Source organism: Nelumbo lutea, chromosome 3 (genome assembly GCF_056320005.1).
Source record: "Nelumbo lutea isolate HS-2025 chromosome 3, American lotus-T2T, whole genome shotgun sequence".
NCBI classification, from domain to species: domain Eukaryota; kingdom Viridiplantae; phylum Streptophyta; class Magnoliopsida; order Proteales; family Nelumbonaceae; genus Nelumbo; species Nelumbo lutea.
This window is the reverse complement of record NC_142686.1, coordinates 93,585,324-93,729,502: the sequence shown is the minus strand read 5'-3', so window position 1 is coordinate 93,729,502 and position 144,179 is coordinate 93,585,324. Positions and strand designations below refer to the sequence as shown.

Here is a 144,179-nt window from a genome sequence, read left to right as displayed (position 1 = left end):
GAATGCGGTTGGAAAGGGAACTACAAGTTAGTTCACTATAGGTTCTTTTTCTAAATTTTCCTTTCCTTTTTCTTTCCCCCCCCCCCCAACTTATGGTCTTCTTGCTCATTTTCTTCTTCATTGATGTTTTCATGTGTCTTTTTCTCATACGGGTCCTCTAAAATCCTCCCACTCATTAAGGTCGTAGTGGCCTTGGCATTTTCAAACTGAGGGTTCTAAGGTGGGGGTTGAACCCGCTGTGGAGGAAAACCTAGTGGCTGATTTCTAGGATTCACAACCGGTTGACTCGGTAGTTGACCTACTTCTCTCCTCACATCGGCTTCGAATAACTGTCCTATTTGGCTCTCTAATCTAGCGATGGACTACTGCTGAGTTAGAACCAGTTACTGAAGCTGCATGAATTTGTCATCAACTGAACTAGTCTGAGGAGATTGTGGGTAAACTTGATAAGGTTGGACTGGTTGGTTCCTAGGGTAAGTCTACTGGAATTGGCTCTGCACTTGTGGCCTTTGAAATTGTTGGGCCATGGAGTTAGATGGATGGTACTGTTGGGACTGTGTATAGGTTTGACATGGCTGGGCCGGTTGAGTCCCAGGATAATCATTGTACTTATAGTGAGTCTGGGCTTCAAAACCATTGAGAATGCATATCTGGCAGGGCGACTTCTTGGGCTTGGGCTCTATAAGTGAAGTTGGGTTGATTTTCTCACCTAGGGTTATATGGGCGAAAGAATGAGTTAGCATTGGGTTGGAAAAATCCGTTGGCCCCATGTACTTGGTCTAGAATTACTGGTTGACATGGGCCCGCCAGAGGGCACTGGCTAACATGATGGGCTAGGCTTGCACAGAAGGAACATGTTGAGTAGGATGACAAGGTTGGGTATGGGCCAATTTGTTGATGGAATGCAAGGACTTGATCAAGTCTTTGGGCCATCCCATTAATCTTATGCATTTGTTGAGACACATGGTTCCAATCTATCTACGACTCAAGTTAGAAGTAGTTTCTCATTCCACAAACTCTGGCCATTGAATTCATTTTATCTTATTTTATTTTAACCCCCTTTTTCTTCTTCTTCTTTTTCTGAAATTTGAAATTAAAATTTTTGAAAATTAAATTCAATTTTTTATTTTGAAATTTAAATTCCTAAAATTTAAATTTAAATTTAAATTTTAAATTAAAAAAATGCAAGCAATTCAAACACACGACCTACGGGGCAACCTAAGGTTTCCTAAACTAGTGGTTCAACAAATGTGAATCCTCTTAGGTTCACTTGGAATTACACCACTTCCTTTGGTTAGTCAGGTAGGAGGTGGGGATGTGTGAGGCTCCCCTTGCTCTCGCAAGGACCTAATTAAGTAACCATAAAACCCGCTTAGGCTTAGCCGGTTAACCTCTTTCCTTAGACACCAACCGCCGGTTATGGAAAGTAATCACAAGCTTCCCTAATATTCAGCACACTTTTGAACCAAATGTGTGGGGCCCCCTAAAGGATCTTTCTATCCAAATTTTATATTAAGGTTTAGGGTGAACTGCATGTAAAAGGGTGGTGGTTTAGGGGCCAAGGAAGGGTGATAAAATCCCCACCTTATCTTATTTAAATTGGGCCCTTAAATGGATTAACGGAAAAACACAATTAACAAAATAAATGCAACTAATTACAATGCATGAACAGTTATCTCTAACTATAAAACCCATGATTAAAGCCCATAATAATTCATAGTATTATTGATTAATATCATCTAGGTATATGGGCTGAATTGCAAAGAGTAGTTCAGCCCATAATGATCAAACACTGCCCGACAAAAGAGGACCTCTCCCTCAGCTGCAAGGTACAATGTTGTACTCTACTCACATGGATCCCGGGAATTAAAACCTTTTGCAAACATTTTGAAACTATAATATATATATGTATATATCTATATAAACATATTTTGCAAAACAAATTTCAATGGTTGAAATCAACTGCCGGCAGTTTAGATTTCCATCAGAGAGAGTGCATCCCCAATCATTTACTTTGTTCGACAAAGGGGTTGATCATGTCACTATGATCACCCACTCAGATGAATTCTCAGACTGTCCCAACATGAAAGGATGGTAGGATCCATCGTATGGACGCCAAAAGGGTTGCAAAATGGGTGGGAAAATTTTAAAAGTTTCCTACCTTTCTTCCAGCTGGGAATCATATTCCCTAAATTTAGAATCAAGATTCAAGGATCTACTCGAACCAAACCAAACCAGATTTGAACCAAAAGAGAAGGGAGGGATTATACCTGATCCGGAAAAGCAGTATCTCCCAACGTTGGTGTTCACGTCCAAAGAAGATCCCAAGATCAGCTCCTACTGAAGATGGCATAGTGATGATGGAGCCGAACCAGCATTGTTCATCCCACGAACCAGGTTCATCTGAAGAACTCGATGGAAGACCGAGAGCACCACACGAACAATCAAGAACCTTTCTTGATCTTCTCTAACTGAGAACTCAAACTGGTAGAAAAGGTGGTGGCGGCTACGGGAGGAGAATGCTAGAGAAGAAGGTGGCGAACTACTATTTTCTTCTCTAGCGTTATCTGAGATCCTGTCTCAAGAATGCAGTTAGTCCTGCTAAAACCCCTAGGGTTCGAATTCAAGTAATTCAAAATTAGGGTTTCCTCCTCTTTCTTGCTGATTAAGAAACCTCCTAATCATATTAGGAGTAGCCCTTATCCAAATCTGTATTTGGATCAGGACTCCTCTTAATCCTATATGTAGATTAGATCAGCTTTTGGGCTTAATCTAATCTCAGATCCACCCCTTTAAGTGACTGATCAAATCAGCCCAGATTGAAATGGGCTTTAGGCCTAATATGTATTAAGTCCTCAATAGTCTTTCAACCTACTGCCTAGTTGGGCTTCTTTGTATGGCATGGGACCCAAACATTGATCTACACATCAGTCACATGGGTTTGGCCTAGCCTCTGTTACAAGGCCTAGCCAATTCACTAGAAAGCCTAGTGAACCCCTTGAGCCATTCACATGGACCCTATGGGCCTAACACTTACACTAAGTGGTCCCTATGCCAAGACATCTTATAAAAACCCAGGGACTGTGGGCAGATACAAGATTAGTTCATCAGGTATTATCCTAAATGGCCTTATACTTAACCTCTCAGCCCATAATGATCAAACACTGCCCGACAAGAGAGGACCTCTCCCTCGGCTGCAAGGAATAGTGCTGCACTCTCTACTACATGGATCCCGGGAATCAAAACCATTTGCAAACATTTTGAAACCATAAATAAGTATATATCATATATATAAATTTTGCAAAACAAAATTCCAACGATTGAAATCAACTACCGGCAATTTGGTTTCCATCAAAGAGAGTGCATTCCCGATCATTACCTTTGTCCAACAAAAGGGCTGATCACGTCACTATGATCACCCACTCAGATGAATTCTCAGACTATCCCAACATACCCAGGTTTTGACCCCCGCTAAGGATCTCACTGATTGGTATATCAAAGACAACCCAATCAGTGAGATCCTTAGCGGGGGTCAGGTGTAACATTTCAGTTTTGCCCATCAATCTCCAAGGTCCAAGGCAATACTGGAAATCTAGTCCAGTTCAAGGGTTCAATTAATCCTACACTGCGTGTGCCTTGGGTCTCACCCTGGCGGCTTAGACAAGCCACCCCACCATTTGGCAGCACATCAGTGTCAGGCTTGCTAGGATAAATCTCCCCAAACTTATCCAATGGCTGTGAACATTTAAAACTAACACAAGTCTCATTAAGTGTCTAGTTTTAGGGTCTTACACAGAAGCATACCACACAACATGAATCAAACATGTACTTCATTTATTTACACTAAATATCAAAAGTACATCAAAACTGATTGGAGCTAAGGGCATATCAAACTGTCTAACACAACATACCCAGGTTTTGACCCCCTCTAAGGATCTCACTGATTGGCATATCAAAGACAGCCCAATCCGACACCTAGTGTAGTATCATAATCGAGTCTAGGGGTTAGGTGTAACATTCCAGTTTTGCCCATCTATCTCCAAGGTCTAGGGCAATACTGAAATTCTGGTCCTGTTTACGGTTTCAAGAAAACTCACACTGTATGTACCTCAGGTCTCACATTGGTAGCTGAGACAAGCCACCCCAACCAACTTGGTGGCACATCAGACCAAATTCTAGTATTGCCCTAGACCTTGGAGATAGATGGACAAAAATGTAATGTTACATCTATCCCATAGACTCGACCATGGTACTGCACTAGGTGTCGGATTGGGTTGTCTTTGATATGCCAATCAGTGAGATCCTCAGAGGGGGTCAAAACCTGGGTTTGTTGAGGCAACCTGAGAATTCACCTGAGTGGGTGATCATAGTGATAAAATCAGCCCCTTTGTCGGATCCAAGGGTTTACTGTCTTGATGGGCTAATCTTGCATCTGCCCACAGTTCTTGGGTTTTCATAAGGTGGCTGGATCCAAGAACCATTTAGTGTAAATGTTGAGCCCATTAAGAGCTCATGGTGATGGACTCAAGGGTTTATTGTCTTCTACAGTGAATTCGGCCAGGCCTTGTAACAAAGGCTAGGCTGAACACATGTGGCTGATGTGTAGATCAATGTTAGGGTCCCACACCATGCAAAGAGAGCCAACTGGGCTGCAGGTTAAAGAGTAAGTGAGCACATAAGCTTAATGGGCCTAAGGCCCAATTCAAACTAGGCTTAAGTTAGTTAATTAAAAGGGGGCAAATTCAGTTTTAAATTGATTAGGATTAGCTGAAGGATAAGATAAGTCTTATCCATTTAAGAGTCCAAATCCAAATATAAGATTTGGATTAGGAAACTCTCTCCTAATTAGATTAGGAGGCTGACCCAGAGAAGGCTATAAATAGGGGGCAAATTATTCAGATTATACACAACATAGCAAACTGTAGAATTCTTCCCAGCTATTGCCGCCCCTACCTAATTCGATCTCCACTTGTGGATCTGATAAAGAAGAGTTCTTGATATTGCTTCTTGGAAGAAGAAACAATCTAAAGGCGTGTTCACCAGCCCTTGCTCGATTCTTGTTGAAGAACCATCCTACTAATACTGTTTTAGTACACATTGTGTCATATTCAGTGGAAGCGGGTTATGGTCTTTTCTTTGGGCGTGAACACCTGCGTTGGGAGTTACTGCTTCTTCGTATAAGGTATATCCTTCACTTCCTATTGGTTTCAGATCTGGTTCGGTTTTGGATTCAAGAACGAACCTTGAAAATGCGGTTTTCTAAATTAGGGAATACAATTCCCATATGGGAGAGAAAGAAATTTTTGAAAATTTTCCCAACTTTCTTGTAGGGTTCGGCCATCCATATGATGGATCTCCCATCCCTTCACAAACTTTCCCCCCTTCACTACGAAAAACGAAAATGGCCAAAAGCTTAAACTATTAAGTGAGGTCGTTGAATAGATTTTATTTCCTAACAGGTAGAGATGGCAGGAAGATGATGAATAGAAAAAAAAAAAGGCATGTAACTACAACATGCTTTTCAACCCGTAGACCATAATAAATGGATTAAATCTTGGAAGGAAAATTAAGTTGTACCAGATGTGTCACTTGATTAGTGTGACACAGATGATACTCACATTACAATCTACTTTGGTGGTGCATTTAAACAGGGCAACGATGGTGCTGCATTTGTTGCTTTTGACAATACCACTGCCTTCCTACTAGCTCGGTCATGCAAGGTCGAAGCTAATGAGGGAGAAGCAGTGGAAATGCATGCTTTATTGTTGGCAATTGAAATAGCCCAGCTTATATTCAGGTCAACAAGTTCGTCTCAATGGTAATTGTTCTGTTGTTATCAGCCATTTCAGTTCAAAGATAAGAGAATTAATAAGGCACCTTGGAGGTAGAGCCATTTGTTGGTGGATGCCAAGAGTCTTGCTTCTAGTCATAGCCTTATTTTAGTCCAGTACATTCAACGAACTCAAAATGAGTTTGGCTTCAGTCAGGGCAAACTCTGTTTGGGCAGCCTTTACTGCCTTGCATTGAGAATATCTCCATATTTATATGCTTTATTTCATGGGGAAATATTCTCAATGCAAGGTTGGGAAAGGCTGTTAGAATGATGTGGGTATGGATTTGCCCTGACTGAAGCTGGTCTCACTCAAAATGTTGTTGTTGATGCTTTGTGAAGTGGTGTTTATTGTCAAATACATTTGGAGACTAGTTTAACAATGCCCCCTCCCGTATTCTATCCTACTTATCAAATTAAATATTTTTTAGTAGAGAAAAAAAAAGAGAGATAATGAATGAATTCTTACAATTGCAAAAATTGGAGCCACAGTTGTAAAGGCTAGTGGACCATGGTTTTAGAGCTTGAGTTTGTCTTTTGATTGTAGTATTGATTAATTGAACTTATCAAGATTCTGGTGGTGGCTGTGTTTTGATTAAAATTAGACCTGTTCATGGGATGGATAGCCCGACTGGCCAGCCCGGCTTGACCCGACATAAGTCGGGCTTGGACAGGATATCAGGCCAGCATGCTCAAGCTCAAGCCTAAAATATTGGGCACCGAATCTAGTAGGCACAACAAAGTAAGCACGTTAAATGAGCACTTGATAAATATTTTTACAACTGTTAAAAGTGGGTATTAATCTTTTTCAAGGGTAGGTCGGGGGTATTTTAAGGGACAGGTGTCAAAAATTTGTTTAAGTGCTCATTTATCATGTTTACAACGTTGTGCCTAACTGATCCGAATTGAAAATATTGGGCCCGACCTTTTTTCAGGCCAGGCTCGGGCTTTCTCATAAAAGCCTGGCTCGAGCTTGAGCCCGACTCGATAATAAATATATTTTATATAATAAAAAAGCATATATATATATATATATAATATTTTTCTTTGTTCTTCTCCTCTTTTATCAAGTAATAATGAGATCTTTCATTATTTTTTAGGTTTTGAGGTCTTTTAATATAAATAAAATAGTTTTTAATTGAATTAAAAAGGAAAAAATCTTTTTTTCCAAAATTCTGGTTGGGCTTGGGCTCAGGCCCGAGCTTTGGGCTTTATATGAGGGCCAGGCTCGGGCTCAAGACCTAGGCTTGATGGTCGGACCACGCTCAGTCTCGGGCCTAAGCATATTCTATTAATATAGAGGCAAAGCCGAACCTATGAACAAGTTTAATTGAAATGTGCAGCCATGGGGGTCGTCAGTGGTAGAGATGAAGATGAGAATCTGACCCATACAATGCTCATTCAATGTAGATGCAAAATAGGTTTAAACAACAGATACAAATCAGATTTAAACAGATCCAATTAGTGTTATAGATGGATATGAGGGCAAAGCCCTCTAAAAAGTTCAAAAGAAAACACACCTGGCTGCGTTCACCAAACTATGCTTGAAAAGAGATGCTTCATTTCAACTGGGAGCCAACCCAAAGAAGGATGTCTCCTTGCTCTCTCTCACTTTGGTTAGAAGGGTAGAAGGGAAGAGGGAAGACTCTATAACCGACGATCAAGTTCCAATAGGACTTATTGAGAAACGATGAACCCTACGTCTAAAACAAAGAGATTATTAATTATGTGTGAGAGGGAAAAACAGGAAAGAAAAGAGTGGAGAAAAGAAAATAGGGATAGAGGGAAGAATAGTGAAAGGGAGGATGGAAGATGGAAAGGGACGATGTGAATAGACTAAGAGAAGGATAGTGAATGGGCAACAAAAAAACCGATCGTGTTTCCAAATTTGTCAGGATTGTGATTTTTTGGGCAAAAAAGTTGGAGATTGCCATGCCAAGTGGCAGCTCCATGGGCTTCTAGAGAGAATCTTGCACCCCTCTAGAATTGTTCCCTTGAGGTAATGGAGAACAAAGAGGTCATCTGACGTGGCATAATACTAATTTAGTATATACTAGTGGAGACCCGCACAATGCATGAGCTTTGTTAAAATAACTTGAGACAAAAGAAGTTAAGGTGCACATTGAGTAGGGTACCAAAGATTTTGCATAGATTGAGTACTAGTGGGGACCCAACCCAACTCAATCAAAGATTTTGCATAGATTGGGCTTGAATTTTCAAATTTCAAGTTCGAGTTAGGCCAAAAAAGTAAAGTTTAACATAAATTCAAGTTGAACTTGGGTTGAGGGCATGGGTAGCCCGAGCCTGATTCGATCAATTTGAGCTTGTCCAACATTTTATTTTATATATATATATATATACCTAGAAATTGGGTCACAAAGCTAAACACATCCAATTCTAAGCCCAACCCAATATGTTGGGTTAAGGCTCAAGTTAAGGCTTGGTTAGTAAGAGAAAAATTATTGGCAATTTTCAATAATTACTGAATTTACTAATATATAACAAAAATAGAATGACAACAATTACTAGTAATTTACTAACCCAAGCCCAAGTTTAACAACCCAAAGTTAAGCTCATGTTTACCAACTTAGGTCCAACCCGAGCTTAACCAAGCCCAACCTGAGTTTAGGCTAGCCTTGAGTATTTTGGCCTAAACCTAACTTAAATTTCGAAAACTCAAGCCCAAATTATGCAAAAGCTTTGGTTGAGTTGGGTCAGGCTCGGGTTAGGCCCACCCAACCCTAGCTCCTTTTGCTTCAAATCCTTTTAACAAAACTCATGCATCTCATGGGTCTCTACTAGTAATATATAGCACAAATTTTAATTTATAGTTATTAACAATATGATTAATTACTAAAAACAATAATATTTTAAGGTATTTTTAATTGTTCATGATAATATTTAAAAATTTTGAATAAATCTATAATTATCATTAATAATTCTTAATTTTGAATTAATAAATCTTATAATTCTTATTTTATAAAAACTATTACCGTTATTAATAGGAATATTCAGTAATAAAACTAATATTATGAATTATTAAAAAAGTAATAAAATAATTAATTTAATTATTCATGTAAATAATTATTAAATTTTAAATTTTAATCTTAATAAAATAATTAATTATTATTGGTAATTAATTAATTTGTTGGTAATATGTCTCTAACATTAATTATTAAAAACAGTAATGTATTTTGGTATTAAACTTTGGTAATTCTGAATTAATGATGAATATATAAATAATAGATTTTTAATTGAATCTTGGCAGTTTTTAATTAATCCAAATATTTAAATAGTAATAAAAATAATTAATCTAATTATTCATGAAAACAATTATTAACTTTTAAATTTTAATATTAATAAAATAATTAATTATTATTGATAATATATCAATAATATTATTTACTAAAAAAATTAATATATTTTGGTAATTCTTAATAAAGCATGGATATAAATGATAGATTTTAAGTGAATTTTGGTATTTTGTAATTAATCCTGAAAATAATTAATTAATATTGGTAAACTATTAGTAAATTGTCAAAAATATTAGTAATTAATCTTAAAATATTAATAAAATAAAAATGATTAATTATTAGAAATAGTAATATCGCTTAGGAATTTTTAGTTAGCCACGACAATAATTAATTAATTTTGGTATGATTTATAATAAAATAAAATATTATTAATTATAAACAATTTTTAATATACCATTCAAAGTAAATGGGTTGGATTAATGAAAACCAAACCATACCTGATCAAGTAGTGGGAAGAGAGAGAGAGAGATAGAGAGAGAGTTGTGTCTTAGTTAGAAGTGGGGATGGAGTATTAAAAAAAATTAGTTATGAGCAATATCTAAGGAAAGAGGGGAGGTTTTAGGAATTAGGAGATGAAGTTTCTTAATCAATTGAAAAGTTGGGTTAGAAAGGGAGAGAGAATAAGTACGATAGCTCAGTGTTCGAATCAGCTACCAACACAAGTTCCAATAATGAATTTGGATTTAGTCCTCACACAATCTTAATAGCCTTTTGTAGTTGTACATTGGGCTTATCTCTCTACTTGTATGTTTTTTATTCACAGAGAGATTCTCAATGCATGGCTGCAAGGGGACGTGAGGATAGTTTTGTAAAGATCATATCCAATTTCCCCAAATTGTGCTCACACAATTCTCACAACCCTCTTTAGGAAGAAGCTATAAGATGAGAGCGGATCTGCTCCTCACATAGGGTGTTTCACACCGATCTTACACGCACATCCTACCATGCATTTGGAACATCTCCCATACTATTACGTTATTATTCATGGGAGATGTTCCCAATGCATGGTGAGATGTGCATGTGAGGTCGATGTGAGGAGCTTTGTGTATGCCTCTAAATGGTATTCGAAAATCCGAATTCGAATCCAAGATTTGGCATAATCGAATCGAATTTGGATAATTCAAATCGGATATTCGGTTGAATTCTAATACTATTTTTTTACTGATTAAATTATCAGATCAAATTCGGATATGCATTGATCTGATCCGATAAATATCCGAACCGATTATATATATATAACTAAAAGGAAGGTTAAAAAATAAAAAAACAATTTCAGAAATTAGAATTGAGAAATGACTCATTTCTCAATGAGAAGTTGAGAACATTCGAACAACCGAACCATACCTCTTTCTAGTCTCCATCTCCTTTCAACTTTCATGTTTCAAACCCTAACCCTCCATCCCTCCCTTTGCCGTCGCTGGACGTCACCTGAGCAACCACCATCACCGGCCACCGCCTCTCATCCTCCGTGGCTCCGCCTCTCCTTAGTCTCTCTCATCAATCGTCTCTCATATTCTCCTCTATCTCTCACTCTCTCAGTCCACTCACAAACTCAACATCGCCATCGCCCGAGCAACCACCATCACCGGCCACTGCTCCTCATCCTCAGTCCTCTCTCGTTAGTCATCTCTTATCTTCTCCTCTATAACTCACTCTCTCGGTCCACTCACTGACTCAACATTATTGGTCTCCACTGCCCAAGCAACCGCCATCAACGAATTGAATTCGAATATTGTTCTCTATAATCAGTTTCAAATTCGAATCTAGCTTAATTCGATTCGAATTCGATCTGTTAACAAGCCTAGCTCTATGTGAGAAGCATATCCCAATTGGCCAATTCCTCTAAGACCATACTTAAATAGTAAAGGTAGAATTAATCAATTTCCTAAACCACATGGTACTTTAATAAATTTATTTTTTTAATTCACATCTACCTCACATCCCAACTGTGTATTGGAAACATCTTCCAATGACAAGTACAGAAGATATTCTCAATCAACGCTGAGATATGCATGTGGGGAACGGGATTTGCTCCTTACAATGGGCGTCGCACAGGCACATCCACCGTGCATTGGGAACATCTCCATGAATAATAACTAATAAGTACGAGAGATGTTCCCAATGCATGATAGGATGTGCATGTGAGGTCAGTGTGAGGCACCTTGTGTGAGGAGTAGATCCGGCCTTTGCATGTGGGGCGTTTTGGGGACAGATGTGAACTCCTCTTTTTTGGGTAATTAACAGCGTAAACACTTAAAACTTGTTTTTTTTTTGGGTAAATCTCTTAAACTACCCCTACTGTTTAGCATAGTGACGACACATGGTACCCCTACTGTTTAGCTATTGTCTTGCAGTACCCTTAAGTTTTCTAACAATTGTCATCGTCGTTAAATCGGGATAGAAAAGATTATTTTATGTTTTTACCCTTCTATTAACTCTCACTCAGATCAAACTCATTTTGCAAGTTATGTTTTTGCCCTTCCTTAATGAGGGAAGGATTAAAGGATTATTCTCGCTCGAACACTATTTATCATCATTCAATGAAGAAGAATATCATCATTCAAGCGGAGAAGAACCACAGCCATCTTTTTTCTTAAGGAGAAGAACCACTGTCATTGCGAACTCCGACAGGTTGTACGGCAGTACACAACAGGTTTGTATGCAAAACCATGCGTTTCCGTCATGTTTTTTCAATGGAAGAACGACATTTGTCGTCTCTCTGAGCTAGTTCTTGGAATATTTTTCTTACAAATTTTTACTGTTTTGTAGTGGGATTTGAATATTTTTCTTACAAATTTCTTTGAGCTAGCCTGCGTTTTCTGACATCATAGAGGTATGGTCCAGCTTTTTATGTATTTTTTAGCTAGGTTTTTGGAGACCACTCACAGGGATTTGTTGACAAATCCGGGTAAAATGGCACTTGGAGGTTTTGGGGGACCACTCGCAGATCTGGGTATATGTGGTGTATTGGACCCATGTGTATGCTTTAATTCATACACATGGGATCAACACGTTGGTCTAGGTGCTCGACAAAATGTCTGAAACACCGTTTCAACATGAATCTGTTAATACCAATGTCTAAAACACTGTATGCTTATATGTTCTAGCTCATAGTGTAGCTTATGTTGTAGGTTGTAGTGTAGCTTATTTTGTAGGTTATGGTGCTTAGGGTGTAGCTTATTGTGTAGCTTATGTTGTAACTATATTTGTTCCTATCAATGATGTAGGTGATGGATGGGAGTAGATACATATTCATCATCAATTGTGGTGGTCATTGGAATACTACAAATGGGAAGTTATCATATGTAAATGGTCAAGTTGAACAAGTGACTTCTGTTCATTGGCTACTATACCTCCTGGAAGCATGGTGACTATCAACTACAAGATACTAGGTTGGGATTTAGATGAGCATTTAGGTGTTTTTGATTGTGAAAATGATGTGATGGACATGTTTGCCATCCATGGGGACCTCCGTAAGATAATGTTCTATGTTACTTATATCGAAGTGTGTTAGTATGGATAATGGGTGTAGTGGCAAGGGAAAGGAACAATTGCAACATGATGATGATGATGTTGACTGTCATGTAGTTGATCATAGCCATGGCAATGATGAGGGGCTAGATGGTCATCATGATGTTGATGATAGGGAATTTGAGGGTTTGTATGATGATGGTGAGACTTACTGGGATGATGATGGTGAGGATTATTCGGATGATGATGTTCGGATGAGGATGATGGTAATGAGGGTGTACATGATGGTGGTGGTGCTGATTTGTCTGACTATGAGCCTATCAGTGAGTATGACAGTCCAAGGGAAAGGGGCAAAACAATGGATTTTGATTTTTCCAAACCAAGATTTCGGGTTGGTATGGAGTTTACCAATGTGAAAGAGTTTAGGCAAGCATTGAGACAATATTGTGTGGTGGAGGGTATAGAGATCAAAAGAAAGAAAAATGAAAAGTACAGGTTTACTGAAGTGTGTGCTGTAGTTGATTGTGGCTGGAGGATTCATGCATCCCTTAGCCATGATGGAGGTAGCTTCATAGTGAAGACCCTCAATGATACACATAGTTGTATCAGGGTGACTACAAATAGGGAGGCAACAAATACATGGTTGTCAACAAAGATTGAAGGGATGTTAAGGGATAATTCTACCATGTCAAGCAGTGTGCTTAGGTCTAAAGTTAGGAGAATGTTTGGGATAGATGTCACCTGGAGGAAAATACATAGGGCTAAGCTTAAGGCTGTTGATAGGATCAGGGGATCCTTATCATATTCATATGCAGTACTCCCTCAATACTGTACAACCTTGCTTGCAAGCAACCCTGGGTCTATTTTGAAGCTACATGCCCTACTTGCCTCAGAAGAAGACACATATTCAAGAGAGTCTTCATATGCCTTGTAGGTCCAAGGGATGGGTTCTTGGATGGCTACAGAAAGATCATTGGACTGGATGGTTTCCACACCAAGACTGTGCAATAGGGGGTATAATACTCACAAGGATTGATGGAAATAATGGAAATTTTCCTATTGCATATACTGTGGTGGAAGCTGAAAGCAGAGACATTTGGACATGGTTCTTGGTTGAGTTAGGAAATGCTCTAGGTATCGATGACCGTTACAGGTGGACATTTATGTTGGATAGGAAGAAGGTATGTATATATTTGTTTGGTTGAGTTAATGCATATTTTTCTTTGTTTTGATTACAAATAGCACTAATAAATGTGATGCTTGTTTGCAGGGCATTATTGAAGTAGTATCATGTTCCATGCCTGGTGCAAATCATAGGTTCTATCTATGACATTTATATAGCAACTTCAAAAAGCTATTCAAGGGGAAAGCATTGAAGGATGTTGTATGGGCTACTGGAAAATTATATACCTAGACTAACTTTGTTCATTACATGAAAGTGATCAAAAGCATATCCAGAGATGCATTTGAATGGCTTAGCAAAATCCCCCCCGACACATGGTCCAAGCATGGGTTTGACCCATTAGTTAAGTCTAATGACATAACAAACAATTGGACAGAGTCATTTAATGCGTGGATTGGGGAGGCCAGAGCAATGCCAATTGTTGAGATGGTGGAGGACGTAAGGAAAAGATGGATGTAAAAGATTTATTATAGACGCAAGGTATCCATTGCACTTAGTTCTGATCTGTTGCCTAAGGTACAAGCAATCATTAACAAGAGATCAAGGGAAGCTAGGTGATGTTTATTACCCATATACTTATTGTGTTTTAGGCTTGAGCAATTCATTGTACATGTACTTACTTATCGTGTTTTAACATGTCTGTTAGGGTTTTCGAATAAGGACAATATGAGTTTCAAACACTAGGAGTTGACTTGGTTGAAAATGTCACTAAGATGAATGTGATGTCATGCACATGTAAGGTTTGGGATATAAGTGGCCTACCTTATGCTCATGCACTTGCAATGCTTACCTTTACAAGAGGTAGGGTGGATGAGCTATGTGACAAGGCCTTCCACAAGGCAATATATGCAAAGGTGTACAACCATTTTATTCATGCTCTCTCGGGACAGAAATATTGGCAAAAAGTACAACACCACCCAGTTAGACCTCACATAGTGAGGAGGAGGCCAGGTCGACCCCCAACCATGAGAAGAAGAGAAGAGGATGAAGCAGCCCCATTATATCATGCCCCACTAGAATAGAAGACAGTTAGGTGTTCCATTTGTGGTATAACAGGGGCACAACATAAGGACTTGCAGAGCCCCTCCTCCGAATATGAATAGAGAGACTCCAGTGGTAAAAATCACTCAAGACTCAATATAAATGAACTTATGAATGGTGTTTTATTTGTGTACGGTGTACTATATAGGGTATTTGAATTGTAAGATAGAAAGTTTGTTGTTGATCATGATCCTACCCAAATTGCAAGAAGGAAAGTCTTGCCACCCAAGAGAGGGGCTATTTCTACACAAGTTGTAGCTGGCTCATACATGCCCCATCACATTCTAACAACTTATCAAGTTGGGTCATCATCAAGAGCGGCAGGTGGTAGTGCAAGTAGAATGTCTGATAGGGGTGGTAGAACAAGGGGGAGGGGGAGGTCTATTAGGGGAGGTATAGTGGTAGAGTTGACATGGGGAAATATGTATCATGTACAGAACTAGTCAATATAGACTGATTTCATAACTGGTTCTGTAACATGTACAGAACCAGTTCAGCATTGTCAAATCTACAATAGCAGCGACATGTATGAATACATTTATATATAAAGGCCTAACCCTCTTAACCATAATATAATTGTGAGTTTGGTGGGCTAGACATGGCAACTTCATTTGCTCTTCCTCTAGTGTAGTAGTTGTAGGAATAAACAAGTGTTTGGCATTCCCTCCCCTGCTTTCCTACTCCAATGTATTTACCCCTGCATTGAGATCAAGACCAAGCCTTACAATAGTAACATTGCCAACACCTGGTCCACCAACAATCTCTGTGATAAAAGGGGCTCTTGGATAGGTGGGTAGAGTACTTGAACCTAATATCTGTGGTATGGGAGAGGGACTGAAGGACCAATAGCAAACCCATTATTATAGGAGAAAGCAGGAGATGGAGCATAAGCTAGTGTTGGTTGTAGAGCAACCACCTTTCCTCCTTGCTCAACTGAAGGAATAGCACCCGACCCAGTCAAATACATGACTGTTTAATGGCTAAGATATGAGTCAAATATATGACAGTCAAATATATTACAGTAATGATAGTTGTTTCAGAATGATAAATGGAGAATAAACTTATTGTACTATTATAAAAAAAGGTCACAACTGTTTGATAAAACATATGAGAGAGACAGAGAGAGTTATGAGAGTCATCCCTACATATTAAACAAACACCTTCAAACACTAATGACAAAATTCAATGTTCTTTATACACTTCAATGCAGAATTAAAAAGCCACATCATGATTCTTTTATGCGTAAATCCCTGATACGCTTGAATAACTTATCACAAAATTCGGACATCCTATCCGATCTATCATTCTCAAATTGTAAAACTGCCACTACTTCATCCAATGTGTCTCTAGATCACCTTTCATTTATTCTGGAAGGTCCTGAACCATCATCTGCTTTCATGGTTATACTATCCACCGGTGTTACCCATGAAAAGAATTTATAGCCACCTGCATCCTACAAATCAATTGAATTTTCATAAGTCATTGAACAAAACAATTATGGAATAACAGATTTTTTTCTTACCCGAGGCTTTGCACACACCTAGAACCGTTTTCCTTGGCTGCTAGGCTTTTTCAATGTGAACACCTGACATAGCCCAATGCCATAGGGACACATCATTGCTCCATCTTTTCATAAGAAAAAGTTGCATCGTTTATCGAGGGCAAACTACAACAAATACATGTTATTTAACATAGAACATGTTGGGTAATCTACAACAAAATTACCTAACTGATAACCTACATAGTAGTGGCACCCCTAGAATTGTCGGCCTACGTTCTCAGACTTTCCATGCCTAGCCACAACTATGACACACTCTCCACCGCATGGACACACCACATCCATGGTGCCCACTCACAATTGTTGTACCTACAATCATTAGAAGAACAGATTAGACGTCACATACAGGTGACTAGGCATACGAGGTGGAAGGGGTGGGTGGGGGGGAGTTGCGCTTGCAAGGGGAGGGGGGAGGGGTTGGGCGTGCGAGGTGGGGGGGGGCATTTCATTGAATAGATGATAGTCAATAACTTTATCTATTCGAAATCCAATGCATTGGGGTCACCACCGTTATCCTCCCCCACACCGTAGTCCCAAAACACCGCAGGTTTCAAAACCCTCATTGGGGTCACCGTTCTATTAAGAGGATTTTGGTGACGAACCCTACTCTAAGAAAATGTCCACCGCACTGACGATGCCGATGTTGACAATCAACGGTCCAGTGCCAGTGATTAGCAACAGAACACCAGTAAGCCTTACACCAAAGTTCCAATGTTGGTGACAGGTCCAATAGGTTCAGTGTTAATGTAGCCAGCGAGTTTGAACTAAAACCGAAAGGGTATTTTTGACCGTAAAAGGATAATTTGAAAATTATGGAAAAAATTCTCAATTACGTAAAGTCACATACAAACGCGACGTGAGGATCGGAGTAACGGCGGGAGAGGATTTGGACAATTATAGACAATAGCTATATAGTAGGGGGACCGCGTGTCATTACGCTAAAGAGAAGGGGTAATTTAACAGATTTACCCTTGGTTTTTGTTGGAGGCGCAACGTTTGTGGTGTTGTATGAGGATTTAGGGCTGGCTGTTCGTATTTTGCAAAATTTCTTCTTCCATTCAGCGGATTGGAGCTCAAATCTCACGAGCGATTGGAGATCGCTATTAGACTCTTCCATCTACTGAGGTAAGATTTCATCATAATCCCTGGTTTCTCCCTGAAGCATGTTTCTTCTTCTTTGCGCCAGAAAAAGGCTACACCAGGTTAGGACTGCAGGAGATTTGACCAACCATCTCCATCTGGGTTTTCTCCAAAACCCTTTTCTGAAACCCGTCTCAACTTCAACGGATGGATACCCATTTACAGTATCCTACCTCATAAATTCATGTGGGCTGTCAAAGGAAGCCGCCGTATCTGCATCCAAGTTCGTTCAGTTTGAAACCTCGGATAAACCAGACTCAGTCCGTTCCTTCCTCAGAAGCTACGGGTTTACCGATACCCAAATCTCTAGAATCATCAGAAATCGGCCGATGCTTCTCATTCTTGATCCTGAGAAAATCCTTAAGCCCAAATTTGCGTTTTTATATTCTATCGGATTCTCCCCACCTGACCTTGCAAAGATAATCTGTTTCGACTCAAGTATATTGACGTTTAGCTTAAAGAATCATATTATGCCTTGTTATGAGTATCTTAAGGGCATAGTTTGCACAAACAACAATGTCGTCACCGTTCTCAAACGCTTGGGATGGGCTTTTGGATCGTCTCATCGGAAGCGTATGGACCACAACATCGCGACCCTTCGTGATCATGGTGTGCCTCAACGATTCATCATTAGCGTTGTAAGGACTCAGCCTCAGTCACTTATTCGTCCACCTGATCTGTTTACTAAGAATGTCAAAGAAATTAAGGATCTTGGGTTCGAACCTTCAAAATCGACTTTTGCTCGTGCAGTTTCTTTAATAACATTAAATAGAAAATCAACGATGGAAAGAAAGTTGGATATCCTTAAGAAATGTGGTTGTCTAGAGAACGAGATTACCTCAATGATAAAAAAGCATCCTTATTGTCTGGTTCTGTCGGAGGAGAAGATAATAAGAGGGTTGGATTTTCTGATGAACAAAATGGGCTTGGAACCGTCATTTATTGCCAAAAACCCAATACTTCTCTGTTTTAGTTTGGAGAAGAGGATGATTCCATGGTATTCAATAATACAAGTGTTGCTATCAAAGGGACTTATTAACAAGGATATCAACGTGGTTCAAGCTCTCAAGTTAAGTACGAAGGGTTTCATGGAAAAGTTTGTGATCAGATACCAGAAGGAAATTCCACAACTACAGAAGATATTTGAAGGTGAGATGGACTACTTGGAACTGATTAATGGGTCTGAGTAAATGGGCAGCTGAAGAAGTTTATGTGTGTTTAGTTTACAAATTTCTTTAAGATTTTCAATCCCCAATGTTTCCCAGTTTGATTATGGTTTTGAAGGCCATGGAGACAAACAAACGACAAGGGAGAAAAAGGTCCTGTGTAGTGTCTTTGGATGAACAAGAGTTAGGCAGTAGGCACTCAGATACTGTTGTAGCTCAGAGATTTCTAGTTGGTTATGCATGATGCTGAGTTGGAGACAAAGTTTGGCTGATAATGATCAACATTCAGTTCTGCTTTTCTACTCTGCGTTGCTTTACATCTTTATTATATTGTAGGTTTGAATATCTGACCATGCCTTGCCGGAGTTGTACAAACTGTCTAATACTTCATCCGAGACTGCCAAAGCTTATGAACGTACCAACTGGTCCAGCTTATTGAATCAGTTGATGTAGTTATCACTGAACTGGGATTCTATCCTGTCTTCATCTTCCCCACCCACCTAAAAGTTTCCCTAGCAAAAGTAAAGACAAAACAAAGTTCACAGGAATTGTATGCAAAAGACTGCTTTGTTCTGTGTATTTGTCAAGCAAGGATCTCATATTCTCAGTGTGATTACTGTTTTGGAATTGAGCAAGAACTTTGTGGAGCTCCTAACCAAGTACCAATAGCCCAATAGGAAGTCACTGATCTTGAGGAAAATGGTGCGTTGTGGAATGTAGACTGTTTATGGCTTTGAAGTGTATCTGCAATTTCCAATTTGATACATTTTAAGGGGCTTGATTCTTGGCTCAAATAGATTGACCCACACTTTTAGCAAAAAAATAGATTGACCCACTTCTTTTCTTTGTAGGTTTCTCTTCTAAACAAGAAAGATTTGTCATATATGTGAACTTGACAGGGCCCTTTTTGGGGTACATTGTCTCGCAACCTTGATTGCTAGCATTTATTATATTATTATATCAATATTTTTTTTTCTCTGCTTCCAGAATTTAACTAACCCATATATATTGTGTATCAAGTACAGACTACTACAGAGTGTGTGGTTCCAAGGATTTCATTTTTGGAGTTATGTCCAACTTCCATAGCATCTTCCGCAGACACTTTTGGTAACCTGAATTATTCCCCTGTTTTGCTCTTTCAAAGAATTCACAAGATGATATGCTGTTTGGACCAAGAAGGTACCCAACTTCCCATAGCCCCAGCAATGTTGTACCTCCTTTTCTTTTTGTGGGATGAAAATATTTTGAATTGCATGAGGCTGTGCCATGGAATAAGAAATTGAGAAAAATCACACTTGCTGCTCTTAGTATCATTATCTGTCAGATCTGATACCTAGACAATTGTACATGCACTTGGATGATCATGATAAACCCAGAAGTTATGTAGGGAATTCATTGACCTTCCCAGACACTCACAGTCTAAGTACAGGCTCTAAGCTAGTGTGAGACTCTTCCAATGGTTGGTTCCAACTGTAATTGTAACCCAATTCAACGGGTTTTCCCAAGACCTAAGTTTAAATTATCATCAACCATTGCCCAATTCAACGTGTTAAAACCTCATCTGTAACTGTAACCCAACCTGATTATAAAGTTAGTTTGGTTGAGTTGGGTTTGGGTTGAAACTCAACTGTAACCCTAACCCAACCTTACTTCAAGATGGTGACTCCATTCCAAGTACTTCCTCTAACTGCTGAAGATGTATTGAAGTGAGGGATCGTTAGTCACTAGATTTGAAGAAATAGGTGGGATAAAAAAGTTGGAAGATTGAAGATTGACTACACAGTTTTTCATAGACCTATAACACCTGGTTTGCTACTTGTTACCCTTTCTACTCACAAAATTCTTTTCATCATCTTGGTATTTCTACAATCCTACTGCATTCTTGGCCCCTCTGAGCAAGAAATCTCATTGTAGTTATCAGATTTAAACCTGAATGGAGATGGGGAAAGGAGTTTTGAAGTTTTGGCTGATGTAGCAGAAATAGATTCTAACCTGTGTTGTCGAATCCTCTAGATCTTTTTTTTAAAGGTAAATAAAAAGAATTTATTAACATAAAAATAGCAGTACATAAAGTGCTGGTGAGGAGACATCACCCAATACATTAAAAACTAAAATATAATTTAATACATCTCAAGGGTACACCAAAAGTTATCCCCAAAATCCTCTCTTCTAATCCCCTGAAAGTCTTCAAGACAGAGACCCAATCAACCAGCTTTGAACTTATCAATGCGCACAATTTATCCTTGCTCTTTGACTTCCATTCAAGCAATTTTATATTCCTTTCTTTCCAGACTTCCCAATAAATAGCCAAAAAATACAGAGCTCCAGAAGATCTTTGCCTTATTGTCCTTTTTTTTTATCAGCTTGCCTTCTTATTGTCATTGATGACCGGTTACCATGCAAAAATTTCTCTTAGATGTTTATGAGACCACATTTCCAACTTGAACAGCTGGAAAAAGAAAGCTCAAATGCAACTGGTGTAGCTGCAGTGGAAACATGGCTACAACACATATTCTGTATCTGCTTCACAAAGATGGCATCGATTAACCAACTGCAGCCCTATTCATCAGATGATCTTGGGTTAGGATGCTGTTCAGAGCCACCAGACAATCAAAAGCCTCCACTCCCAGAAGAACTGGATTACTCCAAACACCTCTTATTTGAGAACTCTCCACCTAATTTCTCTTAGGTGTTTATGAGACTACATTTCCAACTTAAACAACTGGAAAAAGAAAGCCTAAATGCAACTGGTGTAGCTACAGCTGAAACATAGGTGCAACACTTTCTGTCTGCTTCACAAAGATAACATCAATTAACCAACTGCAGACCCCTATTCATCAGATGATCTTGGATTAGGATGCTGTCCAAAGCCAACAGGCAATTAAAAGCCTCCACTCTCCGCAGAACTGGATTACTCCCAAACACCTCTTATTTGAGAACTCCCCACTTGATTTCTTAGTAAAGCTTTAAAGAAAGATTTAATGGTGAATCTGCCATTTTTACTTTCCTTCCACCACCTCACATCTTGTCTTTCTTGATTTAACTCCACTCCTTAAAGTCTATCCAGAAAAGGGACACTATACTACTGACCCATTTCTGACTTACAAACACTGAAATAATGAGACATTTTTCCTGCTTAAAGAATACAGGCTCGTTTACTAAGACAAACCTCTCTTTCAATTTGAAATAATTTCTTTTGTTTTTTCTTTTCTTTTATTTTTATATATATATTTTTTGTATTTCTGTTTAGTTGTATTTGTTTAGTACACATTAGGCCTCAATTACAACAATTTCTCTTGGTTTTGTTAGCTGCTAATCTCTCTCCCTTTATCTCTTGAAGTCTTTTCTTTTGTTTTCTTTCTATTTTTCTGTTTAGCTGTATTTATATACTTTTAGATCAGCCATTTTACTGAAGGCTTTTTGGTTGGACAAAGTCTATCTTCAGATACTTGCAATGAGAAAATATCCAGGAAGATGGATCAAAACACTACTTTTTTTGGGAATAAGGCTCCAAAATTACATTTATAAAAAAGAAGAGAGATTGAGGTAAGTCGGGTTTGACCTGCTAATTGGCATTTGCTATTCAAATCTCCAAAATTTTGTTATGTTTTGAAATTTCCAAAACTTTGTTCTGTTGATATGAACTATTAATGCACAGTGAGATTGGTCTATTCCGTCATAACATGCCATCAAAATGCTAATAAGAGATGCTCTTTCAGGTCATCAATTTAAGACTTATACTACATATGAGTGCCCACCCTTCCTTACCAATGGATCTTGTTTTTAAGCCCATTTGGTTTTTAGGTATGATGGGTGCTTCACAGAATTCCTTGATTTAATTTGTAATTCGTTATCCTCTTTTTATTTTGAATATTTCTGACGTATATATTTTCAGTTGAAGAGGCATTTAGCTCGAAAACCATTGAAAGTACCTGATGAAGCATTCACAGTATGTTGGAAAGGTCCACAACCATCCAAATCTTTCAGTGATATTGAGAAATACTTGAAGCCTTACGACAATGACAGAAGTCTGGAACTGTTTTTCTTCCTTGACTGTCCATAAGGCTGTGTTTGGTTGTGCAATTTTATTTGCACTAGTACAAATGCATGGGAGTGCAAATGAAAATAATGCAAATTCTGGTTTAATTTTGTTTTGGGTGTTACTTTATTTTGCTTCAAGTCTTGCTTTAGTTGATTTGTACTGCAATCGAACAAAATAAGGTAAATTTTGAAATAAAAATAAATCATCAGTTGCACTAAAATCATTTACACTGCAAATTCGCATTACAACCAAACACAGCCAAGAGTTATTCTGACTAGACAAATCTTCTCTGTCAACAGCAAGGATCATTATGGTGAAGGTTTTTTCTGGGCCTTACAGGGGCAACTTCGGTAGCTTATCAGATCACTATCCGGCAGCTTGTGTTTTTCAGATATGAAGCTTCAATTCAGAAAAGCTACAATGAATAAAATAAAAGATCAAATTACTCGTCTTCCTTTTTCATGTTTCAAATACACAGAGCATTGGGGGTAAAGAGAAGTTTTGGTAGATCTATGTGACTATTATATGCGAGTTTAAACGTTTCAAAAACCGTAAACAAAGGTTTTTAAAATCAAACGGGACAACAAACCGGTCAGGGGTCCGGTTCCCAGGTTGAACGGTCCAACTGTTTGAACCAAACTGACGATCCATTCTGACAAAAAAATTTTAAAAATAAAAGACGGCCAAAATCGTTGGATGGTTCGAATGGTTCAAATGGTTTGACTGCCTGGGTCAGTGGTTATCTGACCAATTCAATGGTTTTTTTGGCAAAATAATGGTTCTGGGGTAAAATGGAACCAGCCACTTGATCGGTTTCTGGTTTTTCTGGTCCAACCATCCGGTCCGGTCTGGTTTTGAAAGCCATGTGGTAAAATATAGACATCAGTATGGAAGTATAGGAAATTTTGGATAATATGGAAAAACAAAAAAGAAAATTGTAGAAAACTGAAAAAACACAACAGAAATGGTTAATAAAGGAAAATAAGAAATTGGAGATAATATGGCAAATACAACAAAAATGAAGAGGAAAATATAGAAGACGAGTAAAAACCAGAAAACTACAAAAGAATACAGCAAAATATTAAAAATAGAAAAATGTAGAAAATACAACAAAGAAAAAGAGGAAGAAATAGAAAATTAGAAAAATACAGAAAACTTGAAAAATTAAAAGAATAACAAAATATGAAAAATATAAATTGTAGAAAATACAACATAGAGAGAGAAAAATGCAAAAAAAATGAAAAACTGCAAGTAATATAACAAAGAAAAATAATAAAATACAATAAATAAAGGAAATATTAAAAATTGCAAAAAAAAACTAAAAAATACAAAAATATAAAAAATTGCAAACAAGGAAAATTATGAAAATATAAAAAAAACCAGAGACAAGGAAAATAATGAAAATATGAAAAATTGGAAAATATAGGAAGGATAGAAAAATGCATATAAAACAAAAAAGAAACCCTTTGTGGGGGTCAAACACATGAAGAGAAAAAAAACCCTCTAGTCTGCATGGTCTCTTGTACTAGAAAAACAATAGCTAAAAGCCTGAAACTAAGTAGAGATACCTCTGAGGCAGTGACCTCCCTATTTGTCATGCTTATCAAGATAAATAAAATCCCTCTCCCTTTCTTATTCTTTCTTCTATTCTCTTCTTTCCTTTCCTCAAAACCTCATACCATACCAAGAACGTGAGCAGACGAATGAATAAGACCATCTCTACAACTATGCTACCTTTACGTTGCAGCCCAAAAGCCAAAGCAGAAAAACAAAACCCATAAAACAAAATAAAATAGAATAAAGAGAATGGCTCCCTTAGTGCCATCAATGGGTTGGGTCTATCTGGCAGAGCCAAACCAGCCAAATCGATTATGTTAATTCTGGTTATATGGTTTTTTTCTCTACCCAAAGAACAAAAGGACAGTATATCCATCTGACCATCTCCCTCCCTTCCAAAGTTAACCTGTTCGTGACTTCTGGACTTTTTCTTCATTTCTTTTCTTGTCACATAAGATCTCAATGAAAATTCGGCTAAGTATCATTACCCACGAAGTACAAGATTTTTTTTCTACAAGTAAAAGTAGGGGAGGCAATTTTTTAACCCAACCCACATAGTTTGATGGGTTGGGCTTCATCCATTTAGTCCTGGGTCATTGATGCCTTGAACAACCCTATAAAGGGACATTTAATGGTTTGGGTGGGTTGGATCATGGTTATCCGGCCAACAGGTAAGCCGTTAGGCACTAGTTTTTGATATTTCAACTTTCCCCCTTTCATTCATTGCTTCATCCTTTTTTTTTTTTTTCTTCCTTCATTTTTATACCTCTCCCCATCTCTCTCTTTCTCTTTCCCCCCTCTCTCTCTCTCTGATTTTTCATGTTTTGTTTTAAATGAGCTCAGTTTGGATTCTAAGAACACTGTAGGTGTCGAGTTTCAAATTAGAACCTAGTAATCCAACAAGAATATCAAAGTTCAGAGTTAAGACGTAGTACAAGGTTTGTATTACGGACCAATTAGGGGTGTAATATGGCCATGTGGGCCATATCAGGCCAACACAACCCACTTTTGCGAGTTGCCTACACTATAGCGAGTCATACCATGCTGCCATGTTGGCCTTGGTTGGTTGTGCTTGCTTGGCACAAATCCTCCAAGAAATATCAAGAATAAGTGCAAAACAATTGTGAGTGCACACAGAATTTATAGAGGTTTGGTCAAATCCAGCCTATGTCCTCTCTCCAAGCAAACCACATGAGAATTTCACTATACTAGTTGGATTTCTGTGTGCCAGTAAAACATTTACACCAATTGGATATTCGTGTGCCAACAAAAATTTTACAATAGTTAGACTTGTAGGTGCCAACAAGAATTTTCACCAATTGGACTTACAGGTGCTATTCAACCTACAAAGTTCAATCTTGAAACACCCAATAACACTTAATTATGGAACCACTAGTTGATCAAATACAACAAGTATATCAATGAAGAATACAAATGATAAGTCATATAATGCCTCTACAAGGTAGATATGAAAATACAAAGTAAATTATGTAGATACAAGAGAATATGCACAACAATATATAGGCTATAACACTTAAAGGGACTCGAGTTTCTTAGTAAGAATCAATTAAGCAAAACTTTTCTCATAACAATGAAACTTCTTCAGCTCAGAATCTCTTCATTCTCTTTTTTCCTTCTTGCTTTTGCTCCCTTTTCACTTAAAATTGGTCACAAGTTCTAAATGATAAGTCATACATGAGTTTGAGATGAAAAATGTAAAGAAGTGATGGCTATTACACTTAGTTGACTACTGCCTTTCTAGATAGTTGACTACTTAGTGATGCTAGTGTGACACCAAGCTCAACTATTAAAACTAGTTGACTACTAATTAAGTAACATTGGGCTTAGTTATCATAGTTAAATGATTACTATCTTTTGGGCAACCAACTACTGATATGGCCTAACCTTGGATCACCCAATTAGTCAACCCCTAGGATTTAGAAGTCAACTTCTTAAGGTTTCAAACTTAGAATTTTCATAGTTTTATGCAATGCAAAGTTTAGGTAAGGGTGCAAATGCATCAGATCACAATCTAATTCGATTTGGTCAAATTCAGATCACCCATGTTCAGATCTTTGGGTTAAATTGGATAATAGGATATTATCATAAATCAGATCACCCTTATTTGATCCGAGAAGATATGGTCCGATATATATTATATATTACAAATATATATATATATATATATATATATATATATATATATATGTAATACATATATATATATATATATATATGTTATTTATTTATTTATTTATAAATATATTTTTTATTAATTAGTTATATTATTTATTTTTTATAAAAAACATGTATATATGATGAAAATAATTAAAAAACACTTGTGTTTTTTATTTTTACTTTAGTTAAATTAGTATATTTTTACTTTTTAAAGAAAACAAGTCGGATCAAAGATCTGAAGATCCTACTTATTGATAGGATTCAAATTCAAATCGAGTCCTATCAGATCTAATCGAATCGGATCCAACATGAACAGTGTCAAACCAGATTATAATATACCCTGATTCAAATTCAATTTGCATCCTTGGAAAAGCCTAAGAACCCTTTCTAACTTAGCCATTAATCTCTAAGGTTTTAATAGGGTCGAGGTAGGTCTAAATTTAGCATATTATATGCTTCTTGAAAAGTAATTATATCAAGTCCGAATAAATGTAATAAACTTGTAAATTCTAGAACTTGACATCCTGTTCTTGTTTGTAATAGGAGGCTTGCATTCCTTGCATAAGCTCTAGTCCATTTGAGGGATTAGTTGGTATATCTACACACTTATCTTTCAAGACATTAATACTCCTAATGAATTTGTTATCATCAAAACATAGAATAATAATGGGTTGGTATGTCTGCACACTATCTTTCAAGACATGAATATGATTATGAATGCAATAAATCAAAAATGAAATAATCAATATTTGATAATTTCAAGTATCATCATACAAGAATAGACCTTATAATACAACTTTATTCCAGATATCCTCTTGTTTCATGTAATTTATTATCTCTTTATTTAAGATCTCTCCATATTCATTTCAATGGATACATTTTAGATTTAGAGGAATTTTATCTCAAACATAAAATAGAAATAACCCATAATTCGATTGGTTTAAAGTAGATAGAAAACCCAAATGAAATAGAGGAGAGCATACTTGGGTTTAAGATGTAATTGCACATAATTGGTGATTTCTCTAAAGATTCTCAAAATAAAATGTTTATATGGTTAACTAATGATATAGAAGTAAGAGTACAATTGTTTAAGAGAAGTGCACACTCGTTTGCAAATGTGTTGGTTGTTAAAAGGTGTATGCCCTTAGCTCCAATTAAACTGATGTATTCTACCATTTATTAGTAAATAAAATAAAATTATTATTATTTCATGTGTGTTTTGGTATATTTTTGTTCATTACCTATTAAATTAGACATTTATGAGACTTATGTTGGTTTAGAATGTTCTTAACCATTTGATAAATTTGGAAAGTTTATCATGCCAAGGTTAATAATATTATATTATCAAATTGGTGTAGTCATCAATGTCAACTGTTAGGGCTAAACCTAAGGTACAATCTATCAGGGATGTTTATTGAAACACTAAATAGGGATTAATTTCCAGTTATGCCCTACACTTTGGAAATAGATGGACAAAACTAGAAAGTTATAGTTAACCCCAATCTTACTAATGATACCAAACTAAGTGTTGGATTTGGTTGCTTTTGATATACCAACAAAGGAGATCCTTTGAGGGCCAAATACCTGAGTATGATGAAGTAATTTGGAATATCACTTGAGTAGATGATCATTATAATATGATTAATCACTTTGCCAAACAAAGAAAATACCTTGGTTTACATTTTCTCTAATGGAAACCTAAACCCTTAGTCTCGACCTAACCCAGTTATAGCCCTATCACCTAATCAATATGAGTCTATGAGATGATAATAGAGAACTAGGCTAATGCCTAGCAATCCTAGAAAGCACAACTCCCAGATTTCCCCATATAAGGCCAAAGTTTTTTTTTTCAATAAGAAAAACTCAAATTAGTCTAGTCCTAACACTAAAAATTCCCTTGTTGTTTTTCAAATCCCTTAAAATATCCTTTAGTTTTCTAACAATTGACTAACTCTTCTCCTACCATTCAAATGTCATCACATTCTTTCTGCATGTGATTGCACGTGAGTATCATAACATTTTAAAATCTAAGTTTGCCCTTTTTGGTTGAAAATGCTCTTATTATTTTTGAATTTTTTTGGTAGAAAGTTCACCTACAACCTTTTTCATCTCTTTGAGTCTCCAACCATTAAGAAACATGTTCATGTGACAAGTTCCATTTATGGTGACGGTTATCTAAATAACTCTCAAAGCGATTAGGAATTTTCAATATTTGTAGTTCTAACAATATAGCTACATTGGACCCCTCCTCACACGATTATAACAACTATGTAAAAAAGCTCCACTATGTGTATGGAAATATGAAAGCATGCAAATAGTGGAAAGGTGAAGCCCTTTTAGGCTGCATTTCCTTGTAGTGCTTGTTAACCAATCCGCTAACGATAAAGCTAATCCTCAACCAACTTTCAAGCATGTCATCTCATAGTTGTACTTAAGTAGGACTCTCTATACTAACTTATCTTTTGTACATGTAACTCTATAAATACCATAATATATTTGATACACAATTGTCGTAGATAGCTTCAATTCATTGCAAGTCTTACATGGTATTAGAGGTTTAAAGACTCATGTCATCTTCCTAGATCCTACCATTATGTCGTATTCAAAATCTAGTTTGTCCCTATCTATCACTATTTCTATTGCACCCTTCTCATTCTCTCCTAGCCCTTACGTCTTCAACCTATCTTAATTGATCATTACCAAATAAATCGGACCCAATTATCACCTATAGAGATTTCAGGTTGAATGGTCTTTGTTAAGACATGAGATTGTAGGTTACGTCAATAGTAGCATTCCTTACTCGAGCTTTGCCATCTCCACTTGTCCTCTTATGGCTAAGCAACAAACCTAGCTTAAGCAAGACCACTTCATTGTGAGTTGGCACCTTACCACTCTTTCTAACATTATCATCAGTTATGTGGTTGGTTGCACCACCAATTATCAGATTTGAACCACGTTAGAAAACATCTTTGTCACAAAGTCAACTACCCATGCTGTCCACATTCATGATGATTTAGATTCTCTTCAAAAGGGTGATATGTTCATGACAGAATACCTCCATGCAATCAAAGATTATAGTGATCACCTTGATTCTCTTGATGAACCATTTTGAACTCTCAACTCATTCACCATGTGATCAAAGACTTGTTTTTTTTTTTTATTATTATTATGATTCCTTTGCCACTACATTGACTATTAGATTTATTGATATCTCATTTGAAGAATTGTAGGGTGTGCTCTTATAGTAGGAAACCTATCTTATGTGCTCCCTTCCTAATTCCTCTCATTGTGCCAATATTGCTTCCTTAGACTGATGAAATTCTTATGATTTCAAGTCATTTTCATCATTTGCTTGAAAGAATCCTCCTGACAATAAGGGTCCATGTCAATTCTATAACGGGAAATATCATTATGGTCAATGCAAACTTAAGGCTGCTGTGATTTTTTTTTTTAGGTCAAAAGCATGCTTATCACACCACTTCTTCTCCCTTATTAAAGGATGCAAGGATCCTTGACTCTAGGGCAACAGACCATCTCACACATGATCGAGCTTAACTCTCTAGTCATAATGAGTACCATGGCTCAATTTTGCTAATCCACCATATTGATTCTTCTCTTATTTCATCTTCTACATGTCCTCTCAGGCTTAGTTTTTCTTGTTAAAGGATTCTCAAATGAATTAGGTTCTTTTCAAAGAACTGAATAAAAAATAGACTATATTATTTCTCTTTGAACTTCAATTCAAGCACTCTATAAGCACTCGTTGGCGAATGAATTTCTCTTGATACTTGGTATATGAGATTGAGCCATCCCTCTTATTTAGTAGTTCACTCTACTGTTGAAGATATATAACATTTCCATTATCTCTAATAAAGCTTCATCTATTTGTTCTCCTTATAAAAAGTCATTATTTACCGTATGGTTCTAATATTGTGGCAACTTCTTGTCTTCTTGACTTAGTAGTTTTAGATGTATGGGACCATGCTCCCATTCCATCAGTTAATGGATTCAAGTACTATATTTCCTCGCTTATGTCTTCTTGAAATACACTTAGATTTTTCCTGTGTTTTCTAAGAATGACTCACTTCGAATATTTATTCAATTCAAAAACATGGTTGAAAGGCAATTGGTTGTAGCACTCAAACAACTATAATTTGATGGAAATGAAGAATTCTCCAAATTCACACCCACTTTAACAAAGCTAGAAATTATTCATTAACTCCCATGCCTGCATAACCCTGCAAAAAACAGGGTAGAAAAATGATAACATAAGCATATTGTTGAACATGGGTTGGCCCACTCTTCAGTTTCAAAGTTTTATTGGTGGGAAGCCTTTAATACCATTGTTTATCTCATGACTTGTACCCCCCTCTAAATTGTTAGCACATTGCTCTCCACTGGAAGTTATATTTCATAAGCAACCAAACTTCTTGCCTTTATAGAAGTTTGGATTTAAGTGCTTCCCTCACCTTAGGCCTTGTAATTCAAATAAGTTGGACTTTTAGTCTCTTTCTTGTGTGTTCATCAACTACAACGAGTCACACAAAGGTTATATTTGTCTACACATCGACTCCAAGCAACACTATATCTCTTGTGATGTGCTCTTCCATGAGAAATTGTTTCCCTTTGCTCACCCCTAGCATAGCATCACACATAATATCCCTTCTCCCATTACTCCTATTGGCTCATCCGCAATGCTCCTCTCTCCCTTGCCTACTTAATTATCCACTGATCCTACAACACCCGCCACTACTTGGCTACAACCACCACCTACACTAAGCCCACTAGCCACAACTTCCTCACCACTCTTTGACCATTAATCACTTGCCTCAATACTTAGCCACCATTTCCACTCTCTTCCTCTCATTTGAGCCATTTCCACCTATTGCACCCCTTCCCTCTACCAACACACACTCTATGGTTACTTGCTCCAAAGCTAGAATATTCAAACTTAACATCACATGTCTTTATCTTGACGCTCATCGGTCCCATAGTTGTGACTATGCTTCATCAAATATCTTATTATTTCTCATGGTTCTGAACTTACGTCCTTTTGATAGTGTGCATAATTTTCATATTATTTGTATTTTTTTTCTTATTTAATTAGTAAGTTAATTAATGAATTTTGTTGTGTTTTAATTAGAAATTCACAATTTGGGAAGAGAGTTGAAAGGAGCCTGCAACATAGCCTCAACACGTGGCAGAAGACCAATCCGAATTCAACATACAAGTGGGCCCCATCAACCCTAGTAGTACAGTTTCAGCATGCAAGAAGTGGGTCCGATCAATCCTAATAGGGTTCGGTTGAGGTGGAGGCATGAGTCACCAAGAGTTCTTGATAAGAGTTTCTATTTCTTGTTGTACTCCTAAAAAGAAAGAGAGTCAAAGTCTATCTTAGTTAGGATTTCTAATTAGAAAGATAAGGATAAGATTAGATCTGAATTAAGCCTTATCCCATTAGGAGATAAGACTTTCTATTTTTGAGAAGGAACTCCTAAGAGGTGTTGGAAACAGCCCCTCCCCCTAAGGCTATATAAAGGGGGTTCGACTAGCACTCAAGGCACTCAATCTTGGAGACAAGAGTTCAGAAAGAAAGGAAGGAAGAAAGCAGAATACACCCTCCTCATCTGGAAGCTGTGATTTCCCCATGAAGTGTGTGTAAGTTTTTATTTTCTGGTTGAAGGTTAGGGAAGCTTGATTCTATAAACATTGTGAGATCTAATTGATTTTTATTTTAGTTCATTGTTTATGAGTATTCATATGTTTTCTGCGATTTCCTGTGAGGATTATTTTTATTGATTAAGCAAGAATGATCAATGATTAAACCGAACAATCATATACGAAATTGATGGTTTAATCGGCCATAGATTATTTTCATTGATTAAGCAAGAAGGATCCCTTGCTTAGTCAATGATAATAATCTACGGTCGATTAAACCATCAATTTCGTATATGATTGTTCGGTTTAATCATTGTGGCAACTAACATAAATTGATTATGGACAAATTTTTGATTTATGTTAGGAGGATATATGATCTGGTTTAAATGATTGAGCTTGTGTGTTCGCTAACTAGAATTGGGTCTCTCCCCTCTTAATGCTATTAATAGATTAAATCCTAAGAGTTTGTTTAGGATTGTCTATTAATAAGAGAAGCAATCAAAGAGCTTGTTTTGGTTGCCGAGAATTCGAGTAGAGATTGGTTGTTAGAGCTTGTTAATGGTTATAACCAATTTATTCATAAGCAGATGAATTCACCCTTTAATCGATGATCAATGGTAAGAATCAAAGCTGAACTTATTTCTTCAACCAGAAGTTGCCTCCCATTGATTTAATCTTTATTTTATTTCATTTTATTTTTCTTATCTTTATAACAACCCTCTACTTTATTGTCTTGGAAATAAATCAACCCAATCCCTAAGGAGATGACCTTGCTCATCACTATCTACAAAAATATTTAATTTGAGCTGAACTTTTATCTTTGGTTGGATTCGACACCCACCAAAGACAGGTGTTATGATTTCTCTTGATTACTTAAATGCTCAAATGACCTCTATCAAATTAAATGGTGAGAACTACATATGGGCTAAATCTATGAAAGTATTTTTGAGAGCTAAGAAAAAGGTGAAACATATAAGAGAGGAGAAACCCTCTTCTGATTCTTTAGGGTTTAGTGTTGGGAATAGGATGATGCATAGATTATGACCTGGTTGTGGAATAGCACGGAACCTTAAATTAGTTTGAATTTTATCTTCCTAGATACAAATAAGGAAATCTGGGGTCATGCTTAGAAACTTTATTCTAGCCAAGATAATACCACTAGAGTGTATCAACTTTACCAAGAGTATTATAACTTGAAGTAGGGTAATCAAAGCTTAGAAAAATACTATGCAAACATGAGAAACCTTTGTATTGAGCTTAATGTGTATCACCCTCTGACTCCAGATTTTCAAATTCAGCAACAACAACAAGAGCAACTTGACGTGACAAGGTTTTTAGTGGGTTTAAAGCCTGAATATGAACCTATTCGAGCATAGATATTGGGTGGGTCTGCTCTCCCCTCTCTTAAGGAAGTGTTTGCCCAACTTCAGAGGATTTCTATTGACCCTATGGAGTCTTCCTCTCTCTTAAATAGGTCTGGTTTTGTGGTAACAAGAGGGAGAGGTTGTGGAAATAGTGGTGGTGGAGGTAGTTGTGTATTTCTAGGGACCCAAGGTGGTCTTATGTTTAATTGTGTTGGTGGCCACATTGAAGGTTGAGAGTTTGGGGAGGTCATGGTAGAGGAAGAAGTACTGGTCCTAGGAAATTTACATATTGTGGATTAAAGGGACATACTGTTAACTTCTGTTATGACTTGCATGGTCCACCCAACACTTGGGCTAATCATGCCGTGACTAATAGTGGTGGTATAGTTAGTGAGTACCAACAGACTTATTAGACCCCCTCCACATCTATTAGTGCTTCTAGGAAGAAAATGGTGAGTGTCCCACGTGAGATAATATGAGAAGTTTCTTCAAACATCCTCTCAGTAGAACACAACTACTCTTGCACATTTAGGTATGACTTGCTTGGATTCCAAACCCTCACACTGGATCATTGACTATGGAGCCTCTAGTCATATGTTGGGGACTCTGGATGTGTTTTCTTCACTTTCTTACTCTTTTATATCTCAAACAGTTACCCTTGCTAATGGTTCTACCTCTCCCATTTGTGGTATTGGTAATGTTGATCTTACTTCCTTACCTTTATCCTCTATCTTATATGTACCCAAGTTCCCTTTTAATCTTATGCTTGTTAGTAGATTAACCAAGTCACTTAATTGTTCTATAACCTTTTATCCATCTTTTTGTGTGTTTCAGGATCTCAAGATGGGGATGAAGATTGGTGGAAGCCATGAGGCAGGTGGACTGTATTATCTTGATGGTGGTGGTCTAGAAGTAGCTCTTCAGTCCTCTCTTACTCCTCCCCAATGGCACTATAGACTTAGTCATCCATCGCTCAAGGCTCTGAAGTTATTGAATTATGAGTCATGTCAAATTAAAAAACACCATAGAGCCTCTTTTAGTCCTAGAGTTGATAGTCGTGTCATAAGTCCTTTTTCTTTAATCCATTCAAATGTTTGGGGTCCAAACAAAGTAGTGTCATGCAATAGTTATAAGCATTTTATAATTTTTGTTGATGATATTTCAAGGGTGACATGACTCTATCTTATGAAAGACGGATTTGAATTGTTCTTTATTTTTCAAAAATTTTATGCTGAAATACATACCAATTTAGAGTTTATATTAAAATTCTTTGCTTAGATAATGCAAAAGATTACACCTCAACACCATTTTAGCAATACTTATAGCACCATGGGGTAATTCATCAAACTTCTTGTTCTTATACCCCACAACAGAATGGCGTGGCTGAATGGAAAAACTAACACTTACTTGAAATTGATAGGTCAATTATGCTTGATATGAATGTCCCAAAGAATTTTTGGAGTGATGTTGTCCTTATATCATGTTTTCTTATCAATCGGATGCCCATGTCCATCCTTGAAAGTCAATCCCATTTCTTAGTCTTGTTCCCTACTCTTTCTCCATTGTCTCTTACTCCTAGAGTCTTTGGTTATGTTTGTTTTGTTCAGATTAGGGCCTAGACTGGACAAGTTATATGCATGTGCTATAAAATGCATGTTCTTTGGATACTCTAGAACATAGAAAGGGTATAAGTGTTATAACCCTATCTCGCATCGGTCCTTTGTGTGTTCTAATGTCATTTTCTTTGAATTGGTCTCATTCTTCTTAAATACTAATGTCCCTCCTTCTGTTCCTATGGTTTCACTTCCAATCCCAGTTGAGGACCCCCTTCCTATGGTTCTCAGTTGTCGTTTCCCCTAGTGCAGGTTAATACTAAGAGGTCACCAATCACACGAGTGTATACTCACAGAAGAGCACCGACCCCTCCTCCAGTTCAGCCCTCGTTGACGGATCTTGTGGTTGCACCTCCTTCTGATCTTGATCTTCTTATTGCATTGCGAAAAGGTAAATTTATTTGTACATTTTATCCTATTTCTCATTATATTTCTGTTGTTCACATTTCTACTTCCCATCGACATTTTATATCATTGTTATCATATATTTTCACTTCTAAGACTATCCAAGAAGCCCTTACTTCTCTAGGGTGGCAACAAGCAATGGAAGAGGAATTGTCTGCTCTAGCACACAATCACACATGGGAACTTACCACTCTTCCTCTCAATAAGCATGTTGTTAGATGTGAGTGGGTTTACATAATAAAGTATCTTCCAGATGGTAATGTGAAACAATTGAAAGCCAAGTTAGTGGCCAAAGGCTATTCTCAATTATATGGTGTTGACTACATTGAGACATTATTTCCTGTGGCTAAGATTGGTTCAATTGGGTGTTGATTTCTTTAACAACAATGAATGATTGGCCTCTCTTTCAGCTTGACATCAAAAATACCTTTTTACATGGTGATCTAGTTAATAAAGTATATATGGAGCAACCACAAAAGTTTATTGCTCAAGTGGAGGATGGTAAAGTTTGCAGACTTAAGAAGGCAATCTATGGGCTAAAATAATCTCCACGTGTGTGGTTTGGAAGATTTAGTTAATTAGTGAAGAACTTTGGCATAAAACAATGTTAAGTAGACCATTATGTGTTCAACCGTGAATCAGAAGATAGGAAAATCTTGTTAATCGTGTATGTGGATGACATTGTCATAACTAGTAGTAACAACAATGCGACTGACAGGTTGAAAAACTTTCTACAGGATTAATCTGGGTAAACTGAAATACTTATTGGGAATAAAAGCTGCAAGGTCAAGGCATGGAATTAAATTGTGCCAAAGGAAGTATGTCATTGATTTACTTGAGGAAAAAGGGCTGATAGGTGCCAAACTACTTGAAACACCCATGGAACCGAATGTTGAGTATTAATGAAGGTGAAGAGTTTGATGATCCTGAAAGTTACAAGAGGTTGGCGGGAAAATTGAACTACCTAACTATTACTCGGCCAGATATATAATTTGTTGTAAGAATGGTGAGTCAATTTATGCAACATCATCGAGTCCCGCATTGGGAAGCAATTCTAAGAATAGTTATTTACCTGAAGGGAACTCCAAGTCATGGACTATTATACAAAAGTGGAGGAACTCTTGAGATAGAGGGGTATACAGATGTTGACTGGGCCAGACCTGTGTCTGACCAGAGATCCATTATAGGGTATTGTACCTTCTTTGGTGGAAATATGGTAACTTAGAAAAGCAAGAAATAAACAATGGTGGCAAGAAGTAGTGCAAAAGTTGAATACAGGATGTTGTACTATGATAATCAAGTTGTCCACATTTCTTCTAATAGTCTTTCATGATAGAACAAAGCATATCGAAGTTGAATGCCACTTTGTAATAGAAAAGGTGATCAATGGAGTGATATATACAACTTATGTGAGTTTAGGAAACTAGTGGGCAGATCTGTTTACAAAGGGGCTGAGTCGGGGAAGAGTGGATTACATATGTGACAAGCTGGGGCTATATGATATATATTCTCTAGCTTGAGGGGGAGTGTTAGAATCGATAATACAAGGGTAGTTAAGTCTTTTGTCTATCTAATTAAGGCTAAATTGTCTATTTTGTTTGGGTTTAAGTTGTGTGTCTCATACTTAATGAGGGGCAACATTGTCTTTTATAATCTAATACATAGAGTGTAAATACAATGTGGGTTGGCTGAGGTGACTTTTCTTCTTCTCAGACCGAACCTTTTCTCCTTCTTTTCTCTTTCTCACTCTTCTTCTTTTCTTACTTCAAACCTAGAATTGAATTGGGGTTAATCAAACTATTCACAAGGGGCAATGGTGAAAGAGTACCACTCCTATAAAGAATGGTACATAGATTCTAAAACCCAAATCCGAAATGCCTAATGTGTTAAGTTGTAAATGAGTCTTCCACGTTCAAGCATCACCCTAATGGCAGTGTTAAGAGGTTCAAAGCCCAACTTGTATTTAAGATCTATGATCAATGGGTAGGGATCAATTTTCATGAAGTATTGTTGCAAAACCAATGACAATATGAGTGATTCTCAATATAGTCATTTCTAAAGGTTGGCCATTGCAACAATTGGATGTGCAAAATTCGTTTTTTCACAATGATCTCACTAGGAAGGTCTACATGGCCCAACCCCCAGGGTTCATTGAAAAAGACTTCTCTAATCATGTCTATCTTCTCCAACGATCTCTCTGTGGCTTGAAATAGCCCCTAGGCCTGGTTCCACAATCTATGCTCCCATTTGCTATCTATTGGATTTGTTTGCTCAACCTCTGACGATTATTTATTTATTCTTCACTATAATGGTGCTCAAGTATTTTTACTTGTCTACAATAATGATATAATCATCATTAGGTTATTGACATCACTTATTACTGATATCATCACAAAACTTTAGCTACAATTTGTTGGGAAGCATCTTGGTCCCTCAATTACTTCCTTTGTTGGAAGTTGTACGCATATCACATAGCTTGTTTCTTAATTAACAAGTACATTGCTGACCTCCTTTGTGTACATCTTGGTGGTGTTAAACCTATTTCTACACCTACAACATCTTCCTCTAGCTTGATAGACCCCTTCCTTGATGCCTCACTTTATAGACACACTATTAGAGCATTACAATAACTATCCTACACTCATCCAAACATCTCCTATGTTGTTAGCGAAGTTTGCCAAACCATGCATTCTCCCCTTATTAGTGATTGGGCTATAGTTAAAAGGCTACTTCAAGAATACAACTGGTTTATTTATAGTGCCATCCTTGCCTCTCTCTCTCAATGTATATGTTGATGCTGATTGGGCTGGGTGCAAAATTGGTAAGAAATCTCAAATGATCTTTTTTGTCTTTCTTAGTGATAATTTAATATCATAGGCCTTTAAGAAGTAGCCTACCATCTCACAGTTGAGCACTGAGGCTGAATATCATAGCATGGTTGTCATTAGCTTTGAAGTTCTATGGTTGAAGTCATTGTTTCATGAGTTGGGACTCCCGCTCTTTTCCACAATACTACTTTGTGATTACATTGGCACAACGTACTTGACTGCCAACCTAGTGTTTAATGCTAGGACTAAACACATTGAAATTTATGTGCATTTGTCAACATCATGTTGCTACCAAGCCCTTCTTAGTTTGGTACATTTCCACAAAGGATCAACTTGCTAATGTGTTCACCAAGCCTATTGGCCATGGTCGGTTTTAAGTCTTGCACACCAAGATTTAGGTAGTTTCTCTAATCATCAGTTTAAGGGGGGTTATGAATCAATCCATCAATGATACAACTAATCCTCAACCAACTCTCAAGCCTATCATCTCGTAGTTGTACTCAACTAGGACTCTCTATGTTTAACTTATCTTTTGTATAAGAACTCTATAAATACCAAAATATGCTCAATATACAGTTATTGAAGATAACTTCAATTTGTTGCAAGTCTTATAGTGTTTGATTCCATTGTTATAATCGTACTTCTATTGGAGGTAAGTTGCATTTAATGACAGGTGAAACAAAGGTGCCTTTTGGAATTATTTATAATGTGAGTTCGGCAATATCCTCCATTCTTATGGTTGTGATTGTAAAAAAATGTTAATGCACTTATTCTTCTAGTATTCTTATGCTCATTTTTCTTGGCTTGCTAGTAATATAGTAGTTTAATTTAGTAGAATATACAAAAAAATGAGTTTATGATTGACTTTTTTTTTTTTACTGTTGTAAGTTGTTTCCTTAGTTGTTAGAGTTTGGAACTTTAGTGAGTTTGGAAAGACAAATAGACACCCCACCAACTACACACTTTACAACCATGGACAACAATCATTCTAATTTTTGACTTCGTAATTCTCACTCGGGAAGTGAGAGAGGAGTCTTTCTTTTTTGCAACTCTTTAGTTCCTAAACTTCATAACTATGTCTTTCCACTATTTACATGTTTATGACAAATTTTTTTTACTATGTTAACATGCTAATTATATGAATTTAAAAGCATCCAATAGGTTAGAATAAAATGTTCTACAACAAGAAAAAAGCAAGCACTTGTAAAAAGACACCAACACAATGTTAGGAGGGGGAGATTGAACAATCAATCTTTATATGTCTACTTTCACATTAAATAGTCAATCCCTATATGTATGTTCATTTTTCACATTAACATACTCCATTAGAAACATGCACTTTCCATATCCATTCACAATCACCTCAAGAAGAACCTACAAAAGACTTCACTTGAGATCTAAAACAACAATGTTGTAATGAAGCCATTTACCTAAAAAAAAGGAAGCAACTAGTGACCACAGGGTGATATTGAAAATGTGGTTGTGGGTTAAAATGTTTATACAAAATGCTTTTTTAAGAAATGGAAAAAGATATGAGAACATAGATGATAATTTAAAGGAAAATGAAGGGTAAAATAGCCTTTTTGATCTTTTTATTAATGGTTAATTAATTAATTGTCATAAGAGTACTTTAAGGGATTTTTAAAATAGTAGGGGGTAGGATTAATCAATTTCCTAAAACTTAAGGGTAGTTTAAGAGAGTTCATTAAACTTAGGGATGACAATTTCTACCCTACCTGGTGGGTACCTGCTCAACGAGTGGGCTTTTTTCTTGAATGACAGGTTTTGGGATTCTACAACCCATATGGGTATGGGTAGGGTTTGGTATTAGGTTAAACCTGACCCTCCCCCACCTGCATATTGTTGGAAAGCATATAAATTTTATGTATTAGCTTAGTGTTGAATTTAAGAATATTTTGAAATTTCTGTGAAGGATTATTGATAGTTTGTGTTTTTAGCATGTTTTAATCAAACAATTGGAATTTTTGTTGTGCACATGGAAATGTAAAACCCTCCCCCACGGGTGTTAGACTTTGAGAATCTTCTTGCAACAAAATACGTTCCAACCCTCTACCAACTTGATCTAGCACCGTACATCTCACTATAAGACTAGGATCCACCATATATGAGATGTGCAGTGTGAAATCATGGTGGTGGGTTGTTGGAATGGATTTGTTGGCTGTTAATCCAGACTCGGATAAGATCTTGTATTTATAGAAACCCTCCCCGTCTAGGATGCCCCGAACATGTCAATTTTTATATTCAAAATCCCCTCAAGATGCTATGTTTTGTCACAATGTTTTTAACCTATTGTTGACCCAATCGATTGAACCGTTCAAACCATCACCTGGCCAGGATTCCGGGTTTGGTTTTGTTAAAACCCATCAATCGATCAAAAACCATTGACTTGGTCAAAATCGTTTGACCTAGTTGGTTCAACCATTGACACATTCGACTCGGTCATTGGGTCGTGGGTTGCACTCAATGCATGCAAACTTTTGGAGGCCATGACTTTGCACTCCGATGTCTAATTGGAATCTTTTTTTTTTAATTTTTATTTTAGATAACTTTTCGAGATCTATGCATCCCTTGCCTCACTATTTTTGTGAAAAAAATCTTTTTTTGCCCTCAAATCACAATTTTTAATATTTTATAAAAATAAAAAACTGAATTAAAAACATAAATTAAATATAAAATAACACATATAATATATCTAAAACATAATTATACATTATTTATGTAGTTATATATATATATATATATATATATATATACATTAAATACATAAATGATAATGTGGGACGGTCTGACCCATTTAATTTGGATGGTCCAACCAGTGACTCGCGACCCAAAGGCAAAATCAGTTTGGCCTCCGGGTCAATTTGTAAAACATTAGTTTATCATGATGTACGAGGATTTAGAAAGACTACAAATGAAAATATGTAAATTGTAAAGTACAGATGTATACAAAATAGGATAAATTTCTTAAACTATCCTTATGGTTTAAGTAATTGAATACTTATGGTTTAAGTAATTGAATAAGTATATCTTAATTATTTGAAATTGACTACCACTACCTTATTGTTTCTAACAATTGACTACCACTACCCACGTGACTTTAAAATTTTTTCAAAACCTAATATTACCCCTCGTCCCATGAACCCCCCACTCTCTCTCTCTCTTCATTCTTAGATCACCCCTTCCACCTCTGCTTCTCTCTCAACCTCCCCCTCCGCCTCTGGTCTCTCTCCCCTTCTTTTTCTGGAAGAAGAAAAAGAAGTGGAAGGAGAGAAAGAAAGGAAGAGAGAGAATAGAGAGAAGAGATCAGAGAGAGATTGAACCTTTCCCTAAAATGCTCAGCGGATTGAAAAAATTTTGGAATGGAAAACTAGAGGTTTCCAGCCAGACCTCCTCTGTTTAAGTTCAGTGGAGCTTTTGAAAAGAGGTCAGAACTCAGAAGAACTGTTCCTCATAAAATGTACAGTGTATTGTACAGGAGAAACAGAACAAGCAAAAGCAAATCTCTATCTTCCGTAATAACGGCGTCCAAATCAAACCTTCAAATGACAAAACCAAACTATGAAGTAAATTGAACTTCAAGAGCTTAGCAAAGGAAATGAGGTGGTTTCAGATTAAAGAAGAAAACGAGGAAACGACTATCACAAGAATCATCCACAGGAATTTAGCTTGGCAAATTCATGTCCAATTAGGACGATCAAATCACAGAAATGTCATGGTAGAACAAGTCCAAATGGAATATAAGAACCACTGTCGAGACTGATTGCTACAGTATTAGCAAAGCCAAATGACATTAATCTGCCTGAATTTGATCTCCGAAGACCTCTGATAGCAAGGCCTTAGCAGAGTAGTAAGCAGATCCAAATTCAAAAGAAATCAAAATCCAGCTCAATACAGATGTGTTGTTATCGAAATCTATCTCGCCCCTTTTGAATTCAACCACAAATTTGAAGCCAATAAATACGAAGATGAGAGACAGAAGCGCGAAGACGAGAGAAAACAAGGCTTTGAACCGCCTCAGCGGTTACGAGACAAAGTTGAAAGCAAGTTAATTTTGAACCTCTTGTTCACCGCCGCTCGTCGCCTCTGGTTCACCTCTGTTGCAGCAGCAGATCTGAACATGGAGTGCCGCTGCCTAGAGGAAGAAGAGAGAGGGGTTTCACAGGGGTTGCTGCTGCCGTCGCCGTCGCCGTCGCCCAGAAGAAGAGAGAGGGGTTTCGCAGGGGGTTTCCACTGCCGTCGCCGTCGCCCAGAGGAAGAAGATAGAGAAAGAGAAATGGGTTCAAGGGGGTTGCCACCGCCCCTATTCGGTTCACTCGTTCTTTGCTTCTTCAACAGATGGTTTACGGGAGCTAACGGTAAAAAAAAGTATTTAATCGATTGTGAGAAACAGCAGGAATAGTGTTAGGATACATTTAGTCAATTAACTAAATAGTAAGGGGTAATTTAAAAAAATTACTATAAAATAATACAAAATATATTGTATTTGTACTCCTTCCGACCCGAACCTAATTTTTTTTTCTTCCATTCAGCAGAGTGGAGTTCAAAACTCAGGAACGATTGGAGATTGCTATCACACTCTTCCGTTGACAGAGGTAAGTTTTCATCAAACCCCTCATTTCTCCCTCAAGAATGTTTCTTCTTCTTTGCGCCAGAAGGCTAAACCAGGTTAGGAGTGCTGGAGATTTGACCAATCACATCCATCTCGATTTTATCCAAAATCCTTTTCTGAAACGCTTCTCAACCTCAATAGATGGACACTCTTTCACAGTATCCTACCTCATAAACTCATGTGGGTTGTCAAAGGAAGCCGCTGTATCTGCATCCAAGTGGGTCCAGTTTGAATCCTCGGACAAACCAGACTCAGTCCTTTCCTTCCTTAGAAGCTATGAGTTTACCGATACCCAAATCTCTAGAATCATCAGAAATCGGCCGATGCTTCTCATTCTTGATCTTGAGAAAATCCTTAAGCCCAAATTTGCGTTTTTGTATTCTGTAGGATTTTCTCCACCTGACCTTGCAAAGATAATCTGTTCCGACTCGAGTATATTGACGTTTAGCTTAAAAAACCAAATTATGCCTTCTTTTGAGTATCTTAAGGGCATAGTTCATACAAACGACAATGTCGTCACTGTTCTCAAACGCTTGAAGTGGGCTTTTAGATCCTGCCACTGGAAGCATATGGACCATAACATCGCGACTCTTCGTGATTATGGTGTGCCTGAACGATTCATCTTGAGCGTTATAAGGTCTCAGCCTCAGTCACTTACTCGTCCACCTGATCTGTTCAATAAGAGTGTCAAAGAAATTAAGGATCTCGGATTCGACCCTTCAAAATCAGTTTTTGCTCGAACAGTTTCTATAATAACATTAAACAAAAAATCAACGATTGAAAGAAAGTTGGATATCTTTAAGAAATTTGGTTGTTCTGAGAGGGAGATAATCTCAATGATAAAAAAGCATCCTTTTTGTCTGGTGCTGTCGGAGAAGAAGATACTAAGAGGGATGGATTTTCTGATGAACAAAATGGGCTTGGAACCGTCATTTATTGCCAACAACCCAATACTTATCTGTTTTAGTTTAGAGAAGAGGATAATTCCATGGTATTCAGTAATACAAGTATTGCTATCAAAGGGACTTATCAACAAGGATATCAACGTGGTTCAAGCTCTCAGGTTAAGTACTAGAGGTTTCATGGAAAAGTTTGTGATTAGATACCAGAAGGAAATTCCACAACTAATGAAGATATATGAAGGTGAGATGGACTGCTTGGAACTAATCAATCGATCTGAAGAAATGGACAACTGAAGAAGTTTTAGTGTGCTCATTTTACAATTTTTCTTAAGATATTCAATTCCCAACAGATCTCAGTTTGATAACATTCCCCTTTTTGTGCTTCACTGAAATTGCATTCAACACCATTGTGCTTTTCTTACAACATCGCCTTTAATGAGCAAGAATAGAGGGTTAAATGCATAGAGATTGAAGGCCATGGAGACAAACAAATGACAAGGAGAAAAAAATCCTATGTAGTGTCTTTGGATGAAAAAGAGTTAGGCAGTAGGCACTCAGATACTGTTGTAGCTCAGAGCTTTCTAGTTGATTATGCATGATGCTGAGTCTGAGGCCTAAAGTTTGGTTGATAATGATCAGCTTTTAGTTCCGCTTTTCTACTCTATGTCGCTTTATATCTTTCATATATTGTTTGTGTGAATATCTGACCATGCATTGCCAATGTTATACAAACTGTGATATCTCATCCAGAGACAGCCAAAGCTCATGAAGGTACAAGCTGGTGCAGCTTATTAAATCAGTTGGTGTATTTATTGCTGAAGATTATCAAAAATGTAGTTACCACCGAACTGGGATTCAATCCTGTCGTCATCTTCCCCACCCCACCCAAAAGTTTGCCTAGCAAACGTAAAGACAAGACAAAGTTCACAGGAATTGTATGCAAAAGACTGCTTTGTTCTGTATATTTGTCAAGCAAGGTTCTCATATTCTCAGTGTGATTACAGTTTTGAAATTGAGCAAGAACTTCATGGAGTTCCTAACCGATTACCAATGGAAAGTCACTGGCCTTGAGGAAACTGGTGCATTGTGGAATGTAGACTGTTAGCTTTCAATTGTATCTGCAATTTCCAATTTGATACAGTATAAGGGGGATTGACTCTTTGCTCAAATAGATTGACCCACTGCTTTTCTTCGTAGGTTTCTCTCTTCTAAGCAAATGATTTATCATATACGTGAACTTGGCAGGGTCCTTTTTGATCTACATTGTCTTGCGCCCTTGATTGCTAACATGAATTATATTAGTAATTTAAGTTCCCCTGTTTTGCACTTTCGTGAGATGATATGCTGTTTGGACCAAGAAGGAACCCATCTTCTCATAACTCCAGCAAAGTTGAACCTCCTTTGCTTGTTGTGGGATGAAAATATTTTGAATTTGCATGAGACAATGCTATGGAACAAGAAATTTTGAAAAATTGCACTTGCTGCTCTTAATATCATTGTCTATCAACTGGTTGGTAAGGTCTCTTGCTGGCCGTAGCAGAGACTTGGGATTGAATCCCACCTACACCTGGATTGGGGGATGGTCTATCCCCTGCTGTGTAGCCCTTCAAAAGAAATCACAAAAAAAATCATTGTCTATCAGCTCTAATACCTAGACAATTGTACATGCACTTGGATGATCACGATAAACCCATAAGTTATATGTAGGGAATTCATGGATCTTCCCTAACATTCACTTCGAACTTCTGAGCTTTTGATTGCAGGTCTCCCTAACAGTCGAGGTCTCCTTCTGTTGCTGAGGTCTCCCTCAACTCCTGAAGTGCTGAGCCAAGGTCTCCCTCAGTAGCTGAGGTGTCGAGCCGAGGTGACACCTTATGTACATATATACTCAATTAGGCTCGCGAGCCTCACGATATGAGCTTTATTAAGCGCAAGCTCGGCTCAAATAGCAAACGAGCCCATATATTAGGCTTGAAGCTTGGTTAAGACTGAACTGAGCTGATCTCTAACAGCTCGTGAACAGCTAGGCTCATGGCCATCCCTAGTTAGGGCATATATTACCCTAACCCAACCTAACTTCAAGATGGTGACTCCATTCCAAGAACTTCCTCTAACTGCTGATGATGTATCAAGGTGAGGGATCATTAGTCAATAGAATTGAAGAAATAAGTGGGATGAAAAAGTTGGAAGATTGAAGATTGGCTACACGGATTTTCAGAAACCTACAACACCTGGTTTGTTATTTGTTACCCTTTATATTCATAAAATTCCTTTCATCATCGTGGTATTTCTACAATTCTACTGCATTCCCGTTTTAATTCTAACCCATGTTACCAAATCCTCTAGATCTATTTTTGTTTTTTGAGAAGTGATGAAATTTCATTAAAAAAAGAGAAAATGTTGGAGGGGGAGAGATTTCCTCACCAGCTACAAGAGAAAGAAAAAACTACAAAAAGAATATCAACTCATAACATCATTGCTCCACAAAATTCTCTCCCACTTATCACAGGCTTCCCCAAAACTCACACCCTTGAAAAGATTGCTAACAGAAACCCAACTGAACAAAGTTCTTTTGAACATTGCACACACTTTCTCAACAGGATAAGAAAAGTCCTCAAATAAGCGCCCAATCCTTCTTTCAAAATGCACCAATAGATCGCCAAAGGGGTAAGATTCCACAACATCTTGCTCCTTTTAGAAAAATCCTTCACAGAACAAGTGGAAAACAATGCCACAACAATCCTTCACATGAAGGTGAATATAAAAGAATTTTTCATTAAAAGAAAAACAATAGTACATAGAGTGTTGGTGACAAGACGCCACCCAATACATGCAAAACAGAAGCAAAGCAAGACAAAGACTAAAATAGGGGTGGATTCGAGCCTAGTTGAGCCAAATACTTGGCTATTCGAGCTTGGCTCGCTGAAATTGTCTTTAGGCTCGAGCTCAAGCTCGATTGGAGCTAGAGACTTGAGCTCGAGCTCAGCTCGGTTCAAATTTCGCAAGTTCAAGCTCGACTACAAGCCAAGTTTTTCTAAAAAGTAAAAATACTATTATATATAATAAAAATTATTTATTATATATTTATATATCTATATGTATATGTATGTATGTATGTATGCATGTATGCATGTTGCATATACATAATAAAAAATTATTTATTTATTATACTTGGCTCGTGAGGCTCATGAGCTGAGCTTCATTGGGCTCGAGCTTGACTCAATTAGCAAATGAGACTATGTATTAGATTCGAGCTCGGTTCGAAGTTCGATTTAAATAGAACCAAGCCGAGCTTTTCACGAGCCGAGCTCGAATAGCTCGTGAGAAGCTCGGCTCGTGGCCACCCCTAGACTAAAATATAGTTCAATACATCTTAAGGGTACACACCAAAAGTTATCCCCAAATCGTCTCTTCTAATCCCCTAAAAGTTTTGAAGACAGAGACCCAATGAACCAACTTTGAACTTATCCATGCATACAATTTACTTCCATTGAAATAATTTTATATTCCTTTTCTTTCCACACCTCCCAACAATAGCAAAAGATACGCAGCTCCAGAAGATCTTTGCCTCCTTATCGTTGTTGATGACTGGTCACCATGCAAAAAATTCTCTTGGATGTTTAAGTGATCACATTTCCAACTTAAACAATTTGAACAAGAAAGCCCAAATGCAACTGGTGTAGCTGCAGCTGAAACATAGGTGCAACACTTTCTGTATCTGCTTCATAGAGATAACATTGATTAACCAACGGCAGACCCCTATTCAATCGATAATCTTGGGTTAGGATGCTGTCCAAAGCCACCAGACAATCTAAAGCCTCCACTCTCAGTGTAACTGAATTACTCCAAATGCCTCTTATTTGAGAACTCCCCACTTGATTTCTTAGTAAACCTTTAAAGAAAGATTTAATGGTTAATCTACCATATTTACTCTCCTTCCACCACCTCACATCTTGTCTTCCTTGATTTTACACCACTCCTTGAAGTCTATCCAGGCAAGCATTCATCAAAACAAAAAAAAAAAAAAAGTCTATCCAGGAAAGCAAAAGCCTCCACTCTCAGCGGAACTGAATTACTCCAAACGCCTCTTATTTGAGAACTCCCCGCTTGATTTCTTAGTAAACCTTTAAAGAAAGATTTAATGGTTAATCTATCATTTACTCTTCTTCCACCGCCTCCAATCTTGTCTTCCTTGATTTTACTCCACTCCATGAAGTCTATCCAACAACCTCACACATTCTTCAATCTCCCAATCAAGAAGGCATCTAAAAAGGGAGCACTACACCACTGACTGACCCATTTCTGACTTTCAAACACTGAAATAGTGAGACACTTTTCCTGCTAAAGAATATAGCCTCGTTTACTAAGACAACCTCTCTTTCAATTTGAAATCATTTCTTTTGTTTCTTCTTTTCTTTTATTTTTTTGTTTTTCTGTTTAGTTGTATTTGTTATAGTACACATTAGGCCTCAATTACAACAATTGTTCTTGATTTTGTTAGCTGCTAACCTCTCTCCCTCTCTCTCTTGAGGTCTTTTCATTTTTCTGTTTCGTTGTATTTGCTTATTGTAATTTTAGACCAGCCATTTTACTGAAGGCTTGTTGGTTGGAGAAAATCTATCTTCACTTTCCGGCAATGAGAAGTATCCAGGAAAATGGATCAAAACATTACTTTTTTGGGAAGAAAGCTCCAAGATTATATTTTTCAAAAGGAAGAGAGGCTTAGGTAAGTGGGGTTTGAGCTGCTATTTGGCATTTGCTATTTCAAATCTCCAAAGTTTTGTAATGTTTTGAAATCTCCAAAACAATGTTCTGTTGATATGAACTATTAATGCACAGTGAGATTGGTCTGTTCTATCATAACATGCCATCAAAATGCTAATAAGAGATGCTCTTTCAGGTCATCAATTTAAGACTGTTATACAACATATGAGTTCCCACCCTGCCTTACCAATGGATCTTTTTTTGATTTTCAGGTATGATGGATGCTTCACAGAATTCCTTGATTTAAGTTGTAATTGTTATCATCTTTTTATTTTGAATATTCACAATGTTGTTTCTTCTGACACATTTTCAGTTGAAGGGTCATTTAGCTCGAAAACCATTGAAAGAAGTACCTGATGAAACATTCACAGTATGTTGGAAAGGTCCACAACCATCTAAATCTTTCAGTGATATCAAGAAATACTTCTAGCCTTATGACAATGACAGACTTCTGGAACTGGAACACACCTTTTCTGATTTTCTCTTTGACTGTCCATAAAGGGGCAGTCTGACTAGACAAATATTCTCTGTTTATTCAACAGCAAGGATCCTGCAACTTGTGTTTTTCAGAGATGAAGCTTCAATTCAGGAAAACTACAATGAATAAAATAGAAGATCAAATTACTTTGTTTTCCTTTTTCATGTTTCAAATACACAAAGCATTGGAGGGTAAGGAGAAGTTTATGACAAGGCAGTAATGTACAGTATCACTTATTTGAAATTGTTGCTACAGGTTAGACATGAGAGGGGGAACACATCTCTCTCTCTCTCATTTCAGCCTATGAAACTAATACTGTACATTATTTTGGATGAGGTTTCAAATGTGTTCAATATAATAAGAAACCAAAGAATTCCTTGGTGCAGGTTGTTGCTAATTAGGTGCTGGATGTGTGAATAAGAAACCTTATGGTTAATAGTCAACCAGGGCAAGCAACAATCGTACTAAAGTGGGGCCCAAGGAAGTTTAGTTGGACTGAGCCCACATGCCTTTCTGTTTTGTCCCTGGCTAGTAGAACTATATAAACAGCATGGCAATTATGGACTTGGATTGGAAATCAATTGAGATCACTGTTCACCCCAAATCCATGGTGGCAGGGGTTATTCAAGATTTTTTAATCTTGGTTATTCAAGATTAGGGTTTTGTGCACCACCATGGGCATGATCTTGGTTATTCAAGATTTTTTGATCTTTTTTCACTGCATTATGATAATAAGGATCCACTAGAATCTTTCAATGGTATCAGAGCCATCATCCATGCTAATGCACTAGACCAAATTTTGATATTTGTATGCGATTTAGGGTTTCTTGAAAAACCCCATCAAGATTTCAACTTGATGGTTCTTGGTGTTTCTTGGATGCCAAGATTTCATTTGATATATATGGACCTTGCTTCCAAAATGTTAAAGGAGATGATTTTTACAGTTTTCTTGTTTCTGTTTTGTTCCCAAACAAAAATATAGCAGATTAAAGTTTCCATTTTTTGTTATGGAACAAATGGAATGTTTGAAGAATTGAACAGATTCTATCTTGGTGGTTGATTCAAATCAGTTTTCTTGTTTAATAAGAACTCAAATCTTGGACTGATTGGATGCTCTTGGATTGATCATATCAAATCTTGAAAGGGTACTCCCAAAACTTGAATTTTGAATGAAAGTCGATCACCCCTATGTCAATGAAAATAAGATTTTCTTGATTCCATGTCTATGAAAATATGATTTTATTATTTCAATATTAATGTCCTACCATGCGAAGATGTGAAAAAGTGAAAGCCATGAAAGAATAAGATCTTTGTAGCATACTAGGGTGGTTTCCACAACGCTAGGGGTGCACAACATCCCCATGGGGATGAACACACATACCTTGGAGCTACAAGGAATACCTGAGGTTTGAGAAACCTTAGGTCGATTCATTCCTGTGTCGCATGGACTGTAGATATGAGTCCCATATGCAGTTTGGAAATGACATTTGTAGTGGGAGCATTCTATATTTGTAAATGAATAATTTCTTTTCTTAACTAAATTGCCATAACAGTTTTTTTTCACTTCTATTTATTTCGATTATTTTATTTGGTTGTGGGAAGGATGATCATGGACCCAAAACCTAGTTTGATCAATGGGATTGATTATGTGAATGTTTAGGAATGATTAATTATATTATTTAAGGGTTGTAATTTTAAATAGATCTAGGCTTGCATGTCTCTCCTCGATCTCTGTCAAAAATTCTGTTTGTAATTTCTCTATCCCATTGATGTATCCCCCTTGATCTAGTATCAAGGTTTTCTATTAAAATGTAATGAATTAGTCTTAGGATAGTTTAGGACTACAAGGAAGCTGCAAACATCCCAAGGAATTGATGGGTTCTGAGCTTGGAAATTTGAAAAGTGGAAGGAAATTAAAGCAGTCCAACAATTTATCTCAAAGAGTCGAGACAATTTTTATGATTCTAATTTGATTGTTATTACCCTAGACCACGATTGAGTTCTATTGCTAGAGCTGAATCAAACTGGAAGTCCATCATCATCCTATTTTAATTGTATATGAGATATGCATTATTTATGTTATTGCATGAGATGCAAATTATGATGAGACCACGTAAATATTAAGTTGTGCATGAGATGTTAAGAACGACCATATGTGGTCTTCCACCATTGTAGAGTGGATGTCTTTTCCTTTGATGTGGGTATGAGCGCCATAGACATATGGGTTGCTCCTTCAAGAGAATGCATGGACACCCTATGACATATTAGATATGGTGAGGTAAGGTACCATTGAGTCCCAAGAAACTATTATATGAGGGGTTTGGTGATATTCTGCACTTGCTAGAATGGTGGGATTAACTTAACCTTTAAAAATAGTTTTAAATTCTAAGAACCTTTTCAGGATGAGAATGGTGGGACCAACACCTACAATAATTGTATGGTGAGAGAAGTTGCGTACAGTTAGATATATATGAGATATCTAAGAACCCTTTTAGGATGAGAATGTCGGAGGGACAACTGGTAAATGACTACTGCCTTAAAATGATAGATCACATTGAATAGCTTGAAAGACTAGGATTTGTGTTGGACCCCGATTTGGCTATCGTCTTGATATTGCTGTCTCTTCCAGACTCCTTTTCATAGTTCGTGATAAACTTTCACATGAACAAGATGGAGTGTATACCAGCCAAAATCCTGAACATGTTGGTCACTATAGAGGGCTCCATAAAAAAGCCAAATGGAAAGAATATGATCCTAACCATGGACAATGCTTCAGCTTCAAAAGTAAAGTCCAAAGAGAAGTAGGTTCCAAAGGCTAGGAGAGGGATGAAGAAAAAGGGAAAAACTTGAGACACTAAGGGGGCCTTCTTTTTTGGATTTTTGGAGGGGGAAAAGTTTGATTCTCATTGATCAAGATATCCATGTTCATTTTTCAGATTTATGTGGGACCCGTGAAAGTTTAACTTTTCCATCAAGGGGAAAGTTGCCAATACTTGAATGGGACAAAAATGTCCCTTTTAATAATGAAATTTTTATGGCTAAGATGGCCATTACCTTATTTACATGGGAAATAAAAGAACATGGGTAAATGCATTTACCCAGGTAAATCCTTCCTAGGAAACACTTACCCAGGTAAGTGCATTTACCCGGGTAAGTAACTTATCGAAAAGTAAACGAAGAATAAGAAGGGAAAGTGCTTCCATTGTAACAAGGATGGGCACTGGAAGAGGAACTGCAAAGAGTACCTTGCAAGTCTAAAAGACAAGGACAAGCCTTCAGAAGGTAAGTTATCATTGCTCATTGTGAAGGCTAATATCACCACCACCTCTACTTGGGTTATAGATTCCACATGTACCTTACACATTTTTATGTCCATATAGTATCTAAAGAGAAGTAGAAAGCTAAGGGACCTTGAGCAGGCCCTACGAGTGGGGAATGGACTAAGTTGCTACTTTAGTTGTGGGGAACTGTAGCTTGCCATTGCCATGCATCAGGGTTAAGTTTAGAACTCAATAATTGACTTATGTGCCAGCTATAGTTAGGAAATTGATTTCTTTGTCATTTTTTAGACAGCGAAGATTACCTTCAAGAAAAATAGTTATTCAGTTTATTTTGGAAAAAAAAATTATTATTCTTGCATTTTAATGGATGGTATATACCTCATCAATTTGGATGGTTTCTTAGCAAATATAGAGTACGATAACACTATTTCCATTCCTAAAAGGCCAAGAGAATAGTAAAATCCTAAGTATATGTGGCACTTGAGGCTAGGTCATATTCGAAAGGACAAGATAAACAAGTTGGCTAAGGATGGACAATTAGGTTCATTCAACCTAGAGCCCTATCCAACTTATGAATCATGGGGAAAGAGCTATAGATGTACTTGCCATCATGCATAGTGATGCATGTGGGCCCTTTAATGTAACTGCTAGGAGCATATGTAACTATTTCATTACCTTGATCAATGATTACTCACAAATGGATCATGTGTATCTCATGAAACACAAGTCTAAAACCTTTGAAAAGTTCAAAAAATTCAGAAAGAATGTAGAAAAATAAACTAGAAAGAGTATTAAGGTTTTTGATCATATCGAGGAGATGAATACTTTAGTATTGAATTCTTGGACCACCTAAATGAAAGTGGAATTATCTCATAATGGACTCCACCAGGTACACCAAAATTAAACGAAATATCTAAAAGGAGAATTTGCACTTTGTTGGACATGGTGTGTTCCATGTTGAGTTACACTAATCTCCCCATATTGTTATGGGGATATGCCCTAGTTACTTACCAAAACTTATATACTGAAGAGTGCCTTCTAAATCAGTTCCTACTACATCCAATAAGATGTGGTTTGGTAAGAAACCAAGTCTTAATCACGTTAAGATTTGGGGATGCCCGGGTTTTGTAAAGAAACTTGAGAAGGCAAAGTTGGAAGCAAGAGCTGATAATTGGTCAATAGACATGCATGCCATTTTTCTTGAAAAAGTTTATTCAAGAACGGGGCATATGGAGGGAAGTTTGGCTCAAGGAGTTATCTGATGGGCCTCAAAACCTGCAATATAGGCAACAAGACACTATTTTAGTGGACCCTGTATATACAACACCCCTGCATAGATCTAGTAGAGTTTCTTGCTCTCTAGAGATATCCAGTTTCATCCACGAGGGTATAGAAGAAAGTTTCTTCTATGAGAAAGTGATCGTGGAGATGTTCCTACTAGCTATCAAGAAGCGATGTTTGTTAGACATTGATGTGGGAAAGTGGCTTAAAGCCATGAAATTCAAGATAGATTCCATGTACTCTAACGAAGCCTAGGACCTTGTTGACCCTTCAGAAGGAATAGTTCTGATTAGATACAAATGGGTTTTCAAGCGAATGACTGACTTAGACGGAAAGGTAGAGAAATATAAATCAATGCTAGTTGCCAAAGGGAATAATCAAAGACAAGGAGTTGACTATGAAGAATCCTTTTCACCAATAATCATGTTAAATCTATCAAGATTTTACTTGTGATAGAAATATATCATGATTATGAGATTTGGCAAATGGGTTTAAAGACTACTTTTGTCAATAGTTACATTGAGGAAGATATTTATATGGAACAACCAGAAAGCTTTACATCCAACAACCAAATCATAAGGTATGCAAGCTTAAAGATCCACTTATGGATTAAAGCAAGCATCTCATAGTTGGAACATCCATTTTGATGATATAGTCAAATCATTAGGCTCCACCAAAAACATGAATGATCTATTTGTATACAAAAAAATTAGTGGGAGTGTTGTTGTCTTCCTTATATTGTATGTGGATGACATATTGCTAATAGGCGACGACATTGAGTTAATGACATTGGTCAAGGTGTGGTTATCATAGAACTTCTCGATGAAGGATCTAGGCAAAGTATCCAACATCTTGGGAATAAAGGTCTATAGAGATAGATCCAAGAGATTGCTTGGGTTGTCCTAGTTCATGTACATAGAAAAAGTACTGAAGAGGTTCAATATGGAAAACTGAAAGAGAGATTCGTTTCATGTATGCAATGTTATGTACAAGGCCTAATATAACACATGTTGTAAGTGTCAAGGTTCAAAGTACTGGAAACCCTATGCGTATCGAAAGGGAAAATTTAAGACATGTATCGGGATACACCTTGGATACGCATGGATACGGACGAAAATTAAGATACGCATGAAAACACACAAAAATGTTGTAAATACTCCAATAAATCATAAATAAACATCAATATCACTAAATATAAGACTTAAATGAGCTATTTATACATAAATCATGTGTTTTAATGGGTTTTTTTATATAAAAAACATATTATAATAAACAAACGGGAACAAAAACATACTATTTAATAAAATACTTAATTCAGTTTCAATCTTCCAAATTCAACTTCAAATTTTAAATCTATTATAATTTACAAATTCAACATTTTAATCCCAATATGATGTTTAAAAGTTAAAACTTTACATGAATCACATAAAAGTTCATTATCATATAAATTATCCAATTTTAAGTGTTAATGTGTTGGTAAATTAATTTTGAATTGTTATTATGAAATGTTTTAATTTTTTTAAATATTTTTCAATTATTATCTAATACAAATATCCAATTAAACAAATAATAATTATTTTCATATTTTTGAGGCCACAATTATATTCACATTCAAATTATAGATTATCATGTGAAATATATCAATGCCTTTTATTTTGTATTTTTAAACATTTTTACATATTACTAAAAATTCTTTTTAATTATTTTAAACATTTTTCCAAGTGTTATCTAATCCATTTAAGAAATTAAGAATTATTGAATCAAATAATTATGTAAAATGTGTAATCATTGAATCAAACATTTTTCTGTATTTTTTAAACAATTATTTATTTTTATTCAAATTATTATTTTGCATGTTTTATTCAAAAAATTAAACAAATATTTTTTTGAATGGCTTTATCGACATCTATTATTTTTATTCTAAAATTAATAATTATTTTGCATGTTTCATTCTAAAAACTAAATAATTATTTATTTTTTAAAAATAATTATTTTTCATGTTTTATTATGAAAATTAAATTAAAATTTAAAAAAGTAAATATCTAATAGGAAAATTGAATGAATTTATGGACATAATAAATGAAATACTTATTTTGCATATTTCATTTAAAAAACCAAATAATTATTTATTTTTATTGAAATAATTATTTATTTTTATTGAAATAATTATTTTGCATGTTTTATTCTAAAAATTAAACTAAATTTTAAAAAGTAAATATGTAACAGAAAAACTGAATGGGTTTATGGACATAATAGATCATCCATATATGTACTGTAAATATTTATTATTAGAATTTAATCATAGAAAAAAGTTAGAGAAATAAACAAATATTTATAATCTAAAACTAAAAATAAAAAACAAATTAAATTTTTTACATGATATTTCAATATATTGAAGTCATTCTTAGCTCTACAACATACTCAACCTATAGGGTTAGATCACAAAAGACTGAAGAAATTATCTATATATTATATATTATTCCAAAACAATAAAAAAAATCAATTATTTAGAAGAAATTTAAATTAATCTATGGATATGATAGATCATCCATAGATCTACAACATAATCAATTTTTAGAGGTAGATCACAAAAAAACCTATAATTTTTATTTCTTTCAGATTTTTAATATTCTAGAAAATTTTCAAATATTCACAGAGATCTACATATAGGAGCAAAATAAGTGAGATTTTTTGCAATAAGAATAACATATCAACATACACAGAGATGTTTCTAAGCATCCAAACTAAAAAAAAATACAAAAACATTTGCTGAGATTGTAAAAAATTTGAAACAACATACATATTATCGCTCATTTTTTAACAATCTTGACAAAAAAAATTTGTTTGATTTTGAAAATTTGTGGATGTTTGGTGGGTTTTAGCTAGATTTCAATATCTAAGAATGGTATGAAGAATTATAAAGGGTTTTGGGAAGAAAGAGGGTTTAGAAGCCCTCTTTCAAATGAAGTTTTTTTTTTTTTTCGCAACAGTAAAATCGCACTGATTCAACCACAGAAGCCAAGTACAATGGTGCAGCAAAGAAAGCTATTTGGATGAAAAAGTTTACTGTTGAACTTGGAGTGGTGCTTGCCATGGATTTGCTTTTACCACTGTGCTATGATAACAATGGGGCAATAGCTCAAGCAAAGGAACCAAGATCTCATAAAAAAATCCAAACACATAAAGAGGCGATATCACATCATCAAAAAAATCATTGGTAGAGGTGATGGGGCTGTGCAAAAGGTAGCGTCAACAGATAACATTGTTATGTTAAGTGGCCTTAACATAACAATAGTTGGAGTGTCATCTTGAGAAGATGGGTACGAGATGCATGTCAGATTGGATTTAGTGCAAGTGGGAGATTGTTAGTCGTATGCCCTAAAACTAATTATGACAGTTATATACATAGTCTTAGACTTGAGGCATCATGGATATTTTGTGTATGGGGCATTATAGTTTGATGGTGGAAATAATGCCCTAACCAAGGGATTTAAACATGCACATATCAGCCATGGTGTTTTATACATGGATGTATGTGAATACACAACATTATCACTATCCATGAGGGAAGAGAATGGCCTGTGCAACTGAAGTTGATGAGACTGAGAAAATCCTTGGCCAAGGCAATATAGTATGCAGAGAGAGTTCCAAGTGTCACCATATGATGGGTCATATGACTGAGCTAGTAGGGTTTGACTAATTCACTACAATCCTTTGATCTCTTGGGAAATTGTATGATAGAAGGATTCGATTATACGGTAATCAGAGATGGAAAGGCTCAAACTGCAGGATAACCATGGCATACTGCTAGGCGTTAGTCATGGTTTGTGGAACCCCTGTGAGTAATGGTTGATTATTCACATTTAAGGGAGAACAAAACAGTTTTAATTCAATTTAGTTAGAAAAAGTTCTATCTGGGATGTTGAAGGAGTTCGACACCATTTGCCACTACCTAATAGCATTGAACTTGAGGGGCCATACACATCGAGGGACAAAACACAAAGTATAGAAGAGAGGAGTCTTAGTAGAGGGACCTAAATGTAGTTAGGAGGATTTATTGGATAAATCCTTTCCTAATTAGAAAATGAGCGAAAACTACATAAGATATAGAAGGGGGTGTCCCTAGGGTTATAGAATACGCTCTTTGTAAAACCCTACCTATTAAATGATTGCTAGCACAATCTTGGAGTCGTCCAACCCTCTTTCTCCCTCTCCTCTTCTCTTGGATTGTAATCTATGTAGAGAATTGGAAACTATGACTACTGTTTGTGTGGATCAATCTTGGAGGCCAAACAATTGCAAGGTTGCAGCTGGGATTAATTTCTTGAAGATCTGCTACATTAAATTGAATCTACATAACAGGTATGCAAGTCTGCAAATTTGTTATTTGTTACATAATTAGGGTTTTTGCATCACCATGGGCGTGATGAGATTAACCGAACACAATAACTATTTAACGAGGCGTAGAGACAACTATAACGCCCCACACCAATCATAAAATACATGGATCCACAACCAGTCAACATCGCACTATGGTTCCCCAAGCATTTTATGACTAGCTTGGGGCATATCTTTCGTTCCATAACCGACTACACAACCATCATGTTCAATTAATCTGCATTATGTGTACATAAGATTGCAAATGAATAAATCAAATGAGACCACTATTTTTCATACATAATTCACAGTATAGGACCATTATTTTTCGTAGAAAAGCAAGCTAGGTGCACTAGGGAAGGGATTGAAAAGCATCTTTTGTCATCAATACTAAGGGTCCGTTTGGGTGTGGTTAGGATCAGAATTGGAATGGTTCGAATTGGAATCAAAATTGGATTCCAATCATTGGTGTTTGGTTCATTTGGAGTCGGAATCGAAATCAATCAATTTTTTTTCAATTTTGTATTAGTTTATTAATATTGTTTTATTAGTATTTAATAATCAATATCTTGGTATTTTATTATTAATCTATCAATACTTTATGAATATATAATTAATATTTATTTATTAGAATTTTATTATAAATATTTTATTGTTAGTTTATTAATAATTTATTATTTTATTATCACTTGAATTATATAGTATTAATATTTTATTTGTACTTTATCATTATTATCTTATTATTATTTTAATAATATTTTATTAATATTAGGGTTTGGGGGTGTTAACACTAAATTTTTGTTCGGTCCTTCGTTTGAGCCCCTAACTCACCCTCGAACACCCAATCAGACCATTTCAATCCCTCTAAAACCCAAAAAACCCAAATCTTTGGCCCCAAATCCTTAAAAACCACCATTGAACCCACTAAATACCCTTAAAGCCTAAACATACTCCTCGTGCCAAATGACCAAAATACCCTTCATTCACTAAATTTCAAAAATACCCTTTAACCAAATTATCAAAATACCCTTCATTCCAAATCCCCAAAGTACTCCCTCATGCCAAATTACCAAAATACTTTAAACCTTAAATTACAAAGTACCCTTCAATGACAAAATACATTCATTTACCAAATTACTTGAATACCCCTTTAAACCTACCCCTTAAAACCCCAAATTGCCAAATTACCCAAACCCCCAAAATTACCAAATTGCCCTTCTTACCCCAAATTACCCTTTTTGACCTCTAAAACCCTAACTTGACAAGCTGTCCCTCCAAATCTGAACTTACCAACAATAGCCCCCTTTTCATTTTGAAAGCTTATGAAAACCCCCTTCCTTCCCATTATAAATGGGAGCATCATTCCGAAGAAGGAGAGGATCAGATGAGAAGGGGAGGGGGGAACTAGAATTGAATCAGTGAGAGGGGAGAGAGAGATAGATAGAAAGGAAACTCGGTGGAGTTGAAGCAAAAAAAACAGAGAGTGAGAGAGAGACTGAGAGGGAGTAGGGAGATTTTGAGGGAGAACGATTTTGGCAAGAGAAGGGGGTCCACCGAACTAAAAGATTGCAAAACGAGAGAGAGAGAGAGAGAATGGATAAAGGGTTTGAACACCAATTGTTGTCTTACTCCCTTCCTAACCATCGAAATACCCGAACTCCCTCTTCCTCACTATCACCATTGGCATTCCATCGACATTTGAACCCCAATTCATTGTTACTCTACATCTTTAATCTATTTGAACACCAATTCATCGACATTCATTCAATCAAATATCTAGATCATTCATATACCACCCCAAGTCAATCGAAACCACCAACATCAACATTGTTAATCTATTTGAAGGCTACAAGAGATAAATCTTTTACCTCATTCTCCATTTTGTTCAAAGCTTTGTCTACTGGTCAAGTAGGTAATTTATTTACTTTATTCCTGATTTCATCTTTTTTTGTTGCTTATAGTCTTCTTAATCAGTTCATTGCTCTTGCTATTGAGTTTATGTGTGAGAATCGTATATTCTCCAGCATTTGGGGGGTTCTCTCGTTCTCTCCACTCCTCAGACCTACCAACTGAGTCTGAAGGTAGGGATTTTGATAAAAAGGGGTGGGGATTCTCACCCTTTTTCTCAGGTCCCTACATCCAAAAAGGGTTTGGTCTAAAAGAGGGGGAAGATGCAATCTCAGCAACACCCTTCCAAGTTTCTAGAGAATACGGATTCTTAATTCAATGAGCTGCATTTTTTCTTTGTTTTTAGACAAAAGTTAAATTAAAAAAAAAAAAAAATCAGAGAAGGGAACTAGCTTTTGCATTGACCGAAGAGAGGTGCCTAACCCTTTGCCTCTCTCTCTCTCTCTCGACTAACCCAGATTAGTCATGTCTTGGCCGAAGGGTGTGGAATCACTATTAATTCTAAATATTTCACGAAATCCAATTGTTAGCACCCAATGTTTGCTCGGTTCCTTCACCCTACCTCTTTGTATCCTCATTTTAGACCCCAAAAATGGAATTACAACCATATCAAATTGAGACTTTACAAAGTTAAAAATTTCTCTTTTGACACAATCCACAGGACAAATGGAAACCTCAAGATCAACATCGACATCCAATCAAATATGGCCTACAGACTTGGAAAATTATAAATTAATCACACATCCACCATAAATCATGCCAACTTCCTTTCTAATAGCTCTGATCCAAAGCATCCATCGCCTCAAGATCATTAAGATACAACCAATTAGCGAATCCCACTACAAGTCTACAACGACCATCTTAAAAGCACCAAAATTCCATTTTGATGGTCCTAATTTAGAAGACCTAGATTTAACAATTTTTATTTTAGATCAGAACCATCCACTTGACTCATCGCCTTAATCTGTGTCTATCCACCAAATTTCATTCTAAAACTCTCTCATTTGACCCATCATCAAGCTTAGATCATATTTCAACAAATATCATCAATTAGACCATATCATCCACCATCCCAACTTCATTTGACTAATCAGACTTCATCACTGTGTTTAGAGTACTAAAATACCTCAGAACATCAAATTTCATAACCAAACTCCTTCATTTGACCATTAAAAAGTGAGATTCAATTTCAAACCATCTCGTTAACTAATAAACCACCAAATTTCATCCCAAAATTCCCCCATTTGACCATTCATCAAGTAAAGATTTTATTTCAGCAAATTCCATTAATTTTAACTTATCAGCCATAGATCTTCATCATCCCGACCCTATTTGGCCAATTAGACATCACCACTATGTTTAGAGACCCAAAAAACCTGGCACTTCAAATTTCACACCCTAATTCACCCATTTAACTATTAAACTAGGAAGGTGTCATTGTGACACACTAGATCAAATTGCCACCTCATTTGTCCCAATCTCAAACCTAAAAGGGAGATGGAATGAAATTGAGCCTAATTTGTTCAAACACTTGGACTAATGAAATTGAGCCTAATAGACTCAAAAGCCTACAAACCCAAAAATACCCCACTTAAAATTAAGAAAAGACAAAATCACGTTTTAAAGTTCATTAAATTTACATTTTCTGCCACAAACAACCACAAATACAAGACTATCATGATCTAAACTTGTCATCCCTAGATCTCCATTATCTCGACCCTATTTGGCCAATCAGACCTCACCATTGTGTTTAGAGATCCAAAAAAACCTAGAACTTCAAACTTCACATCCTAATTCACATGTTTGACTATTAAACTAAGAATATATCATTTTGACACACCAGATCAAATCGCTACCTCATTTGTCCCAACCTGAAACCTCAAAAGGGAGATGGCTAATGTCAGACCCATTCTTAACCTGTTCAAACACCTGAACTAATGAAATTAAGCCTAATATACCCAAAAAGCCCATAAAACCACATTTAAAAGTTTATTAAATTTAGATTTTCTGCTAATGACAGTCCCAAATACAAGACTGTCATGACAAGAACGTCCCAAGCTCTCATTGAAAACCACCCCTAAATCAAAGATAATCTTTCATCAAAGAGGAAAAGTTGATTGATCACCATTTTTTTTTTTGAAAAATCCTTATCAATTTTCTTGTAAAAGCTTTCTTGAAGTCCAAGCCTTGTGATTGGATGAATTTCATAACTTCCCCCTTCCTTTCTCTATAAATATTGATCCAACTTGAGCTCAAGAGAGAGGAGAAAGTGAGAAGGAGAGAGAACCTCAGGGATGAAGAAAGAGAAAAAAACAAAGGAAAGATCCAAGAAATATTCCCAATTCCCGTAGGTGCTCTGTTTATGAGAAAACCCCTAAGCATTTGAACCCGAAATTCCAAATTCATTCTACAGTATTTCAGACTTGAAATTCGTACAAAACCTCCAAGCATTCAATAGTTTCAAACCACTTTCGAGTTCATCCAACCACTCTTTTGTTTAGTTCGACTACTAGAAAACTTCTATCAAGGTTGTACACGAGAGGGAAGTCTCTCCTTTTAACATTTGAACCTAAATTTGTAATCTTTGTTCTCAGTTCAGTTCTAAGTTGCTTGGAGTCCAAAAACCATAGAAAACTTGCATTCCCAATCTCATTTAGATTCAGAAAAAGAAGTTGAGAGGCGAGGGTCTTAGGGAAATTAATACTTAAGATCCGATAACATCACCTCAAATCAATTTTGAGTAAAGTCGGGAGCATTTTTGCTTGATTTAAACAATTCCCGTTTTGGGCTGCTATAGAAGCTTAGAGAGAGGGGTGCCTAACACCTTCCATCTCCCAATCCATAGGATCCAAAATCTCTTGATTAGGTGCATTTCCTAACGAAGAATGGAGTCACTATCAAAGCAAGTAAATCGATTTTCAAATCTAAAAATGAGTGTCCATTTCCTCTAAAAGATGGGTGGCTACTCCATTTCTTTGAGCCGACCATGAACTTTCCAAAGCTCACTCCAACCCTGTAAGGCCCATCACTCCTAATTTTTTAATTTGATGGGTAGTGGTTCCATCTATTCGGTCATGAAGTGAACAGCCGAATTTTTTCGACGTTCACATGAGTATTTTGTCAAGAGATCTTTACTTCTTAATAGACTCTAGATTGTTAATTCCATTTCCAAGGGGGGAGCCTAGAATGTCCATTCTCCTATATGGGAGAATCCCGTTATGACCAAACAAGCGGTTCCATTTTGATTCTTATTCCAAGCACCTATTCCAAGGAACCAAATGGGCCCTAAATGTAGGAAAATCCCATCATGAATCTCTTGATTTCCATACTCCAAGTTGGTGCATTAGCCGGTTTGTCCCAACAAGATGTGGGTTTGATTCCTGCAACCACCGACTTTGCAGAGGGGATTGTTTATTATGGTGCTGCATTATTCAAATGACCCCTATGGGGGATTGAGGCGTATCACCAAAATGCCAAAAAAATACATCTCCTGCATTTTTTTCTACATTTCTTTTTCCACTTCCATTCAGCCATTGCACACGTGCATCCATATAAACTAAGGTTTTTAAAATTCACCCAAAACACTCAAGCAATTTTTCTCGTCTAAGTGGTAGGCCTACAGTTCATGGGTCAAGCGAAGTTAACCCATGAATCCATGATATCACAAATTAAATTATAAAAACTATCAAAATAAATAAAATAGAGAAAATGTAAAAAAGTTGGACAGGTCTTAAATATTATATATTGAGAATATTAAATAAGAGAAGTGTGATAAATGCAAAACGAGAGAGAGAGAGGAAAGTTTAGGCTGCATTTCGAAAGAGTGTAAAGCCTGGCTCAGTGCATATATGCACTCTGATTCAGTGTTGCTATTGTTTGGCAACAATGCATTTATGTGTTGACAATGACAGAAAGCACAATTCCAAGGCATTTTTACACCCAAAATGAGAGGTAACTTTACATCAAAAGAAATGAAGTAAATATTTGCACTAAGTGATTAATGTTAAATCGTGTTTATGTCCATTGCAACTAAAAAATCGTTTGACAAGAAAGTAAATTTATCAATGCAAAATTAAACCAACTTTACATTTGTATGGACCAAAATGCACTCTATATATTTGCATTTATACTTTATCTGCAATGGGTGCATTGTCCAATGACTCTATGCCCTGGTCATGGTTGTGGAGAATAGAAAAGGCAATGGGGCGGGAATCATATTCCCCATTCTTGACCCCGATTTTGAAAATAATCCCCGTCCCTGGCCTCGATCCCCGTTGGGGATAAAAGTTATCTTCTATCCCTGATCCACAAGGAGATGGGTTTCTCATGGGGACGCAAATCTCTTAAAATTTTAATTAACAATATTTTTTGAAAAATAAATTTATTTAAAATAGAGAAAAATTTAGAACATAAATAGTATTATATTTCGATATATAATATAAATAATATCATATATATATATATATATAATATTTAATATGAGTAATATTTAATAAATATATAATTGATGTCGGGGCAGGGTAGGGATGTCATTCCCCAAAGCAGTCTCCATCCTTGTCTCTATCGGGGTTGAGGAGGGTGGATAGAGCTGTAAAGTGGGTCATGTCTAATAATGTGACTGATGAGGTTGACAAACTACATAGGGACTTTATCTTGTCGAATTTTAATAATAGGAAGCTAGTCCTCTTGCTAGTTGGAATAGAGTGTGCACGTCCAAGGCCTGGGGGCCCTTTAGGTCAAGAATCTTAGATGGTTCAATAAGGCTTGCCAAGCTAAGCTTGGATGGAAACTTTTGACTAAACAGGATAACCTTTGCTAATAAGTATCTTAATAAGAAGAAGAATTTTTGGGAGGTTAAAGTAAAAAGCAGAATCTCTTAGGTTTAGAGAGGCATCTTATCTAATTGTGATCTTATTAAGACTAGTTCTGGCTAGAATATTTGGCAATAGGAGTGTCTTATTTGTGGAGATATTTGGGTAGAAAATACCCTAATTATAGATAATATTAATCCTGATCAGGTGAACAATAAGGACCTTTTAGTTTGCAAAGTTATGGACAATGCAAAGTTTTTAAATAAGAGCTTATTTACACTTTAGAAATAAAGAGGAAAGAATGGAAGCTTACTACCATGCAACACGTGTGCATGCATGCACGCATATGTGCGATGCAATGAGGTGTTTTAGATGTGCACTTTTCTCAAACTTACTTAAAGTTTACCAAAAACTGTGGTGTGATTGTATGTCTTTATGTTAATGACATATTTATTGTGGCACACGAAGGGTGGATTTGACTTTTGGTACGAGGTTGACCATTGATGTTTCACCAATCACGATTTGATCAGGTGTGAACAAGAGGCACTATTCAAATTTAACAGTCATTAACTATTAACTATCTTTTTGAGCTTTTTCTGAACCAACACCTTCCTCTGCCCCATGACTCTTTAGGAATTATTTAAGGAGTGTGAATCAAACAAATGCACATACAAGTTTTTTGAAATCACTCTTGTCTCTCTCAGTTCGATCTATTATTGTCTCATAGAAGGTTTATTCGGAGACTCTTCAACTTTTCTAGTTGCAGATTCTCGCTCAAGGCTCTGTTGTATCCTAAGAACATATTTGCCTGTAACCCTAAAGACAGTGTCTTCAGACATGCCTAAGGCTTCTCCTCCAAGTTTTAGTGACCCCAATTTCCGATAGATAAGACCGTTCAACAACTCTTCCCTAGTAATACTTGTTGGTGTATCATGCCAAACCAATGCTACTGGTTTGGGTTCTTGCAGCGGATGAATACATGAAAGCATGAAGAAGAAGAAAAAGAAGAAGAAGAAGAATGATCCATCTATTATTTTTCTCTTTACAAAAGAAATTTCAAGTGGTGCACACCTATTATTTTTCACTTAAAAAAGAAAAATTCGAGTGTGACCCACTTAATTATATATTATTTTCAATATTTATGATTATACATTAAATATTTTTTATTTTATTTAGTGGAATCCACTTGTAATTTTTTGTTTTTTGAGTTTTTTAAGTTCAATACTAAAACATCAGCATTTCCTATTATCAGCTTGTACGGTTGCTTTTTTTTAAGTTGAAGATCCCTTTCATTAGCTCCAAGGGCAAAATTGCGTTTTCCGCATAATACAAGTTTTGTCATAAGAAAAAATTGCCATCCCTAGCGGAGAGAGATCTCCCAGACCAGAGCTCCATATAAGGCCTAACTTGGGCCCTGGACAGTGTAAACTGTGGTCTCTTACCGTAAACCCTGACAACTTGTTTTTGATGTTTGAGGGTTTAGGGCTGTTCGCATTTTCCTAATTTTCTTATTATTCTATCCAGCGGAATGGAGTTCAAATCTCAGGAAAGATTGGAGTTCTCTATTAGATTCTTTCATCAACAGAGGTAACATTTCATCAAAACTTCTAATTTCTCCCTGAATCATGTTTCTTCTTCTTTGCGCTAGAAGGCTACGCCACGTTAGGAGTGCTGGAGACTTGTCGACCAACCATCTCCATCTGGGTTTTCTTCAAAATGCTTCTCAGAAACGCATCTCAACCTCAACAGATGCTCATTCTTTTACCGTATCTTACCTCATAAACTCATGTGGATTTTCCAAGGAAGCTGCCGTATCTGCATCCAAGTTGGTCCATTTTGAAACCGTCGAGAAACCAGACTCGGTCCTCTCCTTCCTCAGGGATTACGGATTTACCAATTCCCAAATCTCCAAGCTCATCAGAAATCGGCCAACGCTTCTCGTAATTGATCCGGAGAAAATCCTTAAGCCCAAATTTGCGTTCTTTCATTCTGTAGGGTTTTCTCGACCTGACCTTCAAAAGATTCTCTGTCGACACTCGGGTATATTGGCATATAGCTTAAAAAACCAAATTATACCTTCTTTTGAGTATCTTAAGAGCATAGTTCACACAAGCAACAATGTTATCACCGTTCTCAAACGCTTGAGGTGGGCTTTTGAATCGTCTCAACAGAAGCGTATGGACGACAACATCACTATCCTTCGTGATCTTGGTGTGCCTGAACGATTCATCTCCAGCACTGTAAGGACTCACCCTCAGTCATTTTTGAGGCCACTTGATCTGTTCAAGAAGAATGTCAAAGAAATTAAGGACCTTGGGATCGACCCTTCAAAGTTAGCTTTTGCTCGTGCAGTTTCTGTAATGATAAGGATTGGCAAATCAACGAGGGAAAGAAAATTGGATATCTATAAGAGATATGGTTGTTCTGAGGATGAGATTACCTCAATGATAAAAAAGCATCCTTATTGTCTGGCACTTTCGGAGAAGAAGATAACAAGAGCGATCGATTTTCTGATCAACAAAATGGGCTTGGAACCATCATTTATTGCCAAAAACCCAATACTTCTCCATTTTAGCTTGGAGAAGAGGATGATTCCATGGTATTCAATCATACAAGTTTTGCTATCAAAGGGACTTGTTAACAAGGATATCAGCGTGGTTCAAGCTCTCTTGTTAAGTAAGAGTCGTTTCATGAACAAGTTTGTAATTAGATACCAGAAGGAAATTCCACAGCTACTGAAGATATTTGAAGGTGAGATGGACTGCTTAGAACTAATCAAAGGGTTTGTGGAAATGGACAGCTGAAGAAGTTTCAGTGAACAAGTTTATAGATTTCTTTAAGACTTTTCAGTCCCCAACGTTTCCCAGTTTCATAACATTCTACTTTTTCTGTTTGTAGTCCATTCACCCAAACCCATAATCCCCCAATCCTGGTGACAGCGGGATTTGATCCCAGGTCTCCGCTACAAACCGCTGAGAACCTTGTCTCCATCTTTTTTTTTTTTTTTCCTCCAGTTGTCTCAGCTTATTAAATCAGTGAATATAGATGTACTTACCAGTGAACTGGGGGGATTCAATCTTGTCTCCATCTTCCTCACCCCTACCCAAAGATTTGGTAGCAGAACTGCAGAAGAGAAGACGAAGTCCATAAGCATTGTATGCAAAGGACTGTTTTGTTTCATATATTTGTCAAGCAAGGATCTCAGTGTGATTGTAGTTTTGAAATTGAGCAGGGACCTCTTGAAGTTCTTAACCAAGTACCAATAGAAAGTCACTTCTTGAGGAAACCAGTGGGTTGTAGAATTTAGACTGTTTATAGCTTTGAATTGTATCTTCAATTCCCAATTTGATACACATAAGCATATTGATACTTTAAACCATTCTACAGAGTAGTGGTTTCAATTTATTTTTTTCTAGGGGACAGCATAATTTCATCCATTGATGAGTGTAACTTGTAAAATCATTTCATTGACCTCTGCATCAGGAAAATATTGGCTCTTAGGATGCAACTATTTGATTATATTCCAGTTTATTGACCTCTATTTGATTATATTCTAGTTTATTGATCTCTACTGCAATAAGCAAGAAAAGTAAGCAGAAAACGGGTTTATAAAATTGAACTGCAACTTCGATTTCAAAAAGTTTAGCATTTGACATAAAAATTGTGGTCTAATTTTGGTGTTCTACAACATGAATGTTTTTGCTTTCACTTGTTTTTGAAATTGCCTCATTGGCAAAAAACCAAACACATGTTCTTGAACCTTGTCTTTGTTTGGAGAAGCAAGAACAAGTTGGTTTTGTTCCAAAAACAATTCATGTTTTTGAAATCATCAAAATGTTGGTTTTTAGATAAAAACAACTCTTGGAATACAAATATTGTAAAATTACTTTACCTTTTTCCAAAAAAAAAAAATTAAGCCAAAAAAGATAATTCTATTAGCTCATGAAGGTGATGTACATGAAGACTCATATTCAGTATATAAGGGCTCTTTCAGCCCTCTGACAAGATGCATAAGCTAGAGCATGCGTTGGTTGTTTTCTCTATTGACACTCATAATATTTGCATTCAAAAAAAAAAAAAAAACATACTTAACTAAGTATATACCTAGAATGTGTTTAAGCATAATGACGAATTTTTGCAAGCATAGCATTGCTGCTTACCAGATTTTGATGGATGATTCAATTTGATTGACCACCAATTTGAGAAGATTTTGTGTAATTTTAAGCTTGTTGTGTCCTCTAGGCTAATGTCTATGTGCAATGACATCCAAATTGCTCTTGAAAATGAACATGTGAGAAAAAATGTGGTCGAAAGTTTTCTCGTGGGTGTTGCAAAGGATGTAGACAAATCATCTTCATTAAGGAAATCGAGTCAATCATTGGTTTGAATTCCGCCCCAGGCAGCTTTCAAGAAAAACATGTGGAGTTAAAATGGCACTAATGCTTTCTAGATTAGGTTCCAATTTAGGAGAGCAGAGAGCAGATGAAGTTGAGAGTTGATTCTAATTATAGGAAATATAGACAACTTAACTATGAATTTATAGTTTTTCATTGGCTTCCACAAAATTTGGTATTGACATAAAAGAGGATTTGGCAGTCTTAAGTATACTTTTAGTTACTACTTGTGGTAGTAAGTGAATCAAGTCCTTTCTCCAAGTACAATTATCATTTAACAGATGCTGAACTTTCTATTACCTTACTAGGGGCATTATCATTTTGAGCTCATGTTATAAACATGATGTGAATATGGCATCAAGGGATCATATATTGATAGTTTTGACCCACTCTTAACTTGTCAAATGAAATTGTGTTTCAGCTCCACTACTTTCAGCACTTGTTTCCACAAGATGAGGAGGCAGTTTTGGCTTTTGTAGAGAAGATATACTCCTTTAAATATTTGTCAGAGATTAATCCAACTGGTTCAATTAGCAGTCACCAAACCACCATACCACCATAAGTCCCTTTGGATTATTTTCAATTAATTCATTTGTGAATTTTGAGGTAATATTATGGCACCCATATTGTTGGAAGGAAGACAAAATTAAGAATGAGGTATCTGAAAATGTTTGGAAAAACATAAAGACTATTCATATTGCCCCTAATAACATGAAGGATAGAAGGGTCTGGGGGTGCAATCCTAAGGGGACCTTCTCTATCAAATCAGCTTATTTACTCAAATGTTCCTCTTCATCAAATTCTCCTAACAACTTTAATTGGTTGAATAGCATCTGGAATTTGAAATGCCCTCCAAAGATAAATGCATTTATATTTTTTTTGTTTAATAATAGACTGCCTACTAAAAGCCGCCTAAGGAAAAAAGGTCTTAATATTTATGGATCTTGTAGTTTTTGTGGGCTTGAGAAAGATACTACACACACTTTTAAAGTTTGTGTTCACACAAAACAAGTTTGGCTAATTTTAAACACTCCCTTGGAAGGGCCAAAGGAAAATGAAAATCTAAGGGACTGGTGGATAAGAATGTGCACCAAAGAATAAAGCAAAACTCTTTTCGTCAAGGAAAAACTAGCTTTTATTTTATGGGTGATCTGGAAAAATAGGAACTCCAAAACTTCAATGGGGGGTATTAATTCCATTCCAAAAATTTTAGATAAAGCGCTAAATATGTTCATGTAAATTTTTTATGGGAATAAATTCAGTACATCTATCGCTTCTCACAAGAGGTGGAATCAAAGTAGTTGGAAAGCTCCAAAATATGGTTTTGTTAAGATAAACTTTTATGCCTTTCGCAATAGTGATGGAAAATGTTCGGTGGCCTGTATTGTCCGGGACCATTATGGTAAGGTGTTAGTGGTCAAAGCATATAAACTTGGTACTTGTTCCATTAACCAGGCTTAAGCATGGGCGGCATGGGAAGCCCATGTGCTAACTACAAACTATAGGGGGTTTTCTATCATCACTGAAGGAGATTCGTCTCTTGTCATCTCCTGCCTTAAAAGAAAGGTGGATGTTCCTTGGAAGATAGAAAGTACTATCTCAAGCTGCTTACGGAAGAGGGATCTATTCGATGGAGATCTTCACTATCAACATGTCTACAGAGAAGTAAATCACAGCTGACTGGCTGGCTCGAGAGGCTCTTTCTTCTTCTTCTTCTTCTCTAGATTTTAGCATCTTTTTTCTTCCCTTTTCTCTTCTTATTTTTATGCTATCTTTTGGGGATGTACTACCCCCCGTTGTGTGTTGTACATTTATGTTTATTTTCAAAAAAAAAAATTTGGAATGCTTGCATGACTACCATAACTAAAGTTGTTCTTCCTTCTTGCCTGTGACAGTAATTTAGATTTCCAAGAGGCTAGTTTGCAACTTCCCTTTCAAATATCGGAAATCAACAGTCGTTTTTCTTCCCACCCACCTCTTCATTTCATGATGTATGAATGAATTTCGTTTGAATTCATAGACATTTTTACTCATTAAGAGACTTGGTTCAATGATATTAATTTCTTAGCTATCATGAGGCCTCTTGAAACTGTGCAGCAAAAGTTTCATTTCTTTTATAGAAGGAAATCATCAACAAAGAAGGAATGAGTCACCGGGGTTCTATTTTTACTCAGTTCTATGCCCTTAATCTAAAACCAAATTTGACATCATGACAATCAACATTGTTGATAACCTTATCTCGTAAGACCTCCATCATTATGAACATGCCACATTGCCACTATCTATTTAGGTTGTCTTTGGTTTCATTGTTTCTTTATAAACATACCACAATCTATTTAGGTTGTGTTTGGTATCATTGTTGTTTCTACCATAAATGTTTTGGGTTGATTAATATGGCATATAATCCTATGCTGTTTATAGTGGACAAAAGCATATCTTAAAAATGCATGTGTGGGATATGCGATGTAACAATACATATCTCTTACCAAATTGTATTGATCAACTCAAAATTTTGAAGATATAAACAACATTAGTACCAAACACAACCTTGATCTTCCCTTTCAATTCTAATTTATCCACATTCCTATCAACTCCACAAATACCATAGTTTGTTTGTGTTCCTCTAATTTTAGCCTTTTTTGGTAAAAAACGATCTTCATTAAATAACAACCCAATAGACAAAGAAACTTCTAGAACTAAAAAAACAAAAGAAAAAGAAAACTACCCAAAAAACTACCAAAAATAAAAAGAAACTAAGACAAGTCATGAGTGAAAAATAAAAGAAAAAACAAATTGGAAACTCTGAGTCCATCCAGAATGAAAGCTCAGAAAGCCCAATTCTGCTAAACCGTGTGTTGCCACATTAGCTTTACGAGGAACCCAACAAAACCAAAAAGAGAGATTCTCATTAATCTTTGAAATATCATTTATGATGAAAACTAGATCTTGGTGAGAGTATTTTTCTGGCTCAAAGAGAAGCTTAACCAATTGCAAGTTATCAAGTTCCACCTCAAGATATAGCACACGAATTAACATTGTCTCTTGCAATAAAACCAAAAGAGCCTTTATTTGGAGACAAAGAACTACCATTAACGTTCATCTTCAGAGAGCCAATTCTTGATGAGATCCAGCAAAAAAGGACCACCTTCACAATCAAATTTTGAAGATTTTTCCAATCCTTGATGCGATGTTAGATATATCTCTACTATTGACCTATTAATAGTACAAATAACCTTGTAAGATCTGAAATGATTTCTTCAAAACAAAGGAATTTCAAATTTTCTATAATTCCCATGGGCTCAAGATGCCTTTCTGCACAAAACCATGAGAATGAAAACTTTTTTCTAGAAGCAAAGGCTCAAGCCAACAATCAAAAGAGGTATTAGCATCAATATAATCAACTCTAAAACCCAAACCCAATCCAAACCAAATACATCTTGCTCTGTCACAATGAAAAAGAGGAGATTGAATAATTTTTCTGCTAAAAAGATTCTTTTGGACGACTAATCCATTTATGCAACATCTCTATAGAAATTATTTAATCTTTGGTGGAATAGGTAGGCTCCATAAAGCATTCCATAAAGCTTTGGACTTATCACTACTCCTGACTAGGTCTAGATCATTCACACTTGATTGAGAAGCCAAAAAAATATGTTGATTTGATTGAAAAACAAACAAAACAAAACTACAAGGGCTACAGACCACTTTGTCTTCCCATTTATTGGGTGACAGTTTTATATTTAGAATTTAAAGCATTCCATAAAGCTTTGGACTTATCACTACTTCTGACTAGGTCTAGATCATTCACACTTGATTGGGAAGCCAAAAAAATATGTTGATTTAATTGAAAAACAAACAAAACAAAACAAAACAAAACTACAAGGGCTACAGACCACTTTGTCTTCCCATCCATTGGGTGACTGTTTTATATTTAGAATTTTATTAGTTACCTCCTTAGGAAGAGGTTTCTAATCTCATTCACTTTCCAACATCTCTCTCTCTATTACAAAGTGTTTTATAGCCCTACTACGTTCTCTATTACATTGACATTCCCCTCTCTATTATAAAGGGTTATAGACCATTTTTCAAGTTAGTTGGGTCTGGATCATCTACATATTTTTCATTCAACATTTGTATTTTATTTGCTTGCAAAACCGAGAAAAGTAATAATTACAACCGTTTATAACAACTAGGCACCACTAGGCACCACTAGGCACCACATTAGCATAGTAGTGAAAAAACACCTAACCATTTAACGAAGCTTTAAAAAATAGCATTCCCAAACGGTATGCATACATAGAAACCGAAGTCACCTTTTGCTATTCTCGATGCGTATGGAAGAACATGAGAGGAAAACTTATGAAGTGGTGCCTATGTGGGAATGTTTATTGAATAAATGCCCACAGTTCCAAACACTCTCTAAATGCTGCCACATAGGAACCACTTCAGCAGTTTCCCTTACATGCTCTTTTATATGCATTGAGAATAGCAAAAGGTGACTTCGATTTTTATGCACGCCTACCATTTGGGGAGATTATTTTTTAAAGCTTCTTTAAACGGTTAGGCGTTTTTCACTGTTATACTAATGTGGTGCCTAATTGCACCTAGTTGTCATAAACGGTTATAATTATTACCTTTCTTGGTTTTGCAAACAAATAAAGTCCAAATGTTGAATGAAAAAACATCAGCGGAACCAAACACATACTAAGGGCCTATTCGTTTCCTCTTAACTCTTATCTCTTAAGAGGAATCTTTTAACTTTAAGAAAAAAAATGGTTGTCTATTTCCTCTTATCTCTTATCTCTTAAAGTATAAACATACGACTTTTTGTTTTTCAATGATACCCCCAAAAAGACAAACAAAAATTCTCATATATGGAGTCAAAATGGATATTTGATCATTTTCAGAATTCAGAACAACATTCTTTGCATTCTGCATTCAAAGTTCAGAGAAAACAAAAGTTCACCAATACCAATATACCTCTTAATGTAATTATTATACTTCAAATGTCAGACTTCAAAGCAAATGATCAATTACTAATTATTTTTCTTGATTTTAAAGATAAACTGTAGTCGATCAAGACTATCAAGACTACAATCAGTCTTGAGTTTAAAAAAAAAAGAATGAAGAAATTGTAGAAGAGAAGAAGAAGAAGAGAATAAGCACACGAGAGGAAAACTTATGAAGTGGTGCCTATGTGGGAATGTTTATTGAATAAATGCCCATAGTTCCAAACACCCTCTAAACGCTGCCACATAGGCACTACTTCAGCAGTTTCCCTTACATGCTCTTTTATATGTATTGAGAATAGCAAAAGGTGACTTCGATTTTTATGCACGCCTACCATTTGGGGAGATTATTTTTTAAAGCTTCTTTAAACGGTTAGGCGTTTTTCACTGTTATACTAATGTGGTGCCTAATTGCACCTAGTTGTCATAAACGGTTATAATTATTACCTTTCTTGGTTTTGCAAACAAATAAAGTCCAAATGTTGAATGAAAAAACATCAGCGGAACCAAACACATACTAAGGGCCTATTCGTTTCCTCTTAACTCTTATCTCTTAAGAGGAATCTTTTAACTTTAAGAAAAAAAATGGTTGTCTATTTCCTCTTATCTCTTATCTCTTAAAGTATAAACATACGACTTTTTGTTTTTCAATGATACCCCCAAAAAGATAAACAAAAATTCTCATATATGGAGTCAAAATGGATATTTGATCATTTTCAGAATTCAGAACAACATTCTTTGCATTCTGCATTCAAAGTTCAGAGAAAACAAAAGTTCACCAATACCAATATACCTCTTAATGTAATTATTATACTTCAAATGTCAGACTTCATAGCAAACGATCAATTACTAATTATTTTTCTTGATTTTGAAGATAAACTAACAGTTGTCGATCAAGGCTACAATCAGTATTGAGTTTAAAAGAAAAAGAATGAAGAAATTGCAGAAGAGAATAATAGAAGAAGCACATGAGAGGGAAATTGCTGAAGTAGTGCCTATGTGGAAATGTTTATTCAATAAATGCCCATGGCTCCAAACACCCTCTAAACGCTGCCACATAGGCACCACTTCAGCAATTTCCCTCACATGCTCTTTTTATATGCATTGAGAATAGCAAAATGTGACTTCGGTTTCTATGCACGCCTATCATTTGGGGAGGTTATTTTTTAAAGCTTCCTTAAACAGTTAGGCGTTTTTTCACTGTTATACTGATGTGGTGCCTAGTTGCACTTAATTGTCATAAACGATTATAATTATTACCTTTTTTGGTTTTGCAAACAAATAAAGTCCAAAAGTTGAATGAAAAAATGTAAACGGAACCAAACACATACTAAAGGCCTATTTGTTTCCTCTTAACTCTTATCTCTTAAGAGGAATCTTTTAACTTTAAGAAAAAAAAATGGTTGTCCATTTCCTCTTATCTCTTATCTCTTAAAGTGTAATCATACAACTTTTTGTTTTCCAATGATACCCCTAAAAAGACAAACAAAAACTCTTATATATGGAGTCAAAATGGATATTTGATCATTTTCACAATTCAGAATTCAGAACATTCTTTGCATTTTGCATTCAAAGTTCAGAGGAAATAAAAGTTCACAAATACCAATATACCTCTTAATATAATTATTGTACTTTCAAATGTCAGACTTCAGAGCAAATGATTAGTCACTGATTATTTTTCTTGATTTTGAAGACAAACAGTAGTCGATCAAGACTATTAAGACTACAATCAGTCTTGAGTTTAAAAGAAAAATAATGAAGAAATTGCAGAAGAGAATAAGAAGAGAAAAAGCACACAAGAGGGAAACTGCTGAAGTGGTGCCTATGTGGGAATGTTTATTGAATAAATGCCCACGGTTCCAAACACCCTCTAAACACTACCACATAGGCACCACTTCAACAATTTCCCTTACACGCTCTTTTATATGCATTGAGAATAGCAAAAGGTGACTTCGGTTTTTATGCACGCCTACCGTTTGGGGAGGTTATTTTTTAAAGCTTTCTTAAATGGTTAGGCATTTTTTTACTGTTATACTGATGTGGTGCCTAGTTGCACCTAGTTGTCATAAACGATTATAATTATTACCTTTCTTGGTTTTGCAAACAAATAAAATCCAAATGTTGAATGAAAAAATGCAAGCAGAACCAAACACATACTAAGGGCCTATTCGTTTCCTCTTAACTCTTATTTCTTAAGAGGAATCTTTTAACTTTAAGAAGAAAAAGGTAATCATTCCTTTTAACTTTAAAGTGTAATCATACAACTTTTTGTTTTCCAATGATACCCCCAAAAAGACAAACAAAAACTTCCATATATGGAGTCAAAATGGATATTTGATCATTTTCACAATTCAGAATTCAAAACAATATTCTTTGCATTCTGCATTCAAAGTTCGGAGGAAATAAAATTTCACAAATACCAATATACCTATTAATATAATTATTGTATTTTCAGATGTCAAACTTCAAAGAAAACGATCAATCGCTAATTATTTTTCTTGATTTTGAAGACAAGCAGTAATTGATCAAGACTATCAAGTCTACAATCAGTCTTGAATTTAAAGAAAAAGAATGAAGAAATTGCAGAAGAGAAGAAGAGAAGAAGCGCACGAAGAAATCTTGAAAAGAAAGAGGGTTGGTCTTGACTTCAGCCGACCCACTCTTAAAATTTATATATATATATATATATAGTCTACAATCAGTCTTGAGTTTAAAGAAAAAGAATGAAGAAATTGCAGAAGAGAAGAAGAGAAAAAGCGCACGAAGAAATCTTGAAAAGAAAGAGGGTTGGTCTTGACTTCAGCCGACCCACTCTTAAAATATATATATATATATATATATATATATATATATATATATATATATATATATATATATATATATTAACTAATTGTAAAATGGCTGAATTGCCCTTATTGCTTACATGGAAAATAAACTAATAATAAAGTTGAAATAACAAACTGAAATAACTATTAACTAACACTGACATAACTAATAGAAATATATTGCCATACGAACACAGTGGGGACCACACCAGTGGGATCCACATCAGTGTTCTCTACACTCCCCCTCAAGTTGGGAATAGATATTTGTCATTCCCAACTTGCATAGGTCACCCTCTAACTACTTCCTTGAAACAGCCATGGTGAGAAGATATACGAGCTGCATGCTAGAGGTGATATACGGAAGACACACTTCTTGAAATGAAACCATCTCTGACAAAATGCCAGTCTACTTTAATATGCTTAATTCTGTCATGCTGTACCGGATTATGAGCTATATTAATAGTATCCTGATTATCACAATACAATATTAAGGACTTCTCATAAGCAATACCTAACTCATAAAAAATGACTTAAGCCATAGGATTTTAGCCACACTATTAGCCATAGATCTATATTCAGCTTTAGCATTAGAGTGAGAAACAACACTTTATTTCTTACTCCTCCAGGGGAGACAAGATTACCTCCTACAAAAGCACAATATCTAGAGGTAGACCTTCTATCGTCAATACTCCCAACCCAATCAACATCTGTATAAACCTTTATCTTCATGTGATCATTATTCTTGAATAGTATACCTCTACCTAGACACCTCTTCAAGTATGTTAATACCCTCTTAACTGCAAGGAAGTGATTAGTTGTAGGAGAGAGCAGATATTGACTGACAATGCTGACTGCATAACTGATGTCTGGTCATGTGAGACAAAGATAAAGGAGTTTTTCAACTAACCGTTGGAACATAGCTTTATCTTCAAGTGGCTCTCCACCCTTTGCACTAATCTTGTGATTCTGTTCAATAAGTGTATCTACAAGCTTAATACCCAACTTTCCAATTTCTTCCAATAGATCTAGAACATACTTTCTTTGAGAAACAAAAATCCTATGTTTAGATCTAACTACCTTAATACCCAAGAAGTATCGTAGCTCTTCTAGATCTTTCACCTCAAACTCTTAATGGAGTTGTTTAAGAGATTCAATCTCATTGTTATCATTCCCTGTCACTACAATATCATCCACATATATAGCAAGCAGAGTCAAGGAAGAGTCTACTTTATTAATGAACAATGTATGGTTTGACTGAGCATGTACATAGCCGAATTTTTTAAGGGCTTATTTGAATCTATCAAACCAAGCTCTAGGGGACTTATTTAGTCCATACAAGGCTTTATTCAATCGACAAACCTTTTTCTTTCCAGTCTCTGCATCATAAAATTTAGGAGGTAACTACATGTAGACTTCTTCTTGTAAGTCTTTATTGAGAAAAGCATTTTTAACATCCATCTGAAACAAGGGCCAAGAGTAACTGGCTGCAAAGGATAATAAAATTCTAATAGTGGTCATCTTTGCTACTGGAGCAAAAGTCTCCAAGTAGTCTATACCATAAGTCTAAGTAAATCCTTTGCAACTAACCGGGCCTTATATCTTTCAATGGAACCATCAGCATTATGTTTCACAGTAAATACTCATCTACATCCAACCGGTTTTTTCCCTTTAGGCTGGTTAACTTGCTCCCAAGTATTATTCCTCAAAAGAGCATCCATTTCAACCTTCATTACATCTTTCCACTCAATAACTGACAAGGCTTCCTGCATTGTTTTGGAAATAGGAATATCAACAATGGATGTGAGAAATGACCTTTAAGAGGGGGATATGCGATCATAGGACAAGAACTAGGAAATGCAGTGAGTTGTAAATGTGATACAATGTCGTTTGCCTTTATGGACTACAATGGAGAGGTCAAGGTCATCCAAAGGAGGAAAGGGTGCAACAGTGGAAGGTATCTCAGTGGGATTTGGATCTGATAAAGGAACTGTGGTACTTGGATCTAGATCTGTAGAAGGAACTAGGGCTGGCCTGGACTACTGATGACCGAAATCAACCTGCCTCCACTGCTTGTGATAGACTCTCAAATCCTGACACCTCTAACAGCCATCCCCATTACATCCATCATCACTCAATGGAATAGGTAAAGGAACTTCTGATGAGTTAACCCCATTCTCACTAATCTCCCTTGAGGAGAAACCCTAGGATAATAGGGTACATCCTCAAAGAAAGTAACATCCATAGAGACAAATCCCCTCTTTAAAGTAGGTTCATAATAGCAATAACCCTTTTGATTTTGTGCATAACAGAGAAAAATACATTTGGAGGTCTTAGGATTAAAATTGGTATGATGAGGTCCAAGAATCTGAACAAAGCAAGTGCAACCAAAGGTTTTAAGGGGAACAATAAACAATTCTTTATCAGGGTATAGAAGGGTAAATGGAGGCTTCATGTCAAGAACTCGTGAATGAACTCAATTAATGAGATACATTGTTGTAAGAATAGCATCTCCCCATAAACGAATAGGCACATTGGATTTAAACATAATGCTTCTAGCCACCTCCAATATGTGTCTATTCTTCCTCTCAGCAATCCCATTCTATTGTGGTGATTAAGACAAGTACTCTGGTGAATAATCCCATGATCAAGCAAATAAGAGGCTAATGAGTAGGAAAAGTATTCTTTCGCATTATTAGATCTGAAGATTTTGATTTTGACTCCAAACTGGGTTAAAATCATCTGATGAAAGATTTGGGTCAAAGCATGGACCTCATCTCGAGAACGCATAAGGTAAACCCAAGAAAAACAAGTATAGTCAGCAACAAACAACAAAAAATATCAGTATCCCCCCATAGCAGTAATGTGATACGGGCCCCAAACATTGGTATGCACAATATCAAAAGAATTACTACTTCTTTTATTACTCAATGAATAAGATGTTCTACAATGCTTTGCAAGCTCACAACTCACATTTCAAATTGGACATCTGAACAGACTCAAATAAATTAGGAAACAAACTCTTCAAAGACCGAAAGGATAAATGACCCAACCGATTATGCCAAAGCATAACCTGACTAATAGACTGAGAAACAAAAGAATTCCTATATTTACTATCTTCCCAATGAGAACTCTCTCCAAGCAGATAGATCACATTTGTCTCACAGCCAATCCCAATCACCTTCCTTGTCTCCAAGCCTTAAGAAACACATCAGTTAGGGAAAAAAGTTACTGAACAATTCTGATGTTTTGTAATGCTACTGACTAAAAACAAGTTAGTATTAAGATTAGAAACATATAGAACTGAAGATAAGAAAATGGTATTAGACAACTTGATGTCTCCCTTACTAGAAATGGGAACAAGTAAACCATCAGCAATGGACACTTTATCTCTGCCAAAAGATAAATGATAAGTAGTGAACAGTGATGGCAAGCCACACATATGGCACTTGAGTTTATTACCCAACAATGTTTAGTGTTACCTAGAGCTGAAGCATGCCAAGTTGAGGCCCGAGTACTTGAACGAGCAAAAGCTAATGTGGGAGGAGCTGATGGCGACTGAGATGACTAAGCTGAACTGCCAACTTCCTTTTCCATCTGAGTCAGGGCAGACCAGACAACAGCTAGGGTATCTAGAGGTGTGCCTTTTGTGCCAAATGATGATGCACAATCAGTATTAACAACTATATTAGCATTACCCCTTTTGTTCCTGACTTTTGTTGGAACTGGATGAGGGTGCAACTTCCAACATGTGTCTTTAGTATGCTTAGGCTTCTTGCAATGTTCACACACTAGATCCCGCTTGTCTTCCTTCTTTATATTCCTCTCTATATCACCCCCAGACTTAGGTTTAACTGTTGCCAAGGCTGGTGGGAAGGACTGATGCTGCATCATAACCTTTCTCCTAATCTCTTCACTATGCACTAAGGAGAGGCTTGAGATAGGGTCACACTGACTGTCCCTTGTTAGTGTTGTTGTCTCACAATATCATAGCCAGGATTCAAACCAACTAGGAACTCAAAAACCTTATTAGTTTCAACTTGCTTTCTATGAGTCCGTGCATCATTTTGACTTTCCCACTAAAGTGTTTCTAGGTGGTCAATTTCATGCCACAAAGATTTTAAGGTAGAGAAGTAAATCTAAACTGGTTTCTCTCATTGTTTAAGGTTGTTGACCTTACACTTCAATTCATAAGCCCTAGCAACACTAAGAGGTTGGGAGTAAATCTCTTTCATGACATCCCAGATTTTCTTTGGCTGTTTTTGCCTACAAATAATTCCGGTTGATATACGGCTGCATAGAGTTGCACAGTCATGTCATAATAAAATAGTTCTCTTGAACCCATTTGGTATAAGTTTGGTCCTCCTTGGTTGGTTCTTCCACATCTCCTAATAAATAGCTCAATTTTCCTCTACCTCCAATGGCCATCATGGCCGATTGAGCCCATTCTAAGTAGTTTGATCCATCAAACTTCACAGTTGTAATCTGAAAGGCATTCTCAAACATGCTACCAAAATTGCTAGTCCCAAAAACACCTTCCCCCTGATTTTTGAACTCCATTCTTGATCAAGAATTAATAGAAAAACCCCTTTCTAACTACTGTAATAGAAAAAATAACACCCAAACAACTGATAACAGTCGGCCTAGGTCTTCCAAAGAACAAAGAAAACAGAGTTCTAACTGAAACCAGTTCAAAAATCTAATTTGAAAGCAACAACAATTCTGAATTTTAGGGTTTTCTCCCAAAACCCTAAAAGAAAAAACATAGATTTTCCAGTCACACCTCTCAGAATAAACTAAGATGATTTTTTCAAAGCTATTCTCAAGAAAAAGCTAACTTTATGAAAGAAAATCTCTGGTTGCCACCTTTTGTCTGATGCAAAACCCTAATCTTGAGGATCTGAAGCCTTTTCTTATTCTTCCTGACTACTAGAACTCTCCCAACCTTCTATAATCTTCTTAGTAGCAACCGCACACTACCAGTAACCTCCAAGAATCACCTGATCCTCCTTATTTGTTGAAAAACTTCTAAACCTAAGAGATTCTCATGTAGTCAATCTAATTAGACTAACATAAAAAACTCCTAGGTCGGCTCCGATACCAAGTAGTCGATCAAGACTACAATCAGTCTTGAGTTTAAAAGAAAAAGAATGAAGAAATTACAGAAGAGAGGAGAGAAGAGAAGAGAAGAAGCACATGAAGAGATCTCGTGGTCTTGACTTCAGTTGACCCACTCTTAAATATATATATATATATATATATATATATATATATATATATATATATATATATATATATATATATATATTGACTAATTGCAAAAGGGTTGAATTGCCCTTATTGCTTACATGGCAAATAAAATAATAATAAAGATGAAATAACAAATTGAAATAACTACTAACTAACACTAACATAACCTACAGAAATATACTGCCATATGAACATGGTGGGGGCCACATCAGTGTTCCCTACACAAATGAAATACAAATGTTTATTTAGGTAGCGTTTGGTAGTGTTTAAATATCATGGATGGGGTCGTTTTGTTCCTATCCACGATAAGATATGGTGTTTTGCTATGTGTAGATGGTCCCTGTCCACAAAATAACGTAGATAGGGACGAGCCACACCCCAATTTAGGCGGTGTTTGGCACCGTATTCATCTCATGGACATGACCGAAATGGTCCCATCCAGGAGATGAAGACGCGTTCAACTGGGTGTGGATGGGATTGGTCCATGCTATATTGTGGGCCGGTCTCGTCAACACCCCAATATAGCGTCAACGGAAAAAACTCATGGATACGTCCCCTCCACGGTTTATTTTTGATCCCATGCTACACAAACTCCATTCTTCTTCGAGCTATGGTAGTCGTAATGATCAGTGCTTGCAACTAAGAAGTGAGTGAGAGGGGGCTTTCTTCCGAGTGTGACTCCTATCTGATACCTTAATAAACGATTCAGGTGATGACCGCCAACTTTAGTTTTACTCAACCAATGGAAGAAAACAGGGGAGTCTGTTAACAGTTAGAGGAGGCCGAGAATGGTGAAGGGAGTCAGTGTCGATGATAGAGGATGGGAGTAAAAAATAGTGTGAATTCGCAAAGAAAATGGAAGGAAGACTAGGTGGATGTTGTGGCTGCGAAGTCTCCTCTATGGTCGAAGAGCAGAGAGAGAGAGAGAGAGAGAGAATGGAGGAGGTTTTGGTTGCCACCACCACATTGTTCTCATCTAAGGAGGAAGACAATGAATAGTGCCTCCTTCGAATTAGGTTAAATTAGAAAGTTTGGTCAGTTTTGATAATAGGGATAAGGGTAGTTTGGTAACTTCAGAGAAGTCTATGGGTATTTTGATAATTTTGGAAATTCAAGGGTAATTTGGTTAATTGGGGGTCTAAGGGGGTCAAGATCAAGCAGGGTAATTTAATTATTTTACTATTGTTTTGTAAAAAATTAATATTTATTCATTGATGCATTTTTCAAAATATTTATCATATAAAATGCAAAAATTAGATATTTATGATTAACTGTGTATATCATTCATAAAATGTATATGAGATACATGGAATAAAAAAAGTGTAGTGTGGACTGGTCCACACCACGCTACAGAACACCACTGTGGGTGTGGACTGGTCCATTCCACACAGTTTGTCCACAATTCATAACAACTGTAGATTGTGGTGTGGTGTGGATTGGTCCCTGCCACAGGGTGTAGTGTGGACTAATCCACACCCACTAATTTCTCATCCACACTACAAAATACCCCTTTATTGTCCAGAGTATTTTCTCATGATTGGTCTACACTATAGTGTAAACAGTTTGTGGTAAGGTTTCAGTGTAATGCACCTGTGTTATGTGGTCCAATCACTCTTATTTTATTTAATATTTTAATAATTTTTAAATTTTAAATTTTATATATTTTATCAATAAAATAATAAATTTTAATATTAATTCTAATACAAGTCTAATGGTTCTCCTTCTCAACTCCTTTTTCATTATTTAAATTATTTTTTATTTTTTTAATATTTAAAATAAATATTTTTAACTATTTAAAAATATAATTATTGTTTACGTATTAGTGCTTTTTATTTAATTTATTTATCATATAAAATATAAAAATTAGACATTTATGATGGACTGTATAAATCTCCATGAAATACATGAACAAAAGGTATGGTATGGATTATGAAATACAGTTGTACACCGATTTAGTCCACCAATTTATCGAGCACGCTACAGAACACGCCCTTAGGAGTCTAATACAGCTTTAACATTTTAAAACTTGTTTTTCTCCGAGTAGCTTCGTGTTTTGCTGATTTTCTTCTTTCATTCAGCGGATTGGAGATAAAATCCACGAACGATTGGAGATCGCCATTAAACTCTTCAATTAACTGAGGTAAGATTTCATCACAACCCCTCATTTCTCCCTGAAGCATGTTTCTTCTTTGCGCTAGAAGGCTACACCAGGTTAGGACTGCTAGAGATTTAACCAACCATCTCTATATGGGTTTTCTCCAAATTCCTCTTCTGAAACGCATCTCAACTTCGACGGATGGACACTCTTTTACAGTATCCTACCTCATAAACTCATGTGGGTTGTCAAAGGAAACCGCCGTATCTGTATCCAAGTCGGTCCAATTTGAAACCTCAGAGAAACCGGACTCAGTCCTCTCCTTCCTCAGAGATTACGGATTTACCAATGCCCAAATCTCTAAACTCATCAGAAATCGGCCAACGCTTCTCTTAATTGACCCGGAGAAAATCTTTGTAGGGTTTTCTCCACCTAACCTTCCAACGATTCTCTGTCGACAATCGGGTTTATTGGCATATAGCTTAGAAAAACCAAATTATACCTTGTTTCGAGTATCTTAAGGGCATAGTTCACAGTTCACACAAACAACAATGTCGTCACCGTTCTCAAACGCTTGAGTTGGACTTTTGGATCGTCTATGCAGAAGGGTATGGACGACAACATCACGATCCTTCGTGAACATGGTGTGCCAGAAAGATTCATCTTGAGCACTGTAAAGGCTCACCCTCAGTCATTTTTGACGCAAACTGATCTGTTCAAGAAGGCTGTCAAAAAAGTTAAGGACCTCGGAATAGACCCTTCAAAATTAGCTTTTGCTCGTTCAGTGTATGTAATGACATAGGCTAGCGAATCAACGATGGAAAGAAAATTGGATATCTTTAAGAAGTGTGGTTGGTCTGAAGACGATATTACCTCAATGATAGAAAGGCAATCTCTTTGCTTGGTGCTTTCAGAGAAGAAGATAGAAAGAGGGATGGATTTTCTGACGAACAAAATGGGTTTGGAACCTTCATTCATTGCCAGGCACCTAATGCTTCTCTGTTTTAGCTTGGAGAAGAGGATGATTCCATGGTATTCAGTCATACAAGTTTTGCTATCAAAGGGACTCATTAACAAGGATGTCAGCGTGGTTCAAGCTCTCTTGTTGAGTAAGAGTCGTTTCATGAACAAGTTTGTAATTAGATACCAGAAGGAAATTCCAGAGCTTCTGAAGATATTTAAAGGTGAGATGGAATTTGGAACTAATCAAAGGGTCTGAGGAGATGGAAGGCTGAAAGTTTTGGAGAATTAGGCCTACAGATTACTGAAGATATTTGAAGGTAAGATGGACTACTTGGAACTAATCAAAGGGTCTAAGGAAATGGACAGCTGAAGAAGTTTCAGAGAATTACGTTTACAGATTTCTTTAAGATTTTCAATACCCAGCGTTTCCCAATTTGAGAGCATTCTACTTTTTCTGTTTCACTGAATTTTCTTTCTACACCATTGTGTTTTTCCTTCAATCTCACCTATAATGATCAAGAATAGAGGGTTCCATACTTCCATGTATAGAGGTTGAAGACCATGGAGACAAACAGAAAAGGGAAAATAAAAGGCTTGTTTGGAGTCTGTGGATGAAACTTAGGCAATTAGATACTGTTGTAGCTCATATATTTTTAGTGGGTTATGCATGATGCTGTGTCTGAGGCCCAAAATTTGGCGGGTAATGATTTCCGGTCAGTTCTGCATTTCTACTTCTAGTTGTTTTACATCTTTCATATGTTGTTGTTGGTTTGGACATTTGACCATGCCTTACCAGAGTTGTACAAACTGTCCGATCCATCATCCAGAGACAACCAAAGCTCATGAATCATGTTATATTATTACTGATGAAGGAAGATTTGGCCCGACCTCGTAATTACGCAATACGTGGCAAAGGCAACAGCTCGACACAACAGTGCGCCTAAGGTGAGAGCACCAAAGGGAGGAACCAGCGGTCCAAACTCCCTACCAGCAGTCCGAACTCCCTACTAGGAGCCCGAACTCTCCCTTAGGCCCCGAGCCACTCAAAGGACAGTAACCCGAACTAGCCTGCCCTATGGCAGTTCAGGACACTCATCTCCGAACTGGTCAGCCTTATGGCAATTCGGGACACACATCCGAACTCAAGACTTCACCTCGCTCACCACTCCAGCACTTCGTCTCCAGGACGCCAAACTGAACAACCGTACCATGCCTGACACCGAGGAAATTTGTATCCAGGGGCAGCGCACCTAACTGACTTGGGATCTGACGCTTGACAGTTGCACTTCAAACGGCCACCTGCCACCGCCATCTCCAGTTACAGAGACGGCTCCGACAATGAGCAGTGGCAGTTCTGTCCCAGCAGAAGGGATGACACCCGAACTGGCAGAAACACATAAGTAATCATACCCGACCTGACAGAAGCCTCGGAGTGAGTGCATGAAGTAGTTATAAAAGGCCCGCTACCCCCAACAACAAGGTATGCAAACTTTGTGCAATCTGGTTTTATCTTGCCTTTGAGAGAATACTAGCTTGAACTTCGAAGCAATCTCATCGGGTCCCCCTCGGAGTTCCCTCATCTTCTCCGTTTCAGGTTCCCCGTTGTTCCAGTCAGAGGCAAGGTCATTGACAGCTACGATCGACCGGATTGCGCACCATCAATTGGCGCCATCTGTGGGAAACGCTTCTAAAAGCCTCCCTCTAAAACTCTCTTACCTCTCTTACCTCCTCATCTTCCAAAAATTCCAACACCCATGGCTTCCTCCAACAATGCCAGACGTGGCACAGAAACGAACACCACTGGGGAACAACTCCAAGTTCCCGTGGTGTGCATCGGGCAGTTCACCATCCCTCTTTCAATGGATGGGATCCCCAACCTGAATGCGCCACAAGCAGTGGCGCCCTTGAACCTTCCTGCCTCGAACGTCCCTTTTCCACTCCCTATCGAAGCAACATCGCTGAACCAACTACTGTCCCACTGGCGACCCGCCAGAATCAGCTGGACGACCTAATGCAATGCATGCGGGCAATGCAAGCCCAAATGCAACAATTCCAGCAGCATCAACTCCAACAGCACTAGGTATTACACCACCTCTCCCAACACCATTATCAACAGTAGTTCCCTCAGCTACCCCTGAACCAGTCACTGCTTCCACCTCGACACCCTGTTCCGAAGCCGGTTAAGGCCTCCCATCAGGGTGGACTCCCTCACTGAGGACAAGTTTCCCAACTCCAGAACCCGCCTAATAGCCAGGCCTCATCCCCAGGCCGAAAGGAAAGAAAAATTACCCCCGCCTCGCAGCTCGCAGGTGGGTCGGGAACCTCGCCCACAAAGTCAGCACCTCGGCACTCCAAGCCTGAGTTCCCGCTCACGGAGAACCGGTTCAACGCCCTAGTAGTAGACCAACATTTCGGGCCCATCAAGCTCGGCAACACAGAGGCCAACAGTGCCAATACCAGGCCTGCTCAACAACGAAGGTGCCGATGAAGTCATCGAACTGTTACCCGTGTCCTACCCGAGCTCAGAGGCAAGGAAGAGACAAGCTCGGACGAGGTAAAAACTGCCCCAATTCTCTCAGTTCCTTCCCCCCTCGCATCAGAACTAATAGCAGTCTCCATGCCTAGAGACTTCAAGCTTCCATCTTTGGACAAGTATGATGGGTCCTTTGACCCCAACGACCACGTCGATGCTTTCCAGTCACAAATGCACATCGCTAGGGCCAGTGAGTCATGCATGTGCGTGGCCTTCACCACCACCTTTAGGGGGGTGGCCCACACCTGGTACCGAAACCTAGCCCTCGGGTCAATAAGAAGCTAGACCCAGTTCGTGCAGGTCTTCACCGCACATTTCGTTACCAGCAAGCGATGCCCCATGACCGAGGAAAGCATCTTCAGAGTAGTCTAGAGGGAAAAAGAATCCATCTGGGGCTACATCAAGCGGTTCAATGAAGCATGCTTGCAGATACCGCGATTAGACCCCGCAGTACAGCTCGCAACGGCCAAGAGAGGGGTAACGCACAAGGAGTTCAAATGGCACATGGTGGCCAGCCAGCCCGCAACCGTGGCCGATTTTCTCAAGCTCACGAACAAGTTCATGAGAATGGAGGAAGAAATCAACCAAAGAACCGAAGGCGGGGTCGAGAAAAGAAAAAGAAAAGGTGAGCCCTCTAATCCAAGCAACAGAAGAAACCAGGCCCGGGAGGCGAAGCCAATCCAACCGTCTCGAGCTCCCTTAGCAGTTCGGACGGATTACACCCCGTTAAACACAAGGCGGACTAAGATCTTGATGATGATAATAAACGCCCCTACGTAAAGTGGCCACCTCGCCTAAAGAGTAATCCAAACGAGAGAAATAAAAATCTATATTGTAGTTTTCATAGAGATCACGGTCATAGTACCGAACAGTGTAATAATCTCCGAGACGAGATAAAGGGACTCATCCGTCGCGGATACTTGAGAAATTTTGTACAACATAATGATAATAATAATAAGGTAGGTCGGCAAGGGGAGCACAGAAAGGATGCCCCCGAATCCAGTAGTAGACCGGCCGAAACCTTATAGCGACCTCCAGAAGAGAGGCCAATTCGGGGAACCATCCATGTGATAGTGGGTGGTTCGGTCGTAGTAGGGTGCACTTCGGCAGCAGCACGGACGTCAGTTCGTGAGGCAGCCCAAGAAGAACAGAACCCTCAAAAGAGGCAGAAGACGGAAGAACCGATCTTTTTCATGGAAGACGGCACGCGAGGTGTCCACTATCCCCACGATGACGCGCTCGTCATAAAACTAAGGATCAGCGACTTTGAAGTTCGGCGCGTACTTGTGGACTCAGGTAGTTTGGCGGACATCCTCTTCAAATTGGCGTTTGACCAACTACAGTTGTCGAGAAGCGAGTTGAAGCCTGCAAACACTCCTCTGGTGGGCTTCAACGGAGAGGAAGTCAGGCCCCTTGGGAAAATAACAATATCTGTGGAAGTCGGCACATGGCCTTGCGCGGTCAGGCTCAACCACGATTTCCTGGTGGTCGTGACCCCCTCCCCATACAATGCCATAATAGGGCAGTTAATTACGAATGTTCTGCAGGCAGTGGTCTCCACCTACTATCTGGTAATGAAGTTCCCCACGGACTTCGGTGTGGGGGTAGTGCAGGGCGACCAGCTTGAGTCCTGCAAGTGTTATGTTTCCGCCTTAAAGGAAAAAACCAAGACAGCTGGCGACCTCGAACTGGAGCGGCCTACGAAGCAGGGCGAGGAATGAGCTTCACCCACAGAGGAAACGGTCACGATCTCGACCTCGACTACAGATCCGGCTTGAACGCTACAGATCGGTGCTTCCGTCAAAGAGCCTCTACGAACTGAACTAGTGAGTTTCTTACTTCAAAATTTATATATTTTTGCGTGGTCCGCGGTCGATATGCCCGGTATTGACCCTGGCCTTATAACTCACAAACTTAACACTGACCCTGTAGTTAGACCCAATAGACAGAAGAAACGCAACTTAGCCCCGGAGCGCTGGAGGGCGGTCGACGAGGAGGTTGAAAAGCTCATCGCAGCGGACTTCATAAGGGAAGTTCATTACCCGAGCTGGGTAGCCAACCCAGTGCTGGTGAAAAAAGCAAACGGCAAGTGGCGCATGTGCGTTGACTACACCGACCTGAACCGAGCTTGCCCAAAAGACTGCTTCCCCCTCCCCCAAATTGACCGCTCAGTGGACGTGACCTTGGGACATGAGTTGCTAAGCTTCTTGGATGCCTAATCAGGCTACAACCAAATCAAAATGGACTAGTCTGATGAGAAAAAAACCAGCTTCATAACCGAGTTCGGCCTGTACTGTTACAAGGTCATACCCTTCGGACTAAATAATGCTGGGGCGACCTTCTAAAGACTTGTAAATAAGCTTTTTCGGCCCTTAATTGGCACGAAAATAGAATGTTATGTAGACGACATGGTCGTCAAAACGTAGTTCTCACAGGAATTAATACAAGACTTATATTCTGTTTTCCAAATTCTACGACAATTTAGCATAAAACTGAACCCTAACAAATGTATCTTCGGTGTCACCTCGGGTAGGTTTCTAGGGTGCATTGTCAATCGGTGTGGTAATAAAGCCAACCCGGACAAAATAAAGGCTATCCTAGATATGAGACCACCCCGAAAAGTAAAAGAGGTTCAGAGACTAAACGGCCGCATAACCACTTTGAGCCGCTTTATGTCCAAATCGACAGACCACTGTCTGCCTTTCTTCAAGGATATCAAAGGCAAAGGGTTCGAATGGACCCAAGACTGCCAGCTCGTGTTCGACGAGCTGAAGAGCTACCTCGCCACTGTGCCAACCTTAGTCAGGCTCGAGGAGGGCGAGGTCTTAGAACTGTACCTCTCGGCAAGCGACGAGGTGGTCAGTTCGGTACTAATAAAAGAAGTAGACTGAGTCCAGCAGCCCGTCTATTATGTTAGTAAAATTATGCAGGGAGCAGAGACGAGATACCCACAGATAGAAAAGCTAGTATACGCACTGATAATTGTAGCTCGAAAACTCCGCCCATATTTCCAGGCTCACACCGTCGTCGTCTTGACTAACAAACCCATGAGACAAGTCTTACTCAAGCCCGAGGTTTTCGGTCGGCTGATGAAGTGGGCCATCGAACTCAGCGAGTACGACCTCTAGTACAAGCCAGGGACTGCCATTAAGGCCCAAGCCTTAGCATATTTTATCGTCGAGTGCACATTCAGCCTCGAAGCCCTTGGGCCGGTTGAGCCCAAAATCCCCAATTCGGGTGAACCCGGAGCTCCCAAGCCAATAGAGTCTGAACCCCGTGAAGTAGCAGCCAGTGTGGCATCTCTCTTGGTTAGGCCAAGTGCGAACTGGGATGAGGAACCATGGATCCTTGACGTAGATGGCTCCTCGAACCAGCAGGGCAGCGGGGCTGGAGTACTCCTATGAGGCCCAGGTGGCACAAAATTGGAATACGCACTAACATTGAGTTCGCGGCATCAAACAACGAGGCAAAGTACGAGGCACTGATAGTCGGGCTGAACCTAGCGCAAAAGGTAAGAGCAAAGCACATAGTCATCTGTAGTGATTCCCAGCTCGTGGTCAACCAGGTTACGGGTGAGTACGAAGCACGCGAGCTCTCCATGATCGCATACTTGGCAAAAGTAAAAGAGGCTCTACTCAACTTCCAATCACACTTCATCAGGCAAATCCCGAGGTCAGAGAACACTGAGGCGACGCCCTGTCCCGGTTAGCCAGCACAAGTCACAACACCATGAGAACCGTGTACATAGAGGACTTACCTTGGCTTAGCATTCTCGGTGGGGCAGAGGAGGTCGCTCCCGTCCTTGAAGCAGAGCCAAACTGGATCGACCCACTCGCGAGCTTCTTGTTAGATGGAACCCTCCCTACGGACCGCAATGCAACCAAGAGGGTGCAGCGCCAGGCAGCCAAATACGTCATAATTAACGAACGGTTGTACCAACGGTCCTACACGCTCCCCTACTTGCGTTGCTTGCGACCTGTCGAAGCCGAGCTCATACTCCGCGACACTCATGAAGGCTGTGCAGCGGACACCTGGGGGGCAGAGCCCTCGCCAAAAGGCACTTTGACAAGGACACTATTGGCCAACGATGAAGACAGAAGTTGTCGAGCTCGTCAGAAAATGCGACAAGTGTTAGAAGCATGCCAACATCCACCATCAGCATGCTTCCGACCTCAAATACCTCACCAGCCCATGGCCCTTTGCGCAATGGGGCATCGACCTCCTGGGGCCATTCCCGCCAGCAACAGGTGGGAGAAAATTCCTGGTGGTGGCAGTAGATTACTTCACAAAATCGATAGAAGCTGAACCTCTAGCAATAGTTACGGCCCGAAACATACAGAACTTCTTTTGGAAGAGCATATTATGTCGCTTCGGGCTACCTCGGGTACTGATCTCCGACAACAGCAAACAGTTTGAGGATATCAAGTTCCAAGAATGGTGCCAGAATATAGGAATTCGTCAGAACTTCACATCGATCGCACACCCATAGGCAAATGGTCAGATAGAAGTAATGAACAGAGCCATCCTCCGCGGACTGAAAGCACGACAAGATCGAGCTAAAGGGTTGTGGGCGGACGAGCTACCAAGTGTTCTATGGGCTCACCGAACCACAAAAAAATCCGCCACAGGAGAGACCCCCTTTAACCTCACCTACAGCACTGAAGCGGTAATCCCTGCAAAAATCGAAATACCTACACTACGACTAGAAGCATATGACGATCAGACAAACGGAGACGAGTTATGTACTAACCTCGACCTGCTGGACGAGGTAAGAGACCTCGCGCACATCCGGACAACGGCCTATCAGCAGCAAGTAGCTCGGTACTACATCGCCAGAGTAAAGAAGCGAAGCTTCCGAGTCGGCGACCTAGTTCTCCGTAAGATTATGGTGCCCGAACCCGGCGTGGGCAAACTTGGACCAAATTGGGAAGGGCCCTACAGAGTAAAGAGAGTGCTCGAAGGGGCATACGAGATTGAAACCTTAGAAGGCAAACAAGTACCCCGAGCATGAAACATCGTCAACTTGAGGCGATACTACCTATAGACCGCCAAGCGAAGTGGACGAAATCGCTACCAAAGCCTAAAAGCCAGGATGACGAGCTAACAAAGGAACCTCGGCATAGGCAAAGAGATGGACGAAGTGAAGTATTAGACATCGAAACAGGTCGCGCGAGCGCAGTAACCCGAGCAAGAAACAGATCGGGCATATTATCAGTTCGGCAAATATGTCAGTTCAAGAGAGAACAACCAACACTTAACCGAAAGAAAATTCCATTTCATTGCAAGATAAGGAAGAGTACATTTGAAAAAAAAATTGCATTTTTACAAGCCCGGAGCTACTTCTTCATTATCAGAAGGCACTTCAACAACACCCGAAGGTCCTGCCTCGCCCTCGGAATCCGGTTCACCATCGGCAGCGTTGGCCATCTCCTGAGTTATGCACGAAGTGGATATGGCACTGATATCGAGCTCGAGGTACGTGTTCCGGATCATCCACCGGTTCAGTTTAAATCCCCTCTTGTACGAGTCCACCATCATGTCGTCAAAGCGCGGCGAGGTGATATATTCATCAGCGGCCTTTTTCTTAGCATTTTCGATGCCTTGGCAAAAGATCTGCGTTTTTTCCCTTATGTCCTCCTGAAGGTATTCGACCTGATGTTGCAGGTCTTGCCTCAGGTCCGCCATATGCTTCACAACCACCCCCATAGCCTCGGCATCCCTCTGAGACCTCGCCTACCTGCCATAGCAATGCGAGCAGCCTCCTCAGCAGCACGAGCAGCCGCCTCAGCAGCTCGGGTGGTCGCCTTGGCGGTGCGGAAAGCCTCTTCGGCAGCTCGCGCCTGCCTCGAGCTCCTCTCCACCTGGGCCGCCAAGGCATGAATAGAAGAGTTCACCTACCAAAAGGAAAGAACAAGTGATTAAGAGAACTGACAGCAAGAGGGATAAAAAACAAAGAAGCCCGACAAGAAATCTGACTCACCACCATAGCATGAGTAGCAACACGACAAGCGATCTGGAAGATCGATCCAGGCCGTGATCTCCTCGGGGAAGGTTGCCTCCCTACTCTTCTGAAGAGCATAGTTCGGCGACAGCACGCTCTTGAATTCCCCTTGAGCTCCCAAGCCTGAGGGCCCAGCTTGCGTATGTGCGGACCTAGAGTAAGCGGGAGCACTAGAGTAGGCAGGAACCCCCGTGTGAGTAGTCTCGGCATAAGGGGCCCCTACCGCTTCTTGCATTGAAGGAGCCACCTCGGGCCCCCTAGGCGGATCCTCTGACGTTTAGTCTGGTACATGAGGCTCCACATCCTAGGGCAGCTCGGCACGAGTTCGCTTGGCAACCCGCTTCCTCATCTTCATACCTTGGAACAGGTGCCCACCGTGAGTCCTTTCCGAGTCCATCACACCTGCAAAAAAGAGTTCGACATCAGAATAAACGAAAGAACAAAGCAAAACAAAACCTCTAAGAAAGGAACCTACCCAAACTCAGTTCGGCCGCAATGAGCTTGGCCTCTGTCAGGTACTGATGGCATTTTAGCCCTAGTCGTGCCCATTGCCGGAGGCCCTTCACCGTCTCCTTATTAAGAGTGACACCGGAGTCAGGGGCGGTCGTCCCCCACCTGGTCTGAAAAGGCCACCCTTGTGCACTTCGCACCCCGAAGTAGTCATGCTTCCACGCCGGGACCTTGTTGGGAAGTTCGTGCAAGAGCTTAAAACCCAGGCGAGGAGACATGTAATACGCCCGCCTACTCCCGGGAAGAGGACCCGCTTGTTTCTTGAGCATTAAAATAGAGGAGAATATCTCCAAGTCTAAAGGAAAGCCCTGTTCGCAAAAAAGGGAGATTGTCCCCACCAAGTTACGAAGAGAGTTCGGGTGAAGCTGGCCGACGGTAACGCTGAAGTGGTTTATGACCTCGACAAGAAGGGGGTGGAAAGGCAGTCTCAGCCCCGCAGCAAGCTGCTCCCGAAATATCACGATCTCATCAAGATCGTGTTCCCAAGAAAAGCTACCCGAAGGAATGAAATAGGCGTACTCCCCAAGAAAATTGTAAGAGGTAATAAGGGATTGGAGCCCCTTGGACGTCATGGTCGAAGGACCAAACCTGTCTGGCATCTGACCTCGACGAGAGGTAGACGCCAAACTGCCCGAAGTGGCTCGGCCTACAGGTTCAAACTCGTCCTCAAGTTCTACCTCAAGTTCGCTAAGGCCATCGGGGGATGCAACTCAGTTCGTAGAACCTGCATCAGACCCACTAGAAGAACCGTCTGAGCTATCCAAGCTAGACATCAAGGAGAAAAGGTGGATTCCAGGAAAGTACTCACCCAAAAAATGTTTGAGCAGACTCCAGAAACTAGAACAAGTAAAAAATCTTGAAGGCGAGCTAAAAAGCCTGGACGCGAGCTAAAAGACCTGGACGCGAGCTCAAGAAGCAAAACGTAGAGTGACAAAGCGAATGGGGTCCCCTACTATTTATACCCACCGTAACCGAGAACTAACAGTGCAGATCAGAGCCAATCTGACAGCCTGCATTCGCGCTAACCGCACGTCCCCTGAGACCGAGACGTGATTGGCGCACGTCTTTTTGAAACTGACAAAATGTCGATGCACGTCTTTCTAAAACTAACAAAACGTCGACGCACGTTTTTCTGAAACTGATAGAACGACCAGTGCACGTCTCCTCGCCTTTCAAACGGTAGCGGTGCATTTTTTCAAAATCGAAAAGACTCGTTGTCATGTCTCCTAGCGACGCGCCTTTTCGAAATTCGAAATAAGCGCACGCCACCACGTCTGTCAGCATTTGTAAGCAAGTAGGTGCGTCTCCCGCCTTTTGGGCGCTCGAGAAAACCAAAGAAACCTGACAACGCACCTCGCGCTATCAAGATTCGAAGTACGAGACAAATCCACCTACCACCTCACGAAACTCCCCGCGCCAGGGAAAGACCCTTAGCACGAGGAGTGGGGAGCAATTGATGAAGGAAGGTTTGGCCCGACCTCGTAATTACGCAACACGTGGCAAAGGCAACAGCTCGACACAGCAGTGCGCCTAAGGTGAGAGCACCAAAGGGAGGAACTAGCGGTCCAAACTCCCTACCAGCAGTCCGAACTCCCTACTAGGAGCCCGAACTCTCCCTTAGGCCCCGAGCCACTCAAAGGACAGTAGCCCGAGCTAGCTTGCCCTATGGCAGTTCAGGACACTCATCTCCGAACTGGTCAGCCTTATGGCAGTTCGGGACACACATCCGAACTCAAGACTTCACCTCGCTCACCACTCCAGCACTTCGCCTCCAGGACGCCAAACTGAACAACCGTACCATGCCTGACACCGAGAAAATTTGTATCCAGGGGCGGCGCACCTGACTGACTTGGGATCTGACGCTTGACAATTGCACTTCAAACGGCCACCTGCCACCGCCATCTCCAGTTACAGAGACGGCTTCGACAAGGAGCAGTGGCAGTTCTATCCCAGCAGAAGGGATGACACCCGAACTAGTAGAAACACGTAAGTAATCATACCCGACCTGACAGAAGCCTCGGAGTGAGTGCGCAAAGTGGTTATAAAAGGCCCGCTACCCCCAACAAGGTATGCAAACTTTGTGTCATCTGGTTTTATCTTGCCTTTGAGAGAATACTAACTTGAGCTTCGGAGCAATTTCACCGGGTTCCCCTCGGAGTTCCCTCATCTTCTCCGTTTCAGATTCCCTATTGCTCCAATCAGAAACAAGGTCATTGACAGCTAGGAGCAGTTGGATTTCGCACCATCAATTACCATAGTACATCTTTTTTCTCTATTTTATCAAAAGGCACCAGCTGGCTCGAATTATTAAATCAGTGAATGTAGATGTACTTACCACTGAACTGAGATTCAATCCTGTCTCCATCTTTCCCATCCCCACCCAAAAGTTTGGCTAGCAAAAGTAAAGATAAGACAAAGTCTATAACATTATACGCAAAGGACTATTTTGTTCCATATATTTGTCAAGCAAGGATCTCAGTATGAATATAGTTTTGAAATTAAACAAGAACCTCTTGAAGTTCTTAACCAAGTACCAATAGGAAGTCACTGGTCTTGAGGACGTAGGTGGGTTGTAGAATTTAGGTTGTTTACAGCTTTGAATTGTATCTGCAATTGACCCACTCCTTTTCTTTGTAGGTTACTTTCTTCCAAGCAAGAATGATATATGGGAAGTTGGGAACCTGATAGGGGCCTTTCAGTTAAATTCTCTTGCACCCTTTATTAATAGCATGGATTTTGTATTATTATATCGATATTTTTTCCTCTACTTGTATAATGCAGCTAACCCATATATATTGTGTATCTAGTACAGACTACTACATGCAGGTTCAAATTTGAGAGAAGTCAATTTGTGCGAAAAAAGAAATGCTGAAGTCTAGGACTGCATCTGGTTTACCCAGATAGCTGGGTAGCTGGGATGAACATTGGGTAATTGCCTTTTTAGTACAGACTACTAAGTAGTTTCTATTTATTCATGCTTGGGATAACTTGACCTCTTCAGTGTTTTTTTTTTTTTACTACACAATGGAGGACAGAGGTAGCCCGTTCCCCATCCCCTTAACCCCATAACCCTGGTGCCAGCAAGATTTTATCCCAGGTGTATGGAACACAACAAGTCAAAGATCCTACCAATATTGGCTCTCATGATTTTATTCCAGTTTACTGACCTATATTGCAATAAAGCAAGAAAGGCAAGAAAAAAACGGGTTATTACTTCGAACTATAACTTGGATGCCAAAAATTCTATGCTTTGACATAGAAATTCTGGGCCAATTTTGACATAAAAATTCTAGGCCAATTTACTGATTTATATTCGGATTCAGCCCGGGAACTGTCTAGGCAACTGGTTTCATTTTACTACAAATCCAGTCCCTAGTCAAAAACCGTTGAATCAGTCAACAACCTGTTGATCTGGGCAGTCAAACAGTCGATTCGTTCAACGGGTTTTGGTTGTTTTTTTTCATTTTTTATTTTATAATTTTTTTGTCATTAAAACCATGAGTTTACTTACCAAAAGCTAAGCTGTTAATTCAAGTTACTAAATTTTTTAAAACTTGACCACCAAATAAAACCCAAGATCTAAACCATCAAAACCGCCTCGCAAGATCAATCAATTAATTTCAACTATAACTATCCAAATGTACTTAAATGTCTTCTAATCTAATCTAACTTATCCAAATGATGTACTAAACGGATTAGGGATAGCAATTTCATGTGAATTTTAGGGTTCCTCACCCATCCCGACCCTTATAGGGTCTGTTTATTAAAACCCTATAGGGTTTGGGTTTGACCTTAGGCCTTAGGGTATCCAATACCTAAGGGGTAGACCCATTCACAGGTCGGGCTGGGTTGGGTTTGGGCCAGGCTTTGTATCTATATTAACAAAATACAATCAAGTCTGAGCCTAGTCCTCATAAAGCCCTAAGCTTGGACTCGAGTCCAAAGCTTGACTAGAAAACTGAAAAAAAAATATTTTTTTTATATTTTTTTTATTCAATAAAAATTATTTTATTCATATTAAAAGACCTAAAAATCTAAAAATAATAAAAAATTTCACAATGGAGTGAAAAACTAGAAGAGGAACAAAGAAAAAGCATATTATATGCATATTTTTATTATGTAAAATATTTTTTTTTCTATATAATATATTATCAAGTCGGGCTTGGGCTTGGGCTTTTTTGAAAAAATATGAGCTTGACCGAAAAAAGTTAGGCCCGATATATTAGGCTCAAGCCCAAACCCAAGCACGTGGGCTTAAATTCACGTCCAAGGCCAACTTAGAATGAACAGGGCCGGGCTTGCCTATTGGGCTATCTGGCCCATGAACAGGTCTACTAAGGGGTGTCTCATTATAACCTTCTTTAATGTTGGCCTACCATAGCATTTCTACTTAAGAGGGATATCACATTTTATTAATGCGATGTAAAATTAGGTGCAAAGTTTAAAATAATGAAAAATGCAAAGAATATAGAAGAACCAACTTAAAGAGATGTACCTGAATTTTGGGTACATATGCATGGATATAGTAGAAAAATGAAGATAAACATGGATACACCGTGGAAATGTAAACTATTAGACTATCCCAAGGTTGAAGTAGTTTAATAAACTAATATTGTAAATCTCATTAATGACAATGTAAAAGGTTATAAAGTTTAAAATAAACAAAGTTTAATAAATAATGATGATATGTCATAGTATAAAAATTACAATCTCTTATGAAATTAATTATCCAAAAAATCTCTTAAATAGATAATTGTAATTATATTGGCAAAAGCATTTGGAACTGGTTTGACTATGCTCAAAGACTTAGTTATCTACAAATAAAATTTTGTACTTTAACATGGATATAATTTTGTTGCTTATAAATGCTAATTTATCAAGATATTGTGGAGTGGTTTAGTGGTAGGACTGATTTGGGATTAATTGAATTAGTTTTGAGATAGAAATAATTAATGGAATTAATTAATATTATAAGTGGTGTATTAAATAAGGTTGGGTATAAAATCAATTATGACAAATGGAATGTTAAATGGAGTCAATTATAGTGTTAAATAAGGTTGGTTGTAAGTGTTGTGAGAAAATGGATATATATTCAAGGGTTAAGAAATAAATTCATAGCTAAAAAATCACAAACGAGGCCGGTTGCAAAGCGAAACCAGTCCTACCAAAAAAAAAAAAAATCGCTCGTGGAAGACACATGATCTAGCAAGGTTGAAATAGAATCTAAAGGACAATAAGCCTTATTTAACCTCACGAGGCCCAAACCCAAAGACACGACTTCATAAGTACATCTGACCTCGCGAGAACCGGATAGGGCCTTAGCACTTGAAGCTTGAGAATGTCAAATGCGTGATTGACATCCCAAGAAAATCACATTTGGCTATACCCAGTAACTGTATTGAGATGTAGGGGTGGATTTGAGCCAAGTTGAGCTGAATACCTGGTTATTTGAGCTCAGTTCATCAAAATAATGTTAGGTTCGAGCTCGATCAAAGTAGAGACTTAAGTTCAAATTCAGTTAGGGTCAAAAGGTTGCAAGTTCAAGCTTGACTCGGCTCGAGTTTAATTGTGAGTCAAGCTTTGTATAAAAAATAAAAATTAAACATAAAAATTATTTTTTATTTTGCATACAAAAAATTAAGAATTATAAAAGCTTAACATATATATTGTAAGGTTCGAGTAGACTTACAAGCCTCATAAGCCAAGCTTCACTAGGTTCGAGTTCGATTTAAACCGAGCCGAATCAAGCTTTTTATGAAAGCTCAATTTGTTTCCATAGAGGGCTTTGAGATTATAGTCTAACAACCATGTGGTCGTCAGGGACACATGTCCTTAGGGGGGGAAAAGACGGGAGCTGTTTCCTCCAGCAAGGGTTAGGACTGAGAATATCCGAATCCTTGCATTGCCATGCATGTAATTAATTACCTATAGATTCTACAAATAGGTAAGCAAGCAAGGCATTGGGGACATTCGAACACTCTCGCATTCTTCCTTAGCTAATCCTCTGCAATCCCTTGGGTTATGTTTGGTTTGAAGGAAAATGCAGAGAAAGGAAAGGAAAAGTAAGGAAACCTTTATAAACCTTGTATAAGTTACCCTGCCTTTCCCTTCCTTTTTCTACCTTTTCCTTCAAACCAAACATAGCCTTAGTGTTCTAACATTCTCTCAGACTTAGATATTTTCCTAGACCTTCCCTGGACCTGCCTTCTAGGTTTTAAAGGCAGTTTTTAATCCACTTTCAAGATTCTCAAATCATCCTTATTTCCATTAGTTTACATTTGTAACAATCTTAGAGAGTTAGAGAATGCTCTGGTGCCTATAGCTATCTTTTGGACTATGGTTTGAAAGAAATAGCAGAATCTTCATGTCAAAGAAAAAGTCTATGGAGGATCTCACCAATTTGTTGTTGGTAGTGTTGGGTCTTTTCTTTCTTTCCCTTTTTTTTTTTTATAAGCAAATAAGAAGTGAAAATTTACAATATCTGGGACATTAGCTATCCAAGCTGGTTTAGCAGTTAACAAAAAGAAGTCAAGATCAGAAGATTTGGCAGTTTGGATAGTTGGTGCACTAGCAAGTTAAGCACTTAAACCGTCTATGTACATAACAAAAGAAGATAGAAGAAAACTGAGATTACAAAATTTTTAAGTTTCAAAAAACTCAAGAGACAAGACCAAGGAAGAGGAGAGCCTGATTGTAGAGCATTTAGTAGAATAATGGAGTCAAGATGCCATAAGTAATATCTTAGCTAGAAGAATGTTGAAGAGCAGCTCGTATGTCAGCCTCTTCATCTGATCCTGAAGATGTAGATCTTCCACTAAATGCACCAACAAAGGAGTAGGGATGGAAATTTTTTCCTACTTGGTGGGTACCCCCTACCTGTCCTGACAGGGCAGGTTTATTTGCTTGACGGATGGATTTTGGGGTGGGTATAGGTTTTGGATATTGTTAAAAAGAATACGAACTCGATGTATTAGATATTAAATTTAATAATATTTGAATTTTATGTGAAGGATAATTGATAGTTTATGTATTTTTATATATTTTAATAAAATATTGGTGTATTCATGTTATTTTACTTATTTATTGCTTATATATAACAAGAAACCATAGGAAATTAGATATGGGTTCTAAACCCAAACTGATCTACCCTGTGGGGAGGGTAGGGTCAGAAAGGGTTTTGCGCATTTTCATATGCAGGGAGGATCCGGATTCTAAAAATCCAACCTGCTATAAGTCATGGGGCAGGTACAGATTGGAAGGTTTAAGAAGACAGATAGAAGTTAAAGTTTAGGAAAACCTTCCCAAACCTTCCCCATTGCTATCTAGTAGAGAGAATCATTTTAGTACCACATGGAATGTTTAAAGTAAGTTTCGTAGCTAAAGGAGACCTGGGGAGTTTAAATATCAGATTTTGTAACATAGTTGAGGAGCCAACGACCTTAAACCATTCCAAAATCCTATATCCATTTGTTTTCAGTGTATACATTTGTGATGTAAAACTACATCATTGACTTCAATACTGGTTGGTTTAAATGAGTAAACCATTGAAAAGTGAAAAAGGCATAATTATTAGTGTAAATAATACATCAATCAATTTCATCAATGTTACCTTTATTGATATAAAACTCTACCATAAATAAAATTTACATTGATTTTAGATGTAAAACTATATTCAAAACAAATGTCAGCAAATATAGGCAAAGTTTTTACCGTCTTACATATTTACATAAAAAAACAAAGATAAATAATTAAATATTAGTTTGTAAGGTGTGGCTTGTGTGGAACTCTTTAGAATGAGACCGGATCTGCTCCACACGCACATATTGTCATACTTATTAATTATCATTCACGGGAGATGTTCCGGATGCATGGTGGATGTGGCTGTGAGGCGCTCATTTGTGAGGAGCATATCCCGTCACCTTTACAATGTATATGGAGTTCCAGTAGGTTGCTTGTAGTATCGTATATATAGTTTTCATGAACCTAATGTTTATTTTGTTTCACATTTTCCAACCCTAAGCAACCTTCAATTCAACCATTCCAAAACGGACATAGGATTTTGTCCACGTGGTAAGACAGTCAGGCAATACTTCACTTTGTAACGGGATCTGCTCCTCACAAATGGGCATCTCACAGGCATATCCGTCGTGCATGTGAGGAGCAGATCCGGTCTCCAATACTTCCACCAAACGGATAGTAACAGAATCAAACTGTAACAAAAGAAAATGCCGTTACCTGTGCTAACCGTTGTAACGATGAGAAGCAGTAAAAGCCTGGAAAAATCTAGGAAAATATCTTCCGAGACTGTTATAAGCTGCCAACTTCTTATCCATTACTCCAAATCAGAGTGAGAGAACTGAGAAGGCAGAGAGAAATTGAGAGATGGGTCCTTCATCACTCTGCACCCCCATTTCCTCCACTACTCACACCCTTCTGAAAGTCGGTCGGAATCCTCTGCTGGGTACCGTCCTTCGTTCAAATTCAAATCCCCATTCCCATGTTAAGGGAGTTTCTTTGACTACAAGAGCTTTGTTTTCATCTACTAAAGAATTAGTCTTGAAGGATTTTCATGAACGACGAGCTCTCAAGGTAGAAACTACCACACTTATCTCTCTCTCTCTCTCTCTCTCTCTCTCTCTCTCTCTCTCTCTCTTTCTCTCTCTCTCTGCTCTTCTGAAGCTATATTATATTAGCTTTCTTTTTTGAAGTTGCTTGAAATAAAAGAAAAAATAACAAGGGCAGTCTCAGATATCAAAATTTCATCCATCATCTACAGTTGGTCATGCAACTGAACCATTTTTTCCTCATTCTACTTATTCACTGGTGAATGAAAGGCTAACTGGTTAAGTATCGCAAATCCATATACTAAATACTTGGTACTTTCCATTTTGTTAATTTATCAAAGATTTTTACACCATTTTATGTTTCTTGACAGATCATTGCAGGCTTGCAGAATTTTGATAGAGATAATGTTGCATCTGTTGTTACTGCCGCAGATAAGGTTTAGTTTACTTATAAGATATCCTCTGGGATCAATTTGATGGTCTAGAAAACCAGATCTTCCATGTTCTGAGGATTAAAAAGCTAATTGATTATCCATTTATAAAGAATGGCAGCTAAGGGCAATTTTTTTTTTTTTCTATTTCGTATGAAATTCTGTTTATTTGTAATAATTCTAACCATATGGGGCATGTGACAGGGGGGAGCAACTCATGTTGATATAGCCTGTGACCCTGAGTTGGTAAAGCTTGCTGTTAACTTGACTTCTCTTCCGGTAAATGCTCCATCTTTAAAGTGAACTCTGACCAACTGGAAGTCTGGAACCTAAACTTCTTGTACATAAGAACTATGCTTATCATAATCATTTTTTCCACTATATGATGTTCAGTAGAAAGCATTCCCCAAAACTTAGATTTAACAGATGAAATAGAAGTGAAGCAAAATTTTTGAAGCAGCCACCCAATGTCTCCAAGATAACTTCAGTTCAGGAAATGTTGCTCAGCCATTTTAATCAACGTATAAAGATTTATCAGATGTTTTTGAACTCCATTCCCCATGAGTTCGGAGAGCTTTCACACAGATCCCAAGTTAAACCTGTGAGATAATATCGGTTGTCTAATATGTTATTTTAAATGTGCAAATGGACTGAAGATTAAATCTATAGTATCTGTATGTTTTCTAGATACATTTTTTGTCATATTATTTATGAATCCCAAGAACAATAGCATGCACCATGCTTGGACAATCCCTGCGTGAATCTTATAGCAACTTTGACTTTCAGAGGTTGGTCTTTCATGAATTGATGCATTATTTAACATGCCAGAAGCATCCTATTACTCATTTACTCCATGGAATGAGATGCCAAATTCCTGATAAGGTCACCGCATTTTTCAGAAATGAACACCCAATGTCTCTTCTTTATAATTGAATATTTTTCTTTTGCAGATCTGTGTTTCTTCAGTAGATCCAGAAGCATTTCCTGCTGCTGTTGAAGCAGGAGCCATGATGGTTAGAAACTATAATCCTGTTAGCCATATGAAGTTACATTCAGACCACCTTTTGGGATTTATTTCCATACTTAGTTTAGAGCATGCCGAAGTAATCGAGCAGAAAACTATTTGGAAATATGTTAATTCATATTCATAATGCCAATTTGTGCAGGTGGAGATTGGAAATTATGACTCTTTTTATGAGAGGGACATTTTTTTCTCTCCGGAACAGGTATCAGATAGAAAATAGAATAGGAACAGGAATAACTTAAGGGATCAGAAAGGATATTCCATGTTCTGACATTCATTCTATAGGATAATTTCAGAATACCTCCTTACACTTGTTAAATCATATTTTTAAGATGACATAGATGAAAATGCTTGCTTGTGCACTGTATACCCGATTGATATGGGCCTTTATGGAACACAACTACATAATCGAACATGCTGACAAATATTTCTATTCCAATATGTCCACAATAAATAGTTTCTTTCATGTACTGACATCTAAGGTTATCTTCCTTGGAATAGTACCATGTTAACATATATCTTGAAACATTGACTGCTGAAGAAGCTTATATATTAAAACCTCGCTGAGTATCATTCTGTCATATTTGCAATTTTCAGTTTCAGAATGCTACTTTTGATTCTTCACCGGAAAAAAAAAAAAAAAGACTACTTTTGATTTTGACATGAGAACAAAATAAAGAATATGAAGTGGAAAAATAGTTTTGAACAAAGTAATATTCATGATATGAAGGATTAAAAATACTGTGAAAAATATCAACTTTGACTATTATAAGTTTTGGATGCTGAGAAAAAATACATAGAGCACTTCCAAATCTTATTCCTGCAATACCTATCTTACCAAAGTCCTGCAAGAGAGTTGTAAAAGATTTTTTTTTATTTTTTATTGTTTTTCATCTCCAAGTTAAATCACTAATTTTTACAGGAATAGTCCTCTTACCAAACACAAATGCAAGATATTGAAAAATAAACTACAGTCCTTTCATATTTTGATATGGTTGATTAATTACCAGAAGCCCCATCATAAAAAAGACTACTTTTGATTTTGACATGAGAACAAAAAATATATTATAAAGTGGAAAAATGGTTTTGAACAAAGTAATATTCATGATATGAAGGATTAAAAATACTGTGAACAATATCAACTTTGACTATTATAAGTTTTGGATGCTGAGAAAAAATACATAGAGAACTTCCAAATCTTATTCCTGTGATACCTATCTTACCAAAGTCCTGCAAGGGAGTTGTAAAAGATTTTTTATTATTTTTATTGTTTTTCATCTCCAAATTAAATCACCATTTTTTACAGGAATAGTCTCTTACCAAACGCAAATGCAAGATAATGAAAAACAAACTATAGTCCTTTCATATTTTGATATGGTTGATTACCAGCAGCCCCATCATCATCATCACCACTACCAGCAACAGAAACCGAACCTATAGCAAATACTTTTTTGATCTACATATATCCTATTGATATTTTATTCTATCCATGGTTTCATGTTCTATTACAAGCATAAATATTTGAATCCTTTTCCACTACATCAATCCAAGTCATTGCCGCTTTCCCTTCTCTTCAATCCTGCAAATTGCACCGAATCCCTCCTTAGTGAGGTCATGTTTTAACTCTGTTGCACATGACCAAACCATCTTTGTAAATTCTTCTTCAATTTGTAACCTATTCAATCTATTCAAAGTTTCCCTTAAACACACTCGTATCTTATTTTAACATTTTTAGTCTTGCTTATCATCACTTCAAAATCTTGATCTCAGTTATCCTCATTCTACAGACGTATATTCCTTGATCCTCCAAAGTCCATAACTCTACTCTATAAATATTTAAAGCTTCTGCTTGAAGTCAGTTCTCCAACATTCTAGGGCTCAAAGATGGCTCAGTGGAGAAATTATTCTGCTGAAAATAATCCAAATAGATCCTAAATTCAATACTTGAGTCCAGGTTTAACCATTTAAGGTTTAGCCATAGAAAAAAAGAGCAAAATTACTTGTGAAGAATTCATAAAGCTGTTATTATTATTCAATGAGCAAATCAATACAAATGAAGAGGATGATAAACAATATTCAGAAGAGTTAGTGCATCATTTCCATAAATTAACACTTAATAAATGATTACAATTTTATCCCTTAACTAGAGACTAAGAACTGAAATTGTGTAAAAGAACCTAACTACAACATGGCAAATACTAATCAAAGTTGTTTCATTGGAAAAGAGAATATATTTTATAACAACCACATTTGAAGAAGTAATACTTTCAAGCTTTCAACAAATCAAAATACAAAGAAATTACAAAAGATGATTTTTGTAAATGTGAACAAGTTTCTAGTAAAAAACAAAGCACTTTTCCTTCTTTATTCAAAACTTGTTTCTTACTTAGACAACCTTCCATATAGAAGAGTTCCTTATAGAATGGTCACTCTTGCTACTAAATTATATATATGAAAAATAAAAAAGAAAATTACAAATACATGGGATGCTAGAAAAGTTCACATTGATGAACCAATTTAAGATGGCTGTTGTCCCTTTTGATGTGAAATTTTAGAATGGAATAAGAAGATCATTAAGTCAATGTCCTTATGGTTTCTGCTATTCATTCTAGTTTTCTGGTGTCTGCCATCCATGTCATTTCCCTCTTTCCAAACTGAAAACAAGCATTTCTCAATTCCTCTTTTCTAATGTCACTTAATATTACTTTCAGATATTAAAGCTAACAAAGGAGACAAAGAGGAATCTTCCATCCGTTACACTATCGGTCACTGTGCCTCACACACTAAGCCTTCCTGATCAGGTTATTGCAATACCTACTTAAGAGTGTAAAGAAAAATTTTCACTGTTGTTTGGATCATAAGTTATAGCTAATTAACCAACAGGTCAAGCTAGCAGAGTTACTTGAACAGGAAGGTGTTGATATTATCCAAACTGAGGGAGGAAAGTGTTCTAGTCCTTCGAAGGCTGGTGTTCTGGGTCTGATTGAGAAGGTATATTGCTTACCCTTGAATGATGATTCTTTTACTAAACTTAACTTTCTTGTGCATCTGTGTAACTTGAAGTGAACCTCCTTATGTTCCAAAAGTGATTAAACTCTTCTTTCTGATACTATAAACACAACGTTGAAATCAGTTTTGTTCATAAAATTTGCACATTTTATGCTCACTTTTGATTCTCATCTATTTGGAATAACAAACCAAATTCGTTTCCTAATGACATGTAGGCAACCCCAACTCTTGCTGCTGCATATTCTATTTCACATGCAGTCAAAGTTCCTGTTATGTGTTCATCTGGACTTAGCGCAGTTACAGCACCAATGGCCTTGACTGCAGGAGCATCTGGCATAGTATGTAACTAGACACCCTTTTTTATTGTAGATTTTTTTTTTTTTGACTCTTCAAACTATGAGGGTAAGATTTGAACTGCTCCTTAAACAGCTAGAATTGTTGGTTAATCATAAGATGAACTGTATTGACGTTGACTAGATAAATGACGGGTAAATTCTTTCCATTGGAAAAAACAGGGTGTTGGTTCAGCAGTGAACAAGCTCAATGATGTGATTGCAATGATTGCAGAAGTCAGAAGTATCTCAGATTCACTACACCAGCCAATTGGTAGACATACAACACCAGAAGAAACAACTGTTAGGAGGTCTTAATGCATACATCAGTTCACAGTAGAATTAAAATGAAAAGCAGTGCCATTGTTATGATGTGCATAAATAGAAATGCTTTCCTCTTGTACTTTTTTACCTCAGAGATATGTAAATCTTCTTTAGTATGTTAAATCCCAAGTAAAAATTCTATAATGGTAATGGTTATATGTCCCTTCAATTTCTTCAAGCTTCACATTCTAGTGCTACTTTCATCAGAGGAACCTCTAAGCAACTTTTTCTTGGAATAAAAGTGATCCCCCTCCCTTTTTCAAAGTTCAGTTCTTTCGTTTTTTTCTATCTACATGATATGTATGAGTACTTATGCAAAATTGTTTAAAGTCATCCAAATTTAAGCTACTATTTCTAAATCATATGTTTTCTCTTTTTTTTTTTTTTTTTTGACACCTCATATGTTCTCTCGCACTAGATGGTCCTGAGTAACAACTGTATGCTATTAATTAAGTTTTCTATCAGGAAAAACTGAAATGACTTCATGCAAATATCTTACCTACATTGAGATTGTGAAGTTTTGCTCCAAAATGAAAAGAACCATAGTGTAACATTTTATGCTCAAATGGTGTCCAAACTGGTTAATAACCAATAGTTTAATAGAAAATGAGAAAATGGTATGAATCAGCAAGCATCAATGCAATATGTTACATGCAGTATAATAAAGCTGGAGAAACAAAAAGAAGAGGATAAAGATATAAAATGAAATGTACTCCAAATTGTACCAATTTAAATAACTACAAATTAGAATAAAGGTATAAATAGACATAATTGTCAAGTAAATTACAGTTTACAATGCACAAGCAGTTCACATAGATACCCAATTTCAGCCAACCAAATTGATCACTTAACAAAGCAGTCAAACTAAACTAGGTTGAATTCAAGTGCAAAAGCAACTTTTCTTTCATTCCATACAAATATTTGCTTGAATAGTCCCCAAATGACTGACTAGACAGTAGAATACATTACTGTCTTTGCTGAAGAATCTGAGGAAATGAAACTTATCCTGTATGCTTTTTGGGTGATGGAAGCTTGTCATTAGAATTCTCATTTACACTCCTCACTCAGAGTTACCTATCCTGAAAATTACACATTTTTTCTCACATGGCCAACAAACCCTGATAAAAAAACTCTCCATTGAACTCAACCATGAAATTCTGATGGAAAGAATAGCCTAGAACAGTCCAAACATGTTATTCCAACTCAAAAGTCCAAGTTAAGACTTGTATGGTACCCCCATCATGCCAGCCTTATGGAAAGCTAAAAATTGCACTTTTTTAGGAATTTAGCAGGGATCAGATGGGAAAGATATACTACCAAATCAGTGCTGATTAGGCAAATCCGGGATGTTTATTCTCGCTCCATAAAAGGAATTAATGAAGAAATACACTTAAAAGACCTTGGGACATAGCAACCATCCATCCTTTGAGAATCAAATTCTGATCCTAGTAACTCAGGGATGTCAAAGGCAATAAGTCATATTACACGGTGGATCAAAGAAACTGCACATATTCTTTTCTGCAGCAGAACATGAGCCAAGGAGAATGGAGATTGGATATTAGACCTATTTAGACTAGTGCTAGAAGATTGGAGAGGTAGTATTTTGCCATTTCCTACAAGCAGCATAGAAATTTATGTAATGAGTTATTGAAAGGGAGGCACTCTGCAAATAACCTGTAAAGCTCAAGAGGAAGGTTCAAGAAAGGAATCCTTGCCTTCTTTTTCTTCTTTTTATAGTTGCTTCTTTGGTCACTCTACAGTTGTATCTCCTGCTCTTTAATTCTTTCCTCAATGCTAATTGGTGTCTCAGGTGGACCCCTAAACCACAAAAACATTTAAATTCAGACTTAAGTGAGGCATAATTGATTGATTTGGTGTGGTAATACTACAAATTGCTTTATCAGAGAAGCCCTAAATTCTCGCAAGCTAGGCAAGAAATTTAAGGGTTGTAATTCATAGAGTAGTTTCTTTCCTGTTTGCATTTGAATTAACCAAAATGGAGAAAACCAAGTAGCTTCTAGAGTAGGACATGACAAAGAAACTGCAATACACTAATCTTCCAGATGAAATGCATGTAAGCTCTCAATCTCCCATATTTTGGCAGGTTGAAATAGATTGAATTCCCTCTAATTCCCGACTCAGATGCAAAGCAAGACATGAAGCAAACATGGAGGCAATGACCAACTTCTAGGTCATCATAGTCTAACGTTACCAACCACCCATGATCCATGACTCCATGAGAGAATGCCATCTATGAGGTTTTTACGTACTATTATTGGATACAGTTTATGCTGTAGAAGGTTCGTCTCTTTCTTTTCTTCCATTACCCAAATCTTCATTAATTTAGGTGATGTTTGGCAATGATGATGATTTCCCATAAATCGGCACCACATAGGATCCACATCAGAATTTGAAGAATCAGTTAATTTTTTGCTCGTTTGGTTGACTGATTATGCTGATATCTGGGAAATCAGCCAAAAATCGATTATTGAAATCAGCCCTTTTCAGATATCACCTTTTCTAGTGATTTTCTAACTTTTAACTGATTCCAATTTTTTGAGGATGACATGGCATCCAACATGGCATTGAATAATAACTCCAATACAAAAATAATAGGCCCTGGAAAATCAATACCAAACAGACTCAAAGCTAATTTCTCAAAAATCAGCTTACATGGCATAAATGATATCAAACAACAATTTTGGATGATTTTTCAAAATTCCCTAATTCCATAAATCACTGATTTCTGGATAATCAGCAAGGAGAAATCATCATCGATGCTAAACATTACCATATTGAAAAGCATCAATCGGTATCCGACATGGTTCATTGAAGCTTTAGTGTCATATCAACCAAAGAATTGGAGTAGGGGGGTGCATTGTCAAAAGTTTTGGGTTGATGATCAATACAAAATTGTGAGAAATATGTATTAAAACATCATATGTGAGTATCATTTCAATTAGAAAAATGCATGTGTGAGAAACATCAAATTTAACGTTTTAGATAGAAATGGCAATTTGTTTTGATCAACTCAAATGTTTTGAATGTTTTCAAAATATTTCAAGCGAAAAAATCTCACAAATTTCTATTGGTCGATCCAAAACAGGCAACACTGCCACTGTACCAAATACCTCCTTAATTGGTCATCAAAATTAATTTTCCGATATTTCACTATTTTAAAATGACTGAAATTTCCAAATTTTAAAACTTTGCCACTAGCTTAGTCCACTCCAGATTCAACCACTTTCATGATGGTAGAGTGGCCATAGGCCCTCTTTTGATCCTCAACATGTTGGAATATTCAATGGCCATGTGACAAGCCACATTTGATGGAAGATGATTATTTTATGGTTATCTCTATGCAACACTTTCACACACAATCATTCACTTCTTTTTTCTCAAATTATTATTTATTTATTTATTTATTTGTTTTCTATAAAAAAAATGCATTTGATTGTTTACTTGAAAATGTTTTATGCATAGAGATATATCAATGTTATTGGATTATTATGGATCATATTTCCAACACTTACTGGGTCAATGGATATCCATTTGACCCAGTGTAGACTGGATGACCAAGTGGTTAGATCCTTGGTCAACATGAGACACTTGTCTCAAATCTGATGGAGCATGAATTTTACTGTTGAGGAGCACTTTTCTCAACTGGTTATTTTGGTTACTGTTTGTTCCTAATAACAGGGAACTTAACGTTGGAGAAGCAGGCTATATAAGGGGTCACTCCCAATTGCTTCATATACATGAGTTACACTCTTTACTGAGAAAGGAAAAGATCCTCTCAGCTCCTCTAGCTCAAATCAGATTCAGCAGTTCTCTCTTACACTTTGTTAGAGAGATAGGTGTCTCGGATCCCATATTGTGTGGCAGCTACACTTTTCTCTTTGTATGCAGGTTTGGAGCGCCCAAGTATCAGCCGTCCATCTCTGCATCTTCATGGTTCTTCATTTCATTCCCTAGAAATTAAGCTGTATTCAATAAATAAATCTTATACAAATAGTTGAAATTAAAAAGTCTAAGTAGAGGATGACTTGTTAAAAAGGGGATGGATAAAAGTTGAGAACAAAAGGAGCCCGTTTAAAAAGACTACCATTTATTCCAAATGTTAGAATTTTCTGGGTATCAAATCTACATGATAATTTGATACAAAGATAATTTCCTTATAAAGACGATCCATGAAGCTAATATACACCTCCCTCTTGTAATTTCTTCTAAACAAGGTCAACTGTCTTCTACCAAACCAAGAATTCTACTACTCATCATGGTCCGAATCCTCCTCGCTTTGTTGATCCTCCCCACTATCCTGCAATTAAATGAAAACAAAATTGTATATTGTATAAGCCAAGCACAGTAATAGTAGAAATCCAAATTTAGCCGCTTATAGAGTCTGGATTACCAAAGCCAATAGCTAGATAGCTGGGCCGAACATTGGGCAATGACCTTTTTCTTAAAATGCAAAAAAAATTAAAAATAGAAAAGCAACAACTTTCATAAATAAGTTACTTTTCTCTTGATATACTCTGCCATGGCTTTCTCAAACTCTGCTCTCTTTTCAGTGGCAATGTCATAGTATTGAACTATTTCCTGATAAAGGATCAAAAGAAAACCCTAAGATCGATGCCAAGATTTCTTTCCCTTGCTTCTGTTAAGCTTACAGGATAGAATTACTTTGCATACAAAAGAAATGATAAAGCCACTTCACAGATGGACAATTAAGCATTGTAAAAGAGAAAAGAGTTTTGCTACTGGTTAGAAACATGGGAAACTTCAAGCCTAGAAACTCTCTAGTAATTGTAATCTCCAATATTTTAGTAACTTGTACGTTAATGTGTTCTGAGAATTGGAATACTATCATAGAGAAGGTTGAGACAAATCAAATCATGAATCTATCATAACCTGTAAAATCTTTTTTTTTTTTTTTTCTTTGATCAATAACCAAGGTTTCACTAACCTTAAAAAGCAAACCAAGGTACAAACCAGATTACAATTCAGGTTATAATAACCTGGACCATCCACGGAATTACAATATAGCCCAGAACATATGATCCCTTGACACTCCTAGCATGGCAACACAATCTGGCAAGCTATTTGCAGACCGTTTTACCCAAAAGGAAGTAGCATCACTCCCTGGTTATGCACATTATCTTCCTTAAAGTTTGTCTCTGTGTCTAAACTCTTTGATTACCACCCTGTAACCAAGATATTACTAGTTTCAAAACCCCTTCAACCTCCATTCTTCCAATGTTTAACTGTTTTACAAGCCTCAAACCAAACAGCAGAGCCATAATTTCTGCATTTGGGGAGTCCCCAACCCCTAAAGGACCTGAGAAGAAAGCCAAAATCAATCTATTTCCATCCTAACTGCCCCTCCAATCCCAAATGAACCAGGGTTCCCTGTGAGCTCCCATCAAAATTCAGCTTTACCCTGCTGTTAGTAGGAGGTTTTGATTTAGACTTGGTGACTGATTGATGAAAAAGCATCTATTACTCCCCAAGCTCTCAAAATCATACACTGTGAAGCCGTCGAGTATCTCCAATGCTTCTACCCAATGCACCACTTTTATTGTGATGCTTTCTATGATTGCTTCCATTGTTCTGTTGACTTCATTGAAGTTCTAGCATTCCTTTCCTCCCAAATAGTCAGTCCATACTAAAGCTGCTCTTGTAGCCCTCCACATTCATAACTGTAAATTTATTTGTTTTTCAGAAACTTATCAATATATAGGGTCAGCTACATGAATCCTGTTTTTCCATTCCCTTGTTCCACCCCTACTTAATCCATATCTACCATATACATACCTAATACAACAGAGTTTACCACTTATACATTAGAACAAAAGATGATAATCAAGCATGACTTGAAAGAAAGTCAATAAATGATTCTTTAACCTACATATGATAGAAAATTAAGTCAATAAGGTTTCTAATTAGGCCTTCATTAGTCTAAATAATCTAATTCTAGTAAAGGGTTTAAAACAAAGGCCCTTCAAGAAAAAAATAAAAAGAAGAAGCTAAAGCATAGAAATGACAAATTTGAAAACTAGGTTCCAATTTTATTAATTCAAATAACATGATCCGTATAATTTATAAGATTCAAATGGTGATCGTACAATTTTCTCAGAAAAGCATCATACGTGGATTCAAATCAGAACCCTTGGGGTTCACAATTTAGATTGTAAATGGTATTGTAAATCATGAGATTTTGGCAACTACTTTTAGCTTGAGGGTTATTAGAAATTTTGAGGTTATGCCCAGCACCTCAACACATGTCTATCTTATAAAACTAGTTAGCATATCCTCTAACCATATCTTCCGGATGCCTTAGGGTCTAAAGTTTCTGTTTAAGAGCATAAAATGGGCTCCCATCAGTCTGCATCTTTTACAATGTAACCTTATTTTTTTATCTGAACATGCCACCACCACAACAATGCCTAGGACTTCAACAAAGTATCCACCAGTTTATTACTTTTAGCAAGCTATCTTCACCATTAATAGATGGAACTTTAACCTAATCTGGGAAATGTATTCTTCTTGATCACAATTTAAGGTCCAAGTTCAAGTTCAAGTCAGTGCTACCTTCAAGTCTGCATCTAAATCTTTAAACTTGTACTTCCCAAGAAAAGGAGATAACAAGGTTCTAGTTGGTAAATCTGGGTTGCGGTTCTTTGGCTTCTACCATATCCACCTTTATCTCTAAAGCCCCAGGTTACAGTTATTGGTAGAGTCCAATGGATTGCTTTTTTTCCCCAATCAGTACCAGATCAAAAAAAATTATTAAGATGAAAATATCAAAGGAATACAATCATTTGGTCAAGATTGACCAAGCATTAAAAAAAAAAAAGTGTCTTACAAAATGAGGCAAGCTAAATAAAAGAAAAATACAACAAAAGCATCCAAAGAAGGGGAGTTCCTGAATACAAATCTCATTTCTCAAATACTCTTCCTAAACCATCAGCTAGTGAGTTTTCCAATCTCCATAGCCAACAAAATGATATGCCCACTATAGATGCCAAAGTTCTCGTTTCTCCTAGACCCTTAAATCAGCAATTACAATCTAAGAGCTTAAAGTGTCCACATATTTCCTAATACTTCCATGACATTTTTCCATTTTTATGGGTACCGACACAAAATATTGAAATCAATATATTAACCATTGAAAACTATGAGCACTATGTGGAGTACACAAGATGGTATTATAACATAAGTTGGTGATAATGTTGTATATGTGTAGAGTAGTAGTATTTTTTACTACCTAATAGAAAAAATTACACTTCATACTAGCTCAAAATTCTTTTCAGATGTGAAGTTATAATTAGTTTTTTTAGCTAGGGCAGGGGTGGAAAAAAAAAAAAACAGCCTGAATGGGGTTGTCCACAGCCAGGTATTAATCTCTGTAATTTGTGTTTTTTGCTTTTTCATAATAATTCTGTATTTTAGAACTCCTTGTGATAGGAGCTGGGTTTGTATCTTTGATAGCCTGCTTGTACCTGATTAAGCCTGCTGCTATCTTCTGAGCAGTGGAGCAGTTTTCTTTAATGAAACTTTAATATTTCTTATCAAACAAAAGGAAAAAAAATATAACTTAGTTTTTGTTTGTGTAACAGATTATTTGGTTGATATATTAGAAGCACTTGCACTTTCTGAGTTTAAATTTTGATTGAACTCACTCTATTCTGTAGTTTTGACTCTCAAGTTTACATGACAACTTCACAGCGTATTATTTTGTCTATTAACCTTAGTTTCTTAGCTTTGTTTGATTATTTGGAATAACATGATAATTTAAAGGGTATACTTATGCTTCTTTTATCATTCCATATAACATTGTTCTGTATTTTCACATATTTTACAATGTTTCTACCATTTTTATCATTTTTACACTATTTCGATATGACACTTCCGACATGTTTCCCATATTTGGATGACCAATATTTCCACTGACAAACATTCCCTCTCAACATCCACTTCCCAATCAATCATTTGCATCACCTAAATATCAGACTTCAAAAGGCTTGTTTGGCAAACAATTCATAGTACCTTAACCAATTAGCCATTGCATCTTCTCTCCTAGTATTCAGTAAAAGGATGGGAAAACTCTCTATAATAAGTATATTTCTAAATGGCAGACAAAGATACTTCAGAAAGAAGGGTCTGTCAAATCATGTCCATATTTGAATGGAATGAAATTGCTCAAACCAGAGGAATTTTTTTAAGAATGTTTCCCCATATGTGTAATGGACATTTCCACAGACCTCATCCACATGTTCTTTGTTCCCTTCTTATTGGCAATGACTTCAACAATTGTAATCTCACAACCAAATCACCATAGGCATTTGCTTAATAATGCTTAATTCATCAATTCAAGGGAGCAGATTCCTACACCACCTCTCAGAACAGCAAACCTGGCACCAACCAACCAAATGGGATTTCCTTCTTTTTCAATTGGACCCTTCCCAAGGAGATACTTATATTGTACAGACAAATCTGTCATTCTGTTATGGTTGTGAAAATATTAGGTTGATCACAATGGTTGTCATTGAGCTGAACCACTAGCTATGAGGTGCCCTAGCAACAACACTAACATGTATCCATGTCCTGGTAACACTAGATACATATAGAAATGCACAATTGCACTTGCTATAATTTGCCATTGTGGCACGTGATTTGCCTTCTACTCTATTAAAGAAATAAAAAGTGTTTCACTTGATGTAAAAGAAACAACTTTTTGATGGTCTGGCCAAAGATGATGTAGATAGAAGCTCCTATTGGGATCATTTATGGGATAGCAATTCTATGTGCCTTTCTTTTAAATGATATTTGTTCCAGCGCAGAGGGACCTCATCTACAACAAAACAAAATAAGGATGCAAGGCAGGCTTATTTTGCCGCCTTATTTTGCAACAATCTGCATAAATAACATGCAAAATAGAAGGTCTTATCAAACCAAAAGGGACTACCAGCAAAAGAAAGAGAATGCAAACCAGAAGAAATCTACCATGTTCTGAAACATTAATTTCTTGGCATTTCATTATCTATACTGCTCTAGCCAATTCAATGACACATAGTTAAAATGCAATTGAAACCACCAACAACATCAATACAAAACCAAATACACAAAGATGGCTAATAGCTGAAAAGAAATAATTGAAACTTTGAGGGATCAACTAAACCTCATAAGTCATCGTTTTCCACTTCTCCCCACATGCCCTGCCAATCTGAAGAATGAGAGACATAAAGTGCATGACTTTAAAGTTAAAACATAAATAAATAAATACAATTAACAGATCAGATTGATATAAAAATCAAAGAAACAAATAAGGATAATGTAGAACATACATCACGCATTGACTTGACATCTGGATTTTGTTCCTGGTATTCCTTCCGAAAATCCTCCCTTCGAAATCATAAAAATGTTTGGTCAACATCCATAATGTGGTGAAGGCCTTATGGATTATACCACTGTATAGAGATACTCATCAACTTGCGCATTATGAATATTACAACAATGCAATGGAAAGAAATCCTGAATTGCGATGGAAGGGGTAAAACTCAGGAATAACAATGGAAAGAAAAAATAACATGAGTCATCTAATTCAACTCATGATATGTTAATATTGAAGCTTCTTCATTTTGTGCACCAGAGATAAGTAGGGCACAGCCACCAGGCTATTCTTAAGAACAGCCAAGGAGATTTGGAATGCCATAAGTGGTTGTACATAAAGGGGACCTGTACAATGGGAATATATAAAAAGTATAATATATATAGTATTGAAACAGCAACTCAAATATTCATACCAAAACATCTACTATAAGGTATTCCCTGAATAATTTATGTACTGAAAGCCAGGAAAGCAAAATTCCTTTGATTCTTCCCTGTATCTCCATCTCTGAGTATGATTTTTTCTTTTTTGATTGGTCATCTCTGAGCATGATGTGTTCCCAAAAACTCAAAGTGTTTCTCTTGGCTCATAAAAAACAGAATAGTGAACAACCACCTTCCCTCCGATTTCTCCTCCTCATCCCCTCTCTCTCTCTCTCTCACACACACACACACACACATTTTCTCTATTCTTCTCCACCATCATCTTCTTCTCTTCGTTGCAACCACCTCCCTGTTTATTATCTCCACCACTGCAATCGATACACTGTTCACCTTCATCTTCAACCTCTCGACTGTGAACCCCGCGGCATCTTTTTCTCCCCGACCTCTTCTCAACCGAGCAACCTCTTCTCTTTCTCCATTCTCTCATTTCTCTTTCCCTCTATCTCTCGACCGACAGGGGATTGGAAAACCAGTACTGTTCATTCTTCGGTTTTTCAAAAATTCGAAATCGAAACCGAACAGATCGATTCGATTAACCGCATTTTACGGTTCGATTTTCCCGATTCGGTTCGATTTTTACTTAACGATTGCAATTAGCTTCAATATTTACTTAATGGGGAGAAACATAGTAGAGATTAATTAGCTATGTACCGGATAGTTACGATTAAGTTGAATTGTTTTAATTACAAGAATGATTCTCACATTGTGTTGGTAGTAAATATTTTCCTCCTAGGTGGGTGCTTAACCTTCTCCCGTTCTAGTTTAATTAATTAGTAAATAATTTTTATACTGTTTTCTTTTTTTTTCCTTTTTTTGTTATGTGAAATTCTATAGGATGGAAAATGATTTTCCCTTAATGGCATTGAACCACCATTATTCCCATTCATGTGCATATCATTCACTTGAGTTAGTCTAAGTTTTTTTATCCTTAATTTGATTTTATCATTATAATTTTCTCCTTTTTCTATTTTAATCTTGTCTGTTTATTTATTGTATAATTTCCGTTTTGTGTTTTATGATGATTCTCAACTTTCATCGAGAGTTTCTATATTGTTTGTTTTGGATTTCCCCATGTGAACCCCACCTATCGTACAAGGGAGAGGGGTGCCTAATCCCCTCCCTCCCACAAGTCTTACCTAGGCTGGTTAGTTCAGTACCTCAGCCTCAGGTATGGAATCACTGTTTCAGCCAAAATGATTTTATGTATAAATAAATTGGGAGACCCATCATTCCCAATTTACATCAATGATGGGTGGTGACTCCATATCACCTCCAAGTGAGTTGTTTTCCGAGGTTCACAGCTCTACTTTTGAATTTTGATCCCTAGCTATATATGAGGGCAGAAAACATAATTTGAAGTACTACTCTCCACTTCATTCAATTCCCTTTCATTAAGTCCTATATTTAATATATTAATTCCCATTCTACCTCATTAAATCATATATATATATATATATGGTTTTTATATTTTTCACTAATAAATCCTATTGATTAAATATATAATACTAATCATATTCAAGAAAAAATAAGTAACATAAAAAAGTTTTTATTGATGATATTAAATAATTTAAAAGTGACCCCAAAATGAAACCATTTCTTCCAATTAAGCCAAATGGGTTACTTGTGATGCTATAATTAAATAATAAAAATTAATATATATATATATATATAACACAAAAAATTACTGAAATTTACGAAAATTGTATAGAAAACATTATCCTCAATATTATATATTCTTCATATTACAAAAAAAACAAATGTATTAAATAAGAATTATTTTTATTAATGATGAAAGTAGAATACAAGGTTTTAAGCCAACTTGAAAACAAAACTGCCTTTCCATATAGATGGTGAGTAATAGTCCAATAATTTGCATCAACTGGATCAACCAATGATACTATAATTAAATAATATAATATTTACAAATAGATATTTCAATAAATATAGAAAAAGTGTGCACATCTCTAATATTATATGTTCATCATCATATCAAACAAACATGAGTATGATAAACAAGATTTTTTTTTTTATAAATGATGGAAATGGATATCAGATTTAAACCAACCAAAACAAAATTGTTTTTGTTTCACGTCAAATAGGTCAACCCATGATTTTATAACTAAATAATAAAATTTAAAAGATAGAAGTACAAAACAAAAATTTGTAGAAAAAAATTGGATGCATGTATAATAATATATATTCATCATATCATATTGAATAAAAATAAGTATATATGATAAATAAGAAGTATTTTTATTAATGATAAAAGGAAAAAGTACAAATATACAGTCTATAAATTAAAAACCCAAATAAGCTTAAGTGGAATTTGAAAACCCACTACAGCACTTCCAATCCTTTTCCACATCCCAATGTCATATCTTCCGTTCTTTTAAAATCAATGATATGGCAGTCCCCCTTCATGTCATTGCGTTCTAGGCATTGTCTAACAATTTTGGCAACCTGGAAAAACATATGCTATTAAATATCCTTAGGATGTTGACCATTCTTGATCCCTAAGGCCATGTTTGGTTTGAAAGAAAAGGTAGGGAAAGGAAGGGAAAGACAGAGAAATCAATACAAGGTTTGTATAGGTTTCCCTACCTTTCCCTTTCTTTCCCTTCATCTTCCTTCAAACCAAACGTAACCTAAATAACTTGAAGATATGCTAAGTAGAAGACCTTGCATGTGCTCAATATGAGGAATGTCTTCAATATCGGTACAAAGGGAGTGTGCTAGTAAAGTTCTATTAGACCTATGTGGTTGCAAAGGGAGTCCGACCCATTGAAAGGAAAAGAAACCAATATAGCATGTAAAATATTCCCAAACTATTATTAATGATTTTCGATATGGATCCGTTTCTTTTTCATTCATGCAACACATCTTTGAGTTCATTCACCTACATTGAGACCCGCTCCCATAATCAAGTCATTAACTAACATTTAAATCTATTTCTTTTGTCTCATAACAAACTCTGAGGAGAATGAATTATGAATGAATTCGCATTCCTCCAAGGAATTTGATACAATACACAGAGAAGCACATAAGTGAGCTGAAGTGGTTGTTCACTCCTCGTGAATTATAACAAATTAAAACAAATTCTAACTAATTCTATTATTACCCCCTAGGGATGGATTCGAGTCGAGCCAAGCCGAATAACTAGCTATTCGAGCTCGACTCGCTAAGGCAACACGAAGCTCGAGCTCGGTTCAAGCTAGAACCTTGAACTCAAGCTCGGCTAAAGTCAAAAGCTCGTAAGCTCAAGCTCGACTTGAGAAAAATGTTTTATAAAATTAAATATATATAACATTTTTATTTGATATTTAAAAAAATAAGAATTATAATAAGTAGTTATTATTATATATATAAATAAAAATATTATTTTTTATAATTTTATATTATTATTATTATTATTATTATTATTATTATGTAGCTATTCAAGCTCGGCTTGCAAGCCTCACGAGTTGAGCTTTATTAGGCTTGAGCTCAGCTCGACTAACAAACAAGCCTATAAATTGGGCTCAAGCTCTACTCGAAGCTCAGTTGAAACCGAGCTGCCCAACTCATGAGTTAAAGAGGAAATTGATCTACACTCAAAGCTTTTGTGAGAAGATTAGCAAGTTGATCTTAGCTTGGAAGATGATGAGTAGCAATCTCTTTTTTGGCAATATGTTCTCGTATAAAATGACTATTTATCTTGATGTGTTTGGTGTGCTTCTGATAGACTAGGTTGTTGGCTATTTGTAAGGACATTTGGCTATCATAGAAGAGATGCATTGGAGTATTTACAAAGATGGTGAGATCAAAGAATACATGCTTCAACCATATCAATTTTGTTGCAACTACCATGGCACGGTATTCTACCTTGGTGGAAGATCAGGAAATTGTACTAGGAGAGTATGGCATCACCTAACATGGTAACATAACCTTTTGTAGACCACCTGATTAAAGGACATATGGCCCAATCTGAATCGTAGGAGGCTTTGACAACTAAGTTAGTTATAGAGGAGAGGAAGATGCCATGAGCTAGTGTTTGTTTTGAAGGAAAAAGTAGGGAAAGGAAGGGAAAGACAAGGAAACCTATACAAGATTTGTAAAGGCTTCCTTACCTTTCCCTTCCTTTCCCTACTTTTTCCTTCAAACCAAACATAGCATAAGTGTTGACCCATGGATGGGGATGTGAACAGAGTAATGGAGTTCCAGCCTTGTAACAGTAAGGTACATAAGACGGCCTACAAGTCTTTGATACTATGTAGGATCATCCAAGAGATGACTAGAGGAACCATGAAATTGACATTGTTGCTCCATAGGTGTAGGGCTCGGTTGGCATTCAGCCATGCCAATATTTTGTAAGAGATCCATGAGATATTTGTGTTGACATAAGAAGATGTCTGATGAGGAATGACTAACTTCAATCTCCAAGAAATAGGTAAGAGCTTAAAGTCTTTGATGCAAAAACAAGAACACAAATATTCCTTTAAACTTTGTATATGTGAAGGCTTGTCACCAATGATTATAAGATCATCAACATAGACAAGTACTGCAATGTATGCATTAAATTGTTGATAATAGAATATAGAATAATCAATTATTGATTGAGCAACCATATTGTTTGATAGCAATGGAAAATTTTTCAAACCACATCCTTGAAGCCTACTTAAGGCCATAAAGTGATTTGTGCAATCGACATGCCATGTTTGGTTTTTGCTTGTAAAGTCCTTGGGGAATCTTCATGTAGATTTCTTCATGGAGGTCTCCATTAAGGAAAGTGTTATTCACAACAAGTTGGTGTAATGATCATCCCTTAACAGCAGCAATCGCAAGAAGACATCGGATTGTTACAAGTTTAGTTATTAGGGAATATGTATTATGATAATCAAAATCAAGGCCCTCCACTTGGGTATATCCCTTGGCCACAAGATGGGTCCATTGTTTTAAAAGGCTTAAGCCTTAAGGCATGAGGTGTATGCCTTGAGACAAGGCACACAAATTTTGCCTCAAGGCTTAAACCTTAAAACTTTGATGTGAGGCTTAGGCGTTTGTCAGAATGAGGTGTAAGCCTCAAGCCTCAAAGTGTGAGGCATAGCTTGAGTCGTAAAAAAGGCATAAGCCTTAAATATCAATGATTAATTAGTGATTTAATGCAAGAAAAAATATGTATTTTCATAATTAAAAACATATAGAAAAAACACTTCAATAATTATGGACCAAATAAAAAAGTAAAAATGAAAAACTAATAAGGCAAATCAAATTATATTAGTTTTTCTTAGTATTTTAGGATAGTTCAATACAAAAATGACTAATTAAGTCCTAACCTTCTTTTGAATAAATTGTCTGATTTTTCTTATTATTGTAAATGTAACGTCCCAAGTTTGTTATTTTTCTCATTTCTTCTCCTAATTGATTTTTTTTTCTTAATAATAATAATAATTATAATAATAATAATAATAATAATAATATATATTATTATTATTGTTATTATTATTATTATTATTATTATTATTATTATTATTTACATATATTAAATCAACTAAGTTGTTTCCTTTCTTCTAAATTATTTTTTACATGAAATATAAAATGTTTATAATTGTTAATTGATTAGTTATTATCTCATTTAATGCATAAATGCCAAAACTTATTGCTTATAAACTTCTAGTTTATGGATATGTGTACCGTCTATCCTTTTAATTTAGTATATTATATGTTATTTTCATCAAATTACAAACTTTAATTAATTTTTTCTACAACTTCGAGGCTTATGCTCACCTTTTGGGCCATTATGCCTCAACTACGCTTTTAGCCTTTTAAAACCTTGGATGGACCTTATACCATTTAATGGACCCATCAATATGTTTGATATTGTATATCCATTTAGATTCAATGGGTCATTTTTTGAGTGGAAACTCAAAAATAGACCATGTGTTACTGTGTTCCAAGGCTTCTACTTCTTCGGTCATGGCCTTACACTAATGATCATGTTTAACTGCTTCAGCAAAAGAAGTGGATTCAATGAATGTCTCCATGGTTGTGGTCTAAATTGTTTTGTGGGCCGTAGTGTGATGGAAGTAGATAATATTGGTAGTCAAGTAAATATTAAGGTGGTTGTCGAGTCCTTGTAAGTCACGGAAGGATGGAGTTATCAATTATTGGCTCAAACCCAACATTAGGAATATGTAACACAGATAGCTAGGATTCAAATTGAACAGATGTGCTTGGGGAAGGCCCATCATCAAGTTGAGGTAATATTGGATAACCAAATGTAAGCTTCGGATTGAGTGGCTTGGAATGGGAATAGATTTTCATAAAATATGGCATCCTAGGAGGTGAAAATGGTATTAATGTCTAAATCATAGACACAATAATCCTTTTGTACATATGGGTAGCCCACAAAAATACATTTCCAAACATAGGTATCAAATTTATCACATAAGGGTGATGTGTTTCGTGCAAAACATAGGCAGCCAAAAACTCGTATGTGATCATATGTGGGTGGTTTGTGAAACAGCATTTCCATGGGAGATTTGCCATCTAAGATTGATGTTGGGGTGTGGTTCATAAGATAAGTTACTATAAGTATGAATTCACCCCAAAGTCAAATTGGCAAATGAGCTTAGAACTGCAATGCTCTGGCCATCTCGAGAAGATGGCAATGTTTTCTCCCAGCAATGATGTTTTGCTGAGGTGTATCAATACAAGTCCATTGATGAATGATATATATCATGTGTGACATAAAATTCCAACATAGGTGTAGACAAAAATTCAGACTCATTATCTGTTCTAATCTACTTAATAAATGTATTAAACTGAGTTGAAAACATTTTATGAAATTTGGCAAAATTGGTTTAGGTCTCCAACTTATGTCACATTAGAAACACCCACATGCATCTATTGTAATCATCAACAATGTGAGAAAAAATGAGCTCTAGAATGAGAAGTTATCTAGTAACCTCCCTAGATGTTTTTGCGATAGTTCAAAAGATAAGGTTGCTCAAGAAGTACTCAATGAGAAGGGTAAACAAGCTACCTTGACTCGATGGCATGTTTTACAACAAGTATCATTCTTAGATGGTGAAGAACTAGAGATGCCAGTGATGTGGGATGGAGCGACATGTCCCATTTGATGATGACAAAGGATGTAATCTGAAGATGACATAGTGGTAGCTATTACGCCAATTTTATTGAGGAAAAGACATTGGAGGTGGTACACACCTTGATGAAATTTACCCAGACCAATCAACCTCTTAGAGGCATGGTCCTATAACAAACAAAAGCCAAGAAAAAAATACCACAAAGGAACCCAATTCTGAGGTAAGTTTGCTAATAGACAAGAGGTAATAATGGAAATTTGGAACACATAAGGTACTGTGAATTAATATTTCTGGTGATAGTTGAATCGAACCATGATGGGTTACAGGTAGTGTAGATCCATCAAGTAGTGAAATAGACTTGTTACTAGCATGAGTTGGTTAATGTTGAGATCACATAATCAAGGTGGGTGTCATAGGATCCAATTCCCCACTATCTAATATCCATTTCAAGGGTGGATGGTAGATGGAGTTAGAAGACATACCAATAAAGTTTATAGAGGAAGCAAGAGATGTATCACTAGTGAGCATAGCCACCAATTGTTTGGGAGAGATCGGGGACTATCAATTAGTTTGTAGTGATGTGAAATCGGATGAACCACTAGAATAGTTCTTGGACTTGGACCACTTCTTGTCCCAATTTGGATGATAGCAATTTAATTTGAAACATTTCTCTTTGGTATGGCAGTGATCACACTATGGGCAGCTTTTGGATTCTCTCAGATTCTTGATCATCTTGCCCATAGTATGCATCACTACAGCTTCCATAGTCAAACCGCGCATGGTGAGAATCAACTAGTGACGTTCTTCTTGGATGATCAAGGAATACACTCGATTGATTCCCAATGGAGGATTAACAACATGGTGAGAATCTGGGCGTTGACGTGGTTGTTCACTCCTCGTGAATTATACATACATGAATTATAACAAACTAAAACAAATTCTAACTAATTTTGTTATTATCTCATGATAGCTCTACTCACTTCCTCTCCATTAATGTAGTCATCTGTCTCCATAAACAAATGTGGAGATGTGATGGATTTTTTATATTTTCATCCAAGTGCTCTTCTTATTCACTTTCGTAGGGAAAAGCTTCAACCACCAAGTGAATGTTGAAGTAACTTTTTAAATTTTATAGGAATCTTCACCATGGTTGATTGAATGAGGGGTGTCAACACCTGATTTTTGCTTGATTTGTAGTTTGAACTCCCAATTCACCCCAAATTCTTGATCAAGCCCTTACGGTCCTTTCAAAACACCAAAAAAAACCCAAAAGAACCCAAATTTTGCCCTAAGAGCCCTCAAATTCACCGTTAAATCTACTTGGTACCAATCTAATGGCCCCGATCAACCCCCATTTACACCTCAACCCTCAGATCAAACACCACCATCAGACTCAAGACCTCCCAAAATACCTACCTAGAAAATCTCAACTCAAAACTCTTCTATTTACCCTCTCATTAAGAAAATATTCCATTTCGATACCTCTCATTAGCTTAAAACACCCACAACCCATATCCACTTGATTTAAACACATCTAAACCAATCGGACCTTGCCAATCATCCTAGAATGCCAAAAAAACCCTACATCTAAAATTTTAGCCCAAAATTAGGCATGTAAACAGAACAAATTCAAATCGAATCAAACTATATTCGAATTCAAAACCGATTACGAACACTAATATTTGAATTCGATTCGATACCCAACAGATATCAAATCTTTGAGTTTGAATTCAATTTTGATTATCAAATCGAATATCCAATTCGATTTGAATTTGACCGATTGACTTTTCGAATATGAATTCGAATCCGGTTCGATTCAAATAAACATTGTATACATTTTGCAAAGAAAGTGTGAAGAATTGGTATCTACTATGTGCAGAACATGACATTTTATCATAATTTCAATCATTGTGAGGGTATTCAAATTCTGAAATGTAAAATCCCATTAAAATTTAAAGTCAGTATGTACTGTGTGCTTTCATTGTGAGGATATCCATGATGAGAATATACACAGAATAGTGCAAAACAAAAAACTCAACCAACTCACCAGTAGCCGAAAGGCTGATATTACAAAAATCAGTTACAGAAGAACCTTTGATTTCCGTTACTTGAATGTCTAGTTGATTCTTTGGACAAAAGAAACCAGAACCCACTAGAAGAAGTACTTTCAACAGTTACCTTTGAAAATCCAGCAACTTGACTTGGAAGCCCTACACACTACAAATGGGCGACTTAATGTTAGATCACTTTCTTTTTGGCAAAAAAAAATTAGATCACTGATTCACTATACTCTTGAAAATTTTATTATTTAATATTCTATCGACTAAAAGGCAAAGAAATAAGTCTTTCAATTATAGCAACTTCAGCAATTACTGTTGTTTACATACCAGAAATATAGTTTTTCCAATGTTACATTGAAAGCATAGATTTCTAAACCATCTGACTAAAGAAACATGTGTAGTTGTAGTATGTTTAGTGGCTTGCAATCTCTGGCAAGGTTCCCCACCAAGTCCAACAAAAAAATATTTTGTTCAACTCATTTTTTGAATAGAAGAAAGCTCTTGCAGGCTATCTATATAGCTATAATATGCACACCCTTAAGTGGAGGTGTTGGCCAACCTAGAGATTATTTCATGTATATCATTTTGTATAACTAAAACGGTTTTAGGTCAAGCATCTCCATGTGAATAGAAGCAGGGAAGCCTGTTATTAAGAGTAATTTACTTCTATGTTTTTGGGTAAAAAATTACAAAAATAAAAATAAAAACTTAAAGCATGAGAGCTTACCCATGTGAATAAAATAAATTGCTTGAAGCAAGTATTCAAATGAGCTTCTTCCTTCAGATTGACAATCTTCTGAAAATGTGAGTGATAGATGTGAGCGTATACCCAAACAGTCTTTTGAAGATTGTCTTTACAACATCTTGGAAATGGATAATCATAAAATAAAATTACTACATATGAGAAGCAATAAATATTCATAATATCATTTAGAAATTAGGATAAAACAATTTGCAACATAACCAATATCTACATGAATAAATCAATTCCTAAATCTGTAATCTATTCTAAAACACCGTAAGAATTCAAAAATCTGTAATCTATTCTATCTCATTAAAATTGGAAAATGAATAAACAAATTCCTAAATCTGTAATCTATTCTATCTCATTTAATCTGAAAAATCTATATCATAAACAAAAACCAAAAAACTAGTAAATCATTATCTAAACCATTATTAGAAATTTGTTATCTGAAAATTTTAGCATAGGAAAGGAGCTGAAAAATCTAAATCAATAACTCATTAGAAAAAAGAGCTAAAAAATCTGAAATTTTTAGCATAGCAACCATTGTCTAAAATTGTAATCAAATTACCTTGGGAAAAGAGGTAGGGGATGGTGGCAGGCATGGGTTCCTGGCGGCAGGCGTGGGTTGCAGCACAAGAAGGTGATGCTGGCGATTCACACTGAGACTAAGAAAAGAAGATGATGGGTTCCTGGCGGCAATCGTGGGTTGCAAGGCGATGATTGAGAAAAAAAGATGATAATTCATTGTCTCATTGTCACTGAGACTGAGAAAAGAAGGTGAATAGTGATGGGTTCCTGGCGGCGATTCAATGTCTCACTGTCACTGAGACAGAGACTAAAAAAAGAGAGAGAAAGGTGACGAGATGAGCGACGACAGCGATGAAGGGCTATGACTGGTAACGGACCGACGGTGGTTGCTCGGGCAGCGTCCGACGATGGTGAAGGAAGTGACGGAGGTCGGAGGGTTAGGGTTTTGAGAAGATAAGAGAGAGGTGGTAAGGAGGTTCAGGTTCGTTTGAATGAAAGAGTTCGATGAGATTTTCAAACTCATTATTCGTTATTTTTTATTTTCTTTTTTTAATTTATATTATATAATAATATAATATATTATATAATATATACATATATATAATCTTTATATTATATATAGAATCAGCTCGGATATTTATCGGATCAGATCAATGCATATCCGAATTTGATCCGATAATTTAATCGATAAAAAAATGGTATTCGAATTCGACCTAATATTCGATTCGATTATGATGAATCTCGGATTCGAATTCGGATTTTCAAATACTATTTATAGGCTACCCAAAATACCTCCATTTACACCTCAATCGTACCAAGATTCTATTTCAAGGCTTTAGAGTGACCGGATTCCCAATCCGTCTGATCTGAGCCTAGTTGACCCAATTTGACCTTACCAATCACCTCAAATTGCCCGAAAACCCTACCTTGTAAAATTCACCCAAAACTGCCTTTGTTTACCCTTCCATTACACAAAGATTCTATTTCGAGGCTCTAGATTGACCAAATCAAGGCCTTTTTCCAAATTTGCCTGATCTAGGCCCATTTAGCCCAATCTGACCCCACCAATCAACTCAGAATGCCCAAAAATCGCACCCTACCAAATTTCAGCCAAATACCCCTATTCTATTCACCCATCTATCTAAAAAGATTTTGTTTCGACCAATCTTACTAGCCCACACACACAAAACCCCTCTATGAAATTACCAAAATGACCTTCACTAGATCTTTGAAATTACCAAAATGACCTTTATACATCTATAAATGTAATCCAATCTCCTGCATCTGCCCTAATCCATTCTAATCACCGAAACCACCCGAAGGAAATATTGTAGACCGTCTTCTTCCTCAAGACGAACGCAAAGCGGTGGCATCAAAGCCATTCTCTACCTCTAATCCCACTCTGTTCTCCTCCTCTCTTTCCTTTCCATTCCAACACTTTTTTCTCTTTTCTTCTTTACCTTCCATCTTTGTCATTGTTAATTCTCTTCTTAACGATAACAGAGAGTTAGCAATGGCAGTCCTCCTGCTTTCCATTCTCATTCGCTAGAACTGTTATTCAGTCATTAGCTTCCCATCACCGTTATCCTATTCATTATCATCTTTGAACTCCCCAATCATTTGCCACACCCCTGTCCACATCTTCCTTACTGATTGGAAGGGATCAACATTAAACATTGTCATCAGATTCCTCTCCTCAACTCATGCAAAATAGCATTAACGGTTATCATTTGAAGTGTTGGGGAAGATGGGGTCACTGTAACTTAGGAGGCGAAGTTCTGAGGCGTGTCTGAAGACATTGTCTTTAGAACGTTATTTGCCCCCACTCAGTTTTACTGAGTTTGCTGTTGGGTTACAGGCAAATTCATTCCTAGGATACAACAGAGCCTTGGGCGAGAATCTGCAACCAGCAAAGTTGAAGAGTCTCCAAAGAAACCTTCTGTGAGACTGTAGCAGACCAGACTAAGAGAGAGAGATAGTGAATTTTGAAATTGTGTTTTTGGAGTCTGATTAATGCTCCTTAAATAACTTGTGAAGAGGTATGAGGAAAAGGTAGGTGTTGGTTTAGAGAAGGCACCTTGAACAGTCACAATTTCAACCATTGTGACTGTTTAAAAAGTTGTTAACAGTTGGTGACTGTTAACTTTGAATTGTGCCTCTTGATCATACCCGATCGAATCGTGACCGTTGATCTCATCAATGGTGATCAACGGTCATCAACGTACCAAAACCAGAGCCGCCCATCGCAAGCCACGTGTGTGCGAGCAAAGTGCGTCTCTAAAGCACCTCATTGCGCCACACACATGCGCGCACACGCGTGCACGCACGTTGCGCGGTATCGAATCCCCATACTTTCCTCTACTAATTCTAAGGATTGTAAATCAGCTCCTATTGAAATATTGAAAACAAAACATAATTTTCCAATGTGAGACAAGTTCAAAACTGGGTTTTTGTAAGAGAAAAACTGATTTTTTCAAACAAGTGTACAGGTGCAATTTCTCATGTAATTGACCAATCAAACCCATTGAATTTAATCTCTTATGAGATTAAAATCTAACAATCCCCCACATTGATTGATCAATTACATAGTTCTCTCTCAATCCAAACTACTATGACACAGTTATGCATACAAAAGGTGCTTATCAACTTAAACCTCTTGTTAGTATAGTTATCTCAGAGCCTTGTCAAAGTTATTGGTGGTAAGACCTTAAACCAACTACTCTCAAGATAGACCGGAGACACCTATACACATAAAAATGTTCAGTCTCTGCAAGAGTTTCAAATTTTGCTCAGCACTATTATGGCCATGTGCTTCTTTCCTGGTTTCATGAACAATCCCGAGAGCAAACCCAAACCCTCATGAGAAGCGGCACCACTTCTATGTTCACATAGGTGAAGTTCCACTATGTGCTCCGTTATTTGACACATTTCAGAACTTCATTAAGAGTTTATCTCAAACTTTCATCATAACGGACAACACTGTTTATGTTGTGATGGGAAATTTCTCAATGTCAGTGCTAACAGTCACATTGTTGTAACTTGTTGTTACCCATTAAACCCAATACTGATGGATTTTCAGTTCAGGTTGGGTTACCATTACAGGTGACTAAGTAAAGGGTTTTAATCCCATCTCTTTGGTTGTCATTCTTACCAATTCTCTAGCTAAACCCTTGGTAAGAGTATCAACAAAGTTTTTACTTGACCTCACATAGGTTATAGTGATGACTCCTTCTTGAATCAGTTGCCTAACAAATTCATGTCTTAGACTTATATGTCTGGACTTACCATTGTAGGTACCACTGTAGGCCCTTGACAGAGTTGCCTCACTATCACAGTAAATGGAAATTGGAGGCATAGGACTAGGCCAAAGTTTTATATCCAATAATAAATTCCTAATCCATTTAGTCTCTTTTCCAGCAGTCGCTAAGGCTATGAATTCGGATTCCATGGTCGAGTGAGATATATAAGTTTGTCTCTTGGATGCCCAAGAGATCGCACCCCCACCAAGGACAAAAATCCATCCAGATGTGGACTTGTTATCTCCATTACCGGTAATCCAACTTGCATCAGTGTACCCTTCTAATACAACTGGATAATCACAATAAAACAAGCCAAGTTCCAGGGTTCTCTTGAAATACCCAAAAACTCTCCCAATTGCCTTCCAGTGCTCTGCACCGGGATTACTTGTAAACCGACAGAGTTTACTTACTACAAATGCAATATCAGGTCTGGTACAAAGCATAGCATACATCAAGCTCCCTACTGCATTAGCATACTCAAGTTGTGCAATTGCTCTACCAGTATTTTCTACTAGTTTTATACTAGAATCATATGGGGTGCTATATTCTTTAAAACCTAAATGCTTAAATTTCTCAAGTACTTTCTCAATATAATGTGATTGGCTTAGTGCATAGCCCCTACTATGCTTTTTAACTTTTATTCCCAATATGGTATCTACTTCTCCTAAATCTTTCATCTTGAAAACAGAGGATAAGTAGTTTTTAGTTTCATTTATGCCAACCATATTTGTACCCACAATAAGCATATCATCCACATAAAGACACACAATTACTCCATAATTTTCAGTGAATTTTGAGTAGATGCATCTATCAGCACTATTGTGTTTAAAACCAAAAACTATAATACAAGAATCAAATTTCTCATGCCACTGTTTAGGTGCTTGTTTTAATCCATATAGTGATTTAACCAGTTTACAGACTTTCTTCTCGTTTCCAGGAAGAACAAATCATTTTGGTTGTTCCATGTAAATCTTTTCATTTAAATCACCATTTAAGAAAGCAGATTTAACATCCATTTGATGAACAGATAAGTGATAAATGGATGCTAATGCAATAAGTGTTCTAATAGAAGTTGTTCTAGCCACTTGTGCATAAGTGTCAAAGTAATCAATCCCTTCCTTTTGACTAAATCCTTTGGCTACCAATCTAGCCTTAAAAGTTCGCACAGTTCCATCATTGTTGTATTTTCTTCTAAACACCCATTTACATTTTATTGGTTTTGATCCTGGAGGCAGATCTACTAGTACCCACGTGTTATTTGACATTATTGAATCAATTTCATCATTTATAGCTTCCTTCCAAAAGGCAGCATATCTAGAGGTCATGGCCTCACTATAGGTTTTTGGATCATTTTCAATGTTTAGGACAATGGGTATTTTATTTAAAATCTTCTCTCTATCAGCCTCAACCAAAAATACAATTGACTGAGTAGAGATAAAATCTGAACCTAAGTGTTTCTCTGTTCTTTGTCTTTGACTTCTTCTAAGTCCTATTGTAGGTGTTATAGTTGTGTCATTTCTTCTTTCAGTCTCATTATTATCAACAGGTATTGAGATCTGAGTTTCTCTGTCATTTCCTGTGGATTCATTTTCTACAGGTTCAGAACACAGTTTATTTTCAAAGAATTCAACATTTCTAGTTTCAATTATTATGTTGGACTCTAAGTCTAGAAGCCTATAGGCCTTGCTATGTTCTGCATATCCAACAAACATACTTTTCTTAACTCTGAGTCCTAATTTGGTTCTTTTAGGATCTGAAACTCTATAATATGCTAAGCACCCCCACACTTTTAGATATGCTAAATTAGGTTTTCTTCCTGTCCATAATTCATATGGGCATTTGTTATTAACTCTAGAAACAGTTCTGTTATGTAAATGGCAGGGTGTTAGGAGTGCTTCCTCCACAGGTTTAAGGGTGCATTAGCTTTTAACAACATGCAGTTTATCATTTCTGTAAGTGTTCTATTTTTCCTTTCAGTCAGGCCATTCTACTGAGGGGTATAGGGAGCAGAACACTGATGTATTATTCCAAATTCTTCACTGAAAGAATTAAACTCATTTTTAAAGTATTCAGCACCCCTATCACTTCTAAGGATTTTAATTTTCTTTTCTAGTTGATTTTCAACTTCAATCTTATATAGTTTAAATATGTCAAAGGCTTCATCCTTAGTTCTCATAAGGTAGACATAGGTGTACCTAGAAAAGTCATCTATAAATGTTATGAAGTATCTCTTGCCTCCTCTAGTTAATACACCATTGAGTTCACAGATGTCAGAATGGATTAGTTCTAGAAGTTGAGAATTTCTCTCAACACTAGGGAAAGGTTTCTTAGCCATTTCAGATTTTACACATATTTCACATTTTCCAGTTGATTCATTACTGTAAGCAGTTATACCTAGTTTGCTCATGTTCTTTATGGATTTAAAATTCAAGTGTGCTAATCTATCATGCCATAAAGAGAAAGAATCAACAATATAAGCAGAAACTTTTCCTTCATTAATACTTAATTTGAACATACCATTACAACCATATCCCTTTCCAACAAACATCCCATTCTTGGATATGATTAGTTTGTCGGATTCAAAGACAACTTTGAATCCCCTCTTACAAACAAGATTTACTGAGACCAAGTTCTTTCTAATGTCAGGAACATGGAGAACATTCAGGAGAGTCAGTGTCTTTCCGGAGGTGAAGTTCAACTCTACGTTGCCTCTTCCAACAACTTTGGCACAAGTTTGGTTTTCCATCTGTACCTCCTGACCATCAGTCACTTCTTCATATGTCTTGAATAAGGACTTGCCCTTATCAACATGGACTGTGGCGCCTGAATCAAACCACCATCCAGAAGACGATTCTGCCATGTTGACTTCAGTAATCATGGCCACGAGATTGTCTTTTACCATGTTTGCAGACTTGGTTCCGCCTTTCCGATATCGGCAGACTCGAGCATAATGCCCCTTCTTTCCACAAACATAGCAGGATCCTTTCTTATTGTTGCTCTTTTTGAAGTTCTCATCCTTCTTCTTTACTTGTAATGCATGGTTTGTCTTCTTCGATCCATTTTCCACAAAATTTACCTTAGAGTTCAACATACCGGTCAAGGTCTTATCCCTACTGTCTCTAATTTGATACTCTTCTTCAATATGAAGGTGTTGCTGAATTTGCTCCAAGGTAAGTTTTTCAGCCTTGTGCAGAAGCTTCTTCTTGTAATCCTTCCAAGAGGGTGGAAGTTTGGCAATGATTGCTCCCACTTGGAAATATTCAGGAATGATGATGTTAAGGGATCGAATTTTATTGACTATCACCTGTAGTTCATGAACTTGCTCCAGTATAGGTTTATGGTCGTTCATAGTGAAGTCAAAGTATTTTGCAATAAGATACTTATTCGTACCTGCTTCTTGCACCTTGTATTTGAATTCCAGGGCTTTCCAGATTTCTTTTGGAGATGCAAGTTCCTTGTAGAAGTTGTAGAGCCGGTCTGATAAGGCATTCAGTATGTGTCCTTGGCACAAAAGTGAGTCATCTTCCCATTTTGCTCTTTCCTTCTTTAGTTTCTCAGAGTCTTTGTCAGTGGGTTCAGGAAGTGATTACAGATTCGGGTCCAACAGATAGTATAGCTTCAGTGTGGTCAGAAAGAAGATCATCTTGTCTTGCCATTGGCTGAAATTTGCTCCATCAAACTGGTCTAGTCGAACAAGATCTTGGTTCATCATTTTGATCGAAGTCATGCTTGCTTCCGCCTCCATTGCAAAATAATGTTCTAAAAATGTTGGGGAAGATGGGGTCACTGTAACTTATGAGGAGAAGCTTTGAGGCACGTCTGAAGACACTGTCTTTAGAACGTTATTTGCCCCCACTCAGTTTTACTGAGTTTGCTGTTGGGTTACAAGCAAATTCGTTACCAGGATACAACAAAGCCTTGGGCGAGAATCTGTAACCAGCAAAGTTGAAGAGTCTCCAAAGAAACCTTCTGTGAAACTGTAGCAGACCGGACTGAGAGAGAGAGAGATAGTGAATTTCGAAATTGTATTTTTAGAGTCTGATTCATGCTCCTTAAATAACTTGTGAAGAGGTATGAGGAAAAAGTAGGTGCTGGTTTAGAGAAGGCACCTTGAACAGTCACAATTTCAACCATTGTGACTATTTAAAAAGTTGTTAACAATTGGTGACTGTTAACTTTGAATTGTGCCTCTTGATCACACCCGATCGAATCGTGACCGTTGATCTCATCAATGGTGATCAACGGTCATCAACGTACCAAAACCAAAGCCGCCCATCGCAAGCCATGCGGGTGCGAGCAAAGTGCGCCTCTAAAGCGACTCATTGCACCACACACACGCGTGCGCACGCGTTGCGCGGTATTGAATCCCCATACTCTCCTCTACTAATTCTAAGGAGTGTAAATCAACTCCTATTGAAATATTGAAAACAAAACTTATAATTTTCCAATGTGGGATAAGTTCAAAACTGGGTTTTTGTAAGAGAAAAACTGATTTTTTCAAACAAGTGTACAGGTGCAGTTTCTCATGTAATTGACCAATCAAACCCCTTGGATTTAATCTCTTATGAGATTAAAATCCAACATGAAGTCATCTTCTTCTCTTCTTTTGGTGAAACCAACGTCCTAGATGCACACTCCTAGTTGCAGCGTTAAATTTCAAATTGGAATCCTAGCCAAAGTTCCCCTATTTTGTTAACTGTATCCAGGACGAAATCCCAATCCAAGTAAGCTCTCCTTTCGTCCCCCTGTCTTTTATTTTTCTTTATTTTCCTTTTTTTTTGTGTTTCTTGATTCTCTCTATTTTCCCGTTTTGTTTTTCACTGCATTTAGCCACAAAGAAACCAAGATCTGAGTGGGGAAGGGAGGAATAATCGGAACTAGTGATGAGGTTTCCGCTGAACAATTCTAGCAAAACCTTTGACACTTATCAATTCCTTCCTCTTCTTTCAATCTAATCCAAATTCATTAGCTCCTCTCCATCATTAATTTGCTACTCATCTCACTCTTTTTCCATTGATCAATCTTGAAGCTTAATACTTGATTGTTATTTTTCAGTGATTGTTGATCTACCGTCTACTCTTCCTATAATATTTAGGATCAATATATGGTGATGGTGTGCAATCCGGCCGGTCCTAACTGTCAACGACCTTGCCTCTGACTGGAGCAATGGGGAGCCTGAAACGGAGAAGATGAGGGAACTCCGGGGAGAACCCGGTGAGATGGCTCCGAAGCTCAAGTTAGTATTCTCTCAAAGGCAAGATAAAACTAGATGGCGCAAAGTTTGCATACCTTGTTGTTGGGGGTAGGGGGCCTTTTATAACTACTTCGCGCACTCACTCCGAGGCTTCTGTCAGGTCGGGTATGATTACTTCTGTGCTTCTGCCAATTCGGGTGTCATCCCTTCTGCTGGGACAGAACCGCCACTGCTCTTTGTCGGAGCCGACTCTATAACTGGAGATGGCAGTGGCAGGTGGCTGTTTGAAGTAAGGTCGTCAAGCGTCAGATCCCAAGTCAGTCAGGTGCGCCGCCCCTGGTACGAACTTCCTCGGTGTCAGGCATGGTACGGTTGTTCAGTTTGGCGTCCTGGAGGCAAAGTGTTGGAGTAGTGAGCGAAGCGGAGTCTTGAGTTCGGAGGTGTGTCCCGAACTGCCATAGGGCAAGCCAGTTCGGAGAGGTGTGTCCCGAACTGCCATAGGGCAGGCTAGTTGGGAGAGGTGTGTCCCAAACTGCTATAGGGCAGGCCAATTCGGAGAGGTGTGTCCCAAACTACCATAGGGTAGGCCAGTTCGGGTTACTGCCCTTCGGGTTTGGCTCGAGGCCTAAGGGGGAGTTCGGGCTCCCAGTAGGGAGTTCGTACTGCTGGTAGGGAGTTCGGACCGCTGGTTCCTCCCTTTGGTGCTCGCACATTAGGCGCGCTTTTGTGCCAAGCTGTTGCCTTTTCCATGTGTTGCGTAATTACGAGGTCGGGCCAAATCTTCCTTCATCATATGGTGTTTGTCTCTATTATTTGTTAGTTTACTTGGTGCCTCTACTACTTCACAACTCTTCCAATGGCATGAGTTGTAATTGATTTGTTTGATTTTGAGATTGTGTTGAGAGATACCTTTCTTGATTCCTTGAGATCCTAACCCAGGTCGAGGAAGGCTGGCAACTTGAGCTCTCTTGTAAGCAGGAATCTACCCTGCGGGTGATGACATGAAGAAAAGGAAAATAGATAATGGTACAAAAAAATACAATAATAAAATGGGGAAGAGAGTGATGACGGGGGAGGTAACAAACTAGGAGTGAGCATTATCTTTAGATTAGAATGAATAGGGATATCAGTAACAAAAAAGCAAAGCATATTTAAAATAAAAATATAAAATATGAAAATCTGTAATAATAGATGTAATCGGCAAACTCCAGTGTGAGTGGTGTGGTAAGGCTACGTGCGGTGGTCTCCTTAAAGGATGAAGGAAGGCTAGGAGCAAATGGCAGGCTAAGGGCTTCTATTGACAGAGAATAGTGTGTTCGTTATGATTCACGTCTCCCTTTATAGGGTGAGATCCCATGGTCTTGAAAGGAATGAGCCAAAGGAGTTTGATTCCCACTTGAAAAGGAAATCTTTGGTTTAGTGTTAGTTGTCAGGGGGACACTGTTAAGGTTTCGCCACGTGCCTTATGAGATCTCTCCAGGATAACGTTTCCTTTCATTTGAGGATTCTCATAATACACGTATGCTACTTCCTTTTGCCGGTATCCTAAACTGACATGGCATGGATGATGGCAATGCTAGTCTTACTGGGCATCCTGTTACGAGTGACATCGGCCAGTCAACGTATTTTTCGTTCATCGCTGATTTGCGATGGCTCTGATCTCATCGCAATTCACGATGGCTCTAAGCTCATTGAAAGCTCGCGATGGCTTTGGGCTCATCACAGGTCCATGGTGACCTTGAGCTCGTTACCGGTATGATGGCTTTGGGTTCATCACAGGTTTGTGGTGGCCTTGATCTTATCACAAGCTTGCACAAGCTTTGAGCTCATCGCAAGTCTGTGGTGAGTTGTGAACTTGTCGTGGGTGTTTTTGTAGCATTGGTTTAGCATCTTCTGTGTTAATGTAGTCATGGTGAACAACATGTATCTACAATGTGAAAATCTATAATAACAGATGTGATAGGTAAACTCTATTGTTTAGCTTGATAGATAAGATATACTTGCAGAAGAGGATAAACCATTGAAAGCGAAAATAATAAAAAATAATAAAAGAGAAATCAAGGTAAAAAAGACTTATCAAAAAAAGAAAGAGAAAAATAAAAAATAGTAAAATAAATATATAAAATTTTGAAAAAATAAGTAAATGAGTAAAAAAGTAATTCCATGAAATAAATATACAAATAGGGTTCCATAAAAGGAATAACATAAACAAATGATAAAATCATAATATAAAAAGATAAATAAATAATAGGGTAGATTATCTTTTATTAGTTTGTTTTCAGCTTGTTACTTTTCTCTATCGTTATTGCTTTTGATTGCTTATGCATTTGCAATTATGACTATTTGGTATACCATGTAGGCCCCACCTTTTGAACTCAGGAGAGGGGTGCCTAACCCCTTCCCTTTCCCATCCGAGTCTTACCTAAACTGTTTAGCCGGTGCCTTAAACTATGGGAGTCACTATTTCATAAGAATGATTTTGATGCTACGCTCAGAGCTCCCACCACCTCCACTTCCATAATTGATGGGTGGCAACTCCATTCCAATCCAAGTGAGCTGTTCGCCAACGCTCACAAGGGGTCATTGGAAAGACATAGGAGGAGGAGGGGTGAGTTTGGTGACATGGGGGGACTTGGACCAAATTTGGATGAAACAATGGAGGGCGTTGGATCAAATCTAACTAGACTTTCTTTTTCCTTGAGAAAGGTTTTGAAAGCTTTGGAGTGAGAGAGATTGTGGGATAGAAACATCATTGAGTGGAAGACAAAGATGGAGGAGGTAGATGGCAAGAGTGGTCATTGAGAGAGAGAGAGGGAGAGTACTGGGGTGTTCATAGGATTGCCATATTAGCATCTTTTAAGAAAAAGAAGATGATGTGGCATGAAATATGAAATTAAGCATAATGGCCCAAATTTCAACAAACTTTCAAATTCTATCTAGGCTTATTTGGGGTTTTAATTTATAAATTGTGCATCTACACTTTTTCCCATGACAAAATGGCATAAAAATTTTAAATGAACTTAGAGATGAAATCATTCATCCATTTGAGTGGTGGGCTAGTATTTCAACGTCCAAGTTACATGGGTTAATCCATGTGTCATAATTAAATAGTAAAAATAAAAATAGATACAAATATAAAAACTTATATAAAACGAATAAAGTTTATAAAAAAAATATGTAAACATCTCTAATATTATATATATTCATCATATTAAACCCAAAAAGTATGATAAAGAAAAATTGTTTTTAAATGAAAGAAATGAAATACAAAATTTAGAATCACCTAAAAAGTAAAAGATTTTTCCTAGTTTGAGTTGGTTTAATCGTTTAAGTCAAATGGGTCAACTCATGATAATTAAATAATAAAATTTTAAAATTTGATCAAAATACAAAAATTATATAAAATGAGAAAGTTTATAGAAAAATTTGGAGACATCATATATATATATATATATGTATGTATTCACCATATTAAACAAAAATGGTTGGCCAACAGAGAAAGGGAAAGTAATGTGGAAATGTATTAGGGTAGCCCTCTTATGGACCATTTGGGAGGAAAGAAATGCCAGAATTTTCTGAGAGAATGAGAGAAGCATTGCTGAAATAAGGGATTGTTTAGTGCCAAGGCCTATCCTTTGGCTAAAAACTACTAATCTCTTTGTGGATTAATCTAGTGATGACCTTTGAAGGAGTTAGGCAGCAGTGCCTCCACATCATCCAAGAAAAATAAAACACCAGCAAGTTGGTTACCCCCTCCGAAAGGAGTTGTAAAGTTGAATTTTGATAGGAGCAGTCAAGGCAATCCAGGACCTTTAGGTATAGGAGGTATCTTGAGGAATAAGGATGGCAACATTCTATCCTTATTCTCAGGTTCAGTGGGTTATGGAGACTCTACAAGGGATGAGATATTAGCTGTGGTACAAGGACTATAGATTTCCAACCAACTCGGAGTGACTAATTTGATAGTTGAAGGAGACTCTAAGGTGACAGTGGGATGGATGTCGGACCCAGATACATTTGTTTGGGGATATAGGGACATCATCAAAAAAGTCAAATGGCTTACAAGAACCATGTCAATTAGCTTTCGGTGGGTTAGTAGATCGGAAAATGCTTTGGTAGATTCTTTAGCTAAACAAGGGGCTTCAAGGGATTCTCTATTTTTGGCTAATTTGTAACTGCAATCTGAAAAGAGTTGGGTTTGGAACCACCTTTAAGGGGAGGTAACAGCTCGTGCCTCCTCTTAGGGTGATTCATGCTTGTACTATTTCTATCTCTATTTAATAAAATACCATTCATTCATAAAAAAAATCATATTAAACAAAAATAAGTGTTATTTTACAACTACTCTTTTTATATCTAAAGGAAATAAATCCAAAAGTACTCCTTGCTTAGATTACCTGTCTTTATTACATGAAATCCAACCAGGACACTAAAATTATTTTGTTGTTGTTGTTATCTTAAACTATCACATGCAATGCATGTACACATTTACTAGTAAGAAGTCTCTCTAGTCATGCAAGTTTATAAATAAAAGTATCAATTTAATTACTTAAGTAAAAGTCTATATTTAATTTAAGTAACCACATTAACTTTAGGCAATAATTAATAGATTACTCATATAACTCACCAAAGTCAATTTATTTTTCCACTAGTAGTCATTACTTTTTTACTAATCTAATATCGAAAACAAAAGCATTCATATTGTAGAACACCCCTTAAATGGTGTTCAGTACCATGAACATTTTTAGTCTCACTTATATAGGGATGTCAGTGTGTAGGTGGGGTTAAGTGGTAAACTTGCATGATTTGACTCTATTGGTTTAGGGTGGGTAAGGTCAACCTTAATCAAGTTTAAGGTTGGGTTAGGTTGAGGTGGACCCACACTATTCCCAACCCAACCCAACCCATTGACTTTGGAGAATTGAAATATCTGTATTGATAAGCTTGGTTGAGCATAGGTGTGCTATACATGAGATAGGGTGGGCTGGTAGGGTGGGTTTGGCATACCTCTTTGTTTAGCCTGGTTGTATTTGGTTTGGGTTGGGTTCTATTTGAGACAAAACCCACATCAAGCCTGATTCATTGGCATCCCTAGTGTGAACGTTAATTTGTAGTCGAATTTAGCATTGGAAATCAATAAAAATTATGTAAAATGTTTTAAGACAACATAATGCACAATTATTTATTGTCATTATATACACAAACACAACATAAGAAAACCAAAGTGAAAATGTCCCTAAATTATGAAAGAATAACATTTTAAGGGTGTTATAAGAAAACATGATGGGTTTTGTTTCTGAAAACAAAAAAAAGTGGCATGCCAGCAAAAACAATATAATTTTGCTTTTGTTAATGTGCACTTGTTTTTTGTTTTCAAAAACAAAACCAACCATATTGTCAAACACCCCTTAATGTTTCCTCCAACACCTCTATACATATTGCAAATATGTGTACCATCCAACCAAAAAATATTTTGATATAAAAACACTTAGATGACCACTAAATGGAGGAGGCTAAATACAAATGCAACGACACGGTTGGAAACACCCACCCAATTAAATCGTTCAATCCACCACCTAAACATTGCTATAATATGGCAAGAGGCTTCAGTCAAATCCTAATCAATGGTGAAAATTGGACAGGCTCAGGTTAGGCCCAATTTAACACTATAGCCCTCTTCTTGTCATCACCTTGTTCTCTTGCTCTAATATGGCAATAGGCTCAGATTCTGAGGTTTCACCGGTTGACCATCTCTCAATAGGTATTGAATTCAATGAGGTTCTTGGTCACAATTGTATGCACAACTCAGATTTATCAAGTCAGGCAAAGCGCATGGGGTGTTTCAGGATTTGTTCGTTTTGAAGAACCACCCCTAGTCAAGGGGTGGTACTACTTATCAGCTTAGAATAAGGGCACAAAATTCCTCGAAGCACCCTTCTCCATTTGTGGTTGGAAGGAGAAGTTCTTCTGTGTGTGTGGTGTTTTCCAATAAGGTGGTTGGCACCTACGACCAACATAAAGGAGCTTGTGCTAATTGAGGGAGAAAATGGACTTTAAGAAACTGCTAGTCAACACTGAAGAACGCGTTAAGGAGCTTCTATCAAGTTCGCCTATGAGAGGCCTTTATTCAAGGGGTACAGCCATTCTATTCTTTCGTTGAACCATTCATCCCTTCTTGGTCGAGTTAGGTCTATATTGGTGACTAGTTCTTGGCTCATTGATATGACCAGTGAATCAATAGAAAACCAAATTTTCTATATTACAAATTTGATATTCAATATTCAACTAGGAAATGTTGTAAGGGATCGCCCTGGCCTTCAGCATCGAGTGTGTATTTCATAAGCTTCAAGATGATAGCTATGACTCCAAATGTCTACTAGTTTTCTGGCTTAGGTTCATGCTCTCAGTGTCTATTTCCTTCAAACCACTCATATGTTTGTTATGGGCTTCAAGGAGGACCTACGTGCAAGAAGCATTCAGGGAGTGATGATAAGTTAGGGCCTTTGGAGTTCGACTAAGGTCATCACCTCAAGATGAGATTCATCGGTGGTTGTCCCTATGATCTTTTTTTTTTTTTATCTCTTTCTCTATTTCTTCAGTCCAATATTTCTTCCTCTGCTACTTGGTGGTGTGTTGTGCCTCCTTCGCATTGATGTACTCGGCTCGGATAAGGAGGTCAACCATATGTTTCGATGGCTTCTTCGCCAAGGATAAGTTGAACTTTTTTGTTTTGAACACTATTAATAAGCACAAGTACTACGAGGGAGGGGTTGAGGTCCCTCACCTCTAAGGCCTCAACCTTAAACCTTTTGACATAGTCATGTAGTGGCTTATCTTGCTTCTGCCAAGCTGCCGTTAGCGATGTCAAGGTTCTTCTATATCTCCTATTGTTGATGAAGTGGTTCACAAACAGTTTGGCGAACTAATCCCATGACCTGTTGGACTCAAGCAACAATTTAAAGAACTATTGTCGACTTGTGTCCACGAATGTCACTTGAAAGGCCCCATAGGTGATCACTCGCTATATCCTAAAGAAGCACGAGGTCTCTAGAGTTTTCTAGGTGGTCAGTAATATGATGAAGGGAGGGTCCTTTGATAATTTCTATCCAATTAAAGGTTTTGGATCTTGACCTTGTTTCTAAAGAACTAGGTTTTGAAATTATTCCTACATGATGGGCTGATTCTCCAACATCATATGTCTGGTTATGGTCGGTTTTTTGTAGTTGTAGAGACTTGTTGAGAGTGTGTTAGGTTTTTTAGTTCAAATCCATGCAAAAGATAGGAGAGGTCAGAGAGAGTTGCAAACCGGATGAACTGAATTGCCTTTGAAGGCACTTGCAAAAGAGAGTCCTAAGGTGTGTCCCTAGGGATAACTTTCTTATGCTTATGCTTA

The 144,179-nt window shown here is 37.2% G+C and overlaps 5 protein-coding genes, 1 long non-coding RNA gene and 1 pseudogene across 19 annotated transcripts; 6 read left to right on the top strand and 1 right to left on the bottom strand.

The window, feature by feature from the left end:
* The first annotated feature begins 17,337 nt into the window (after positions 1 to 17,337).
* LOC148866930 (transcription termination factor MTERF15, mitochondrial-like) lies at positions 17,338 to 22,965 on the top strand. 8 transcript variants are annotated; one of them, XM_088974331.1, is made up of 6 exons: positions 17,344 to 19,405; positions 19,555 to 19,615; positions 19,729 to 19,882; positions 22,149 to 22,249; positions 22,423 to 22,507; positions 22,599 to 22,965. In XM_088974331.1, exon 1 carries the CDS (start codon positions 17,561 to 17,563, stop codon positions 18,725 to 18,727), a length of 1,167 nt encoding a protein of 388 aa, XP_088830457.1. In that variant the 5' UTR covers positions 17,344 to 17,560; the 3' UTR covers positions 18,728 to 19,405; positions 19,555 to 19,615; positions 19,729 to 19,882; positions 22,149 to 22,249; positions 22,423 to 22,507; positions 22,599 to 22,965. The 8 variants fall into 8 exon arrangements, 7 of the variants coding, with proteins under 7 accessions (XP_088830450.1, XP_088830457.1, XP_088830454.1 ...); XM_088974328.1 differs by having other exon boundaries at positions 22,138 to 22,249; XM_088974324.1 differs by lacking the exon at positions 19,555 to 19,615 and having other exon boundaries at positions 17,338 to 18,686; positions 22,138 to 22,249.
* An 18,555-nt stretch (positions 22,966 to 41,520) lies between these two features.
* Positions 41,521 to 49,278, top strand: LOC148866929 (uncharacterized). Of its 7 annotated transcripts, none has more exons than XR_016110755.1 (6): positions 41,521 to 42,724; positions 42,902 to 42,961; positions 45,644 to 46,114; positions 48,478 to 48,606; positions 48,781 to 48,856; positions 48,958 to 49,278. XR_016110755.1 is itself a non-coding variant. In XM_088981059.1 (6 exons), the coding sequence occupies exon 2, from the start codon at positions 42,999 to 43,001 to the stop codon at positions 44,172 to 44,174; it is 1,176 nt and encodes a 391-aa protein (XP_088837185.1). In that variant the 5' UTR covers positions 41,521 to 42,724; positions 42,902 to 42,998; the 3' UTR covers positions 44,175 to 45,073; positions 45,644 to 46,114; positions 48,478 to 48,606; positions 48,781 to 48,856; positions 48,958 to 49,278. The 7 variants fall into 7 exon arrangements, 3 of the variants coding, with proteins under 3 accessions (XP_088837185.1, XP_088837186.1, XP_088837184.1); XR_016110756.1 differs by having other exon boundaries at positions 48,464 to 48,606; XR_016110753.1 differs by having other exon boundaries at positions 48,459 to 48,606.
* Positions 49,279 to 66,099: 16,821 nt separating this feature from the next.
* LOC148866928 (transcription termination factor MTERF8, chloroplastic-like) lies at positions 66,100 to 68,341 on the top strand. Its single transcript, XM_088975707.1, has one exon. It carries the CDS (start codon positions 66,406 to 66,408, stop codon positions 67,582 to 67,584), a length of 1,179 nt encoding a protein of 392 aa, XP_088831833.1. The 5' UTR covers positions 66,100 to 66,405; the 3' UTR covers positions 67,585 to 68,341.
* Positions 68,342 to 84,255: 15,914 nt separating this feature from the next.
* Positions 84,256 to 97,514, top strand: LOC148866926 (uncharacterized). Its single transcript, XR_016110752.1, has 3 exons — positions 84,256 to 84,395; positions 96,995 to 97,055; positions 97,170 to 97,514. It is a non-coding gene; the product is annotated as an uncharacterized LOC148866926 (long non-coding RNA).
* Positions 84,402 to 85,704, top strand: LOC148866927 (uncharacterized; annotated as a pseudogene).
* A 5,089-nt stretch (positions 97,515 to 102,603) lies between the features above and the next one.
* Positions 102,604 to 108,219, top strand: LOC148866925 (uncharacterized protein ycf23-like). The gene is made up of 9 exons (XM_088977290.1): positions 102,604 to 102,946; positions 103,293 to 103,358; positions 103,557 to 103,631; positions 104,303 to 104,365; positions 104,519 to 104,578; positions 107,088 to 107,177; positions 107,260 to 107,367; positions 107,601 to 107,723; positions 107,901 to 108,219. The coding sequence occupies exons 1-9, from the start codon at positions 102,740 to 102,742 to the stop codon at positions 108,033 to 108,035; spliced, it is 927 nt and encodes a 308-aa protein (XP_088833416.1). The 5' UTR covers positions 102,604 to 102,739; the 3' UTR covers positions 108,036 to 108,219.
* A 3,913-nt stretch (positions 108,220 to 112,132) lies between these two features.
* LOC148866924 (high mobility group B protein 14-like) lies at positions 112,133 to 118,457 on the bottom strand. Its single transcript, XM_088975126.1, has 5 exons — positions 117,848 to 118,457; positions 117,389 to 117,446; positions 117,223 to 117,267; positions 112,560 to 112,640; positions 112,133 to 112,359 (listed from the first exon to the last, which is right to left on the bottom strand). The coding sequence occupies exons 1-5, from the start codon at positions 117,853 to 117,855 to the stop codon at positions 112,309 to 112,311; spliced, it is 243 nt and encodes an 80-aa protein (XP_088831252.1). The 5' UTR covers positions 117,856 to 118,457; the 3' UTR covers positions 112,133 to 112,308.
* Positions 118,458 to 144,179: the final 25,722 nt, after the last annotated feature.

Coding starts and splice junctions, on each gene's coding strand:
- LOC148866930 (XM_088974324.1), top strand. CDS start 17,561: ATGTTTCTTCTTCTTTGCGCCAGAAAAAGGCTACACCAGGTTAGGACT. Junction 18,687..19,728: donor ACTACAGAAGATATTTGAAG/GTGAGATGGACT, acceptor TATCAAGTACAG/ACTACTACAGAGTGTGTGGT.
- LOC148866929 (XM_088981059.1), top strand. CDS start 42,999: ATGTTTCTTCTTCTTTGCGCCAGAAGGCTAAACCAGGTTAGGAGTGCT.
- LOC148866928 (XM_088975707.1), top strand. CDS start 66,406: ATGTTTCTTCTTCTTTGCGCTAGAAGGCTACGCCACGTTAGGAGTGCT.
- LOC148866925 (XM_088977290.1), top strand. CDS start 102,740: ATGGGTCCTTCATCACTCTGCACCCCCATTTCCTCCACTACTCACACC. Junction 103,359..103,556: donor TTGTTACTGCCGCAGATAAG/GTTTAGTTTACT, acceptor GGCATGTGACAG/GGGGGAGCAACTCATGTTGA. Junction 107,178..107,259: donor CACTAAGCCTTCCTGATCAG/GTTATTGCAATA, acceptor ATTAACCAACAG/GTCAAGCTAGCAGAGTTACT.
- LOC148866924 (XM_088975126.1), bottom strand. Junction 112,641..117,222: donor GGAAAACGATGACTTATGAG/GTTTAGTTGATC, acceptor ATCCTTTATCAG/GAAATAGTTCAATACTATGA. Junction 112,360..112,559: donor CAGAGTATATCAAGAGAAAA/GTAACTTATTTA, acceptor ATTTAATTGCAG/GATAGTGGGGAGGATCAACA.